The 144179-nt window shown below is 33.0% G+C and overlaps 2 protein-coding genes and 1 long non-coding RNA gene across 3 annotated transcripts in view; 2 read left to right on the plus strand and 1 right to left on the minus strand.

Moving 5' to 3' along the window:
* Window positions 1–14991: 14991 nt before the first annotated feature.
* On the plus strand, window positions 14992–94215 carry LOC127715856 (beta-1,4-galactosyltransferase 5-like). The gene is made up of 5 exons (XM_052221982.1): window positions 14992–15156; window positions 18451–18638; window positions 19878–20000; window positions 90409–90504; window positions 94083–94215. The coding sequence occupies exons 1-5, from the start codon at window positions 14992–14994 to the stop codon at window positions 94201–94203; spliced, it is 693 nt and encodes a 230-aa protein (XP_052077942.1). The 3' UTR covers window positions 94204–94215.
* Window positions 94216–110904: 16689 nt separating this feature from the next.
* LOC127715439 (uncharacterized) lies at window positions 110905–112512 on the minus strand. The gene is made up of 2 exons (XR_007988417.1): window positions 112352–112512; window positions 110905–111057 (listed from the first exon to the last, which is right to left on the minus strand). It is a non-coding gene; the product is annotated as an uncharacterized LOC127715439 (long non-coding RNA).
* A 30867-nt stretch (window positions 112513–143379) lies between these two features.
* Window positions 143380–144179, plus strand: part of LOC127715857 (beta-1,4-galactosyltransferase 6-like) — a 7618-nt gene continuing 6818 nt past the window's right edge. The window contains exon 1 of the mRNA XM_052221983.1: window positions 143380–143603. Within this exon, the coding sequence (XP_052077943.1) occupies window positions 143382–143603 (222 nt within the window). The 5' untranslated portion in view covers window positions 143380–143381. The remainder of the gene's footprint in view (window positions 143604–144179) is intronic.

Genomic DNA, 144179 nt, shown 5'->3' on the forward strand with positions numbered 1-144179 from the left:
TGATATTAACATAATTATGATTGCCAAGATTGAAACTTTGAATTAGGTTAAAATCACCACACAGAATACAAGACTGGTTATCAAATTCTTCAATAATATCTGCCACCTTTTAATACAAGCAAGGAGTGTCTACATTTGGCCCATAAATATTAACTAAGGTAATTCTATGTTCGTCAGTTGTAATATCCTATCCAAGAAGGTTTCCAATATCATCTTTTTTTTTAACTTTGTGAATTTGAAGATCAAAGTTTTCTTTAAAAAAGATGGCCACACCTCTCTGATTGGATGTAAAGTCTGTCAGAGTTGTTCAATCTACTACATGTAGCTATTTGAATTTCTATGTTTGTCCTTCGTATACATGTTTTAAAAATTCCCATGTCAAATTTACATTTTTACATAATCCTTTGTCTATTTAAAAAGGTAGAGATGTTTTGTATTCATTTTATCTCTGATACGACCAAAGATCAATATTCTTTATGTGATTTAGATGTAAATATATAAGATTTATCTGAACGTAACTATTTCTCGTTTGAAAGAGCAATGCGTACTTGAGAGACAATTTAAAAAAAAATAAGAACTCTGGCTGACTTCAAACGTAGTAATACTCTTGCTAAATTGCAATAATTACCAACATATCATAAAAACTAACAAAACTATCTATCAATCGAACACAGACTGCACATCGTGAGTGTGTGTATGCATATCATATTAATGAGCTAGTTTCAGCAGAAATTGTGCAATACTGATTATAGTATGGTCACTTCAGTATAATGAACATGTACCATAAACACAAACAAGAAAAGATAATTTCAAACAAGCATCTCATTCTGAAATTTGGAGTAAAAATCATTTAAAAAGAGGTCTATACTTTACATATTCAAACTTCAACTCATGTGTATCAGTCTGTATCTGAGGGAATACAACAAACATATAGTAATAGCATAAGGCACGTTACAGCAGTTCAGAATAATAATAAACTAGAAAGTGCAAAACTGTAAATAAGTATATAAGCAGCAGAAAATAAACACAAATATATATATATATATTCTATCCTAAATTGAGGTAAATTATATGGCCTTCCAAATACCGTTTCCATCCCTAACATCACTGAAGAGACATTAATTGTCGAAATCCGGATATGGTGTACAAATTTTTGCACCTCATGTTTGTGGTATACTATCTTTTCCGCAAGTTTATTGTTTTCTGTTTGGTATTAAATTAATATTAAGATCCATTTTGTACTGGTGATCAATTATTTGGCAATCGCCAAAGGCAGTCAGCAAGGTTTAATAATATCAGTTGTTCGACCTGCTAGTCAAATGCGTTTTGTTAAAATATACTTTTTCACTCATTTAGTCTTTTGGAAAATGTTGTTTGTGCTGTATTTAGACCCCTCTACAAGAAATTTGTTTTGCATGCACACGTATAAAAATTGCGGTTTTTATCCAACGCAATCATAGGTTTGAACGTTGTTTTCAATTTAGACTTGTTTATATTTTTCCGTTTGGGCTTGTATTATATTTTTCGTTGGGTTTATATGATCCGTTCATCCTATTTCGACTCTTTCAAAATTCAAGAGTCGATCCTAAATTGAGGTAAATTATATGGCCTTCCAAATACCGTTTCGATTCCTAACATCACTGAAGAGACATTAATTGTCGAAATCCGGATATGGTGTACAAATTTTTGCACCTCATGTTTGCGGTATACCATCTTTTCAGCAAATTTATTGTTTTCTGTGTGGTAATAAATTAATAATAAGATCTATTTTGTTACATCTTGTGATCCGTTTATTTGGCTTTCGTATTGGTAATAGATAAATAATAAGATCTATTTTGTTACATCTTGTGATCCGTTTTTTTTGGCAATCGCCAATGGCAGTCAGCAGGATTTAAGAACATCAGTTGTTCGACCTGCTAGTCAAATGCGTTTTGTTAAATTATACTTTTTCACTCATTTGGTCTTTTGGAAAATGTTGTTTGTGCTGTATTTAGACCCCTCTACCAAGAAATTTGTTTTGCATGCACACGTATAAAAATTGCGGTTTTTATCCAACGCAATCATAGGTTTGAACGTTGTTTTCAATTTAGACTTGTTTATATTTTTCCGTTTGGGCTTGAATTATATTTTCCGTTGGGTTTATATGATCCGTTCATCCTATTTCGATTCTTTCAAAATTCAATAGTCGATCCTTAATTGATGTAAATTATATGGCCTTCCAAATACTGTTTCGATTCCTAACATCACTGAAGAGACATTAATTGTCGAAATCCGGATATGGTGTACAAATGTTTGCACCTCATGTTTGCGGTATACCATCTTTTCCGCAAGTTTATTGTTTTCTCTGTGGTAATAGATTAATAATAAGATCTATTTTGTTACATCTTGTTATCCGTTTATTTGGCAATAGCCAATGGCAGTCAGCAGGGTTTAAGAACATCAGTTGTTCGACCTGCTAGTCAAATGCGTTTTGTTAAAATATACTTTTTCACTCATTCAGTCTATTGGAAAATGTTGTTTGTGCTGTAGTTAGACCCCTCTACCAAGAAATTTGTTTTGCATGCACACGTATAAAAATTGCGGTTTTTATCCAACGCAATAATAGGTTTGGACGTTGTTTTCAATAAAGACTTGTTTATATTTTTTCGTTTGGGCTTGTTTTATATTTGCCTTCGGGTTTATATGATCCGTTCATCCTATTTTGACTCTTTCAAAATTCAAGAGTCGATCCTAAATTGAGGTAAATTATATGGCCTTCCAAATACCGTTTCGATTCCTAACATCACTGAAGAGACATTAATTGTCGAAATCCGGATATGGTGTACAAATTTTTGCACCTCATGTTTGCGGTATACCATCTTTTCAGCAAGTTTATTGTTTTCTCTGTGGTAATAAATTAATAATAAGATCTATTTTGTTACATCTTGTGATCTGTTTATTTGGCTTTCGCTGTGGTAATAGATAAATAATAAGATCTATTTTGTTACATCTTGTGATCCGTTTATTTGGCAATCGCCAATGGCAGTCAGCAGGGTTTAAGAACATCAGTTGTTCGACCTGCTACTCAAATGCGTTTTGTTAAAATATACTTTTTCACTCATTTTGGTCTTTTGGAAAATGTTGTTTCTGCTGTATTTAGACCCCTCTACCAAGAAATTTGTTTTGCATGCACACGTATAAAAATTGCGTTGTTTATCCAACGCAATCATAGGTTTCAACGTTGTTTTCAATTTAGACTTGTTTATATTTTTTCGTTTGGGCTTGTATTATATTTGACTTCGGGTTTATATGATCCGTTCATCCTATTTTGACTCTTTCAAAATTCAAGATTTGATCCTAAAGTGAGGTAAATTATATGGCCTTCCAAATACCGTTTCGATTCCTAACATCACTGAAGAGACATTAATTGTCGAAATCCGGATATGGTGTACAAATGTTTGCACCTCATGTTTGCGGTATACCATCTTTTCCGCAAGTTTATTGTTTTCTGTGTGGAAATAGATTAATAATAAGATCTATTTTGTTACATCTTGTTATCCGTTTATTTGGCAATAGCCAATGGCAGTCAGCAGGGTTTAAGAACATCAGTTGTTCGACCTGCTAGTCAAATGCGTTTTGTTAAAATATACTTTTTCACTCATTTAGTCTTTTGGAAAATGTTGTTTGTGCTGTATTTAGACCCCTCTACCAAGAAATTTGTTTTGCATGCACACGTATAAAAATTGCGGTTTTTATCCAACGCTATAATAGGTTTGGACGTTGTTTTCAATTAAGACTTGTTTATATTTTTTCGTTTGGGCTTGTTTTATATTTGCCTTCGGGTTTATATGATCCGTTCATCCTATTTTGACTCTTTCAAAATTCAAGAGTCGATCCTAAATTGAGGTAAATTATATGGCCTTCCAAATACCGTTTCGATTCCTAACATCACTGAAGAGACATTAATTGTCGAAATCCGGATATGGTGTACAAATTTTTGCACCTCATGTTTGCGGTATACCATCTTTTCAGCAAGTTTATTGTTTTCTGTGTGGTAATAAATTAATAATAAGATCTATTTTGTTACATCTTGTGATCCGTTTATTTGGCTTTCGCTGTGGTAATAGATAAATAATAAGATCTATTTTGTTACATCTTGTGATCCGTTTATTTGGCAATCGCCAATGGCAGTCAGCAGGGTTTAAGAACATCAGTTGTTCGACCTGCTACTCAAATGCGTTTTGTTAAAATATACTTTTTCACTCATTTTGGTGTTTTGGAAAATGTTGTTTGTGCTGTATTTAGACCCCTCTACCAAGAAATTTGTTTTGCATGCACACGTATAAAAATTGCGTTGTTTATCCAACGCAATCATAGGTTTCAACGTGGTTTTCAATTTAGACTTGTTTATATTTTGTCGTTTGGGCTTGAATTATATTTGCCTTCGGGTTTATATGATCCGTTCATCCTATTTTGACTCTTTCAAAATTCAAGATTTGATCCTAAAGTGAGGTAAATTATATGGCCTTCCAAATACCGATTCGATTCCTAACATCACTGAAGAGACATTAATTGTCGAAATCCGGATATAGTGTACAAATGTTTGCACCTCATGTTTGCGGTATACCATCTTTTCAGCAAGTTTATTGTTTTCTCTGTGGTAATAAATTAACAATAAGATCTATTTTGTTACATCTTGTGATCCGTTTATTTGGCAATCGCCAATGGCAGTCAGCAGGGTATAAGAACATCAGTTGTTCGACCTGCTAGTCAAATGCGTTTTGTTAAAATATACTTTTTCACTCATTTGGTCTTTTGGAAAATGTTGTCTGTGCTGTATTTAGACCCCTCTACAAGAAATTTGTTTTGTATGCACACGTATAAAAATTGCGGCTTTTATCCAACGCAATCATAGGTTTGAACGTTGTTTTCAATTTAGACTTGTTTGTATTTTTCCGTTTGGGCTTGTATTATATTTTCCGTTGGGTTTATATGATCCGTTTATCCTATTTCGACTCTTTCAAAATTCAAGAGTCGATCCTAAATTGATGTAAATTATATGGCCTTCCAAATACTGTTTCGATTCCTAACATCACTGAAGAGACATTAATTGTCGAAATCCGGATATGGTGTACAAATGTTTGCACCTCATGTTTGCGGTATACCATCTTTTCCGCAAGTTTATTGTTTTCTGTGTGGAAATAGATTAATAATAAGATCTATTTTGTTACATCTTGTTATCCGTTTATTTGGCAATAGCCAATGGCAGTCAGCAGGGTTTAGGAACATCAGTTGTTCGACCTGCTAGTCAAATGCGTTTTGTTAAAATATACTTTTTCACTCATTTAGTCTTTTGGAAAATGTTGTTTGTGCTGTAGTTAGACCCCTCTACCAAGAAATTTGTTTTGCATGCACACGTATAAAAATTGCGGTTTTTATCCAACGCTATAATAGGTTTGGACGTTGTTTTCAATTAAGACTTGTTTATATTTTTTCGTTTGGGCTTGTTTTATATTTGCCTTCGGGTTTATATGATCCGTTCATCCTATTTTGACTCTTTCAAAATTCAAGAGTCGATCCTAAATTGAGGTAAATTATATGGCCTTCCAAATACCGTTTCGATTCCTAACATCACTGAAGAGACATTAATTGTCGAAATCCGGATATGGTGTACAAATGTTTGCACCTCATGTTTGTGGTATACCATCTTTTCAGCAAGTTTATTGTTTTCTGTGTGGTAATAAATTAATAATAAGATCTATTTTGTTACATCTTGTGATCCGTTTATTTGGCTTTCGCTGTGGTAATAGATAAATAATAAGATCTATTTTGTTACATCTTGTGATCCGTTTATTTGGCAATCGCCAATGGCAGTCAGCAGGGTTTAAGAACATCAGTTGTTCGACCTGCTAGTCAAATGCGTTTTGTTAAAATATACTTTTTCACTCATTTGGTATTTTGGAAAATGTTGTTTGTGCTGTATTTAGACCCCTTTACCAAGAAATTTGTTTTGCATGCACACGTATAAAAATTGCGGTTTTTATCCAACGCAATCATAGGTTTGAACGTTGTTTTCAATAAAGGCAAAAATTTCAACACAGCAGGTTGGAAAATGAATAAATAAAGCAAAATTAGGATTTCCATTTATATGTGTATGCCACTATATTACAGACAATCAGGCAAGAAAGAATAGACAGCAAGCAAAACTAAAGTAATAAAAAGCAAGAAAAAAAAAAAAAACGAAAAAAAAAAAAACAAAAAACAAAAAACAAAAATAAAATATTTGCATAAACAGAAAATAATTCTGGAATAAAATTCCTTGGATTTCCTCGTTCTATGCTTACAGTTTGGTATCAATTTTATAATGGTATCTGTCAAAATGTGATAAAGAAAAAGTTATACATGTATATAAACAGAAGAGAAAGAAGAAAAATGATAAATACTGTTTAGTATACAAAACTAAATTACTTTAATTTTTAAGTCTATAATTGGTTATTAAAGAATTATCTTATATGTATAAAATGGATATCTACATCTGCAAATATAGTTCTGTAGTTTCTTACAAATAGGTCACTACAGCCTAAATATGGTTAATTGTTGTACATGTACAATTTTGTATATAATAAAAGACTGAATAATAAACTTTGATAAATCTTACGGGGCGATGGATCATAAAATTATGATACAGTACACTACAAAATATAATATATAACAAGTCTAAAAGGGTACAACATCACCAAAAAATAATTAAATCATAAACAAATTCTAGATATTTCGGATAACTAATATCCTTCATCAGTAAGACGTAAAATGAATCTTATCTTGACATGTGGTAGTCAAACTGAAATAAAAATCTTGAATGCTATACAAATTATCAATAATCAATACGCTGGTATTTTTTTTCAATATTGATGTTTTGGGGGAGGAATACATTCCTTAAAACTGTAAGAGTCCAAAACGGAAGCCTGAGTTGCTGGAAACAAGTGATGGTAGGGAAAATGAGTGACACATTCTATGTTTTTTCTTTTATGCCCTCTGAGGAAACTGTCCTAAGCATTCTTATCCAAAACCATTCCCGAGCAAGTCTGTCGGCCCTTGACCAACCCTCGTTGTGGTCTATGATAGTGATGGTAAGGTTTTTGAGATCAGCTTGGGCGTGCCCAGGTGATCTCAAATGACGACTTACGGGGAGGTCGGGCTTGCAAGTGTAGTCACTTCGATGACCATTCATGCGTTTGTTGAATGGCTGTTCTGTCTCGCCAACATACTGTATGCCACATCGACATTAAAGAAGGTATACAACATTCTGGGTTTTGCAAGTTACATTGCAAAATATAGTGTACACAGACCCGGTGAAGTGGCAAGTAAATATTTGAGTATTTAGTATTTGTTGGCAAGTCAGACATCGTCTGTTACCACACGACTTGCACCGTTCTGCAGTTGAACAGCTTCTACTAGAGGAGACATGAGCTCTCACAAATACGTCTTTCAGACTTGCTGGTCTCCGAAAAGCTAAGACAGGAGGTTTGGGAAAGATCTTGGATAATTTAGGGTGCTTGGCAATAGTTTGCCAATTGGTATGGATCAAACGTGAAAGGTTAGAAAAGGCGGAATTGTATGTTAAAACAAATGGAACTATTTTGCTGCGCCTCTTCTGTTTGTATTGTAATAGGTCATTGCAGCTGTTATTGTTAGCACGTGCAAATTCCTTATCTATGTCCCATTTCTTATAACCTCGTTTGGTAAAAAAACCGCGAAGTTCCTGTAACCGTTTAGTGACAGCCTCCTCAGAGGAACAAATCCGCTTTACTCTGAGAGCTTGACTATAGGGGATACTTTTTGCACAGTGTTTGCGGTGACAGCTTTGGGGAGAAAGGTACTGATGGTTATCTGTAGGTTTACAGTAGAGGTCTGTTGATATGACACCGTCCTTTATAGGTGTAGTTGTGTCTATAAATATAAATATACATGTATATGTTATGTATCGCTCATCATTCGCTTGAGCTCCAAGAATCCCCTCTATTTTTACGGGTTTCAAGAGTCATATGTTCCCCAACATCTCAAATACGTGTTTGCAATTTTTCTTTTTTGCGTATTTTGTAGGCCACGTGAGACACAAGGAATCTTTCCTCTTTCATGGATACTGGTAGATCATCTAGAATACGAATTTGACTACCTTTCAGATTGTGGGCAAAAGACATTATGAGTTGTTTATCTTCATAGTGTAAAAATCTAACAATAATTGGTTTGGGTCCACTACCCCTTGTTGGTACACGATGAGCACTAGCAATCGGAATGGCGTTTGCTTTTCTCTGTTCAATTTTTAGATTTTGGCTAAACAACTGACGAGTAACTGAATAGATGTTCTCATCTGCATTACTGTCATCAACACCATAAATCATAACTTTATATTTCCATTCATGCTTTTCAAGCAATGTTACCTGATCCTTTATTTCATTCATCTGGGTTTGAAGCTCAAATTTTTGTTTTTGTAGTTTTTCACCTTCAAATGCTTGTATTTGCAAATCCATACCTGCAGCACCCTGTTCCAACTCTATGAAGTCTCGTCTTAAACAGGTTATTTCTAATTGAGATGCATCATATTTTGTTTTTAATATATTGACGTCAGTTTTCACTTCATTGATCATACACGTTAAGTTATGTTCAATTTTTTCAAGTTGCTGTGAAAAATCACTTACTTTTTTATCAACTCCCATTATGAGGCCTTTGAGCTCTTTAAATTCTGCTGATGCCATATTTATTTTGATATGTAAATATATTCCTAAAATTCTAAGAAAAGTTGCTATATTAGTCTGCTTACTATTATATTTTGTGAAACAAAATAGTTGCACACAAATGAAACTACATGTAAATAGTTGCTGCTACATGTATTTGAAGCTATATTGTTCTTCTATGTATGACACAAGAGTTAAGTCGTATATATGGTCGTTAATCAAAGTTATGTATACTATATATGATTCATATTGCCTCTGCCCCACTCAACAGTATAAATGCTTCAAAATTAACTCTTATAAAAATATCATGGGCGCATCCATTACAGGGGCGATAATCTCTCTGTTGGTCACTAGGAATGCAAATGTTACCATACTTTCAAATTTGCATGAGACTCAAGAATATAAATCTGTCTTTTATAGTTATTATCTCTACATTTAAGTTTAGGTTTAACAAGTACACAAACATTTTTTTGCATGTTTTGTTCAAAATTGCTGATAGTTATAAATACATTTTTTGTATATATTCATGCTTAAATTGCTTATCAATATGTATCATAACTAATTATTTATTTTTATGTTTAAAATTTGAACAATTCTAAGCTTCACTATTTAAATGCATGAAAGAATTAATAATCTATGATCCCAAATCTGCCTGGAACTGAGAGATATTTTTACCAACAATCTTAGAATGGCAAATATGTTGAATATATGAGGCTAAGTGGTAATAAAATTAATCTACTTGTCAATGACAGGCAAAAAAATATAGTTCTGTTTCCTGCCTACAAACGCAATATACATGCCTTACCCTAACACAAATTTTGTGGACAATTTTGGAAGTTCAATTTTTTTTATTTTTTTTTTTTTGGTGGAGCACTGATTCTTGTTCTATGAGTTTGTTCCATCAATGTTAAGCAAATATAAAAAAAATGCATACATAAATGATACAGAAATACACAGTCATTGTGCTTCTTTCTGTCAAACAAAAACCTATATTATTTGACTATTCATTACACATGCTGTAACTAGTATCCTGTAATAAGTTTCAGCATTCACAAAAGTATACTGTATCTACAGGAAAAGATAATTCACTTTGTAAAAAAGGGGGCAGGGGATGGGATATTTTGAGAGGTAGAAAAAATCTGAAGAGCATTGGCTGAAAGGAGAAAATATAAAACATTAATTTTACCAACAGATTTAAAATTACTGTTCATTCTGCAAAAAATATGAGAAACATCACTCAGGGACCAAGACAGGGCAAGAGTCTTTAGAGATACATTAATTGGATAGTCCAAGTAACTATTTTTATGATGAAACCCTGTTATCCTTTCTTAAGTTAATTGATTGACCCAACATTTATCAATAAATCAGTTATCATAACATTTTCCTAAGTGAACATAATTATTTACTTACCTAAAAAGTCCACATCTGTATGAAATGAGATGTCTTTCACTGGATACATCTGCCTCCCATTTCGATTGGTGGCCACTCGGCAACTTGCAGAACTTCAAATGGTTTGAAATGTTTTTTGTGCATTCAGAAAGTTGCACATGTTCTTCATCTTTAGAAAATGAACATACCAAGCTTGATTGTTTGGTAAGTGACACATATTGCTTTCATATGGATCACTTAATTTTAATATTATTTATATAAAACATGTAACACGCAAAATATCAAAACATTAAGATTGGCTAACGAACTATTTGTTTATCGGGGTAGCCTTTAATCTATAATATGTTGCACTTTGAAGGGTTCCATTAGTTGAAAAATTATCAAGACTTAGTCTTCAAAACTTGTAAATGTGGACATTGTTTTAGTAGATAAACGAAATTGTGTACGCGTACGATTATATTGAAATTTTGAAACAATAAACAAAACCTGGAAACTCATTTATTATTGATCTGCATACCTTGTTAAAATGAGGAACAGTTATTTAAATCGCAAATAAGTTAATGCAGTGATTTTTAACCATTATTCAAACTTAATTGGTACAGTTATATCTATATAAAGTGTATAAAAATAAGTAATCAAAGCAATCAAATGTGAAAGGTAAAACAAAATATAGCAACCAGAAAAATCAACTTACTACTTTGAAAATACCGGTACCTCACAATAATGGTGTATACATGTAACCAACACAAATGTACAAATTTCATGGGACTGACGAAATGTGAATTTTGTAAATCATGCAAAATTTGTCAGCCAACATAAAGGATAAATATAGCTGTAAGAAAGAATTCATAAAAGTTATGCAAAACTCAGATAACTAGCTGGTTATTTTGAATGTTATTAATGTATCATATAACTTCAATTTAAGTTTCAATTTCATACAGTCTTATTTATTTGGACATTGTAAAGAGCATAGTACGATTTCGAGCAAAATTGGCCCAAACATGAGTTGTATTTGAAAATTTCTCAAATTTGCAGAATTGAACGTTGAGTCTATGTACTTTTATAATTTATAAACCATTACATTTTTAGTTTAAAATATTTGCCATTAGTAATAACTTCAGTAAAATGACAAATTTGCAAAATATAGTGACAATTTTACACACAGATGCTGAAATAATGTAGAGTAAAATCCTCGTCCCAAACCAAATTTGCACAGGATGTGTATTTTATGTTAAACTACTTGTTGACAAACTATTTTTTTGGGGAAAGCTTGTGTAGACTTATTTAGCCAAAATAATCATGACATTAGTCCATTTTTTGCTAAAATTAGGTTAATCTTCACTATTACCTCAAAGTAGTATGTTCAAAATGAAGTAAAATTCAACCTTTTGCACGAATACATGGTATTTCAGATTATATATGTGTATATTTCCTTTGTACCAGTAGCTACAAATCAAACTATTTTGCATAGAATTGAGTTTTTTTTTTCTTTTTTCAGTTTTTACATTGTACAAACTCATGCTTCTATCACATGTAATATATACTATGTTAAACAATTATTTCATTTCATTCTGTAACACATGCTTGTTATGAACTAATATGTATAATTCACCATCTTTACTTGGTTTCCTTATCATGTGTTCAGCAGAATATGTTCTCTTCCTTTTTTACAATTAAACGAACTTAATTAATTAAATCAATTATTGTGTTTTCAAGGTACCTAGTCATGACGTCTATGAAAACCTTAAAGGTAGTGTATTTTATCTTGGTATATAAATAAACACAACATAACGAAACGTAAAACAAAAGGACAGAAAGAGGTCAATATATGGTGTTCAACAGTATGCAGATGCCTATAAAGGTTTTTAAAAAGTTTATAAAATACTTAACTGAAACTATCAAAGGTCTGCAGTGAACACCAAAAACATGACAAGGCGTAGTTACTGCCTTCGGATTGGCACATTATTTTGAGGCTAGTACTGCTGCCAATCTTGAAGCTGAATTAATTTTTTTATTCTAGCAAAATTCCAAGTTATTATCGTGGAGACGGATTAAAATTAACAATGTTTCCTGTTTCTGTATCATATTGTTTATAATGTACTATCATGTATAGCATGATTTAATCTATTGAATAAAATATTGTTTAAATCAACCAACGTTAAACCATTTTTATGACGTTAGCCTTTTCATTTGCCGTGGTTTCTTTTTCTAGAATAAACGGTTCTTCAATTTATGGCTGAAATAACCACCATAAATTATATTCAATTGTTGTCTTCATGCGTTTTATTTCATACAGTTTGAATTGGCTGATTTACTGATTTCTGTTCACAAATTGTATTAATTCAAAAACTTACCTTTAATTTGTTTTCGCCGTCACTGGGAAATGAACTCCCTCCTTGCAGTCTGTAATGTATTACTAATATGCAGCGCATCGACGAAACCTTTCGGTTGCTAATAACTTAAATTTAGAATATTTATATCTAAATGAGCTAACATTATGATTATAGTGTGATTTTTACAGATTCCATGTTTATATTTGAATAGCTAGTGGTTAGTATTTAAAGTTTCATTCTAATTCAAATTGCCAGCATAATTTTTTAGAACATCATTCAATTACTTTTTAAATATGTAACACACCGTTACAATTGGCGAATAGGGGTAAAGCGTTTATATATATACAAAAACGAATCTCGTATCATGTAAGTTGGTTGAAGCCAGGTTTCGTGGATGAATTGAGAAATAACTTTTGGGATAAATATTTGAAGTTTCTTTCCTCTTTCCTTTTTCTTATTTAGTGTGATATTTTTGATACGTTTGCAAAGAGGATGGAATTCTTTTAATTGTTTAATTGCTTGCCTATTTTACTTATTTAGGGTTAATGTCATCTGCTTTCATATATTTCTTTACAAATGCAAATTTGCATATAACCAGGAGTGTAAAACATTGTGTGGCTCGAATTTGTTTCTCCTGATTAATCAACTAACACATGTAACATACATTTGTATATGCAATTCAAAATTAGTTCAATATGCCTAATTCGGTAAATTACGAATCCATATGCACTCAAACTTTTATTTCTGTACAATATACTGAAAGTTCGTGCGATTAATTTGTTTTAATATTTTGTCATAATTTCAATCATTGAATTGAATTGAAATCAATTTATCTGTTTATATTTCTGATTAATTGTTGTTTCTTGTGCATTATTCAAGATTTTTAAATGGTTATTTCTACTCACCGATAATATGGTGTAATTAACGAAAGAACTGTAATTTTGAAAAGACGTCACAGGGTATCTTTTAAACAAACCCGTATCCATTGTATATGCTTTGTACAGTCTGTTTATTTTAACGATGAAATCTATTTTTTGTTACTTTATCTCAGGTAAAACTAAAATCCCTCTACTAGGACTTGGAATATAGTTGCGACTATTTTATGACTGAGTTTTTCAAATCTTTTAAAAACTCACCAAAGCTTACCAGGCTTATAATTTGATTTATCAGATGCGCGTTTCATCTTCATGAAAGGCTCATCAGTGGCACGCGGATCAAAACAGTAGAAAAACCAAATCAAATTTTAAGCTAAGACAATAGAGACTTTATTTCTCGAATTGTTTTCCATCGTATGGTTGAAAGTTGAACTATTTCAAATTTAATGCTCTTTTTACATTCGTTTCAGAGACTAGGTATCAAAATTTACATAAAATCTCAAAGCCGTCGAGGGTGGTTGACATTGTTCTTTATAACTGGTGTTGTTTTGTACTTAGTTGACATATCAGTAGTATCGCACGAAATACATTGGTGGAATAACAAAAATATTTCATTTATTCTGAATAATTTAAATTTAGCTTGTTCGAACAATGACAAACATAGCACAGCGTACATACTTTACCGTATTTTGAAAACCAGGATTAATGATGTTTGTTCATTACCACCAGAAAGCCTCTGTAAGTATAAAATTGATACAATAAGTCCATAATTTCCACTTTTTGTTATCTTATATGCTGTACTTTTTTGCCTTTTCTGTGTGTAAGTAAACGTTTTATGTGTGCTGTGTTTTTTTCTTTCTGTATTCTGTCGGTGAGACATACACGCAATATTATAGTGAACCAAAATGCATATCTAAAGATTACCATTAGGGCTTTAATGTTGGATAATAAACCACATTTAGCCAGCCTATGAATACATGTTAGTTGTGACGATAACGTCAAATTGCAAAAAAATGGTCTGTATAGCATTTGCGGGACCCTTTATAGCTTGCTGTTCGGTGTGAGCCAAGGCTCCGTGTTGAAGGCCTTATTTTGACCTATAATGGTTTACTTTTAAAATTGGCGACTTGAATGGAGACTTGTCGCATTGGCACTCGTACCGTACTCGTACCACATCGTCTTATATCTATCTATAGCACATTATCCTTTCCTGATACCACAATCAGCGGGAAAACAAATCATGCGATTGGAATTGGAAATCAAAATGACTAACATCATTTAAACAAATATTGTTATTAAAATGTGGATGCATAATAACATATGCAACGATATTTCTACGATATGTATATATTACTGACTTTCGGTTTGAGCGATCCAGATGAAGGTAAATTCAGAAAAGTTGTTCAGTCGCACGAAATTTATCAATACTATTTTCATTATATAAGCTTACTTTATGTGTAAATGTCTTGAGTTCATATCATTTATTAGTTCAGCGGGTTTGCTAGAACAGCTCACTATAGTTGTTATAATACGGATATTCCATTTACAACATATGCACATGATTAACAATAAACTTTATATTCGTCTTATTGGTATTGTTTTTAAACTCTTTCAGATGGATATATGCCACTAAATAGATCTGTTTTGAACATGAATATTTTGAACAGTATTTATTCCTTCATGGAAGATGGACATTATAGACCACCCAACTGTACACCTGTACAAAAAATAGCCATTATTGTACCATACAGGGACAGACAAAAACAACTCCAAGTCTTTTTGAATAATATGATACCTAAAATAAAGCGACAACAACTAGAATTTGTAATATATGTAATTGAGCAGGTAACATTCGTTTGACGTAAATTTTATATTGAGGTTCTGCAAAAGGAAATCACAAATTCATCAACATTCGAACTGACTCAATTTTCGGAACATGACATCTGTAACAAACATAAACTTTTCGCTACCTTTTAACAAGCAGAACCGTATAGCATGAAAGTTCAAACTATGTATTGGCTTCCGACGCTGCACAAAACACCTTACACACATATATTTATTTCAAGCCATTGTTCCACCACTAAACTGTATATTCTACTTACTATTACACTTGGTACAATTAAAAACCTAGTAATGAATTGTTCAACTAAGGCCTTTGAAAATAGTGGAATTAATTTCTTTTGGAGTGTCAAAAATTCGTTGGAAGTACTTGATAAATTGCATGCTCATATTGGTGAGTACGAATCTCTTCAAAGTTTTGATTTTTCTACCTTATATACCACTTTGCCTCATAATCTCAATAAAAAAAAATCACATACCTAATTAAATGGGCATTAAAAAAGTCGGAACACGAATATATATGTTCAATCTTTTTTAGGTCATTTTTTAGTAACAACAAACAAAAGAATTGAACCTGCTTTGATACGATAACTGCCCTTGAATTTTTATAAGATAACATTTTTGTTCTGTATGGAGATTCCGTATATCGTCAAGTTATCGGAATTCCAATTGTGACTAACTGTGAACCACTTATTGTGGACTTGTTTCTGTATTGTTACGAGCTACAAGTTATGACTAAAATCAGCAAAGACCCATTCAAATAAATTCTGATACAAAAATTTAATAATACTTTTAGATATTTGGATGATACATTAGCCCTCAATAATGACGACTTTAGTATGTACACTTAAGAGATTTATCCAGCTGAACTGACTTTAAATAAACCTAATACTAGCAATGAACACTGCCCTTTCCTGGATATTGATATATATATTTTTAACGGAAAGCTTAGCACTAAATTTTACAATAAAAGAGATGATTTTTCATTTCCTATTGTTAATTATCCAATTTTAGATGGTGACGTTCAGTTGGCACCAACATGTGGTGTTTACATATTTTAACTTGTTCGATTCGCTCGTGTATGTAACAACGTATTTGATTTTAACGAAAGAAATATCTGTATTACTGAAAAATTATTACACCAGGGTTTTTTGATATCACAAACTTGTCAAATCATTTACATTTTTTTATCATCGGTACAAGTACATCATTCGTAAATGTAAATCAACATGCAGATATCTTATACGTTCAGGTATTTCACATCCCATCTTTAATATTGGTAATATTCTATACAAAGCACAAAAATGTCGTTATTCACCTCAAAAGCTAACCAAACCTTTTAAATAGACTTATTCAGAAGGGATATACTTACGATACTGTTGTCAAGTCAAGCATTTTTGGAATTAATATTGATTCACTCATAGGGTCTTTGCTTGATTTTCATATGATGAAGACAGTATCTTTCAATCAGTTTAATAGAAGTCTGGAGCTGGCATGTCAGTAACTGCTAGTAGTCCATTGTTAATTTATGTTGATTATTATGTGAATGTCAGTAACTGCTATTAATCCTTTGTTAATTTATGTTGATTATTGTCAATTTGCTTAGCTTCTTTTGTTACCTATTCTAACATCGGACACAGACATCTTTTAAACCGAATTTTACTGTGCATATTTCTGTGTGTTTGTTAATTAAACGTTGGCTAGAGGTATAGGGGTAAGGTTGAGATCTCAAAACAGGTTTAACCCCGCCGCATTTTTACGCCTGTCCTAAGTTAGGAACCTCTGGCCTTTGTTTGTCTTGTATGTTTTTTTAATTTTGGTTCATTTATATGTTTCGGAGTTTAGTATGACGTCTATTTTCACTGAACAAGTATACATTATTGTTTAGGGGCCAGCTGATGCAAGCCTCCGGATGGGGGATTTTCTCGCTGTGTTGAAGACCCATCGGTGGCCTTGTTTTCAACTCTTTGGTCTGGTTGTTGTCTCGTTCACGCCTTCACCGTTTCCATTCTCTATTATATTATAAACAAAATGATTTATCCTGTAAGATAAACTGCTAGGAACAAATAAACAAATAAGACCATCTATATCAATACTTATAAAAGAATTTATTCATTCAAATGTTATCATTATCCATAATTGAAAAAAGAAGGGGATACCATGGAAGAATTAACAACCCAATTATCATATAGAAAAACAGACATCAACATCAAATAAAGTCACAGGCAATCAACATTCCACATAACAACTTTAAATAAACTTATATGTTAACCCACAAAAACACAAGGTTGAACTCATGTGTTATTAGATGATAAATATTTTGAAGAAAAAGAGGTAGCAAAATTTTGCCTGCGACCAGTTGAACATATATGTGTTCATCTATCAAACAGATGAGCATGGTGGCAGTTAAACATTCAAAGAGATGACTTGATATTTTTTTGTCTATTACGAACATCTTTTTCGAATTGAATGGCTGCCTTGAAAGCTTTCTATCAAGCTTACGTAAATCAAGATAATAAATTCAGGCCACGGAATATCTTATCAACTGGAAGAAACAGATGCTGCTGCTGCTGCATAAAACATGTTCTGAATAGATCAATTGACCGTCGATGTAATAAGTTCAGATGATGAGATAAAAACTCAATTTCCTATCTTAATAATCACTTTTCTTAATATTTTATAACTCAATTTAAATTTTTTTGGTATTTAGGCAATGACTTAAGCTGTCCTATCGCTGACTTTTAATTAGTCAGTAGTCACCAATCTTTAACCAAAGTCCGTGTTTATAATTCTCATTTGCAAAAATGACTAAACCCAACACTTTACAATGTATCAGCTGCTTTTATGAATTATTTAACCATCATGTTATTACGGTCTTTAAAATTCGTATGAATATGTTGACTTCAACATAGATAATCGTAAATCTGTGACTAACACCGCTATTGACATATTCCTTCTGTGGAAATAGGGTCCTGCAAAATGACTGAGGAATCGCAGGATCAATTAGGCATTTTTTATTAGCTTTGCAGGTTTCGCTGTTTAATCTCCCTCGTCATAATTTGTATATACACTCATGGCTTCGCATATGCATAATAATTGCTTAAGTAAAAACTAATGATTCTGTCGTTATTATAGATTATCTCTTCGGAATATTTTACAGTAGTTTTATATATGATTTTGAAGAGAGGCCCAATTTAGTGTTGTCAGTGTTGCCATAAAATCTATATACGATGGCAAATTAACACTATAACGTGTTTTCAATGCTTCTTGAAATATCTTTCAATATAACAAATATTTTAGAAATCCGGTGTGCCATTTAACAAAGGTATGATGGCAAATGTTGGATTCAAAGAGGCAATGTCTGACATGGAATATGACTGTATAGTATTTCACGACGTTGATGTTTTACCCGAAGATGATAGAAACTTCTACATGTGTTCTGACAATCCAATTCACATGTCAGTTAAAGTAGAGCAATTCGGATACCGGTAAGTTTTTCATGATGTTTGGGGAATAGTTATTCGTAATCAATTTAATTATATAATTAGAGGGGTGCAGAATGAATTTAAATGAGACAACTATTCCCTTGAGACCAATGGACAATTATTTGAATAACTATAGAACACTATGCAGCCATCCACAATGCGCAAAACCCATACCACATAGTAGGCTATAAAAACCAAAGACCTGATTTATGTGAAAACAATCTATGAAAATCAAATAGAGCAGGCAGCAACCAACGACAACCACCGATTTATTAATCTCTTTGGTTCATTAGTTAACCTATAGCTTTATATAATTCAGAAGTAATTTTTTGGGATTCCTATATAACATATTTTAGAGCCAAAAAAAAGAGAAAACAATTCAGGAAAACAACTGGACCCTTTTTATATCATTGATAAAACACCGTTAGAAAAGTTACACCTACAGTCTTGTATTAAATTATAATCTATATTGTATCTTATCAGATTTTATTCTGATGACATTAATCATTTTCTGAAAGAATCCTTTGTTTTGTCTGAAAACCTGGACTCTTTGGGAATTTATTTTTGGTATTCATATGTAAAACATGTGTTAGAAGAAACATGTATGGATTTGAACACATTGAAGAAATATTCCTCTCATAAGATAACTAAAGCTATAAGAGAACAAATAAAATTAAAATTGAAGATTTTTATGAAAAGCTAGTAAATGATAAAATATCAGATATAAAGGATAACAGCAAACTCACTATTAGATCAGTTTATTTTGATTTTTTGATAAATAAGAATATGCACTTTACAGATTTAAATGATATAGATAAAATTGCATATACACTTAACACAAGATCACGCATTCAGGTAAATAAGCTCGGATCCTTTTTAAAACAGTCTATAGAACTGAGGATAGGAGACTCTTGAAATATTTACTTTCATTATGTATATTAATGATCTTGTTAATAATGTTTATTTTTATTTTGTTATATTGTGTCACATGCTTTAAATGTATGGTGTAATGACGATAAAGATTTGAATTGAATTGAATTGAATTGATATTAAGTAACAACGATCTCGGGAAAATTCTTGTACATATCATGTTATCTGATATCACTCAAATTCCGACTGACAATTTTAATATATTTGAAACGCATAAAATTTTAAGACTAATAAATTCAATTATCTCGAGCTGAGAAATATATATTTATTATGTAATTACCGTAGTATATTTTTATCTTTGAATTGTTTCAGTTTACTATATGAAAACTTGGCAGGTGGAATAATTACCTTTTCCAAAAAACAGTTCGAAGGAATAAACGGATATTCCAATCAGTTCTTCGGATGGGGAGGAGAAGATGATGACTTGTATAGAAGGTAAAAATTCCCTTTAAGCAACCATTCTTTTCTATTTAAAAATTCGAAGAGTAATATTTTGATAAACAATGAACTTTAACTAATACTTTTTGTAGTTACAATAAGTAAGTTTTCAACATCTAGCCTTTGTTAGTCTTTTGTATTTGTTTTTAATGTTGGTTCATTTTTGTTTTGGAGTTTAGAGTGGCGTCCATTTCACTGAACTAGTTTACATTATTGTTTACGGGCCAGTTGAAGCTCGCCTCCCAGTGCGGAATTTTCTCGCTGCGTTCAAGACCCATTGATAGCTTTGGGCTATTTTCTGCTCTTTGGTCGGGTCTCTTTGACACATTTCCCGTTTCCATTCTCAATTCTATAATATTTTTGAATCACTAAGAAAAACTATATAGAAAAATAAAAAACTATTTTAGCAGTACTACGTATTGTAAATCTGCAAATTGATATTCACATAAATAAAAACAAGATGAAGTGAATAAATAGCAACATCATAACAATATTCTTTATCAATAAAACTATTAAACCAAAGCGCTTATCATTTTGTGTAAGAAGGACAAGTTATGAATTTTCTAGATTGTAAACAGCATAACCAGAAAAAACAGAAAAACTTTGTGAGAAATACTATTCTTTAAATTAAATTCCTGAGTGTGGAAATAAACCTTTATCATTAGTGATAAAATTTCGTAAAAATGTACTTTCTTAGGAATATTCATTCAGTATTTTCCCTAAGCATTCTATGTGCACGATGAAGTTAGGTATTTACTTGTATACTTAGTGATAAATAATAAATGGTTCCTTTTTATACGCCCGTTTACGGGACGTATTATGGTATGCCGTTGTCCGTCCCTCCATCCGTCCGTCCGTCCGTCTGTCCGTCGTCAACATGTCGGACAATAACTCAAAAACGTTAAAAACCAATTTGCATGAAACTTTGGGGAATTGTTTATATCTATTGCTTTTATTCATTAAAAAAGGGGGATTTTCCAGTTTTCGGACAATATCTCAAAAATGCTTTGAGCAGTTTTCGTGAAACTTTGGTGAATTGTTTATATCTATTGACGTAAGCTCCCATTCGATTTTTATAAATTTTAGATTTACGTTTCCGAGTTATGTGATTTTATTCATAAAAAAGGGGGGATTTCCAGTTTTCGAACAATAACTCAAAAGTGCTTTGAGCAGTTTTCATGAAACTTTTGTGACTGCTTTATATCTATTAAATTAACCTCCCTTTAGTTTTTTAGAAATATCTGATATGACATTGAGGAGTTATGGATGTTTATTCTTTAAAAAACTGACGGGCGTATCATGCGCTCATGGCGCAGCTCTTTATTAGTTTTGCCAAATCTTTTTCATTAACCTAACATTGCAAAAACTCTCGATCAGAACTATATTAAGTGTTATTTCTGAGATTTGTTATATATTATAAATTCAAGGAATAATCAATTATCATCGTGCGATAAAGCTGAATGATATACCATAAAAAAAAACCACGATTGGTTTTCCCCAACTTTTTAATCAATGTATACGCTCCTATCGTTTTTAATCATCTTTGAAAACATATTGCAATGCAATAAAATTTTATTTGAGGAAAACATTTCCTGTATTAGGTCAAGCTACTTGTGTAATTAAGCTACGTCCCTTTTGTTTCGAAATAATTATGATGTTGTTCTCCTCATACCGACTTACGACTTACTTGATGGTTGTGAAATGCGAATCTCTGTACATGTAGTCACATTTGGGGCAAATGCGTTTTATCGAGAAATAAGGTAATGTGTTATCATTGAAATGGAGACAACTGTCCACCAGATATCAAAGAAAATTGATCAACGAATCTATAGCTCGCCGTGCAGTCGTCAACAATGATAAAAACAAACACCGTATAATAAGATATTTAAATCTTTGATATCACAAAATATGAACTAATTTAAAAGAGAGGGTAAAGGTACCAAATGGACAATCAAACTCATAAGTCAAAAATAAACTGACAACGCCATGGCTAAAAAAGAAAAGACGAACAGACAAACAACAGTACACAAAACACAACATAGAAAACTAAAGACTAAGTAACACGAACCCCACCAAAACTGGGGGTGATCTCATCTCGGATGGGTAAGCAAATCCTGCTCTACATGTGGTACCTGTCAAAGGAGAAAACTAACAGCGTGATTATTGTTTAAAGATGAACGAAAAAATACCATGACAGACAACAATCGGGTAGGATTAAATGTGTTGGCTTTCGCTCAAAACCACTTCCTTTAATTTTGGACAGTGGTGTTTCATCACATAAGAAGAACAAACTGCAAAAAATAGTTGAAAGGGATTGCCTCATCATATCGGAACGGAGCACAAAAAATTTACTAAAAGGCAAAAGGTTAAAAGTACCGATCTAATGAAACTCAAATGATCAATAAATAGTATTTTCCTATCCTTTACATTTTATGTTTACATCAGACTAATCTATATAAAATAATGATGTTTTTGTCATTTTATGTAGACAATTGTTGTTATAACATTGAAGACGAAGAACAAAAGTCTTTTTTATGAAGATATTTATTATCGTTTTAGGATAGAATTCAACAAATATGAATTGATACGGCCGTTTGAAGATTTTGGCATTTGTGGTAGTATTTACCACAAACCTGCTGAAAGGAACATTGATAGGTATTTCTGAAATAATGAATAACTGTCTTTTTCAACTGTTAACCCTCACCCATATGTGCTTCTGTCGTCTAACAAAAAAAAACCCACAAAATAACGTACAAAGAATACAGGAAGAGCACTTAGGGATGTTCGCTCCTCTGTTTTTACATTTAACACTAATTATCAAATAGTATAATACTATATTATCATGTTCTCAACTAAACTTAAAAAGTCCTTTTACATTTTTTTAAACAAACGATTGTATTAAAAAGTATGATAAAACTGGTTTATTTTAGGTTTTGTAAACTTTTATTATCCATCTAAATTTTGTTGAAGTAAATCTATGAATAACAGCGTTCTGGTAGCAAGTTATGAAAACTACTGACAGTAATTCATGTATTTATGTGGACAAGATTGTAAAACATAATTTCAATTATCACTAGAACACAACCGCGACCTCGTTGGTCTGTGACTGAATTGAATTAGGACATCAATTTTTAGCCGGGAGTTTTAGTATTCGTATTTCCATTTCATGAAGTCTCGCAGTGAATTAGGTTGGCAATTTTCTGTTCTAATGCAATATATTTCTGTCTGAATTCGTCCTTGTTTTTGTCTCACATGCGACGAAAGTTTGCAAGATATAGAGATTAAAATATGGCGCCGACGATGACGTTAACTATTTATATAAGGCTTTTTATTTCAGAACAGATGCCTTATGTTACGAAATATCCGTCTTTCGTATGTCCTTTGGCCTAGCCTAGCCCTCATGCTCGTGGTTCAGTGACTGGTTAAAAAACTGTCTAGGTTTTTGTTCATGTGAATTTCTACTTATGAGTAATAGGATGACTATAATTGGGTGTGAATCCTTGCAAAGTCAAAATTCAAAAGAGTTCATTTGACCTCGACCTAATTTCGAGGATCAATAATCAAGGTTATGTCTTTGTGGTTAGATGATATAAACTTGTTCATTTTATTGGACCTTCATTAGAAGTTGGTTATATAGTAACCACTATGTTCGTCTTATAATTTATTAATAAAAGGGTTATTATTTCAATGTCTACATCAAACAGATACTTCCATACAAACCATTTGACCTGAGTTGATACAGAGATAATTTCAAGCAAATTTATTATACAATATATCTTTAAAATAGGTTTGGCGTGAAATTTGAACCTATAAACAGTTTTCTTTGATCTTACTACATGTTTATATGTGCAAAGAATATCTTGACAGGCTTTGTATTAGTTAACCTATATATATATATATATATATATAGAAGTCTATAAAAAGGACCAACCAGCAAATTTACTATGTACCGGATCGTCTAGAATAGACGATACTGTGCAGATAAGGAAAAAAATGATATAAGTCTAGAGATTTGCACAACGATACTAATATAAGATGGTATTATACATTTTTCCATCACCTTCTGTTATTGCTTATCGCAGACCCAAAAATCTCAAAGACATACTTGTTACATCTAAAGTAAAAAAAACAAGAGACCTCTAACATTGGGTGTTACAAACAATGCGGAAGAAGCAATTGTAAGTGTAAACTCTTTCACAGTAACAAAGCAGCGATACAACATCTATGTTAAATCTAATTGTAAAACGGAAAATAGTATTTATATTCTTACTTGTGGAACTTGCAAGCTGAAATATGTTGGCGAAACAGAAACTAAATTCAACATCAGACTTAATAATCACCAGTCATTTTATACCAAAGGAAGAAACTGCCCAATTACGAGACACCTCTTAAGAACAGGATATACTTTTGAAAATATCACCTTTCAAATAATAGAAGTCAACCAAAATTGGGACACCCAAAGTAGAAAACAGAGAGAGAGATTTTGGAGGCATCGGCTACGTACTCTTGAACCTGATGGACTGAACGAGAGGGATGACAAACAGTTTAATCAAAAACTAAAGGAATAAATCTTGAACTTCTTACTATTTAACTAACACAATTATTTGTTTTGATTTAATAGTCGCAATGTACAATAAGCTGCAAAAATATATTTAAAGGGGATCTACAATAAGCTGCCAAAATTTCTTTACAGCATATGATGTTTACCTGGATTGCTGCACACGCCCGATGAAGCTAATTTGTTTAGTGAAATATTGAGTGAATATAAATAAAAAATATAACAACTATTTTTATAACACTCATTTGTGTGTTAAAGTTACATTCTTAGGCATTTATATAATTTAATTTAGTAACTCCATCAGTTTATTTTCAAACTGATCCACGCCAAGATAGATTGAATGTTAATTGTTGCTATTTATAGACACTATATACACATATATAAATAATTACTCTAAATATCAGCAAAACAGTGTTAAATCTGCAAATTTGCGGAAGCAAATTTTTGTTCTTCCCTCGCCGGGATTCGAACTCATGCTATTGGGATAATGTGACAACACCGCCTGCATTGTGTCCAGCGCTCTAGACCACTCAGCCACCTAGACTGAACTAAAAATTCAGCTTTTGGTGGCCTAGTGATACCTTTCCTCGTCAGTAGAATCTAGAATTGTAACACAGTACATGATATAAAGCATTTCGATATCTTTTCTTCAACTACTTGTATAAAAATTTCTGTAAAAATTTTAAATACTCGACAAACAGTTATTTATCACTGTCATTGGACATAATGTTACTACAATGTTACCAAGGGCTGTTTGCAAACCTACTAAGAATATGATTTTGTCAATACAATGTAATCTTTTCCAGATATAATCTGTTTTAGAGGGCGTTGCCACAAACAGTAACAAGCTACTCAAAATAAATGACTCTTTAGTAACAGAATCAGTTTTAACAAAACAAAAGTTTATGCAAGTTCTAATTTTATAAGCAAAAAATAAAATTTCAGAAATCTATATTTTTCAATGAAGTGTCACTGCTTAGAACATCGGCTTCGTTATCTTTTTTATTGAATTGATATCAGTTTCAATAATCAGGCAAATAGAGTATTCCTTGTAAGTTCACGGCTCCTTTAGATTTATTAATTGATTGATTAGTGTTCAACGCCATTTTCAGTACCATTGCGCTATTTCATGGCGGTCAATAGGTGGAGGAAGCCGAAATGCCAGGAGAGAACCATCGACCATCGGTAGGAAAACTGAAATTCCTAGTCAATTAAGATTGGATTCTAGAGCACCTTTCACGTGCAAAATTCAAACTGACAACATCAGTGTTGACCAGCTAGTGATACAGTAGCCTACTTAGCCTACGAGGCCCCTCGGCTACTATAGAAGATTTGTAGGTACTTTATTACTATTGAAATGATAGATTTTAGTTAGTGGTTCTTAATTTTTGTTATTGAGTATTTAATAATATTCATTTTTGATTACAAGAAAATAGCAGCTGTATTTTATCAGATATTGTCATTCAAAATTCACCATACACAATTTTCGTAAAGCATACAAGTCACTTTTTTAAGTACTAGCCCGTTTTTAGTATTAACATTTGTGTGTCGTATAACGATTTCAAATTTTATTTTGATGCAGAGTTTCATCAGCCCCAATTTTGTCTTTTATCTTACAATTGGAATTTAGTTTTGTTTCATTTTTGGTAAAAGGTTATTGTTGTTGATATTACAGGATGAAATTTTTAAGATATTCGTATGAAGTGTGGAAAAATGATGGGTTAAGTAATTTAAAGTACAACCTGTTACGGAAAGAAAGGAAACATTTGTATAGATGGATATATGTCAGCATATAAAAGAACATAAAGAATCTGGTAAGCGACAATATTTCTATCAAATGGTTTTACAGTGTTGCTCTGTTTTATTTTTCGTTGCTTTCAACACGATCTATTTACATGTACTAGCTGAATATCCTGTAAGTTAGTGTTTTTTTTTCAAAAAGTTGGTGGTTCCTTCCATATACTACAGCTTCCTCTGTCAAAAAATAATTACCTCCTTGATATAGCAAATGTCGCTGCAAGTGGTGTTAATCACAAACAAACAAAACAAATCTTATTAGTTACAGTAACTGCCAATTAAGCATTTAACCTATTCAGTTTCAAATATGCATGTAGTGAAATGTTGTAGTTTAACCTTGGTATTGTAGGATATTTTATAATTTGTATGTGTTCTACATTATATTTAGTCAAAATTATACAATCACTACTCAAATGTCTTTATGTTTGCCAACATGAGCATGATGAATTACTTAAATATTTTATAAATGGTTGAACTTTTATAGAGCCTTTTTAAAATTTAACTTCTAGTATCTGACTATTCAACTCGTTAACTGTTTTGGTTCTTTATACACCATAAGCTGTAAAATTTTCGGCTTTGAGCGTTCCTGATGAAGGTAAATACAGAAAAGCGTTTCGGACGCATGGAATTTATAACGTGTTGTTTTTATTTTTTAACATCGATAGGTATGAATAAGATGAAATTATATGCACATAACGATTGCATGTATTCCTTAACGAGGCAGCAACAAAAGAATTGCTCATATACTCAATAGTAATCTAGAGGTCAACACACCGTAGTCTTCAAACATACAAAGGTGTCTAGACAATTTTTCAAGCTCCAAATCGTCCAGAGCCTACACAATTTATGAATAAATCATTATCCATTAGTTACAATATGTTATAATTTGGAGATTCACCGACACAAGATGTTTGAAAGTAAACCAAATTTTAACCTAAACCGTATATACATGATATTCATCATGACACTATATATTAACTGCATCCGATTATCTTCCCTCTAAGGGATATTTCACATTATTACTTATGAAGCAAGAATCGTATTGGTTGATTACCTGGGTGTAAATAACACAACCCCCGTTAAACTATTTACACCCGTGGATAAGAAACAACCGGAATTGATAACGCGAAAAACGATCAAGCGTTTCCATGTAGAGTAAACAGGCTTATTATTTTGGCAAATACATTTTTGTAACACGGCTGATAGGGTGAAAAGGTTTATCTAATTACTTCAAAAAATAAAGCTACACCTGTAATTTCATATACTTACACCAAGTCTATTGCATCCAAGATTTTTAACCACAAGAGGGTTTTAGAGGCCTTTTAGAGTTACAATTTATGACTAAAATCAGCAAAGACCCATCAAAACAACATCTGATACAAAAACTTAATAACACTTTTAGATATTTGGATGATATATTGGCTCTCAATAATGACAACTTCAGTATGTACACTAAAGATATTTAAATCTAATTCTAACAATGAACATTGCCCTTTCCTAGATCTTGATATCTATATCTCTAACGGGAAGCTTAATACCAAAATGTATGATAAAAGAGATGATTTTTCATTTCCTATTGTTAATTATCCATGTTTAGATGGTGACGTTCCCTTGTCACCATCTTATGGTGTTTATATATCTCAACTTGTTCAATTCGCTCGTGTATGTAACAACGTATTTGATTTTAGGGAAAGAAATCTCTGTATTACTTAAAAATTATTACACCTGGGTTTTCGATATCACAAACTAGTCAAAACATTTACTTAATTTTATCATCGGTACAAGGATATCATTCGTAAATATAAACCAACATGCAGACATCTTATACGTTCAGGTATTTCACATCCAATCTTTTATGGTAATATTCTTTACAAAGCACAAAAATGTCGGCATTCACATCATAAGCTAACCAAACCTTTAAACAGACTTATTCAGAAGGGATATAGTTACGATACTGTTGTCAGATCATTGAAGATGGCATATTTTGGTATTAATATTGATTCACTCATAGGGTCTTTGCATCGGAAATAAACACATTTGTTCTAAAACCAGTTGTTGGCATGATACGGGTTATGTTCTTCTCATATATCTTATGATGGTATGATACTAAACTCCTAATGGGAGTAATTGTGCTTGATTTTCATATGATGAAGACATAATCTTTCAATCAGTTTAATTGAAGTCTGGAGCTGGAATGTCAGTAACTGCTAGTAGTCCTTTGTTAATTTATGTATCATTGTCATTTTGCTTAAATTCCTTTGTTACCTATTCTGACATCGGACTGGGACTTTTACTGTGCGTATTGATGTGTGTTTGTTTATTCTACATTGGCTAGAAGTATAGGGGAAGGGAGGATTGAGATCTCACAAAACTTGTTTAACCCCGCCGCAATTTTGCGCCTGTCCCAAGTCAGGAGCCTCTGGCCTTTGTTAGTCTTGTATGTTTTTTAATTTTAGTTCATCTATATGTTTTGGAGTTTAGTATGACGTCCATTTTCACTGAACTGGTACACTTTTTTTTTAGGGGCCAGCTGAAGCCCGCCTCCGGGTGGGGGATTTTCTCGCTGTGTTGAAGACCCATTGGAGGCCTTCGTCTGTTTTCTGCTCTTTGGTCGGATTGTTGTCTCTTTGACATATTCCCAATTTCCATTCTCAATTTTATTTAACCTCAAAGATGTGAAATCCAAACCTCCGGATTGCTCATGTGCATCGTCAAAATACAATTATAGTCCAGCTGGTCATGTTATTACTGGCGACCTTGGCATCGTTACCAATGAACAACTTAGAGAGTTGTTAGCCAAGGGACCAAAATATAGAATGCCCCAGCCCATCAACTGGAAAAAGAACTTCAGGTTACTGATGGATGCAGTTGAGGACTATGCCAGAAAATGGGTAAAGCCAGACGAACCAGAACTTTTTCTGAATGGATCAAAGCTATTCGATCATGCATTCAGAAGCGCATTCAGAAACTACGATGTACTATGAGCACAAGGGTTTCTAACCCATTCAAGAACCCGGAGGTTGTGGATGCTTTGTCCTCTTTGCATGACAAATATGTCGTTGTTCCAGCAGATAAAGCCTCCAATAATATTGTCTTCGTATGTAAAAACCATTATTTGCAATGTCTCAAAAAAAAAAGAGCTTGGAATAAACAGCACAACTTATATCCTACATATTTTTTTAACATCATTTACAAAGAATGAAATTTTACAAAATCACAAATCTGTCCTTTCATTTGGTATTAACATCAAAGAAAACGAAGGAAATCTACGGTCATTATACTGGATACCAAAACTTCACAAAACTCCGTATAAAGAACGATACATAGCTGGATCATCCAGATGTTCGACTAAACATCTATCTAAAGTGTTGACTACTATTCTTTCTACAGTAAAAGATGGCCTTCAAAAATGTAGTGATGAGATTCAACCAGTGGTGTGAATCAGATGTGGATTCTCAAAACTTCTACAAAAGATCTACTGCTAAATCTTAGATCACAATCTCTGCAATTTTGCAGCAACATTAAGACTTTTGATTTTTCTACGCTTTACACTACTATTCCCCATGCTCAATTGAAAGATCGACTTCACCATCTCATTAAACAGAGCTTTTTCTATAAAAATGGGAATCGTACATTTCTTGTTTTGGGTTATAATAATTTCTTATTTTGTGAAGAACCACCCTGATTTTATCAGAAAATACACGGAAGATGATATTATCAAAATGCTGGACTTTTTAATCGACAATATATTTGTTGAGTTTGGAGGATTGATATTTCAACAGACAGTGGGTATTCCAATGGGTACTAATTGTACTCGTATGAAGCAGAATTCATTCAGAACCTTCTAAAAGACAAAACGAAAAAGCACCTTGCAAAATTCTTTAATTTTACTTTTAGATATATTGATGATGTCATATCACTGAATAACCCATATTTCAGTCAGTACTTGCATCTCATATATCCCAGTGAACTTGAAATTAAGGATACTACTGATACAAGAAGGATTGCTTCATACCTTGATCTTTTCCTCAATATTGACACAGATGGACGACTCCACATAAAATCTATGACAAACGGGATGATCCCAATTATCAATTTCCCATTTCCCAGCAGTAACATACCTCTACTCCGTCGTATGGTATTTACATATCTCAATTGATACGTTATGCTCGTGCATGTTCACACTGTACGGACTTCATATACATGAGTGTGCTCCTTACGCAGAAACTGCTCCAACAGAGATATGAGGAGGAAAGATTAAAAATGACACTCCATAAATTTCATGGACACCATCACGAATTGGTTGATCTATACGATGTGTCTGTGTCTAAACTAACTAATGATTTTTTTACCACGTCTTAGATTGTGGTTTAACATCTATGTCGTCTGTCTGCAAAGTACCAAACGTGACCTATTCCCGAATATGACTGTTTTGCCGAGTGTGAATTTGCATTGCTATACGGCGTGTCTCGGTTTTTTATACATCCAACATTCATGTATTTATTTATGATGTTTCTGTTGTGGTTTCGGTTCATAATGTTATGTCTTATCATTTGTGGTTAGAATTCTGTACTTTCGGTACATTTCACATTTGTCTTATTTGTCAATATAGTCGAGTTAATTTCCAATTTCCATGGATAAAGTATTGTGTTAGTCCAAATAATTATGACGTCGTCGCATCATTTATTTAAAAAAGCCTTTCAATACTGTCATTATCATGATAATTGTTTGGACTAGTATTGTGAAAATAATTGTATGAATTTCAAGATTATATATTTGTTACAAAAATACGTCACTGTTTGTGATGTCCTGTGCTGTTTGTCGTTAATGGAAGGTGTTCGTTGTTATTCTGCGGTTTACATGTTGTAACGACTGTCATATTATTTATTTGTGCGTTTCTCTGTGATGAGTGTTCTTGCGTGTGTTTGTGCTGTATTTCTGTCACGTAGTGTTGTCATTTTAGTGATATTTTTTAACATTGACATATCAGCGGGAGGTTTGGCTAGCCATAAAACCAGGTTCAACCCACCATTATTTCTTAAAATGTCCTGTACCAAGTCAGGGATATGGCAGTTGTTATCAAATAGTTCGTTTCTATGTATGTTGGCGTTTGTTTTTGTTGCACTTCAGTGTTTCTGTTGTTCCTTTGTTTTCCTCTTAAAGTTGATGTGTTTCCCTCGGTTTTAGTTTAAAACCCGGATTTGTTTTTTCTCAATCGATTTATGACTTTTGAACAGTGGTATACTACTGTTGCCTTTATATATCCTTACGCATATATCCCGGAACCTTAATCACAAATTGATGAGCTGATATAGCCTAAACAAAATGAATTAGCCGAGTGTGTCATAAATTGCTTGTAAATGACAGATTATAATCAGATGATCGTGTTTATAATGGTGTGATTAAATTTTTTGAACATTTGTAGGTTTAAGACAAAATAGTGACAGTAGCGACGAATGCAAGAATGAATAGTTGGCACATCAAAAAAGAAGACAATTTTAAATATTTAAAAAAAACAATAAAATAGATCCAAACTTTCATTACTATCTTATTATTCTACTCGGATGCTAATTGGAATATTTTACAATTTACATTTTCCAACCACAAAAAAATAAGAAACGGACGTCCAACAATTTTCACAGGGTCGATACCTCTGCTTGTGGAATGCTAATCCCGAAGGTATCAGCTCAGAAGTAAGTGTTTAGATACTGGCATGATAATATACTTTTTAACATATAAGAGTACAAGCACCACACAATCAAGGACAAGAGAAATATATTATATCAATACTTTTTATTCATTTATTGTATGTTTATATTTAAGATAAGATATCGATTATCAATTGAAAAAAGCAGATCTAAGTAGTCAACTACTGGTAGTTAAAATGTGCATGCAATCAATAGTATAATGTATTACACTTGTTGTCTATTGAAGTACATTTCATCTTCAATATCTTGGCCAAGTCCTTTTCCTGGGAATAGCGTGATATAAACCTTCTCAATCTAAAGCGATAGTGCTGATATATCTATAATTTTGTCGATTCGCTTCTCTGATTTTCACTGTGAATTACAGCTAGATAATATTTACCTATCCCTTGCTTACAAATTTTCAGGTTCGAACGTTTTTGATACAGGTAAATCCAAACAAAGCGCCTTGGACGCCCGACATTTTTTTACTTTCATTTACTTGCACTGGGTCGATACCTCTGCTGGTAGACTGCCTACCCCCGAAAGTATCAGCTCAGACGGCAGTGTTTAGGTACTGACATGATAATATACTTTTAAACATTCAAAGTAGATATCTTTTTTTAAATAAGATTTCCAACTATCTCAGGCAATATGAACCTTACACGAATTGGCTATTTTCTTTAGCTCTCTTTTGGTCGTATGGCTCCTAATGATAATATATATTTATACATCCCTAGTTTTCAAATGTTTAGGTTTGAGCGTTTCTGATGTAGGTAAAATTTGAAAATGCTTCGGATGCACGAAATTTGTAAAGAATTATTTTCATTCAGTGCATAGTGAGAGCTTAAAATTCTGTTCACATCCTTTTAAAAGACATTAACTAACCGATTTGGGTATTTACCTCAAATTTATGCATGTTCACTGACTGCGAAAATTATTGTTTTTTTAAATATTTGCAATGACCCGCCATGCGATTTTTCTTTGATCATGATAATATCTTAGATAAGTGAAAAAGCAATATCTAGTAGTAAAAATGAACTTTTTGGATATACTTACTATAAATTTTATTTTTGAAAAATTTACGTAACACAAAAGTGGAGGCATTAAGACACATTTGTATTTGAACTCCATTAATGCATTAGCAAAAGAGAGGCCAAAGATACCAAAGGGACATTCAAACTCATAAGTCGAAAATAAACTGACAACGCAATGCCTAAAAAAGAAAAAGACCAACAGACAAACAGACAAAAAACAGTACACAAAACACAACATGTGGCCCCGTCGTGTTGCTCATTTAAGTACAAACCTGGTGATAAGTCTAATTCGGTAGGTCACATTCGGTTGAAAAGGGGACGGGATTGTAGGTACGACAATTGGAACATATCCGTTATCATCTGTGAAACGGATATTCAATAACGGTCAACCAACTCATGATGGCGTCCGTAAAATTTACGAAGGAATGATTTCAACTTCACCACTTGGAACTCTTGGTTTTATAGCTTCCTTGTGAGCAGCAACCCTCTATCAAGGAAATCACGATAGGTAATACAAGCCCTGAAATATCGTATCAGCTGGGAGATATATATACTCCGTATGCAGGCGCAGCTGGAATGTTGCTACTTGGAAACCAGTACCAACCCTTTCAAATTGTCTTTTAGTTTAGAATGGGGAATACTTGTGTAAAGTGTAGAAAAGTCAAATGTGTTAATACTATTGCAAGATGAAAGAGTCTTAGATTATATGAAATATTTTTTTTCAAATCAAGCTTCTTAAAATTACAACTGAAAACATGAGATATTCAACATCCTTCCGACCGCTAAGTTCCTATTATATAATCTTAATTTTCCGTGTATAAGAAATAAAAAAAAAATAACTAACTAAGAATTCTTAAAATATACTGCCGAAGTTATCTAAAGGGAACTTACTTTGAGTAAATCTTATATAAACAACAAACACTGCCTTTCCTAGATTTATATATTTCAGTTTCACTCTGGAAGCTCTATACAAAAATTTTAGTCAAAAGGAACGAGGGATTTTTTCATTCTCTATTGTTAATTTTCCTTTTTTGGACGGTGATGTTCCTGTGATTCCATCTTACGGTATTTTCATATCTCAACTCCTTTGCTATGCCTGTGACTGTAGTGATGGTATATATTTCAATGAACGCAGTCTATATCCTTTTTATACATTGTGACTTGGATGGAGAGTTGTCTCATTGGCACTCATACAACATCTTCTTATTTATATTCACGGGTAAATTCTTAAAGGTCTGGGATTTCGTTTTCCTTTGTAAATACAGTTGAATAGCGGTCTAAATAAATTCTAAGGAAAATCAAAGAATAGAAAGAGGTGGCACAACATTTTATTATAAGCTTTATCTGTAAACAAATAACGATACACGAATTGCCGCATATCTCTATATTTTTGTCTTAACATGTGAAGTTTTCATTCCAAGGAATCGGAGATGTAAGCAGATCCTGTTCAACGTGTGGCACTAGTCATTTTGTCCTTGGCAAGTACAAATTCGTGAAAAATTTTCATTCTGTGATATCACAATCGAGGAAAAGAGGACGTGATTGTGACTACGATAATTAGAACATAATCGTGGTTATCTGTGATGACGTCCGTAACAACTTTTAGTAGATGACTTCAACTTAACACCTATTAACCATTGGTTGGTTCAATAGCTTCCTTGTACGAAGCAACCCTCTATCAGGTAAATCATAAATGAAAACGCAAGCTCTGGAATATCGTATACGCTAGGAGATATACGCCTTATACAGGCACGGCTGGAATGTTGCAAGTTAGTTGCTACATAGAGATTGAAAGCTCAAAATATAAAAGCTGAATTCATTTCTTTAGTCGTAAAGTTAAGTTGTCAACTGATCCTCATTTTCAATTTGTAGATGTCGTTTATTATGAAATGCATATATAATTTGTCTCAATGAAAGATGTAGTTTTGGATGTCTGCCTGTATTCTCTTCAAAAAAAATAAATACTATGTATATATGAATAACTAATTGATTGTTCCAACGTGTTTAAAAAAATAAACACATAGGGGGAAAAATAAAAAGCAACTATTTTTGTGTAATTTAATCCTTTCTGTTTGTGCATTGTAAAGTTATTTTTGTCATGTTGAGGAGGCCAGCTTTTTTAATTTATTTAAAATTTCAAAAATATAATTATGTAATTAATCCACTATTAAGTTTGTATTTTTGATAATGTATCCCTGACTATATTTAGCGCAATCATTAATTTTGATTTGGTTCGTTTTTGGTTTGACTAAAGCGCAGTTTACATGGTGAAGGTTGACACGCGCATGTAATATGCATATGCGAACATTTTTCTATGTTCGTAAATGCAAATGTGCAATGCGTTTTCATATCAGGGTGTATTTGCATTGTATATACATTGGGAATAAACTAATTTATATTTTACCTAGATTGAATTTGATAGTCGATTCATTGAAGGGAAGGGACTAATTCCGACTAAACTGTTGTCATTTGTTGCACTACCTGAGTATTTTTTTCTAAGAATTTCATAAATATTAAAGGCCCAAAAGCCCTGGGTAAGAACATCTGAAACGATGAAACTATAATATCCTCGATTTGGGCAGGTACATAAAAATGTGTCGAATATAGATATGTTTTCGCCCGTTCAACCCTTGCGTCCGAAGTGCATTTTTGTAATTTCCTTCATCAGGTACGCTATGAGCCGAATATTTGAAAGCCAAGGTTGTATAAGAACCGAAACAGTTGATGAGCTATATTAACAAAACAGTTCCTAAAAAATAGCTAATTCCATCTGAGGTCAACTTTGTCTGAGGGAGTTGAAACCTTAGTGTCTTTATAATTTCAAACCTCTAAAAACGGACAATTTTAGAGAGATTTGTTTTAAATCATGTAATTACCGAAGTACTGACTGCAGAACTGAATATACCCTCGGGGACTGATAGTCCACCAGCAGAGGTATCGACCCCTTGCTGTAAACAAAATTAAAACAACACGTTATAAACTTCATGCGTCCGAAGCGATTTAATCAGGAACGCTCACAGCCGAATATTTGAAAGCCAAGGATGTATAAGAACCGAAACAGTTGGTAAGCTATATTACCAAAAAGGACATAAAAAATTGGCCAAATCCATCTAAGGTCAAAGTGGTGTAGCAGTTGACAATGAAGTAACATTGTTTTATTTTAATTGACTTATTAATGGGCTTGATATTTACTATCGCTAGATTATCCGTTTGAATTATTTATTTCATACTAAGAACAATAATAAAAGTTTTATTAGGAAAACCATATAAATTGACAGATTTATCTTGATTTATAAACTTCCTCTAGAACTTAAGTTAAGTTCAATTACCCAAAGTTGTAAATATTAAGAACAAATTTCTTTATTGCACATCTTGCTTTTTGACATAATACTTGATGCGTTACAGTAGATAGCACCTGTAAAATACGGATACAAAAGATATGAAGGTAAGGTGACTTCTGATAAACAAAAATATAAAACATGGAATAATTTCCCTTCTATCACAATTTGTTATATGTGAAACTCCTGCATTGCTGTATGCATAATTACAAAATTATCATTTTGGTTGTAGCTTTTTTATCTCAAACGAACAGCGTGAGTGATTGCATCAATTGTTGCAAGTTTGAACTTAAATCGTCACATTTAAGGCAATGTTTCCCATGTTGCACAATAACTGGAGTATGCTGAAAGCGATTTTGTTCAAACTTTATGTTAGTGTAAGAATTGTTGAAGAAAAGATAGCTTCCTTTTGAATTTGAAAACAATGACATTCAAGAGTTATGGGGCCTGACAAATAAAATTCAGAAGAAACCAAAAAGATTGCCCATCAAAATAAAAAAAAGGATTTTATATTTCTGAAACACAAAAAGCACTTATCTTTTATATATATAGTGTATGCCAGGCCTTAAAACTTTTCCAACTGCACAGGTTAGTCTGTACTAAGAGTCGTTTTTGAGTTGTAAACCCAGCCATTTTCGTTCATTTGTTAAGATGAACCTTAACGGTCAATAAACTTGTGAGGACGCCCGTAAAACATCCAAATGGATGACTTCAATTTGACCACTACGTGTAAGAATTCGTGGTTCAATAACTTCCCTGTAAGCAGTAACCCTCTATCATGGAAGTAATGAAAGGAATTACAATCTCTAAAGTAGCGTATCAACTTGCATGGAGATGTGTATTCCATATGCAGGCACTGCTGGAATGTTGGTACATGGAAAATTTAAGTTCACAATTTGAAATCTAACATCATTTCTTCATCTTAAAGTTTTGTTCTCAATCGACCCTCATTATCAATATCTATTTGTAATCCAATATATAAGGCAGCCTTAACTGTAACTGTGGTATCCTTTATTTCAAGTTCGATGGGATAGATGATTTTAATATAGTCCCCAAATGTTGAATTTAGTAGTGAGAGGACAACATCTATATAGCGTAACATGGCGTAAAAGGATAGCTTCTATTCATTCTTCATCAGAAGCTCCTGTATGAAGTCTGCCTCGTATGAATTAAGAAACAAGTCGGCAAGAAGATTGATTGTTGGTTGCTTAACGTCCAGTGACAAATATGTCATGCATGTTCAGGCAAGAAGAGGAGTACAGTAAATCCCCTAGAGAAATGATGTTTGTTGAATAACACGTCCTCCGAAGGTAACATATAACTTGTCGATAAAACAAAATCAAGTATCAGATACAAAGAATCTTTTTGTTTGAATTATAGTTTGTTTTACAAAGCATGATTTATCCCTTTTTAGAACAGGATATTTGTACTAACGTTGCCCATTCTTTTAGTGAAACAAAGATTTTATTCAATACGTCTTTAGACGAGAAATACCAGTGTAAAGAGTGGGAAGTCAAATGAATTTAAACTATTGCAAGAGGAAAGATAATTATGTATTCTAACAGATCTTTGGAATTTAGTACCACATCTGATTAACATCGCCCCTAAAGTAGGTAGTTTCACAGTAGCTCTGAAGCCCGGCTTTGGTTATTGATGAAATACATGTTAATAATTCGGGGCAAGGGATTTTGTACAGCAAAACTCATTTGTTGCATTTTTAATTTAATACATACACTTAAAACAGAAACATTACTCGGGTAGTTTCAACAATAATATTGTGGTTTAATAAAATAAATAGTTCAAGAAATTGAAATTGTCAAAATGGCGTATTCGGTATATTATTTGATTGTTCGTGGTTATAATTTGAATATAGTACTAATGAATAGAATGTGAGGGGTATGGATAACATTTGAATAAGGCTTATGTTAAATATTAGGCAGGGTTTTTATTTAGTTTTCAACAGTGTTGACGAGACCATTCGTTGGGCGCGCTAAGTTCGCCAATTTAGTGGGTCAGATCAGTTAACCTTTGTCTGTTACGCCCACTTAAGGCGAAGTATACGTAATTGCACGCCTCTAGCGAAATGCGGGATAAAAAACGTGCGTCGTTAGTTACGCGAGTTATCTCCCTTACTCCAAGAAAGGAAAAATGGGCACATGAAAGAGAAATGACTTCGTGCGGTCTATTACGAATCCAAACAAGTATGCATGTGCTGTCTCAAAACTTCAAAGAAATTAATTGAATGACTCCAATCAGAAATCTGAGTATCTGAGTTAGCCTGCCTGACTTATGTGACTCTTTTACCACTGTTTTTGTTTTAGACACGCAGGAGAGGTTACACAATACGACTTGTGTTTATACCAAAACAAAGTAAAAACGCCTATCAACAAAATTATAACCAAATAAACAAATAAACAACGTTACAATTCTGCTTCTATTCGAACCAAATTGATTAAAATCAACCAGAATTGACCCCACAATATTTTTTGAAAAATTGAGTTTTAAATTAAATACACACAGTAGCGTAAAATTGTAGGTAACGAATTATTATATCCCGTAATTATGGTACTCCGGTCACATAAGGACATTTTTTATTTTATTTTTCTGTAGACTTAGCTTTGTTTTTTAATTACCGTGTATTGTCAAGCTTGGTTACTCATAATTGTTTCTCAGTCACTGAATGTACGATGTTGTTACAAACTGAAGCAGCTGACCCCGTTTGTTTACCTTCAAATTCTAATGGCGCCAAAAGCACGTGACACATTGGATCGTCCAGACCGATCAAATTGCTCTATTGTCAATTAGGTGATTTTTTAGTCTAAGGCAGTTATATTATTTGTTTGTATGATATTGCTTTGAAATTGTTTGCAATGAATTGTGGGTTTATTTAACAGGAAACCTCATTATTCACCATGAAATTTGACATCAATGGAATTTTTTTATGAATTTTCACGGGGGGGGGGGGGGGGGGGGGGGGGGGGGGGGGGGGGGGGGGGTGGCTAGGATAAAATTAAAAAAAAAAAGGCAGGACAGGAGTTTTGAGTATAAAATACGGCAAGATGAGCAACTTGGCAAAAAAAAAAAGGCAGGATGACATGATATGAACTGAGTATTTCTCAGTAAATAAGTTATAAGAATTTTTAAAAGGGAGTATATGGGAGCATTCAAGTCGCATGTGAGAATAAAAAGATATATATATATATATATATATATACTAAATATGATGCACAATAACATAACGGTAAAGTTCGAATGTATCTAGAAAAAAAAAACAAAAACAGAAACTCGTCACATGACTGAATATTAGAAAAACTATAAAGTTCACATCTGTTAATTTTTCACGTTTGCTGCAGGCTCTAAATTGAAACACACATATGTCCACGTGTATCAAGGAAAAAACAGCAACTCTTCTAATGAATATTCTAAGAAATAGGTTAATCCGAATCAGATAATTGTCACTATAGATAAGGCTTAAAGTTAAAATAGATTGTTTCTTCTGCCAAACGATATTATATAAAGATATGTCCAAGTGTATCGCGAAAAACAGCAACTCTTCGAAATGGCTGAATACTTCATAACAAGTAAAGTTCTTTCATATAAAAGTTCAATTATGGTCACAAGTTCACAGGTAAAGTAAATTTGTTGTTTGGAAAAGAACATACATTCAAGTTCGATTATTTCCACATATCTATAATGACTCAGATATTACTAGACAATGTAAAAGACTTTTGTGCTTTCCGCATCGTGTCCATGGAAATCTGAATATAACGGCAATAACTGTCCGAAATCAACCGACCAAGTGTTTGATAAGATTGTCTTTAATATTAACAGATCTTGCCAAAGTACTAGCACCAATTCTAAAGGAATGACCATTGTATAAGCTAGAGTTGTATTCACATTAATCTTGTACATGTTTTAATCTTCTGATGAAAAAGTTCCTGTCTAAAGTGCTACCATTCTCTTTGACAAACAATGGATTTGAAAATCAAAAAGATACTTCTCTACCCTTCCTGATTTCGATATACTTTTTGAAAGCAGAGAAAGGACAAATAGTATAATTAGATTTGTGAAGCTGTATACTGACACCTTTGAGAAAAATATCTGTCTTAGAGGTTTTAAGGTGTAGAATAGCATACGAATCAAGAATCTCAACATCTGTTACACTTAAATTTACAGTAGAAACAAAATGTTTTGAAACTGTAAATTCGCCATATCTACGAAATTCAAAAAGGCTTCTTTACAAGCCTTTTCTAGCATACAATCAGTAAAGGTAGAGAAAACACCTGCTCTAAGTGAATTGCAAATTCTCTCAAGTACCTGAAAGGTAATAGGAAGCAAGGCGTGGTTTTTTATTATGCTCTTCTTGTATACGTTTGACAGCGCGCATTATCATATTGAGAATGAGTCTATGGAGTGTCGATTCATTTGTATAGTCAAACGGATGTAAGTAGTAAATCATATTTCAATCAATCAAACAAAGTTACATAAATACCTACAAAACGGAATGCGTGAACATGATTCGTGATTGACATCATGCAATATCACTCAGACCGATGCTAGCTGTAGTCTACTTAGAGAAGTTTTCTCCAAGTTGAAGTCGTCGCTTTGACTAGAGACGGAGGACCGCAATAAAAGGATGTTGTGATATTTTTGATACCATCATATCCTTTCTAACTCATTTGTTTGTAATCGATATTGGTTCCGTAATATATTTTTTAGGATAAGACGTTGTTAAGTTTGAATAAAATTGAGAATGGAAATGGGGAATATGTCAAAGAGACAGCAACCCAACCAAAGAGCAGAAAACAGCCCGGGGCCACCAATGGGTCTTCAACAAAGCGAGAAAATCCCGCACCCGGAGGCGGGCTTCAGCTTGCCCCTACTAATTCAGTGAAAATGGACTTGTTTGTCCTTGTTATGTTTCGCAAACAATAAAAACACCATCTTATAAAATTGTGCATGTACGCTGATGATTTTCAATCTTATTTCTTTAGTAATTCTCGTTGCAGTTGTAAACATTCAACATTAAGCTAGTTTATATAAACACGATAGTCGAATAGCATAGAAAGAAAAAAAAAATAATACTTGTCTGAAATTGAAAACTGACTAAAAGCCCGTCTATTCCTATTCTCTCAAAAACATAATAGTTTTAAATAAAATGTACATATACATTAAAATCGACAAATATCCTTTAGGGACACCAGAAACTTACTTAAGCATTTGCAACCGAAACATAATAAATTAAGGCCGAGGAGTCGACAACCAAAACGCATCAAAATGTTAAGTATAGGGAGAAGATAGTGATAATTTATAAGCCAAGTAACTTAGTACTACTAAAAGCGCTCTGTATGCGTGGTATAAAACGTGGTGCTGCTGAGTGACAATAACTAAGTTATTATCATGATCTCTAAAGTATCGTGCAAAGTTTACTAAATTCAACCTGGTGCAACATCGGTTTCATATCGGTCATGGTATACAGAATCTGAAATTCTACGAGCAACTGCTAAATTACGTGATCACAGTAAAAATGTAAATGATAAAACAAATTGATATAATTAATAAGAAACAAAATTCACAAAACAGATCAATGCATATAAGCGAATATCATGTAACTCTACGAACTCTTATTAAAATAATTAATTGTTTGTTTATTCTGCCTTTGACTCCATGTTCTATAAATGTACAAAATATACGTAGTTTCTTATAATAAAATCTCGAAACTGTTAACATGTGAATATGTGTAGTAAGACATCAATCAGGAAGCAATAAATCATGTTCCGCAATTCAGATGAATGATAATGTACAGAGTGAAAAAAAAATGAGTAGTAATTTTGGATTTGTTTATGAATAAACTGTCAACTTTATAAGCTGTTCACTTGTATAAATAACATATGAAATAGATTATATAACCAGCGTATGCGACATTCTCTAATATTATACAACAATTTTCAGAATAATGGGATTTATGCAGAAAATAATTTTAAATACAATTATATACAGGTTTTTCCAAATATCTGCCTTAGTTTCTGACGCGACTCCCAGGCGTCGTCGTAGTAGCGGTCGCCATTACAACCGTGAAAAAATTAAACAAGATATACATCTATTTCCCAGACTGCATATAATTAATGTAAACACAATAATGTGAATGCGTACTTGACCTCGGCAAAAATATAAACGCTATAATAATAAAGTAATAAGATAAGGGATGGACATTAAAATTGTAAGTGTATTGCGGGCCAGGTGTCGTGTCCTTAAAATATAACTGTATTTGATACGTTACACCCGGGACATAATATTTACGGATACTTATCCCAGGTTACATATCGACTATAATCATTTGGTTATCCTAATATCGATTATTATAACACATACATAAGTAAAAATAAATGTTCTTGTCGTGTCGAATGTGATATATCAGAAAAACCAGGTGCAATTTTAACAAATCATAGAAATTTCTGTGGTCAGACCTATAATGAGACAGTCCTAAAATTCAACAATCCTCTAATCCGACGGTCCAATAATTCGTCAGCCCGTTTTCTCCGACGTGCGGTTACTTGTCTCTGCTGAAAAAAATATATAGACATGTACCGTTTGATGATAAACTTTTTCACAGAGACGAGAATTTTGTACTTGTGGTTCGACTCATGCTCAAAATTGAGTGACGTTTTCGTATTATTTTTTTCTCAGCATGAATTGCACTACATGCTTTCGGGCCATATGTAGACTTAACTTTGCGATTAAAATGGGCTGAAGAAGTTTTGAACTTTCACGGCCCATGTAATCATATAGTTATTAGGTGTTCGATTCCAATTTCTTTTGCAGAAAATTACTCGACATAAAACTACTAGTATGCATAGTATAACATCATGTTCCGGCACATGCTTAAAATAAATGAATGTCATTTCACCACAAAAGACTCAAACGTGTAAATTCAAAGCGATGATTGGTTGTTTCACAAACGTCATTTAGTGTTTTGCCAACTCCCCTCCCCACCACCCCAAAACAGAGGTCTCGTTTATTTTCATCCTGAATCTGTATTAAACTCTTTTATAAGTACCCGATGTATATAATACAGTGAAATACAGTATTACAGTATTACATTAGGGATGTTTATCAGATCGTCAGACTACTGAACTGTCGGAATTTCGGGTTGTCGGATTATAGCTACGCTTCAGTAGGTTCTAGTAAACTATCTGATAACCAAGACCTTTGAAAAATCCTTTCCTAGTTTGGGGACCGCCCCCCTCCTTTTCAAAATCCTAGATCTGCATCTAATGTGTGGATCTCCTATATAACAAGAGGCAGATGCACTGTAGTCCTCTCACGACGTGTCAACGTTGGTCTGCCAGTGTAATTTTACTTTCATAACAAGTTTTATTTAAAAAAAAAAAACGGATTGTGTGTAGTCGGCGCACCATCCAGAAAAAAAGTGTCCGGACCATACAAAAATCTGTTTATGCAAAGTTTTTCTGTTTATAACTTTGATCCACTCAAGTTTTGTTTGCTCGTCAGAAGGCATCAAATGAGACTAATATGGAGTCAAACCTGTCTGGAAGATAAATGTAGACAAAATTCATAAGACACTTCCAAACTATTGGTATTACCAGTGAAATCATTTTGCAAACCATTATTCACTCCCCAAGTACCACGAGTAGAAAAACAAATCTCAAGCGTAAATAACAAATCAGTGAAAACTATGATGTACGTTTCATGCGCATGCTATACACATTGTTCCTCGGCTATATGAAATTAAGCATCCATTTCTACATGGTAAATACTTAATAATTGCAAAACATCTGATATAACACTATTGGATCAGTTATCTTTTTCCTCAGTACAACTGTGAATAAATGTAACAACAACATAGTAATCTATCACATTTGTACCAGTTTCAACATAATAGAAAGTAGTATAATCATAATCGAATTCCATAAAAAAAAACGAGACATGTATTGTGACTCTGTACATCTGCATACCTTCTTGTTTAAATTACGGATACTTAAACGTCTATACACATATTAAGTATGTCACTGTTGTCATGCGTATGGTCTTTTCTACATTACGTTGAAAAGAAATAACCAAAACGATGTGTTTTCATACGATGCCTGAAAAGCTGTTTACACAATGAGCAATCAACTCCCCAGTCGAATTTAACTTTTAAATCCAAAGTGCAGTTGCAGCATTGACGAATACGGACTCTTTAATAGTCAGCAATCTATGAAGTCGGATATCTTTTTTTCCTGGCAAATTAATTTCTAGACCACTTCTAGTAATTAAAGTACTAGCTGCCTAAACGGATTCGTAATCTTTCATTAACAAAGCAGCTAAACTAACGGTTCTTTCCTTCTATGATTGCTTTTTAAGCGCTGTTGAAATTGTATACAAGAAAGGCACAGACGATGACGGCACTCCGTTAATTGTAGCTGTAAAGGTGTTAAGGGTGGGAGTTATCCCCCAATCGCTTTCATTAGCAGAAACGCCGTACCATTTGTATAATGTAAACATATGATCATCTGCTGTGTACAATTGAGGAAACCTGTTTCTTCTCGTATCTTGTAGATTCCCAGAAAAACACCGCCGATAAAGGAGTAATAGAATTTTCCCTGTTAGTGTTGTTAGAATTCATCGAATTCCTTAGTACCATTACAACTTCTGTTATTTTTACATGATTTACGAAATTCACATTTCATCAGTCCTATGAAACTTTGTACATTTGTGTTCGTTATTCACCATGATTGTGAGGAACCGGTATTTTCAACGTAGTAAGTTGATTTTTCTGGTTGCTATATTTTGTTTTACTTTTCACATTTGATTGCATTTCATTACTTATTTTTATACACTTTATATAGATATAAATGTACCATTTAAGTTTGAATAATGGTTAAAAATCACTGCATTAACTTTTCTGCGATTTCAATAACTGTTCCTCATTTTAACAAGGTATGCAGATCAATAATAAATATATTTCCAGGTTTTGGTAACTGTTTGAAAACTTCAATATAATCGTACGCGTACACTATTTCGTTTATCTCATAAAAATAATGTCCACATTTACAAGTTTTGAAGTCTAAGTCTTGATAATTTCTCAACTAATGGAACCTTGAAAGTGCAACATATTATATTATAGGCCACCCCTTTAAACTATTCAGTCCGTTAGCCAATCTTAATGTTTTTATATATTGTGTTTTACATGTACTGTATAAATAATATTAAAATTAAGTGATCCATATGAAAGCAATTCGTATCACTTACCAAACAATCAAGTTTGGTATGTTCAAATGAGTAATGACAATATCTTAAAATTGCTTGAAAACTGCAAATGAAAAGGGAAGCTATACATGAATCAGATATAGTGAGCGTGCCAGTAAAATAATATAAGATGTAAATGTTAATTGTAAACCGGTTTTTACCAATTTACAAAATAAAATAAGTCGATTAAATTTGCGAGTCTTGTAGACCATTTATACTTTGGTCAGCAAACGTAGCAATATTTAAGTAAAATCTCTTTAATTCGTCAACAGATATACCAATCTAACAGCAGAATAAATATTCAAAATGTTTGTAAAAATAATGCGAAAGGCTTATTTGTAGATGATGTTATATTGTAGCATGTTGGATGTGTACTGATTGATATTTTAGTCTTAGATACATGAATTTAGTTGTTATCAGCTTTGAACTAGCTGTCAGTAACTGCGAGTACTATCAGATCTGTACTTAGTGTCCGTTTTGTTTGAAGAGGGATGGATAAATACCCTGCCACGTCCAGTCTGTGTTTATGTTTGATGTTTTTCTGCTTTGTATCGATCTGATGTGTTAAGCCTTTTCCACTGATTTTTATAGTTTGTTCTTATGCTGTGCTGTTACACCACTGTCCTAGGTATTAAGAGGGAGGGTTAAGCGCTCATAAATATGCTTAACCCCGTCACATTCTTTGTGTGCCTGTCACAAGTCAGGAGCCTGTAGTTCAGTGGTTGTCGTTGGTTCATGTCTGTCATATTTGCTTTTCGTTAATTGTTTTGTAATAAATTAGACCGTTAGTTTCCTCAAATAAATTGTTTCATATTTTTCATGTCGAGGCCTTTTAAAGCCGACTATACGGTATTGGTTTTTCTCATTGTTGAAGGCCGTACGGTTGCTTATAGTTGCTTACATCCACTTTACTTGAACTTGAACTGGCCGTCATGAACGCAGTTTCAACTCTTCAAATAAATTGGAATATATTCCAAGATGTGAAAGACTTTGTAAATATTGTAATTTGAACGTGTTTGAGGACGAGCTCCATTTTGTATTGAAATGTCCTTTATATGCAGTATCAAGAAAAGTTTTACTTGATAGTCTATTTATTAAATATTCAAATTTGAAAATACTTAACTTAGAGAATTTATCCATTCCAATTATGTCAAATGATGACAAAAGCTTTATAAACATCTTTATGTAAATACCTGAACTGATTTTACTATTAGTGTGTTTTACTATCGAAACAAGGATTTATATAGGATTCAATTCTATAGCTGGTTGCATGCAAAGTATAAAACATATAATACCGGTATACACCGCACAGGAAAAAAGACCAATTTCGAGCTAAATTTGACTTATAAGACACTGTGTAGACATGTTCTGGACTATTTGAATGTTATATATAAAAAATAGAAATATGTGGTATGATTGCAAATGAAGTAACTCTCCACCAGAGACCAAATGACATAGAAGTAAATATATGAATGTGTTACAGCTATAGAATAATTCACAAATCAGTGTTACATGAGGGTCTGGATGGGGGTCCTTCATATAGTCTGTATTCTTTAATTTCTTAAGTCGTTTTTTTCTTTTCTTAATACTTTTTGCCCATTATTCTCTATTCTTGATATTTTAGCACATCATAATTCTCTATTTTTTAATTTTTTTTCCCATTTTTCTGTATTCTTGATATTTTTTGCCCATTATTCTCTATTCTGCAAACCCACATCCACACCCTCTAACATTCTTGCTTTTGTGTGTTAGGTAATTTTTCTTCGGAATTTTAAAATTATTTTTCAATTTTTTTACTATGAATGATCTGTTCGGTGTTTAATAGATTCTTAGTGTAATCGGAAAATATACATATCTCCAAATTTGTTCAAATTATTATATAATCAGTGTTTTGAATATATTATTTTTAAAAGGATTCCAATTACGTTTACTGACACGAAACTTTGTAAGAAATTGTCTATTTAAAAAAAATACACATGTGCAAAATGTCGTCCTCCTCTTTAAGTTATATTTTTATATATACAAGTTGATACAAAAATGTCTTGAATAGTTTAAATATTATATATTATTTTTTTATTTGTCATAGGAAGATGTTTGCAAAGATTCAGTTAGGGTAAAAATCTTAATGAAGTTGAGGTTTATATGACGTATTTGCAATATTTATAATGGGACTGATTTAATGTGTCACAATTAACAGGTTTATATATTTAAAGATTTTGTATTCGAATAAACATAAAACAAATATAAATTGCAAAGTGAATGAATGTACTTTATTCTCATAAATCTACGTGTCATAGTCACAAAGAAAATTGGTATTTTCAATAACAAAATATATTTGACATTTACGAGTTATTCAGCAAAATATATAAAGTCATAAAATTGTAGAACCCGAATTTTACTGAAAGCGGGGATTGTCAGTTTTAAAGTTTGCATTTTGTCAATAGCCGCGTTTCCGTCGTTAAAGCTAGGTAAAAATTTGTACGCAATTCCGACAACAGATTTCATTTTCATTGTAATTTACAATCATTTAACTTTCAAACATATTTCATTTTGGACAATTGAACAAAGCAGAAGTATTTTTCACAAAAAGAAATCAATATCATTGAGAATTATAGTCCAAGCTCGAATAAAGAGAGACAAACTTTATAAATCTGCACAAACTATTTTATGTCAAAATTGATAGATTTACCTGAACACTACTGCCAATTCCCAAACAACTATCCTATCATAGTACTGATTTGTAAGAAAACGTTCTTGACGCTACTGAATCAAGTGCAAGGCGTTTTCTCTTAATTACCCGAACCAGTACTGAACTGTACTGAATCTCCTGCGCGGGTCAGGGTACTGAACACGTACTGAATAACTGAAAAAGATCTTGACATTTTTCCTTGCGGTAAAGTCAGGCATTTAAGAGTTGTTCAGTTTAAAATGACCGTTTCAGTAGTAAAAACCGTTACTAGTGATACGTTTTGAAACTAGAAAACTATAAAAATGAAAAATAAATTTACCAAATTAACACACCTACAATGTAACTGCAGGTTTACGGACATTATATATATATTAGATAATCCTTCTTTCACCCAGCTGGCTCTCCTGCAAGTTGTTTATTTATGTACATGTCATGTAAATCATATGATAATGATTAATGAATTTTTTGTTCAAAATGAACGTATAATTATATTATTTTCTTGTTTGTAATTGATATGCCAAAATGGACCCTTTAATTAAGAAATAAACTGATTTGATTTGATTTGATATATAGAAAGCGATGACAACAACGGGGTATACGAATTTTGTGCAAAGTATGTTTAAATTGTTCATATTGAAATAAATTCCGCACGTATGAACTTTTGATTTTCAATTGAATGTCACGGACACATACTATTGCTCTGTACACAATTATATGCATTTAGCACAGATAGGTTCAGGGAAAATATCAACAAAAGCAATTGACACGCAAAATAATGCTTTTAAATTAAGTCACTAATAAAATTTAATCAGACCTCATTAAATGGGAATACATCGGCAGGGACTCTGCAGGAACGTCACGTCAATAAACTCATATCTGCCGTAATGCATAATTGGTGTTATCGACGTTGGTAAAAATTACAAAAAAAAACTTTTTCATTCGATGTCAGTTAAAAATAAAATATCACAGGAAACTTGAATTTTAGCTATTCAAACTAGGCTAAAAGTTATAGACTTTACCTTTTTGTATCTATATTTCATAACAATGTGAAAATCGGTAATATTATCCACAACGTTTATTTTTCGCTATCATATGCAACAATTTAATATCCTATCGGGACCTAGCGCTATTTATAGAAACATAAACAGACATCAAAATTTTGCATGCATCATCCTGAAGTTGAGAACAGTAAAATTTTATGGGTATCCTAATCCAATTTCGTCAATAAGGTGTCTAATTTTGAAGAAAATCAACAAAATTTTGAGTTTTCCCCCGAAAAGATATCCCATGTTCACATATTTTTCAAGGATCCATCGCTACCCGCAATTTACAACATATTATCTTTACAATAATGTCCAGTTTATGTAAATGTGTTACGAATTGACGAGGCGCCAGTGCGTCAAAGCGGCAAGGTCCAGCATTAAAAGAACCAAAAAAGCGCCGTAACGTTAGATTTATTCACTGTTCACATCATCATGCAGTCAGTTAAACGTTCAATTTCTGCTAAAAAAATTACACTGACGAACGTAATGGTTGCGTTATTCACGATCCATTGTTGTCAATTAATCAGAATATAAATTCGAATTCATATTTACTTGCACAAATGCGACAAAGATTCGCTCGAAAACTAACTTCATGAAATATTGTCATTATAGATACCTGGTAAGGGTTAATTCCCTTTGTTTATAAAAAATAGTTTGAGGTACTGTGCAGGATATTCTGTACACTTGAATTCACATAACTTAATAAAAATTGTAATGCAATAGTAAGAGTTGAGTATAAATAATCTATTTACTCAACCAATTGATACTTTCCTTTAAAGAAAAAATATATTATTATAATTGAATTCAAACAAAATATGCAATTCAAGCGACGTAAAATTTTTGTATTTTAAAAATTAGAATGGTTCAGGTTTTGTTAAAAATATTGAAAAAAATAAACTATCCCCCCCCCCCCCAAAAAAAAACAATAACAAAAACAAAACAAAACAAACATATAACAAGACGAAAAAGAAAAGTCAAAATGATTTAACGAAAAATTAAAATGAAAATAAGCAAAACAAGCAAAAAGAATTAACAACATCATGTTTTATCTTCAAATAATATGGATAAAAAACAAAATAAAAATAAGGAGATGTGGTATGATTGCCGAAGAGACAACTATCCATCAAAGTTCAAATGATTGATTGATTGTTGGTTGCTTAACGTCCAGTGGCAAATATTTCATGCATATTCAGGACGAAAAAAGTTCAAATGAAGTGGATGTAAGCAATTATAGGCAACCGTACGGCCTTCAACAATGAGAAAAAAAACATACCCTATGGTCGGCTATAAAAGCTTGTTATTGGTTGTCCTCAGTAACTGTTATTACCATTCAGTATTGATTTAATTTGAAGAAACAAGTATAATATTTATAATAAGCATTTAGTTTAAACAATATTTTATTTTCAAAAGTGCACATATACAATTATACAATATAAATTCTGGGATTCGGAAACAAGAATAACTTATATAAATCCGTCTCCCTTTGAAGTATAAGCATTTGATTCAACATTGAATTTATGTCACGGAACACATACTGCATGAAACACGTCTTCTTTAAAATATTACACTTGTACGAAATTGAACTGATCTTTATTTAAATCGATTTTAAAAAGACCAGTTCGCGTTTACATTTGCACAAGCAAGATCTTATTTAATCTAGTGCGTATACACTGCAACATAAACAGAACCGGTCTGACCTGATTACTTTACATTTGGTAAACAAATAATCGTAAAAATAGAATTGAATAATAACGAGTGCATTTCGCGCGGACTATCACACACTGCAAAATTATGGAGAAAATTATGGAGAAAATTGTTGGATCATTGGAATTTCGTATGCAGTTATCAATTATCTTTTTGGTTCACGCGTCACAAGTCATTAAACAAAGAAATGCGGGAAGACTATCACTTAAAAACAAACTGTCAATGCCTTTGAAGATAAGAATTTGCTGCTAAGAACTAGAATTTATCGATTCAGAAGAATGATCCAAAAACGGCGGAATCTTTTCCCATCTATCGTTTTTAAACACGTGTGTTTTTGCCGCCGAACATGCGCAGATTTATTTTCGTATCTAAATATATCATTCACTTGAAGAAAGATAGATCGCGATCGATCTTAGCGTTTACACTTGAAGAAAGATCGGTTTAAATTAGATCGATCTTTTTAAAACCACCTCTGGAGGTGGACTTTTTAAGTCCGATTGAAGATCGATCTTTCCCGTTTACATTAGACTAAGGATCGATCTTTTTCGATCTCAAGAAAGATCGATCTTTTTTACAAGTGTAAACGGGGTCTTAGAAAGTTACATAAATGCTTCCAATCAAAAATCACTAAACCACTCACTAAATTCATTTCGAAATTGCAGAATTGCTGCACTTATTTGAACCAAGCGTATGTCAAAGTGTTGCATGTATATGTTTAAAATCTAACAACATTTATCAAGTTGAATTAAGATTTTTTACCACGATACAGTTTATATTAATGTGATTTAGATTTACATGTAACAGCGTTCATTCATAATAATATCATTTTTAAAACTATATATCCCTGAAAATCTTAAAGTTCCTTTCTAATTATATATATTATATATAAATTAAAGAAAGTTGTATTGAATCTAGCTGTTTTTAACCCAGATGTAATGTTTCTAAGTTTGAACATTTTGTAACCTGAATTAAAGTTATGCATTGCTATTCTATCCATTTTTCAAACCAAATTGTTGGCCCAGGTTTTTCGGATGTAAGACCCGTATTGCGGTGGCTGTACTTTAGCTGTTTGGTATATCGGATGCATAAATACGAAGCAACAGTATGTCAACTTTAGATTTGAAGCCTTGTTTGCGGAGAGCATGTATCTTTCTGCAAGGCAAACCCACGCCCATACTTAACAATCCCACTATAACGTTTGAAGTCTTAATTTCCTGCCCTTCATTCCGCGATCGTCCATTTTTGAAGACCATAAATAAATGAATAATTTGATTTTCTAACTTATTGAGCATATATGAAATGTTTGCCACTGGACATTAAGCCAATTATAATTATAAACCATGTTGTCTGCTATATGGTCGGGTTGTTGTCTCTTTGACACATTCCCCATTTCCATTCTCAATTTCACATATTGTGTCATGTATAAAGATCAATCTACAGATGAATAAGAGTTTCTTAGCTGGTTTGACTCCTTTATGTGAAATAGTTGTCGTTTTCATCCACCACCACACGCATTTATTCAAATACATGCATTGTAATATTTCGATTAAATATTTTGAAAAAATAACATCTTATTATTCAACAAGTTTTTTTCACTTGGAGGTTACAAATCCGAAGTATTCTAGAGCCTAAATCAATACATATTGAAGATTTTACAAAAAAAATTACACATATCTATCTATTAATTCAAAAGGTTATTCACTGCTATATATTGTTGTAGGGGACAGTTTTAAAACAGTATGTATAAACAAAATAGTATAAAATGATATTCAAATTTTGCATTGAAAGACATCCTTAAAATAACTAAAATGATTTGTATCTGAAATACAAGAAGGAGCGTTACTTTGGAGTTGAGTGCGGCGTACATTTCGATGATTATTATTGAGGGGCCAGCTGAAACCCGCCTCCGGGTGCGAGATTTTCTAACTGTGTTGAAGACCTATTGGTAGTTTTCGGCTTTTTTCTGCTATTTGGTCGGGTTGTTGTCTCTTTGGCCATCCCCGTTTCCATTCTCAATTTTATTGGTTTTGGTAAAGTATGATATTCTTCTTTATTGTTGTGGTACATGTGCATACTTGTAACAATCTACCTAAGTTGCAGCTATGACCCATAATTAGGTGATATGTTTTTAAAGAAATGTCATAATGTTGTGGTTAGACCTTCAAAGTATACACAAGAAGATACCATACTCTAAATATTGATAATGAGAAAGACTCTTTGGATATTGTCCGGATGTCTAATATATTTAGGGAAATTTAGCTCCATTTTTTTCAGAAGAAGATACCAACATAATAATATCTGAACATGGTCATATTAAATTAGATTAATTCATAACATATAATGAAAATGTTCATATTTTAAGTCCATATTTTCAATTGAATGTATGAAAGAGTGCCTGTACATATATATGTTACGTATATACAGGCCTGTGTTATTCTCATTTTCTGTACATACAAGACATATACAGTAGCATGTCTTCATCCTTGAACCCCAAAGGTGACTGGTGGTATAGAAATATAGTTTTCCTCCGACCACAAGTAAAACCCTTTGCAAAGTGGAGCATCCGTTTGGTTGTGCGGGATGTGTGAATACGCAAACACGTCCGGGGTTAGAATAGGGACGAATTGAGGCCTCGTGAAGAGAGTGTACCACACTCACTGCACGTTAAGAATTTTTGCAGCAACTCTTTTATGGGTCCGTGGGTAGCCTGATGCAAGGGAGAAAATTCATGCCCTATCCATTATACCCACATTTTCAGCTGGTGACTGTTGAAATTCCCCTCCTTTTCCCCGGTCGATCCCTATTACAGAACCAAGCTATTACATCTATGTATATTTTGTTCTCATCCTGAATGTGTTTGAAATATTTGCCACTGGACATTAAACAAACTGTCAATATTTTTTTATCGTGGCTCATGAATGAAAGGAGATGTATAAAGTAACAAGATAGCAACGTAACCACAAAAATAATTAGAAATAAAAATTAAAAACACAAATCCAGGCACGTATCATATTTATTATGCACATAATTTTTTTTTCATATTTACTGCAAATTATAACTCAAAAGAGTCAAAAAGAAAGACACGCAACTTTGCTTCAAGTTATGATTTTGTATGCTTAATTTATTATTACTGTCTGAAATCTGGAAATCTTTAAGGTTGATGTAGAGGGTTTCACATGGAAAGGTCGGATTGAAACTATTTTTTTTTGATTTTATCATAATAAAAAATGGTAGAAATAGGGGGGGGGGAGTCAGTTCTTACCCTGGACCTTAGAAAAACCGACTTGTGCATCCAACAATGGTAGCCTTATTAAACACTTGCTACACTTCTAGAACAAGAAACTGCTATTTGTGTAAATCATATGGTCAAATAGTAAGTACATGGAAATTAAATTTTCAAAACATTTGAAAATTTCGTTTTTTAATGTTTTGTGCTAACTAGTACAGTTTCCCGTATTTTCCTGTGCGAAATAAGATTTTCACGTACAATGGTCATACGCTATAAAAAATAGTTAGTTTTTGCATCCTTTCTGCTCATTTTGTGTATGATGTGTGCTGCGGTAGTTATATTGCTAAATTTTTAAGTGTGTTTTTATTGTAAATTGGAATGTTGGAAGACAAAAGGTATATATTCATGAATATCAGGGAGATGCTTGGGGTCAAAGGTCAAACATAAAAATGAAAACTCTTGTCCTAGTATACTTCTACCACATATATATTTCAAATAATAAACGCTTTTTGTGTTTTTTTTTTTCATTAAAAAAAATCCCACAGAGTCCCTAACATCGGGAATACAGCACATATACATGTATGTACAATAATAAAAGAGACGACCCTTTCTTGATTTTTACAAAAAAACAGTGCAATTTTTATAGGATAATAATTTTAGTAAAAAAAAATTGTTTTTTTTTAATTAACATTAACCAACATAACTTTTAATTTACACAAAGGCAATCATTTTTATGTTATAAGTTCCAGAATTCTTAGTTTTGAAATTAGTTAGAATACGGGAAATTGTATTATGCTAAGGGGCTTGTGGAAAAATCTGAAAAAATGACGATGTTTCTAAAATATTTATCAATAATTTCATATATAATTAACGGTACAAATTTTAATGCCCCAGATTGCATTTCGACAATAAATGTCGCTTCAGTGATCCTCAAGGTTAAAATATTTGAAAAATCCGAAACGAATTAAAAAAGGAAAACTGATAAAACCAAAAAGAACAAAATGAAAAGCAAAAGTTGGGTAAGGAATCAGAGCTTTGCACAAGGGAGATATATTCCTGAATTTGAAATAATTTCCAAAATATTGCAACATCAAAATCAATGAACACAATATCCATTTTTGCATGCCAGTGTCGAAATACTGGCTATTGGGCTAGGATATTCTCGGGATTAACAGTCCAACAGCAGAGGTATCGACCACGTTGAAGTAACAACATCACGGTACCAATTTTTTCTGCACCAAATGCGCATAAATGTCTCTTCCAGGCAGGCATGGGGTAATGCAAATTTGTAATTGTAATGCATGGTAATGCATTACATTTTCTTAAGTTATTTCATGTAATGTGTAATGCAGCAATTTTTGCATTACATGTAATTGTAATTTAATGCATTACTTTAGCAAAATGTTGTGTAATTTCATGCATTACATTGCATTATATGGCATTACTTTTTTTCACATACTATATATTTTTAACAGATTGTTGGAGATTTAACTAAAGCAGTATTTAAGATTTCTTGATTAACTAAGAACATAATCATTTGAATTTATTCCATATTTCATACATTTTCCTGCATAAAAAAATTGATATTTGAAAAGCATTACTGTAAAAGTGTTCCATTGTTGTCAAACGATCAATGAATAACTTGTCATGATTAAATAACAGATAATTGAACATTGTCATAACACACTAATTAGTTTGTTTTACAATCAACCTTTTCACCATTTTGACACTTGGTCATAAATTAAGCTCTATGTTTATTATTTAATTAGTAAAGAAATTCTCAGTAAATATTTTGATTGAAATTAAAAAAATAAATGTATATAAATAAAAGTAAAGTTAACATTAAGTTAAAATAAGTATTAAACTTTATCTCTGTAATTTCTTTTTAGAGAAAACACAGAGATGTGTACCTTGAAACATTAAAACAAAACTTATATTGAAGAGACATGTCAAATCTTTTGTGACTTCATGATGTTTTTCAAAATGTTTGATTTTCTTTTCACTTGATAATAAAATTTACAAATGTAATGTGTCATTCAATGCATTACTTTGCAAAAGTTGTTGTAATTTAATGCATTACTTTGATAAATGCATGTAATTGTAATTGTAATTTAATGCATAGTTTTGTCAAAGTAATTGTAATATAATGCATTACATTGCAATGTAATTCGCCCCATGCCTGCTTCCAGGATGCTTGGGGCCAAACATTTGAATTTCCAAAACTTTACAAACGACGATAAAAATGCACTGGAAGAAATAGTTGTAGACGCCGTTAAATGAGAACGAGAATCGTTCATGTGCAAAAGGAATTCTGTCGACATAATCATCTTTTTGTCGATTTATGAAACGTAGATGCTTCAAAACAGATGCAACACAACGCAAATTACAACTGGCATTCATAACAAAATTGTTATCACCGACGATACATCTTATTAAATTCTTGCACATCTATGTCAGATAAAGTGCATCAGGTATACTGTCGGTCGTTCTTTCTACAACTTGATAAAAAATCTATGAGCTTTCTCTGTACGAGATATACATAAGCTTTTATTTATTTAATACTAGTCAATATTTTACAACAGAATAGGCTGTAGTCGATGAATTTTGGATAAATTACAGGAAAAACGTGTAAGAAGTGTTGTTTTAATTTTTTCTTGTCAAATGTCAAAATTATTTGGGTTTTGTTAATAGCAATGGCAATTAAGTTATATAGACTATTTTCCATTGGAGCATTTTCCCGTTCATTAAAAATCTATGGTGTCTCTATGTCTGTTTTTTTATATCAAAAGGTATTATATCATTGACTATAGATAAATGATATTTTCAATTACAAAATAGATCTCAGTGATATTTGGATCATTGCCACCTTAATTTCATTCTACAATGATCTGGACATGTAACTAACTAATCAAATTATAGTGATGAACGCTTTTTAGAGGTTCGCCACAAACCTCCTGCCCCCCCCCCCCCCCCCCCCCCCAAAAAAAAAAACGGGGATGATCTCAAGAGCTCCGAAAGAGAACACAGATCCTGCTCAACATGAGGCACCTTCGATTGCCACCAGACAACTATCAACAAAAACCAGGACTAAGTAAACAAGGAGAATGTACATGTAACTAAAACCAGGACTAAGATGTGCACAACCAACAGTTTACAAGGAAAATGTGTGCTTATGACTGAATGCTAAATACACTGTCTGTAAAAAGTGAGACAGTAGTATTTATTCATTTTTTGATTGACATCAAAAAGTATTTGGCACAATGTATTTGTATTAATAATTACTAATTATTATCATGATAATAGGGTAAACGACAGAACAATTTCGAGGTTTTTTTTGGTTATTTTTTTATAATCAAGTTACGCAGGTTGATCCTAGATTAATCGGTATAAATGACGTCAGTGAACACACTTACTGTGACGTAATATAAAGGAAAAAAAAACATTGAGGCATCATAGATTTTTAATGAACGGGAAAATGTACTTATTTGAAAATTGTCTATATAACTTGATGCCATTGCTGTTAAAAAAAAACTAAATGACTTCGACATTTGACAAGAAAAAATAAAAAAAAACAACACTTCTTACACGTTTTTCATGTAATTTACCCAAAATTCCTCTACTACAGCCTATTCCGTTTTGAAATATTGACGCGTATTAAATAAATAAAAACTAATGCATATCTCGTACAGAATAAGCTCATAGATTTTCAATCAAGTTGTAGGAAGAACGACAGTACACCTGATGGACTTTCTCTGACATAGATGTGCAAGAACGTAACAGAATGTATCGTCGGTGATAACAATTTTGTTATGAATGCCAGTTGCAATTTGCGTTGTGTTGCATCTGTTTTAAAGAACCTACGTTTCATAAATTGACAAAAAGATAATTATGTCGCCAGAATTCTTTGCTCATGAACGATTCCCTTTCTCATTTAATGGCGTCTACAACTATTTCATCCAGTGCATTTCTAGCGTCGTTTGTTAAATTTTGGATTTTCAAATGTTTTGGCCCCAAGCATCCTGGAAGAGACATTTATGCGCATCTATTGCAGAAACAATTTGTACCGTTGATGTCGTTACTTCAACGTGGTCGATACCTCTGCTGTTGGACTGTTAATCCCGAGAATATCCTAGCCCAGTAGCCAGTATTTCGACACTGGCATGCAAATACCGATAGTTTGTTCATGGATTTTGCTGATTTAATATTCTGGAAATTATTTTAAATTCAGGAATATATCTCTCTTGTGCAAAGCTCTGATTCCTTACCTGACTTTTGTTTTTCATTTTGTCCTTTTTGGTTTTATCAGTTTTCCTTTTTTTAATTCGTTTCGGATTTTTCTAATATTTTGACCTTGAGGATCACTGAAGCGACATTTATTGTCGAAATGCAATCTGGGGCATTTAAATTTGTACCGTTGATATTATTGATAACTATTTTAGAAACAAATCATTTACATTCAACATCTCAAGTGTTGTTACACAACATTTTTTTTCCAGATTTTTCCACAAGTCCTTTAGCATAATACAATTTCCCGTAATCTAACTAATTTCAAAACTAAGTTTTTGGAAACTTATAACATGAAAATGCTTGCCTTTATGTAAATTAAAAGTTATGTTGGTTGATGTTAATTTACAAAATTTACTAAAATTGTTATTCTATAAAAAATGCACTGTTTTTTTAACAATTCAAGAAAGGGTCGTCTCTTTTATTATTGTACATATATGTATATGTGCTGTATTCCCGATGTATTCCCATTTAATGAGGTCTGATTAAATTTTATTAGTGACTTAATTTAAAAGCATTATTTTTTCTGCGTATCAATTATTTTTGTTGATATTTTTTCCTGAACTTATCTGTGCTAAATGCATATAATTGTGTACAGAGCAATATCGTGTGTCAGTGACGTTCAATTGAAAATCAAAAGTTAATACGTGCGGAATTTATTTCGATATGAACAATTTAAACCAATTTAGCACAAAATTCGTATAACCTGTTGTTGTCATCGCTTTCTATATAAAAAAGAAAATCAAATCAAATCAAATCATTTTATTTCTTAATTAAAGGGTCCAGTTTGGCATATCAATTAAAAAAGGGATTATTTGGTAAATTTATTTTTCAATTTTGTAGTTTTCTAGTTTCAAAACTTATGTTCAGGTATTTACATAAAGATGTTCATAAAGCTTTTGTCGTCATTTGACATAATCCAAATGAATAAATTTTCTTAGTTAAGTATTTTCAAATTGGGATGTTTAATAAATAGACTATGAAGTAAAGCTTTTCTTGATACTGCATTTAAGGACATTCCAATACAAAATGGAGCTCGTCCTCAATCACGTTCAAATTACAATATTTACAAAGTCTTTCACATCTTGGATTATATTCCAATTTACCTGAAGAGTTGAACCTGCGTTCATGACGGCCAGTTCAAGTTCAAATAAAGTGGATGTATGCAACTATAGGCAACCGTACGGCCTTCAACAAAGAGAAAAACAATACCGTATAGTAGGCTATAAAAGGCCTCGATACGATAAATATGAATCAATTCAATTGAGAAAAAAACTTTTTTATCTAATTTATAACAAAACAATTAACGAAAAACAAATATGACAAACATGAACCAACGACAACGACAACCTCTGAACTACAGGCTCCTGACTTGTGACAGGCACATAAAGGATGTGGCGGGGTTAAACATGTTTGTGAGCGCTCAACTCTCCCTCAGAAACAGATCGTGATATTTTTAGAATGACATGCCACAATACTGAACCTACCTGTATGTTCAATAAAAAAGACAAACATTTACTTTGATTATATGACTACAAATTTAGTCTAATCTATATTTTATTCTATCAATTGTCATACAGGCATGTTTTTCTTTTACTAGCATAGTGTTTTCTGCTATAAATTTTATTTTAAAAGAAAGTAAGCATAAAAAAGCAAAAATTTCTCAGGATAAATTAATTAAAGGTACCAGTATCCATCACTTAAAACCAGTAAAAGTCTGAAATGGCCTATATCTGTACTCGACTGTACTGATTTTTACTCGACCAGTCTGAATTGATCTGAAATTTACTTGATATTACTCGACTGAAGTCTGACCTGTACTAAACAGTCTGAACTTGTACTCGACTAGTACTTAACCATTTTATACGAGTCTGAACCATACTCGACTTAGTCTTAACCATTCTCGACCTAGTCTGAACCATAATCGACCAAGTCGTTATCAACCTTAAATCAGGTTTAATTACCTTAGTACAGGTATGTTTTACAGGTAAAAAGAAACCCATATTTTTCTTAACTCGTGTATTACTTATCTGGTGAATTCAAAAGGCCTTGTGATTCACTTTTACAGGATGTTGTAATTTTCAATGGATGTTATTTAAAATTTATTACTCTCTGACCAGGTGTGATCTTTTTAATCAGTGTGACCAATGCAGGATGTATTACTTGATAGTTTAACCCTAATCTGAAAAAAAAATATTCATTTTTTTAATATTTTATCCCTTTTTAAAATATATATATATCCCAATTTATAATGAAAATAGATATATTTCTGATATAAAGTTAAACATTGTCAGTGATTTTGTTGGCTGTTGTTATCTCATTAAATAGATAGTTGTATAACTATTGTATGTAACCATGAGACCTATGTAGTTTTTATTTAGGAAAATCAAGTTTTGTTTAAAAAAAACACATGCTAAACAAAAAGCACCTTAATAAGATTTTATTACTTTCAGTATAGGTGTGGTTTTCAGATAAAAAAAAGTCTTTTTATTTAACAAGACTCAGACTTTAAAATTAGATAATTTAACTACATTTTTGTATCTCGATTTGATAAATTTGAGAATCATTTAAGGATGTAAAAATTTGTTTTTATATAAATATATATATCTTTATTTTATTGTGGCTGTTGTCATATCAGTTAAGAAGAAAGTTATTTTAACAATCAAAATTATAAAAAGTAGAGGTTATTTGGTCGAGTATGGTTCAGACTGGTCGAGTACTGTTCAGACCTTTGGTCGAGTATGGTTCAGACTGAAAAAAATAGATGGAGAGCTGGTCAAGTATTGGTGGAGTACAGATCGAGAACGGGTTAAGACTGTTTCAGACTGATCGAGTAATAGTTCAGACTATTTCCAATAGCAAAGATAAAGGTCAAGTACAAATCAGTACAGTCGAGTATGGTTAAGACTGGGTCGAGTAATATTAAGTAAAATTCAGACCAATTCAGACTGGTCGAGTAAAAATCAGTACAGTCGACTACAGATATAGGCCATTTCAGACGTTTACTGGTTTGTAGTGCATTGTACCATAACGAATTTTATCTGTAAGTCTCTTGTCGGTATATTTAGTATAACTTCTATATAGTGAAATTGGATAATGCTGTTCAGTCAAAAAACACCTTTGGTGGTGATATTTCAAAGTGAATGCTGTTGATTGATGTTGATTCATTTTGATTGTCAAAAAGATGATAATCAAGGTTAACAGCACAGATCACTAGCAATCACAATGATTCACAGTAAATCACTCCACACCAGTGAAAGTGACTTGTTTTACTTTTTCCCCTTGCGGGTACTGTTCATTTTAAGTCATATGTACTTGAAACTCAAACAATATTTTTTACCTGATATTTTACTTACCTGAAGTATTATTCACTCTGTCGACTAACATTTGCAAGACATTAGGTAGCAAGTTACATCTGTCACACACCAGATCATGAAGATGGTCACAGTCTGCAGCATATTCTCTCTCCTTTCTGTCACTTATAGCCCATGTAATACAGTGATCAGCACATCTGTCATTCTTTTCAACATGAAGCTTATAGTCTATTTTCAAGTATATTTTACCTTTTTTTAGATTTGACAAAATTTCATCTGAATCATCTCTGTCTTATACATCCTGGTCTAGCAGTTCTCTTGTTACATTAATCAAGAGGTCAAATGATGTGTTTCCATCTGCAACAATATTATTCAGTCCACGCAAATTTGTCTTTTTGGCTGCTGAACATGAAGATAATATCTTAAAAAGAGTTGATGAAGATAGTGGGGAGACGTCTTGCTCCTTGCAAAGGGTTATATACATGTTGACTAGTTCAGAGTTACATGATGTTCTTAATACTTGTGGAATGGATACAGTTTCTTGTTCCAGTTTCACTGTTCTCATTCCGAATGATGACACCTGGATAAACTGATGATAAAAAAAATCAAGAGCATGTTCCAGTTTAACAGGATCTATTCTCAATCTGTGCAGTTTTTCTTTTGCATCTACACTGAAACTGCCAGGACCATTATTGTAAAATTGAAAATGACTTCTGGCTTGATCTATACGCCATACTGGAAGACCAGGTATCAAATTCTGCAATTGTGTTTTCGAGTATTTAATTGCAATCATAGAGAGTAGCTGTGATTTCTCATCATATTTATCAGAATTGTTATAAAGATGAACAAACATTTGAGTCAATTGACTATCTGTATCTTCATTGTTACTCACATGTGAAGTTATATGCTTGAATAATTTATTGCTCTGACCTGGCGCTATAAATTCAATCAATGCGTCACTATTGGAGTTTTTAGCTGGCTCTTCAAAGGGATGATTGATCCTTTTCAAAGAATCTGTAAAGCCTCATTTAAACTTTCAATTGATTGCTTGTTTAAGGAATCACTCCAGTTTGACACTTGGGAATCAAAATCTTCAGTTGTTGATTGAGATTGATTGGTCCAAATCAGGGTCCGATGTAGAAGAAACATAGAAAATAATTGAGATAATACAGTAAACTTTGCTTGAGAGCAGGACTATGTTACATACATGTATTAGTGACTTTTCAGTCCAACAAAAATATCTCGAGTGGTAACAATGTAAACAAGAGGCACAACTGGTAAAAAAATGGCCAGTTTGATAACCATGATAACTAGGACTTTTATCAAATATACACATACAAATATATTATAGTGAATCTTTGTGCTGCTGATCATTTTGCAACTTACAGGTTTAACCTAGCCCCTAATTGATTGATAACACCGAAAACAGAGAAAAAAAAAAACAGTAAACATTTTTTTAAGGGTAGATACATATTGTTGAGCTGATTCTTTTCAATTGGACATTTAATTACTATGGTCCAGTATTCAAAATTTAACTGCACAGTTAGGTTCAGCATATCAAAGAACCCCATATATTCAATTTTTGTTGAAATCAATCAAAGTATAATATTGGAACCCTTGGACCTCAATGTGGACCAATTTGATAACCGGGCCCAAAATAAAAATACACTGTCTGATTCAACATATCAAAGAAACCCATATATTCAATTTTGGTTGAAATCTAACAAAGTTTAATTTTGGACCCTATGGACCAATTTAATAATGGGGCCGAAATTCCTTAATCTAAAAAACAAAGTTTGATTCAGCAACCCAATATATTCAGTTTTCGTTGCAATCAAACAAAGTTTAATTTTGGTCCAGAATCCAAATCTAAGAACAAAGTTGGATTCAGCAACCCCATATATTCTGATTTGGACCAACTTGAAAACTGGGCCCAAAAATCAAAATATATGTTTAGATTCAGCATATCATATTACAAGTACCCCAAGAATTTAATTTTTGATGAAATCAAAAAATGTTTTTTAGACCCTTTGGACCTTAATGTGGACAAATGTGAAAACAAGGCCCTAAATAATAATCTAAATGCATGGTTGGATTCAGCATATAAAAGAACCCAAAGAATTCAAGATTTTGAATAAATCCAATTGAAATTGATGAAGAAATAAGCAATTAATACAAAGTATTAGTTTGTGGCCCCTTTTTTCTAAACAGATAGGGTCATAATCCCTAAAATCAATCTCTACTCTTTTTTTGGAATGGAACTTCATTGTACAGTTTCATATAGATTCATAAACTTATGTTCATGTTATTTTATTTCTTTATTATCTTATCTGACTCCATTTCATATATAATTTATAAATTCTGAAAAAAAAACTCATTGTCTCTAAATTCAATCCAGATTTAATTGGTGCTTACATACTGTTACTTTTAAAATTTTAATTTTACCACCCTGTCAACAGAATTAGGATTTGTATGCTATTCTAACAACACAAAATACTTTTTCTATTATCATATTTTTGGCAAAGCAATAAAAAAAAAAGAAACTGTTAGTGATCAGACAAAGGAGACAGACATAATAATTATGTTTATTTGGGCAAATTGTGATATAAATGTGAAAGCAGTTTTGAGATTGACACAGAACTGTACTAGACCTAAGAATAGACAATAATACAGTCATTTGATTTTATGTATATTGCAAGATGCAAATTATTTTGTTTACCTCTTATACATATACATGTAACATTAATAGTAAAATTTTTCTCCCAATTTTAATTAACAGAAAATTAAAAAGATTTGCAAATGAATAAAAAATCAACCTTTCAAGAGCCCTTAATTTATAACCTATAATGGCTAGGAACCAAACATCTGTGGTTGATAGTTGTCTCAATGTTAGTCATACCACATCTCCTTATTTTTATATTGTACTCAAACAGGAATAGTCTCCTGTTTACCTTGAGTTTGGGATGTTGCTTCCTAGACTCTTAGGATGTTAAAAATCAATTTCAGAATGTCATGCATATCAGTCTAATACAAACTAACATGACTAAAATGTTTTTGTCCTGATATACATGTAATGTTTGCTACTCTACATTAAAACCTCATTATAACCAATACTTCATCATATTTATAAAAAAGACAGTAAAGTACAGTTACATGTATGATAAGAAGAAACCATATATTCCAATTCAGGTATAGCGCAAAGACATTTAAAAAAAACAAGACCATATATACACCTCGCCAAAAGTTAAGCAACACCTGATTTTTTTTCTGAATTGCTTTTTACTGAATTCATAACAAATCGAAATATCGATAAAATGAACTGAATTTGTGTTTTTATTAGATAACATACAGAATGTTAATTGCCAAGTTTAGACTGTTTTTATGATTGAATTTTTGACTATTACATTTTGGGCAAATGGTTGTAAAATGGCAAAAAAAAAGACAAGATAAAGTTTCAACTTATACTGAAGTTTTTGACAAATTTACTCTGCACTATACACAAAATTCTTTTCAAAACTCGAAAGTGACAATTTGTGAATACATTCAAGTACAATTTAGGTCAGTAGCGAGTGTAACCTCCACGCTTCCGGAACAGTTCATCCACACGTCGTCTCATGCTTTGAACTTAGCGTCGTAATGTTCTAACAGGAATTCTTTGCCATTCTTCAATCAAAGCTGCTCGTAATTCTTGTAAATTCTGACAAGCTGGAACCCTGTTTTTGACTTTTGGATTAATATCATCCCAGACATGTTTAATGGGATTAGTATCCGATGACATGGCTGGCCAAAGAATAGTGTCAATTATCTCCTGACGTAAATAATCTGAAACATTGCGTGCTCTGTGTGGCCTAGCATTATCGTCTATGAATATTGGTCTAGTTGCAAGATTGTGATTGTCAAAATGTGGCACAACGATATCCCGGATGATGTTATCGCGATATTTTTAGCCCGTCATAGTCCCATCCAGAACATAAAGGTCCATTTTTCAGTCGAATGAAACGCATCCCCAAACCCCCACCACGAAACGATGTAGTTCCAAGGATGTGCTGTTCCCTGAATGCTGTATTCCGAGGACGCCATACACGCATGCGCCCATCAATATGATGTAGACCGTCAGACCAGAAGTGTGCATACCAATGACTTGCCATTTCTGTGCAATTGTAAACTTACGTCTGGGCATCTTCCAAAACAGAATATTTATCGTATACACTGACAAAACAGCACGTGAAACACCTTACATTTTATTGCACGAAACTTGCAAGGAAAAACTTGTTTGTAGCTTTAAAAAACCTGTTTTAAAGATACCTAGGAATAAAATCTATACCTGAATTCTTACCTGTCGATTAACAATAGATTAACGAAATATATGGAAACAAGTCAGTATCAAATTTGATTTTAAAACAAAAATTAGAAGCAAAAACATTTAGGTGTTGCTTAACTTTTGGCGAGGTGTATATATCCAACTGTAATCATGCTTATACTTCAAATGAACATGTATCACCCAAAATTTCAGTCAAACATGCATAAATTTGTCTGATTTATAAACAGTTGACTTATCCACTTGAATATAATTCACCTGCCCCAACAGGAATAAAAATGCTTTCTCTGTTGAATAAATTGCTACTCAATTTTGCTATCACCACTTTGGTCACTTTCTTATTTCCTTTATGGTCTGGATTGGCACAGGACCTTGAAGATTTCCATACCAGCCCTAAATTGTTCCTATGTACAGGGCACAACTTCAAGTCTGGTTGAAAACTAGAATATTGAATATTTTTTTGAAAGAAATCAAATTTAGCTTAAGCATTGAAAAACAACAACTTTACATTTTGTACTACTGTTTAGTACAAATAATACATGTTCACAAAAAAGTACATGGAGTATGATTATCAACCTCATTATGCATGCATGTCATGCATGGTCAAAATCATTTTAGCCTTGTTTATTTGTTGTTGGTCACTAGGAATGCAAATGTGACCATACTTTCAAATTTGCATGAGACTCAAGAATATAAATCTGTCTTTTATAGTTATTATTCCTACATTTAAGTTTAGGTTTTACAAGTACACAAAAACAAAATTGTTTTGCATGTTTTGTTCAAAATTACTGATAGTTATAAATACATTTTTTTGTATATATTCATGCTTTAATTGCTTATCAATATGTATCATAACTAATTATTTATGTTTAAAATTTGAACAATTCTAAGTCTCACTATTTAAATGCATGAACGGATTAATGATCTATTGTTCCCAAATCTGCCTGGAACTGAGAGATTTTTTTACCAAGAATCTTAGAATGGCAAATATGTTTTTTTTTTTTTATAATGAATTATCATTATTGTAACAAATAGACTAGCACGACATGTATGAACAAAGGTATATAGAATGGCATATTCACACAAAGGAAGTATTAAATGATAAAACAACAATTGAATTTATAATGGTACAACAATAGGTTGAACATAAATAATTATCTAATAACAATGGAATCTAATTCGTTCTTGCAATATCTATTTGTGGTGTTTAAATCAAAATTCGACATTTATTAATTATTCTATAATAGGGGCCCAGGGACTCCAGTATTTGTTATATTCCTCTACAGAGAGGTTTTAAATGAAATGTACTTTTTCTAAGTTCAAGTGTTCCTTTAAATAGTTTTTTAAAGCATTTGAATTTGGCAATACTTCCCATTATTTTGTTCGGTAAATATAGTATTTTGTAATCAGAATAATCTTATTTTTAACAAAATTCAATTTAACATTTTCTTAGTTACCAAATAGAATACTGTTAATATTCAAAGGCAGTTCAAAATTTGTCATTTCAAAAATCAAGTTGTTAAGTGCATGCCAGAGACTGGTGACCATCGGACAGCTCCAATATAAATGTTCTATGGTCTCTGGTTCTTCTTTGCAAAATTTGCATATGTTGCTACTATTTATTTTCATCTTTTAAAGTAGTGAATGAGTTCCTAAAATTCTATGGATAATTCTATATTGGAACCAGCAAAGCTTAGTGCTTCTTGTATATTTTGTACACGAAGTGTGTATTTTTTTCCAATTAATACCAGTCATATCAAAATGGTTCTCCCATTTTTCCTTTGCAGCAAAAGTAATATATTTCTCATTCAATACTTTGTAAATGTCCTTTGAACCTTTTATTGATTCAAAGACTATACTTATATTAAAAGGTAGTATTAATTGAATTTCTCTCTCCTATACTTCAATATTGATCGTGTTTAACCACTTATTAAGCGAGTGTGCTATTCCATAATAATGTAAAACATTGGGCCTAAATTGATATAATTGTTGGAAATTTTGAAATGACATAATGTTGTCCTGATAATCTATCAGGTCATGCACTGTCCAAATTCCAGCTTTAGCCCAGTTTTTATAGTAGACACTTGAACCACCAATTTTAATGTTTTCTCCCTCCCATAAAGGATAAGATAGAACTTCATCAATACATTTTGGTTTACTAATTTGATTAAGGGTTTTCCAAGCATCAAAAACCTCTTGCCAAAATTTATTTGATGACCTTTTAATAGGCGCAATATAACTTAGTTCTATAAAATTTATTTGCTCCACAATAGAGACTAATCTCACCCACTTTGAATTCGAGTTATACAGCCGTCTTACCCATATAAGTTTCAGTCCCTGTATAAATGCTTTTAAATTTAGCATTTTTAAACCACCCATATAATAATCTTGACATGAAAGATCTGGCTTGACCTTATCTGGTTTATTATCCCAATTAAAAGCTTACATTTTATTTGTTAAATTACGTAACATGTTCTCATCTGGGGCAATATGCGTAATTGATTTTACAAAGGCGGTAATGGTAACGATTTCCGCTGTAGCAAAATCCATATCGTAAACTTGGATATGCATGATGGCTCATTTCGAAGCTGAGACATTTTCACATATATGGTTAAATTTTCGGGGTACGAAGTGTGATTCAATTTTTCCGTAGATTAGCACATCCCGAAAATCCTTTCGTGATGCGGCTCCTGGTGGTAAAAAATCACTTTTTTCACACAATAAGTGCTTTGCAAATTTAATTGTTTGCATATATTTAATAACTGCATAGTTTTTACACATTTATTCTATGGTCCTCTACTTTTTAAATCAACACAAATGGTTAAGCTCAGTCACTTGTTAAAAATAGAAACATGTCCAATATCACTACACAGAGATTTTTTGTTTACGCACAACTCTTGTGTTCCTCAATTTGAGGCGCATTGGAAATATTGACCCATCTGGACTAGGGATAGATAGAAATAGATGATTTAATTTAGATATGACCAAAGTTTTTAAAATAGTAATCTTTCCAAAGGGGGTGAGATACTGTTTTGACATTTTTAAAGTGTTGTCTATATTATCTAACACTGGCCTATAATTTTAATTAATCATTCTATCTAGGTCATCTGAAAAAGTAATTCCAAGGAGCTTAAATGTAGTGGAGCCCCATTTCAATCCCCACTTTACACAAATTTGAGATTGGCTACGTTTTTTGCTACCTATCCAAATAACACTTGTTTTTTTCTATGTTAATCTGAAGATCCGTGATTTCAGCATAAAATTTGAGAACACGAAGAGATGCATCGAGCAATTCTGGCGAGCCATCTAATATCAATGATGTATCATCTGCATATTGAGAAAGTACAAATTCTGTATCATATATAGTAATACCCTTTATTTCCTTACTATTTCTTACTAAAATGCCTAATATTTCTGCACATAGCAAGAAAATATAAGGGGACAAAGTATCTCCCTGTCTACAGCCTCTCTCTACAGTGAAGAATTCTGACAAAAAACAGTTTTGTGTCACTGCAGCTGTTATATTATTATAGAATGTTTTAACCCAGGATATAACTGAATCACCAAAATCAAAATACCTTAATGTATCATAAAGAAAGGACCAAGATATGGAATCAAATACCTTCTCGTAATCAATCAGCAAAAGAATTCCTGGAACATTATTTTCTTCAGTAAAATGTAGAATATCATATATCAATCGACAATTTTCGCCTATATATCTACCTGGAATAAAACCAGTTTGATCAGAACTTATAAATTTTGACAAAACAGATTTTATTCTCTCTCTGCTATACAGCTTGATGCCAATTTATATGTAGAATTTAGAAGAGAAATAGGTCTCCAATTTTTAAGAAATTGTGATGGTTTACCTTCTTTTGGATACATGTAATCACTCCCTGCCCCTGGGTGACAGACATTTGACCCTTCCCATATCCAAAATTTAAAGATCTAAGAACAAATTTACCAATATCAATCCAAACATTTTTTAAAATTCTGCAGTGTAACCATCAGATCCTGGACTCTTGTTATTTTTCATTTTCTTTAATGCTGCAGTTGATTCAGAAAAACTAATATTTCCCTCCAATAACTGCTTTTCATCCTCACCCAACTTCCGTATATCATCATAAAAATTGTCCCGTGTTAAATCAACTCTTTTCAAACAATCATGTTTTTTATAAAGTTTCTCATAAAACACCTTTGTCTGATTTAAGATTTCTTTTTGTTCTTCCACTACAACCCCATTTTCAAAGTAAGTTTTTGAATAGTCTTATTAATGTAATTTCTAGTCTCTAGATTTAAATAAAAGTTGGTAGGTTTTTCTCCTTCTTCAATTCACTGACTTCTTGACCTAACATATTGTCCCTGAACCTTCTTTTGTCTATACATTTTAAGTTCTGATTTTTTCTGATCAATCTCTTCCAGATGTTCTTCTGTAAGTGCATTTTCTTCTAATTGTTTTAATTTTAAAATAATCTCATTTTCAATTTTTATACCCTCCTTTTTTATAAGAGGCATATGAAATAGTTTTATCGCGTATTTCTGTGAGTAAAGTTTCGAAAAATAAATGGTCATCTACGGTAAATTCAATTTCAGAGTTGTCAATATTTTGTAAATTTTCATTTCTATATATCTTGTCGGTAAATTGTTCTTTTACTGTACTTATGAGGTTTTTTTTTTATCCCTTTAACATAGTCAGTATCATGAAGAAAGGAATTATTAAACTTCAAAAGGCTTAAAAATTCATTAATCTTGAAAGAATAGATCACTGGTGAATGATCAGACCTGTAACTATTTTCAATTTTAACATCACTAACAAAGTGAAAAATATTATCAGAAATCAGAAAAAAGTCTAAACGAGATTGTTTAAAGGTTTTTTTCCCTCCAAGTAAACCTTTTCACATTGGGGTATAATTCTCTAAATGGATCAACTAGATTAAAGTCTTCCATTGTCTGTAACACTTTTTTCTAGACTTTGGGTTGTTGATATTAATATAATTATGATTGCCAAGATTGAAACTTTGAATTAGGTTAAAATCACCACAAAGAATACAAGACTGGTTATCAAATTCTTCAATAATATCTGCCACCTTTTAATACAAGCAAGGAGTGTCTACATTTGGCCCACAAATATTAACTAAGGTAATTCTATGTTCGTCAGTTGTAATATACAATCCAAGAAGGTTTCCAATATCATCTTTTTTTTTAACTTTGTGAATTTGAAGATCAAAGTTTTCTTTAAAAAAGATGGCCACACCTCTCTGATTGGATGTAAAGTCTGTCAGAGTTGTTCAATCTACTACATGTAGCTATTTGAATTTCTATGTTTGTCCTTCGTATACATGTTTTAAAAATTCCCATGTCAAATTTACAAATTTACATAATCTTTTGTCTATTTAAGAAGGTAGAGATGTTTTGTATTCATTATATCTCTGATACGACCAAAAATCAATATTCTTTATGTGATTTAGATGTAAATATATAAGATTTATCTGAACGTAACTATTTCTCGTTTGAAAGAGCAATGCGTACTTGAGAGACAATTTAAAAAAAAATAAGAACTCTGGCTGACTTCAAACGTAGTAATACTCTTGCTAAATTGCAATAATTACCAACATATCATAAAAACTAACAAAACTATCTATCAATCGAACACAGACTGCACATCGTGAGTGTGTGTATGCATATCATATTAATGAGCTAGTTTCAGCAGAAATTGTGCAATACTGATTATAGTATGGTCACTTCAGTATAATGAACATGTACCATAAACACAATCAAGAAAAGATAATTCCAAACAAGCATCTCATTCATTTAAAAAGAGGTCTATACTTTACATATTCAAACTTCAACTCATGTGTATCAGTCTGTATCTGATGGAATACAACAAACATATAGTAATAGCATAAGGCACGTTACAGCAGTTCAGAATAATAATAAACTAGAAAGTGCGAAACTGTAAATAAGTATATAAGCAGCAGAAAATAAACACAAATATATATATATATATTCTATCCTAAATTGAGGTAAATTATATGGCCTTCCAAATACCGTTTCCATCCCTAACATCACTGAAGAGACATTAATTGTCGAAATCCGGATATGGTGTACAAATTTTTGCACCTCATGTTTGTGGTATACTATCTTTTCCGCAAGTTTATTGTTTTCTGTTTGGTATTAAATTAATATTAAGATCCATTTTGTACTGGTGATCAATTTATTTGGCAATCGCCAAAGGCAGTCTGCAAGGTTTAATAATATCAGTTGTTCGACCTGCTAGTCAAATGCGTTTTGTTAAAATATACTTTTTCACTCATTTAGTCTTTTGGAAAATGTTGTTTGTGCTGTATTTAGACCCCTCTACAAGAAATTTGTTTTGCATGTACACGTATAAAAATTGCGGCTTTTATCCAACGCAATCATAGGTTTGAACGTTGTTTTCAATTTAGACTTGTTTATATTTTTCCGTTTGGGCTTGTATTATATTTTCCGTTGGGTTTATATGATCCGTTCATCCTATTTCGACTCTTTCAAAATTCAAGAGTCGATCCTAAATTGATGTAAATTATATGGCCTTCCAAATACTGTTTCGATTCCTAACATCACTGAAGAGACATTAATTGTCGAAATCCGGATATGGTGTACAAATTTTTGCACCTCATGTTTGCGGTATACCATCTTTTCCGCAAGTTTATTGTTTTCTCTGTGGTAATAGATTAATAATAAGATCTATTTTGTTACATCTTGTTATCCGTTTATTTGGCAATAGCCAATGGCAGTCAGCAGGGTTTAAGAACATCAGTTGTTCGACCTGCTAGTCAAATGCGTTTTGTTAAAATATACTTTTTCACTCATTTGGTCTTTTGGGAAATGTTGCTTGTGCTGTATTTAGACCCCTCTACCAAGAAATTTGTTTTGCATGCACACGTATAAAAATTGCGGTTTCAATCCAAAGCAATCATAGGTTCGAACGTTGGTTTCAATTTAGACTTGTTTATATTTTTTCGTTTGGACTTGTATTATATTTGCCTTAGGGTTTATATGATACGTTCAGCCTATTTTGACTCTTTCAAAAATCAAGAGTCGATCCTAAATTGAGGTAAATTATATGGCCTTCCAAATACCGTTTCGATTCCTAACATCACTGAAGAGACATTAATTGTCGAAATCCGGATATGGTGTACAAATTTTTGAACCTCATGTTTGCGGTATACCATCTTTTCAGCAAGTTTATTGTTTTCTGTGTGGTAATAAATTAATAATAAGATCTATTTTGTTACATCTTGTGATCCGTTTATTTGGCTTTCGTATTGGTAATAGATAAATAATAAGATCTATTTTGTTACATCTTGTGATCCGTTTATTTGGCAATCGCCAATGGCAGTCAGCAGGGTTTAAGAACATCAGTTGTTCGACCTGCTAGTCAAATGCGTTTTGTTAAAATATACTTTTTCACTCATTTGGTCTTTTGGAAAATGTTGTTTGTGCTGTATTTAGACCCCTCTACCAAGAAATTTGTTTTGCATGCACACGTATAAAAATTGCGGTTTTTATCCAACGCAATCATAGGTTTGAACGTTGTTTTCAATTTAGACTTGTTTATATTTTTCCGTTTGGGCTTGTATTATATTTTCCGTTGGGTTTTATATGATCCGTTCATCCTATTTCGACTCTTTCAAAATTCAAGAGTCGATCCTAAATTGATGTAAATTATATGGCCTTCCAAATACTGTTTCGATTCCTAACATCACTGAAGAGACATTAATTGTCGAAATCCGGATATGGTGTACAAATGTTTGCACCTCATGTTTGCGGTATACCATCTTTTCCGCAAGTTTATTGTTTTCTCTGTGGTAATAGATTAATAATAAGATCTATTTTGTTACATCTTGTTATCCGTTTATTTGGCAATAGCCAATGGCAGTCAGCAGGGTTTAAGAACATCAGTTGTTCGACCTGCTAGTCAAATGCGTTTTGTTAAAATATACTTTTTCACTCATTCAGTCTTTTGGAAAATGTTGTTTGTGCTGTAGTTAGACCCCTCTACCAAGAAATTTGTTTTGCATGCACACGTATAAAAATTTCGGTTTTTATCCAACGCAATAATAGGTTTGGACGTTGTTTTCAATTAAGACTTGTTTATATTTTTTCGTTTGGGCTTGTTTTATATTTGCCTTCGGGTTTATATGATCCGTTCATCCTATTTTGACTCTTTCAAAATTCAAGAGTCGATCCTAAATTGAGGTAAATTATATGGCCTTCCAAATACCGTTTCGATTCCTAACATCACTGAAGAGACATTAATTGTCGAAATCCGGATATGGTGTACAAATTTTTGCACCTCATGTTTGCGGTATACCATCTTTTCAGCAAGTTTATTGTTTTCTCTGTGGTAATAAATTAATAATAAGATCTATTTTGTTACATCTTGTGATCTGTTTATTTGGCTTTCGCTGTGGTAATAGATATATAGTAAGATCTATTTTGTTACATCTTGTGATCCGTTTATTTGGCAATCGCCAATGGCAGTCAGCAGGGTTTAAGAACATCAGTTGTTCGACCTGCTAGTCAAATGCGTTTTGTTAAAATATACTTTTTCACTCATTTTGGTCTTTTGGAAAATGTTGTTTGTGCTGTATTCAGACCCCTCTACCAAGAAATTTGTTTTGCATGCACACGTATAAAAATTGCGTTGTTTATCCAACGCAATCATAGGTTTGAACGTTGTTTTCAATTTAGACTTGTTTATATTTTGTCGTTTGGGCTTGTATTATATTTGCCTTCGGGTTTATATGATCCGTTCATCCTATTTTGACTCTTTCAAAATTCAAGATTTGATCCTAAAGTGAGGTAAATAATATGGCTTTCCAAATACCGATTCGATTCCTAACATCACTGAAGAGACATTAATTGTCGAAATCCGGATATAATGTACAAATGTTTGCACCTCATGTTTGCGGTATACCATCTTTTCAGCAAGTTTATTGTTTTCTCTGTGGTAATAAATTAACAATAAGATCTATTTTGTTACATCTTGTGATCCGTTTATTTGGCAATCGCCAATGGCAGTCAGCAGGGTTTAAGAACATCAGTTGTTCGACCTGCTAGTCAAATGCGTTTTGTTAAAATATACTTTTTCACTCATTTGGTCTTTTGGAAAATGTTGTTTGTGCTGTATTTAGACCCCTCTACAAGAAATTTGTTTTGCATGCACACGTATAAAAATTGCGGTTTTTATCCAACGCAATCATAGGTTTGAACGTTGTTTTCAATTTAGACTTGTTTATATTTTTCCGTTTGGGCTTGTATTATATTTTCCGTTGGGTTTATATGATCCGTTCATCCTATTTCGACTCTTTCAAAATTCAAGAGTCGATCCTAAATTGATGTAAAAGCCTTCCAAATACTGTTTCGATTCCTAACATCACTGAAGAGACATTAATTGTCGAAATCCGGATATGGTGTACAAATGTTAGCACCTCATGTTTGCGGTATACCATCTTTTCAGCAAGTTTATTGTTTTCTCTGTGGTAATAAATTAACAATAAGATCTATTTTGTTACATCTTGTGATCCGTTTATTTGGCAATCGCCAATGGCAGTCAGCAGGGTTTAAGAACATCAGTTGTTCGACCTGCTAGTCAAATGCGTTTTGTTAAAATATACTTTTTCACTCATTTGGTCTTTTGGAAAATGTTGTTTGTGCTGTATTTAGACCCCTCTACAAGAAATTTGTTTTGCATGCACACGTATAAAAATTGCGGTTTTTATCCAACGCAATCATAGGTTTGAACGTTGTTTTCAATTTAGACTTGTTTATATTTTTCCGTTTGGGCTTGTATTATATTTTCCGTTGGGTTTATATGATCCATTCATCCTATTTCGACTCTTTCAAAATTCAAGAGTCGATCCTAAATTGATGTAAATTATATGGCCTTCCAAATACTGTTTCGATTCCTAACATCACTGAAGAGACATTAATTGTCGAAATCCGGATATGGTGTACAAATGTTTGCACCTCATGTTTGCGGTATACCATCTTTTCCGCAAGTTTATTGTTTTCTGTGTGGAAATAGATTAATAATAAGATCTATTTTGTTACATCTTGTTATCCGTTTATTTGGCAATAGCCAATGGCAGTCAGCAGGGTTTAAGAACATCAGTTGTTCGACCTGCTAGTCAAATGCGTTTTGTTTAAATATACTTTTTCACTCATTTAGTCATTTGGAAAATGTTGCTTGTGCTGTAGTTAGACCCCTCTACCAAGAAATTTGTTTTGCATGCACACGTATAAAAATTGCGGTTTTTATCCAACGCTATAATAGGTTTGGACGTTGTTTTCAATTAAGACTTGTTTATATTTTTTCGTTTGAGCTTGTTTTATATTTGCCTTCGGGTTTATATGATCCGTTCATCCTATTTTGACTCTTTCAAAATTCAAGAGTCGATCCTAAATTGAGGTAAATTATATGGCCTTCTAAATACCGATTCGATTCCTAACATCACTGAAGAGACATTAATTGTCGAAATCCGGATATGGTGTACAAATGTTTGCACCTCATGTTTGCGGTATACCATCTTTTCCGCAAGTTTATTGTTTTCTGTGTGGTAATAAATTAATAATAAGATCTATTTTGTTACATCTTGTTATCCGTTTATTTGGCAATCGCCAATGGCAGTCAGCAGGGTTTAAGAACATCAGTTGTTCGACCTGCTAGTCAAATGCGTTTTGTTAAAATATACTTTTTCACTCATTTGGTATTTTGGAAAATGTTGTTTGTGCTGTCTTTAGACCCCTTTACCAAGAAATTTGTTTTGCATGCACACGTATAAAAATTGCGGTTTTTATCCAACGCAATCATAGGTTTGAACGTTGTTTTCAATTTAAACTTGTTTATATATATATATATATATATATATATAAATTATAAAGGCAAAAATTTCAACACAGCAGGTTGGAAAATGAATAAATAAAGCAAAACTAGCATTTCCATTTATATGTGTATGCCACTATATTACAGACAATCAGGCAAGAAAGAATAGAGAGCAAGCAAAACTAAAGTAATAAAAAGCAAGAAAAAAAAAACGAAAAAAACAAAAAACAAAAAACAAAAAACAAAAATAAAATATTTGCATAAACAGAAAATAATTCTGGAATAAAATTCCTTGGATTTCCTCGTTCTATGCTTACAGTTTGGTATCAATTTTATAATGGTATCTGTCAAAATGTGATAAAGAAAAAATTATACATGTATATAAACAGAAGAGAAAGAAGAAAAATGATAAATACTGTTTAGTATACAAAACTAAATTACTTTAATTTTTAAGTCTATAATTGGTTATTAAAGAATTATCTTATATGTATAAAATGGATATCTACATCTGCAAATATAGTTCTGTAGTTTCTTACAAATAGGTCACTACAGCCTAAATATGGTTAATTGTTGTACATGTACAATTTTGTATATAATAAAAGACTGAATAATAAACTTTGATAAATCTTACGGGGCGATGGATCATAAAATTATGATACAGTACACTACAAAATATAATATATAACAAGTCTAAAAGGGTACAACATCACCAAAAAATAATTAAATCATAAACAAATTCTAGATATTTCGGATAACTAATATCCTTCATCAGTAAGACGTAAAATGAATCTTATCTTGACATGTGGTAGTCAAACTGAAATAAAAATCTTGAATGCTATACAAATTATCAATAATCAATACGCTGGTATTTTTTTTCAATATTGATGTTTTGGGGGAGGAATACATTCCTTAAAACTGTAAGAGTCCAAAACGGAAGCCTGAGTTGCTGGAAACAAGTGATGGTAGGGAAAATGAGTGACACATTCTATGTTTTTTCTTTTATGCCCTCTGAGGAAACTGTCCTAAGCTTTCTTATCCAAAACCATTCCCGAGCAAGTCTGTCGGCCCTTGACCAACCCTCGTTGTGATCTATGATAGTGATGGTAAGGTTTTTGAGATCAGCTTGGGCGTGCCCAGGTGATCTCAAATGACGACTTACGGGGAGGTCGGGCTTGCAAGTGTAGTCACTTCGATGACCATTCATGCGTTTGTTGAATGGCTGTTCTGTCTCGCCAACATACTGTATGCCACATCGACATTAAAGAAGGTATACAACATTCTGGGTTTTGCAAGTTACATTGCAAAATATAATGTACACAGACCCGGTGAAGTGGCAAGTAAATATTTGAGTATTTAGTATTTGTTGGCAAGTCAGACATCGTCTGTTACCACACGACTTGCACCGTCCTGCAGTTGAACAGCTTTTACTAGAGGAGACATGAGCTCTCACAAATACGTCTTTCAGACTTGCTGGTCTCCGAAAAGCTAAGACAGGAGGTTTGGGAAAGATCTTGGATAATTTAGGGTGCTTGGCAATAGTTTGCCAATTGGTATGGATCAAACGTGAAAGGTTAGAAAAGGCGGAATTGTATGTTAAAACAAATGGAACTATTTTGCTGCGCCTCTTCTGTTTGTATTGTAATAGGTCATTGCAGCTGTTATTGTTAGCACGTGCAAATTCCTTATCTATGTCCCATTTCTTATAACCTCGTTTGGTAAAAAAACCGCGAAGTTCCTGTAACCGTTTAGTGACAGCCTCCTCAGAGGAACAAATCCGCTTTACTCTGAGAGCTTGACTATAGGGGATACTTTTTGTACAGTGTTTGCGGTGACAGCTTTGGGGAGAAAGGTACTGATGGTTATCTGTAGGTTTACAGTAGAGGTCTGTTGATATGACACCGTCCTTTATAGGTGTAGTTGTGTCTATATATATAAATATACATGTATATGTTATGTATCGCTCATCATTCGCTTGAGCTCCAAGAATCCCCTCTATTTTTACGGGTTTCAAGAGTCATATGTTCCCCAACATCTCAAATACGTGTTTGCAATTTTTCTTTTTTGCGTATTTTGTAGGCCACGTGAGACAGAAGGAATCTTTCCTCTTTCATGGATACTGGTAGATCATCTAGAATACGAATTTGACTACCTTTCAGATTGTGGGCAAAAGACATTATGAGTTGTTTATCTTCATAGTGTAAAAATCTAACAATAATTGGTTTGGGTCCACTGCCCCTTGTTGGTACACGATGAGCACTAGCAATCGGAATGGCGTTTGCTTTTCTCTGTTCAATTTTTAGATTTTGGCTAAACAACTGACGAGTAACTGAATAGATGTTCTCATCTGCATTACTGTCATCAACACCATAAATCATAACTTTATATTTCCATTCATGCTTTTCAAGCAATGTTACTTGATCCTTTATTTCATTCATCTGGGTTTGAAGCTCAAATTTTTGTTTTTGTAGTTTTTCACCTTCAAATGCTTGTATTTGCAAATCCATACCTGCAGCACCCTGTTCCAACTCTATGAAGTCTCGTCTTAAACAGGTTATTTCTAATTGAGATGCATCATATTTTGTTTTTAATATATTGACGTCAGTTTTCACTTAATTGATCATACACGTTAAGTTATGTTCAATTTTTTCAAGTTGCTGTGAAAAATCACTTACTTTTTTTATCAACTCCCATTATGAGGCCTTTGAGCTCTTTAAATTCTGCTGATGCCATATTTATTTTGATATGTAAATATATTCCTAAAATTCTAAGAAAAGTTGCTATATTAGTCTGCTTACTATTATATTTTGTGAAACAAAATAGTTGCACACAAATGAAACTACATGTTTGCTGCTACATGTATTTGAAGCTATATTGTTCTTCTATGTATGACACAAGAGTTAAGTCGTATATATGGTCGTTACTCAAAGTTATGTATACTATATATGATTCATATTGCCTCTGCCCCACTCAACAGTATAAATGCTTCAAAATTAACTCTTATAAAAATATCATGGGCGCATCCATTACAGGGGCGATAATCTCTCTGTTGGTCACTAGGAATGCAAATGTTACCATACTTTCAAATTTGCATGAGACTCAAGAATATAAATCTGTCTTTTATAGTTATTATCTCTACATTTAAGTTTAGGTTTAACAAGTACACAAACATTTTTTTGCATGTTTTGTTCAAAATTGCTGATAGTTATAAATACATTTTTTGTATATATTCATGCTTAAATTGCTTATCAATATGTATCATAACTAATTATTTATTTTTATGTTTAAAATTTGAATAATTCTAAGCTTCACTATTTAAATGCATGAAAGAATTAATGATCTATGATCCCAAATCTGCCTGGAACTGAGAGATATTTTTACGAACAATCTTAGAATGGCAAATATGTTGAATATATGAGGCTAAGTGGTAATAAAATTGATCTACTTGTCAATGACAGGCAAAAAAATATAGTTCTGTTTCCTGCCTACAAACGCAATATACATGCCTTATCCTAACACAATTTTGTGGACAATTTTGGAAGTTCAATTTTTTTTTATTTTTTTTTTGGTGGAGCACTGATTTTCTTGTTCTATGAGTTTGTTCCATCAATGTTAAGCAAATATAAAAAAAAATGCATACATAAATGATACAGAAATACACAGTCATTGTGCTTCTTTCTGTCAAACAAAAACCTACATTATTTGACTATTCATTACACATGCTGTAACTAGTATCCTGTAACAAGTTTCAGCATTAACAAAAGTATATTGTAAATTCAGAAATTATTGCGATGTTTTTATTATTGCGAAAAATGCGACAGAGTTATAATCGCAATAATTTAAACTCGCATTTTGAAATTTTGTATATGAATTAAACAGGATTTTTCTCAATATCGCAAAAATTAAAATCGCATTTTAGTCTAAAATGACAAAATCGCAATAATAAATGAACGCAATAATTTCTGAATTTACAGTACTGTATCTACAGGAAAAGATAATTCAATTTGTAAAAAGGGGACAGGGGATGGGATATTTTGAGAGGTAGAAAAAATCTGAAGAGCATTGGCTGAAAGGAGAAAATATAAAACATTAATTTTACCAACAGATTTAAAATTACTATTCATTCTGCAAAAAATATGAGAAGCATCACTCAGGGACCAAGACAGGGCAAGAGTCTTTAGAGATACATTAATTGGAAAGTCCAAGTAACTATTTTTATGATGAAACCCTGTTATCCTTTCTTAAGTTAATTGATTGACCCAACATTTATCAATAAATCAGTTATCATAACATTTTCCTAAGTGAACATAATTATTTACTTACCTAAAAAGTCCACATCTGTATGAAATGAGATGTCTTTCACTGGATACATCTGCCTCCCATTTCGATTGGTGGCCACTCGGCAACTTGCAGAACTTCAAATGGTTTGAAATGTTTTTTGTGCATTCAGAAAGTTTCACATGTTCTTCATCTTTAGAAAATGTAGCAGAAAAACCACACTTTCCACCAGCAAACTTCTGCAAAGGACACTGTGTACCAACAGTGGCAACCATTGAAACATCGCCCTCTATGTGAACATTTCTTCAAAGGGAGGTAATTGGAATAATTCCAGTGATGATGAACAAAGTGGGTCACATTACTATGCATTTATACTACTCTGAAATGGACAGTGATTGGACGTTTAGACCAAAAAATGACACAATCCTCATTTTAATGAAAAAAACCTTATTACCCAAAAGGTTTTTTTCTTAAAAATGAGGATTGTGTCATTTTTGAAATATACACATATTGTACTTGTACAGTTTCTAGAAATTGTAAAGGAAGTCAATTACCAAAAATAAAGAGATTTGGTAATTTTTACTTTACCACCCTTTGTTATATGCCTGCATGGTCCTTACGAAAAACTGTACTTAAATAGTGCAACGTTTGCAGAACAAACAATAAATGGTCATCAAGAATCGCAACTTTAATCGGCTTGTTATATTTTGTAAATTGGTAAAAACCGTTTACCGTTAACATTTACATCTTACATTATTTTACTGACGCGCTTACTATATCTGATTCATTTATAGTTTCCCTTTTCATTTGCAGGTTTCAAGCAATTTTAAGATATTGTCATTACTCATTTGAACATACCAAGCTTGATTGTTTGGTAAGTGACACATATTGCTTTCATATGGATCACTTAATTTTAATATTATTTATATAAAACATGTAACACGCAAAATATCAAAACATTAAGATTGGCTAACGAACTATTTGTTTATCGGGGTAGCCTTTAACCTATAATATGTTGCACTTTGAAGAGTTCAATTAGTTGAGAAATTATCAAGACTTAGTCTTCAAAACTTGTAAATGTGGACATTGTTTTAGTAGATAAACGAAATTGTGTACGCGTACGATTATATTGAAATTTTGAAACAATAAACAAAACCTGGAAACTCATTTATTATTGATCTGCATACCTTGTTAAAATGAGGAACAGTTATTTAAATCGCAAATAAGTTAATGCAGTGATTTTTAACCATTATTCAAACTTAATTGGTACAGTTATATCTATATAAAGTGTATAAAAATAAGTAATCAAAGCAATCAAATGTGAAAGGTAAAACAAAATATAGCAACCAGAAAAATCAACTTACTACTTTGAAAATACCGGTACCTCACAATAATGGTGTATAACGAACACAAATGTACAAATTTCATGGGACTGACGAAATGTGAATTTTGTAAATCGTTCAAAATTTGTCAGCCAACATAAAGGATAAATATAGCTGTAAGAAAGAATTCATAAAAGTTATGCAAAACTCAGATAACTAGCTGGTTATTTTTAATGTTATTAATGTATCATATAACTTCAATTTAAGTTTCAATTTCATACAGTCTTATTTATTTGGACATTGTAAAGAGCATAGTACGATTTCGAGCAAAATTGGCCCAAACATGAGTTGTATTTGAAAATTTCTCAAATTTGCAGAATTGTACGTTGAATCTATGTACTTTTATAATTTATAAACCATTACATTTTTAGTTTAAAATATTTGCCATTAGTAATAACTTCAGTAAAATGACAAATTTGCAAAATATAGTGACAATTTTACACACAGATGCTGAAATAATGTAGAGTAAAATCCTCGTCCCAAACCAAATTTGCACAGGATGTGTATTTTATGTTAAAATACTTGTTGACAAACTATTTTTTGGGGAAAGCTTGTGTAGACTTATTTAGCCAAAATAATCATGACATTAGTCCATTTTTTGCTAAAATTAGGTTAATCTTCACTATAACCTCAAAGTAGTATGTTCAAAATGCAGTAAAATTCAACCTTTTGCACGAATACATGGTATTTCAGATTATATATGTGTATATTTCCTTTGTACCAGTAGCTACAAATCAAACTATTTTGCATAGAATTGAGTTTTTCTTTTTCTTTTTTCAGTTTTTACATTGTACAAACTCATGCTTCTATCACATGTAATATATACTATGTTAAACAATTATTTCATTTCATTCTGTAACACATGCTTGTTATGAACTAATATGTATAATTCACCTTCTTTACTTGGTTTCCTTATCATGTGTTCAGCAGAATATGTTCTCTTTCTTTTTTACAATTGAACGAACTTAATTAATTAAATCAATTATTGTGTTTTCAAGGTACCTAGCCATGACGTCTATGAAAACCTTAAAGGTAGTGTATTTTATCTTGGTATATAAATAAACAGAACACAACGAAACGTAAAACAAAAGGACAGAAAGAGGTCAATATATGGTGTTCAACAGTATGCAGATGCCTATAAAGGTTTTTAAAAGGTTTATAAAATACTTAACTGAAACTATCAAAGGTCTGCAGTGAACACCAAAAACATGACAAGGCGAAGTTACTGCCTTCGGATTGGCACATTATTTTGAGGCTAGTACTACTACCAATCTTGAAGCTGAGTTATTTTTTTATTCTAGCAAAATTCCAAGTTATTATCGTGGAGACGGATTAAAATTAACAATGTTTCCTGTTTCTGTATCATATTGTTTATAATGTACTATCATGTATAGCATGATTTAATCTATTGAATAAAATATTGTTTAAATCAACCAACGTTAAACCATTTTTATGACGTTAGCCTTTTCATTTGCCGTGGTTTCTTTTTCTAGAATAAACGGTTCTTCAATTTATGGCTGAAATAACCACCATAAATTATATTCAATTGTTGTCTTCATGCGTTTTATTTCATACAGTTTGAATTGGCTGATTTACTGATTTCTGTTCACAAATTGTATTAATTCAAAAACTTACCTTTAATTTGTTTTCGCCGTCACTGGGAAATGAACTCCCTCCTTGCAGTCTGTAATGTATTACTAATATGCAGCGCATCGACGAAACCTTTCGGTTGCTAATAACTTAAATTTAGAATATTTATATCTAAATGAGCTAACATTATGATTATAGTGTGATTTTTACAGATTCCATGTTTATATTTGAATAGCTAGTGGTTAGTATTTAAAGTTTCATTCTAATTCAAATTGCCAGCATAATTTTTTAGAACATCATTCAATTACTTTTTAAATATGTAACACACCGTTACAATTGGCGAATAGGGGTAAAGCGTTTATATATATACAAAAACGAATCTCGTATCATGTAAGTTGGTTGAAGCCAGGTTTCGTGGATGAATTGAGAAATAACTTTTGGGATAAATATTTGAAGTTTCTTTCCTCTTTCCTTTTTCTTATTTAGTGTGATATTTTTGATACGTTTGCAAAGAGGATGGAATTCTTTTAATTGTTTAATTGCTTGCCTATTTTACTTATTAAGGGTTAATGTCATCTGCTTTCATATATTTCTTTACAAATGCAAATTTGCATATAACCAGGAGTGTAAAACATTGTGTGGCTCGAATTTGTTTCTCCTGATTAATCAACTAACACATGTAACATACATTTGTATATGCAATTCAAAATTAGTTCAATATGCCTAATTCGGTAAATTACGAATCCATATGCACTCAAACTTTTATTTCTGTACAATATACTGAAAGTTCGTGCGATTAATTTGTTTTAATATTTTGTCATAATTTCAATCATTGAATTGAATTGAAATCAATTTATCTGTTTATATTTCTGATTAATTGTTGTTTCTTGTGCATTATTCAAGATTTTTAAATGGTTATTTCTACTCACCGATAATATGGTGTAATTAACGAAAGAACTGTAATTTTGAAAAGACGTCACAGGGTATCTTTTAAACAAACCCGTATCCATTGTATATGCTTTGTACAGTCTGTTTATTTTAACGATGAAATCAATTTTTTGTTACTTTATCTCAGGTAAAACTAAAATCCCTCTACTAGGACTTGGAATATAGTTGCGACTATTTTATGACTGAGTTTTTCAAATCTTTTAAAAACTCACCAAAGCTTACCAGGCTTATAATTTGATTTATCAGATGCGCGTTTCATCTTCATGAAAGGCTCATCAGTGGCACGCGGATCAAAACAGTAGAAAAACCAAATCAAATTTTAAGCTAAGACAATAGAGACTTTATTTCTCGAATTGTTTTCCATCGTATGGTTGAAAGTTGAACTATTTCAAATTTAATGCTCTTTTTACATTCGTTTCAGAGACTAGGTATCAAAATTTACATAAAATCTCAAAGCCGTCGAGGGTGGTTGACATTGTTCTTTATAACTGGTGTTGTTTTGTACTTAGTTGACATATCAGTAGTATCGCACGAAATACATTGGTGGAATAACAAAAATATTTCATTTATTCTGAATAATTTAAATTTAGCTTGTTCGAACAATGACAAACATAGCACAGCGTACATACTTTACCGTATTTTGAAAACCAGGATTAATGATGTTTGTTCATTACCACCAGAAAGCCTCTGTAAGTATAAAATTGATACAATAAGTCCATAATTTCCACTTTTTGTTATCTTATATGCTGTACTTTTTTGCCTTTTCTGTGTGTAAGTAAACGTTTTATGTGTGCTGTGTTTTTTTCTTTCTGTATTCTGTCGGTGAGACATACACGCAATATTATAGTGAACCAAAATGCATATCTAAAGATTACCATTAGGGCTTTAATGTTGGATAATAAACCACATTTAGCCAGCCTATGAATACATGTTAGTTGTGACGATAACGTCAAATTGCAAAAAAATGGTCTGTATAGCATTTGCGGGACCCTTTATAGCTTGCTGTTCGGTGTGAGCCAAGGCTCCGTGTTGAAGGCCTTATTTTGACCTATAATGGTTTACTTTTAAAATTGGCGACTTGAATGGAGACTTGTCGCATTGGCACTCGTACCGTACTCGTACCACATCGTCTTATATCTATCTATAGCACATTATCCTTTCCTGATACCACAATCAGCGGGAAAACAAATCATGCGATTGGAATTGGAAATCAAAATGACTAACATCATTTAAACAAATATTGTTATTAAAATGTGGATGCATAATAACATATGCAACGATATTTCTACGATATGTATATATTACTGACTTTCAAAATATTTCGGTTTGAGCGATCCAGATGAAGGTAAATTCAGAAAAGTTGTTCAGTCGCACGAAATTTATCAATACTATTTTCATTATATAAGCTTACTTTATGTGTAAATGTCTTGAGTTCATATCATTTATTAGTTCAGCGGGTTTGCTAGAACAGCTCACTATAGTTGTTATAATACGGATATTCCATTTACAACATATGCACATGATTAACAATAAACTTTATATTCGTCTTATTGGTATTGTTTTTAAACTCTTTCAGATGGATATATGCCACTAAATAGATCTGTTTTGAACATGAATATTTTGAACAGTATTTATTCCTTCATGGAAGATGGACATTATAGACCACCCAACTGTACACCTGTACAAAAAATAGCCATTATTGTACCATACAGGGACAGACAAAAACAACTCCAAGTCTTTTTGAATAATATGATACCTAAAATAAAGCGACAACAACTAGAATTTGTAATATATGTAATTGAGCAGGTAACATTCGTTTGACGTAAATTTTATATTGAGGTTCTGCAAAAGGAAATCACAAATTCATCAACATTCGAACTGACTCAATTTTCGGAACATGACATCTGTAACAAACATAAACTTTTCGCTACCTTTTAACAAGCAGAACCGTATAGCATGAAAGTTCAAACTATGTATTGGCTTCCGACGCTGCACAAAACACCTTACACACATAGATTTATTTCAAGCCATTGTTCCACCACTAAACTGTATATTCTACTTACTATTACACTTGGTACAATTAAAAACCTAGTAATGAATTGTTCAACTAAGGCCTTTGAAAATAGTGGAATTAATTTCTTTTGGAGTGTCAAAAATTCGTTGGAAGTACTTGATAAATTGCATGCTCATATTGGTGAGTACGAATCTCTTCAAAGTTTTGATTTTTCTACCCTATATACCACTTTGCCTCATAATCTCAATAAAAAAAAAATCACATACCTAATTAAATGGGCATTAAAAAAGTCGGAACACGAATATATATGTTCAATCTTTTTTAGGTCATTTTTTAGTAACAACAAACAAAAGAATTGGACCTGCTTTGATACGATAACTGCCCTTGAATTTTTATAAGATAACATTTTTGTTCTGTATGGAGATTCCGTATATCGTCAAGTTATCGGAATTCCAATTGTGACTAACTGTGAACCACTTATTGTGGACTTGTTTCTGTATTGTTACGAGCTACAAGTTATGACTAAAATCAGCAAAGACCAATTCAAATAACATCTGATACAAAAATTTAATAATACTTTTAGATATTTGGATGATACATTAGCCCTCAATAATGACGACTTTAGTATGTACACTTAAGAGATTTATCCAGCTGAACTGACTTTAAATAAACCTAATACTAGCAATGAACACTGCCCTTTCCTGGATATTGATATATATATTTTTAACGGAAAGCTTAGTACTAAATTTTACAATAAAAGAGATGATTTTTCATTTCCTATTGTTAATTATCCAATTTTAGATGGTGACGTTCAGTTGGCACCAACATGTGGTGTTTACATATTTCAACTTGTTCGATTCGCTCGTGTATGTAACAACGTATTTGATTTTAACGAAAGAAATATCTGTATTACTGAAAAATTATTACACCAGGGTTTTTTGATATCACAAACTTGTCAAATCATTTACATTTTTTTATCATCGGTACAAGTACATCATTCGTAAATGTAAATCAACATGCAGATATCTTATACGTTCAGGTATTTCACATCCCATCTTTAATATTGGTAATATTCTATACAAAGCACAAAAATGTCGTTATTCACCTCAAAAGCTAACCAAACCTTTTAAATAGACTTATTCAGAAGGGATATACTTACGATACTGTTGTCAAGTCAAGCATTTTTGGAATTAATATTGATTCACTCATAGGGTCTTTGCTTGATTTTCATATGATGAAGACAGTATCTTTCAATCAGTTTAATAGAAGTCTGGAGCTGGCATGTCAGTAACTGCTAGTAGTCCATTGTTAATTTATGTTGATTATTATGTGAATGTCAGTAACTGCTATTAATCCTTTGTTAATTTATGTTGATTATTGTCAATTTGCTTAGCTTCTTTTGTTACCTATTCTAACATCGGACACAGACATCTTTTAAACCGAATTTTACTGTGCATATTTCTGTGTGTTTGTTAATTAAACGTTGGCTAGAGGTATAGGGGTAAGGTTGAGATCTCAAAACAGGTTTAACCCCGCCGCATTTTTGCGCCTGTCCTAAGTTAGGAACCTCTGGCCTTTGTTTGTCTTGTATGTTTTTTTAATTTTGGTTCATTTATATGTTTCGGAGTTTAGTATGACGTCTATTTTCACTGAACAAGTATACATTATTGTTTAGGGGCCAGCTGATGCAAGCCTCCGGATGGGGGATTTTCTCGCTGTGTTGAAGACCCATCGGTGGCCTTGTTTTCAACTCTTTGGTCTGGTTGTTGTCTCGTTCACGCCTTCACCGTTTCCATTCTCTATTATATTATAAACAAAATGATTTATCCTGTAAGATAAACTGCTAGGAACAAATAAACAAATAAGACCATCTATATCAATACTTATAAAAGAATTTATTCATTCAAATGTTATCATTATCCATAATTGAAAAAAGAAGGGGATACCATGGAAGAATTAACAACCCAATTATCATATAGAAAAACAGACATCAACATCAAATAACCACGATTGGTTTTCCCCAACTTTTTAATCAATGTATACGCTCCTATCGTTTTTAATCATCTTTGAAAACATATTGCAATGCAATAAAATTTTATTTGAGGAAAACATTTCCTGTATTAGGTCAATCTACTTGTGTAATTAAGCTACGTCCCTTTTGTTTCGAAATAATTATGATGTTGTTCTCCTCATACCGACTTACGACTTACTTGATGGTTGTGAAATGCGAATCTCTGTACATGTAGTCACATTTGGGGCAAATGCGTTTTATCGAGAAATAAGGTAATGTGTTATCATTGAAATGGAGACAACTGTCCACCAGATATCAAAGAAAATTGATCAACGAATCTATAGCTCGCCGTGCAGTCGTCAACAATGATAAAAACAAACACCGTATAATAAGATATTTAAATCTTTGATATCACAAAATATGAACTAATTTAAAAGAGAGGGTAAAGGTACCAAATGGACAATCAAACTCATAAGTCAAAAATAAACTGACAACGCCATGGCTAAAAAAGAAAAGACGAACAGACAAACAACAGTACACAAAACACAACATAGAAAACTAAAGACTAAGTAACACGAACCCCACCAAAACTGGGGGTGATCTCATCTCGGATGGGTAAGCAAATCCTGCTCTACATGTGGTACCCGTCAAAGGAGAAAACTAACAGCGTGATTATTGTTTAAAGATGAACGAAAAAATACCATGACAGACAACAATCGGGTAGGATTAAATGTGTTGGCTTTCGCTCAAAACCACTTCCTTTAATTTTGGACAGTGGTGTTTCATCACATAAGAAGAACAAACTGCAAAAAATAGTTGAAAGGGATTGCCTCATCATATCGGAACGGAGCACAAAAAATTTACTAAAAGGCAAAAGGTTAAAAGTACCGATCTAATGAAACTCAAATGATCAATAAATAGTATTTTCCTATCCTTTACATTTTATGTTTACATCAGACTAATCTATATAAAATAATGATGTTTTTGTCATTTTATGTAGACAATTGTTGTTATAACATTGAAGACGAAGAACAAAAGTCTTTTTTATGAAGATATTTATTATCGTTTTAGGATAGAATTCAACAAATATGAATTGATACGGCCGTTTGAAGATTTTGGCATTTGTGGTAGTATTTACCACAAACCTGCTGAAAGGAACATTGATAGGTATTTCTGAAATAATGAATAACTGTCTTTTTCAACTGTTAACCCTCACCCATATGTGCTTCTGTCGTCTAACAAAAAAAAACCCACAAAATAACGTACAAAGAATACAGGAAGAGCACTTAGGGATGTTCGCTCCTCTGTTTTTACATTTAACACTAATTATCAAATAGTATAATACTATATTATCATGTTCTCAACTAAACTTAAAAAGTCCTTTTACATTTTTTTAAACAAACGATTGTATTAAAAAGTATGATAAAACTGGTTTATTTTAGGTTTTGTAAACTTTTATTATCCATCTAAATTTTGTTGAAGTAAATCTATGAATAACAGCGTTCTGGTAGCAAGTTATGACAACTACTGACAGTAATTCATGTATTTATGTGGACAAGATTGTAAAACATAATTTCAATTATCACTAGAACACAACCGCGACCTCGTTGGTCTGTGACTGAATTGAATTAGGACATCAATTTTTAGCCGGGAGTTTTAGTATTCGTATTTCCATTTCATGAAGTCTCGCAGTGAATTAGGTTGGCAATTTTCTGTTCTAATGCAATATATTTCTGTCTGAATTCGTCCTTGTTTTTGTCTCACATGCGACGAAAGTTTGCAAGATATAGAGATTAAAATATGGCGCCGACGATGACGTTAACTATTTATATAAGGCTTTTTATTTCAGAACAGATGCCTTATGTTACGAAATATCCGTCTTTCGTATGTCCTTTGGCCTAGCCTAGCCCTCATGCTCGTGGTTCAGTGACTGGTTAAAAAACTGTCTAGGTTTTTGTTCATGTGAATTTCTACTTATGAGTAATAGGATGACTATAATTGGGTGTGAATCCTTGCAAAGTCAAAATTCAAAAGAGTTCATTTGACCTCGACCTAATTTCGAGGATCAATAATCAAGGTTATGTCTTTGTGGTTAGATGATATAAACTTGTTCATTTTATTGGACCTTCATTAGAAGTTGGTTATATAGTAACCACTATGTTCGTCTTATAATTTATTAATAAAAGGGTTATTATTTCAATGTCTACATCAAACAGATACTTCCATACAAACCATTTGACCTGAGTTGATACAGAGATAATTTCAAGCAAATTTATTATACAATATATCTTTAAAATAGGTTTGGCGTGAAATTTGAACCTATAAACAGTTTTCTTTGATCTTACTACATGTTTATATGTGCAAAGAATATCTTGACAGGCTTTGTATTAGTTAACCTATATATATATATATATATATATAGAAGTCTATAAAAAGGACCAACCAGCAAATTTACTATGTACCGGATCGTCTAGAATAGACGATACTGTGCAGATAAGGAAAAAAATGATATAAGTCTAGAGATTTGCACAACGATACTAATATAAGATGGTATTATACATTTTTCCATCACCTTCTGTTATTGCTTATCGCAGACCCAAAAATCTCAAAGACATACTTGTTACATCTAAAGTAAAAAAAACAAGAGACCTCTAACATTGGGTGTTACAAACAATGCGGAAGAAGCAATTGTAAGTGTAAACTCTTTCACAGTAACAAAGCAGCGATACAACATCTATGTTAAATCTAATTGTAAAACGGAAAATAGTATTTATATTCTTACTTGTGGAACTTGCAAGCTGAAATATGTTGGCGAAACAGAAACTAAATTCAACATCAGACTTAATAATCACCAGTCATTTTATACCAAAGGAAGAAACTGCCCAATTACGAGACACCTCTTAAGAACAGGATATACTTTTGAAAATATCACCTTTCAAATAATAGAAGTCAACCAAAATTGGGACACCCAAAGTAGAAAACAGAGAGAGAGATTTTGGAGGCATCGGCTACGTACTCTTGAACCTGATGGACTGAACGAGAGGGATGACAAACAGTTTAATCAAAAACTAAAGGAATAAATCTTGAACTTCTTACTATTTAACTAACACAATTATTTGTTTTGATTTAATAGTCGCAATGTACAATAAGCTGCAAAAATATATTTAAAGGGGATCTACAATAAGCTGCCAAAATTTCTTTACAGCATATGATGTTTACCTGGATTGCTGCACACGCCCGATGAAGCTAATTTGTTTAGTGAAATATTGAGTGAATATAAATAAAAAATATAACAACTATTTTTATAACACTCATTTGTGTGTTAAAGTTACATTCTTAGGCATTTATATAATTTAATTTAGTAACTCCATCAGTTTATTTTCAAACTGATCCACGCCAAGATAGATTGAATGTTAATTGTTGCTATTTATAGACACTATATACACATATATAAATAATTACTCTAAATATCAGCAAAACAGTGTTAAATCTGCAAATTTGCGGAAGCAAATTTTTGTTCTTCCCTCGCCGGGATTCGAACTCATGCTATTGGGATAATGTGACAACACCGCCTGCATTGTGTCCAGCGCTCTAGACCACTCAGCCACCTAGACTGAACTAAAAATTCAGCTTTTGGTGGCCTAGTGATACCTTTCCTCGTCAGTAGAATCTAGAATTGTAACACAGTACATGATATAAAGCATTTCGATATCTTTTCTTCAACTACTTGTATAAAAATTTCTGTAAAAATTTTAAATACTCGACAAACAGTTATTTATCACTGTCATTGGACATAATGTTACTACAATGTTACCAAGGGCTGTTTGCAAACCTACTAAGAATATGATTTTGTCAATACAATGTAATCTTTTCCAGATATAATCTGTTTTAGAGGGCGTTGCCACAAACAGTAACAAGCTACTCAAAATAAATGACTCTTTAGTAACAGAATCAGTTTTAACAAAACAAAAGTTTATGCAAGTTCTAATTTTATAAGCAAAAAATAAAATTTCAGAAATCTATATTTTTCAACGAAGTGTCACTGCTTAGAACATCGGCTTCGTTATCTTTTTTATTGAATTGATATCAGTTTCAATAATCAGGCAAATAGAGTATTCCTTGTAAGTTCACGGCTCCTTTAGATTTATTAATTGATTGATTAGTGTTCAACGCCATTTTCAGTACCATTGCGCTATTTCATGGCGGTCAATAGGTGGAGGAAGCCGAAATGCCAGGAGAGAACCATCGACCATCGGTAGGAAAACTGAAATTCCTAGTCAATTAAGATTGGATTCTAGAGCAACTTTCACGTGCAAAATTCATACTGACAACATCAGTGTTGACCAGCTAGTGATACAGTAGCCTACTTAGCCTACGAGGCCCCTCGGCTACTATAGAAGATTTGTAAGTACTTTATTACTATTGAAATGATAGATTTTAATTAGTGGTTCTTAATTTTTGTTATTGAGTATTTAATAATATTCATTTTTGATTACAAGAAAATAGCAGCTGTATTTTATCAGATATTGTCATTCAAAATTCACCATACACAATTTTCGTAAAGCATACAAGTCACTTTTTTAAGTACTAGCCCGTTTTTAGTATTAACATTTGTGTGTCGTATAACGATTTCAAATTTTATTTTTATGCAGAGTTTCATCAGCCCCAATTTTGTCTTTTATCTTACAATTGGAATTTAGTTTTGTTTCATTTTTGGTAAAAGGTTATTGTTGTTGATATTACAGGTGGAAATTTTTAAGATATTCGTATGAAGTGTGGAAAAATGATGGGTTAAGTAATTTAAAGTACAACCTGTTACGGAAAGAAAGGAAACATTTGTATAGATGGATATATGTCAGCATATAAAAGAACATAAAGAATCTGGTAAGCGACAATATTTCTATCAAATGGTTTTACAGTGTTGCTCTGTTTTATTTTTCGTTGCTTTCAACACGATCTATTTACATGTACTAGCTGAATATCCTGTAAGTTAGTGTTTTTTTTCAAAAAGTTGGTGGTTCCTTCCATATACTACAGCTTCCTCTGTCAAAAAATAATTACCTCCTTGATATAGCAAATGTCGCTGCAAGTGGTGTTAATCACAAACAAACAAAACAAATCTTATTAGTTACAGTAACTGCCAATTAAGCATTTAACCTATTCAGTTTCAAATATGCATGTAGTGAAATGTTGTAGTTTAACCTTGGTATTGTAGGATATTTTATAATTTGTATGTGTTCTACATTATATTTAGTCAAAATTATACAATCACTACTCAAATGTCTTTATGTTTGCCAACATGAGCATGATGAATTAATTAAATATTTTATAAATGGTTGAACTTTTATAGAGCCTTTTTAAAATTTAACTTCTAGTATCTGACTATTCAACTCGTTAACTGTTTTGGTTCTTTATACACCATAAGCTGTAAAATTTTCGGCTTTGAGCGTTCCTGATGAAGGTAAATACAGAAAAGCGCTTCGGACGCATGGAATTTATAACGTGTTGTTTTTATTTTTTAACATCGATAGGTATGAATAAGATGAAATTATATGCACATAACGATTGCATGTATTCCTTAACGAGGCAGCACCAAAAGAATTGCTCATATACTCAATAGTAATCTAGAGGTCAACACACCGTAGTCTTCAAACATACAAAGGTGTCTAGACAATTTTTCAAGCTCCAAATCGTCCAGAGCCTACACAATTTATGAATAAATCATTATCCATTAGTTACAATATGGTATAATTTGGAGATTCACCGACACAAGATGTTTGAAAGTAAACCAAATTTTAACCTAAACCGTATATACATGATATTCATCATGACACTATATATTAACTGCATCCGATTATCTTCCCTCTAAGGGATATTTCACATTATTACTTATGAAGCAAGAATCGTATTGGTTGATTACCTGGGTGTAAATAACACAACCCCCGTTAAACTATTTACACCCGTGGATAAGAAACAACCGGAATTGATAACGCGAAAAACGATCAAGCGTTTCCATGTAGAGTAAACAGGCTTATTATTTTGGCAAATACATTTTTGTACCACGGCTGATAGGGTGAAAAGGTTTATCTAATTACTTCAAAAAATAAAGCTACACCTGTAATTTCATATACTTACACCAAGTCTATTGCATCCAAGATTTTTAACCACAAGAGGGTTTTAGAGGCCTTTTAGAGTTACAATTTATGACTAAAATCAGCAAAGACCCATCAAAACAACATCTGATACAAAAACTTAATAACACTTTTAGATATTTGGATGATATATTGGCTCTCAATAATGACAACTTCAGTATGTACACTAAAGATATTTAAATCTAATTCTAACAATGAACATTGCCCTTTCCTAGATCTTGATATCTATATCTCTAACGGGAAGCTTAATACCAAAATGTATGATAAAAGAGATGATTTTTCATTTCCTATTGTTAATTATCCATGTTTAGATGGTGACGTTCCCTTGTCACCATCTTATGGTGTTTATATATCTCAACTTGTTCAATTCGCTCGTGTATGTAACAACGTATTTGATTTTAGGGAAAGAAATCTCTGTATTACTTAAAAATTATTACACCTGGGTTTTCGATATCACAAACTAGTCAAAACATTTACTTAATTTTATCATCGGTACAAGGATATCATTCGTAAATATAAACCAACATGCAGACATCTTATACGTTCAGGTATTTCACATCCAATCTTTTATGGTAATATTCTTTACAAAGCACAAAAATGTCGGCATTCACATCATAAGCTAACCAAACCTTTAAACAGACTTATTCAGAAGGGATATAGTTACGATACTGTTGTCAGATCATTGAAGATGGCATATTTTGGTATTAATATTGATTCACTCATAGGGTCTTTGCATCGGAAATAAACACATTTGTTCTAAAACCAGTTGTTGGCATGATACGGGTTATGTTCTTCTCATATATCTTATGATGGTATGATACTAAACTCCTAATGGGAGGTATTGTGCTTGATTTTCATATGATGAAGACATAATCTTTCAATCAGTTTAATTGAAGTCTGGAGCTGGAATGTCAGTAACTGCTAGTAGTCCTTTGTTAATTTATGTATCATTGTCATTTTGCTTAAATTCCTTTGTTACCTATTCTGACATCGGACTGGGACTTTTACTGTGCGTATTGATGTGTGTTTGTTTATTCTACATTGGCTAGAAGTATAGGGGAAGGGAGGATTGAGATCTCACAAAACTTGTTTAACCCCGCCGCAATTTTGCGCCTGTCCCAAGTCAGGAGCCTCTGGCCTTTGTTAGTCTTGTATGTTTTTTAATTTTAGTTCATCTATATGTTTTGGAGTTTAGTATGACGTCCATTTTCACTGAACTGGTACACTTTTTTTTTAGGGGCCAGCTGAAGCCTGCCTCCGGGTGGGGGATTTTCTCGCTGTGTTGAAGACCCATTGGAGGCCTTCGTCTGTTTTCTGCTCTTTGGTCGGATTGTTGTCTCTTTGACATATTCCCAATTTCCATTCTCAATTTTATTTAACCTCAAAGATGTGAAATCCAAACCTCCGGATTGCTCATGTGCATCGTCAAAATACAATTATAGTCCAGCTGGTCATGTTATTACTGGCGACCTTGGCATCGTTACCAATGAACAACTTAGAGAGTTGTTAGCCAAGGGACCAAAATATAGAATGCCCCAGCCCATCAACTGGAAAAAGAACTTCAGGTTACTGATGGATGCAGTTGAGGACTATGCCAGAAAATGGGTAAAGCCAGACGAACCAGAACTTTTTCTGAATGGATCAAAGCTATTCGATCATGCATTCAGAAGCGCATTCAGAAACTACGATGTACTATGAGCACAAGGGTTTCTAACCCATTCAAGAACCCGGAGGTTGTGGATGCTTTGTCCTCTTTGCATGAAAAATATGCCGTTGTTCCAGCAGATAAAGCCTCCAATAATATTGTCTTCGTATGTAAAAACCATTATTTGCAATGTCTCAAAAAAAAAAGAGCTTGGAATAAACAGCACAACTTATATCCTACATATTTTGTTAACATCATTTACAAAGGATGAAATTTTACAAAATCACAAATCTGTCCTTTCATTTGGTATTAACATCAAAGAAAACGAAGGAAATCTACGGTCATTATACTGGATACCAAAACTTCACAAAACTCCGTATAAAGAACGATACATAGCTGGATCATCCAGATGTTCGACTAAACATCTATCTAAAGTGTTGACTACTATTCTTTCTACAGTAAAAGATGGCCTTCAAAAATGTAGTGATGAGATTCAACCAGTGGTGTGAATCAGATGTGGATTCTCAAAACTTCTACAAAAGATCTACTGCTAAATCTTAGATCACAATCTCTGCAATTTTGCAGCAACATTAAGACTTTTGATTTTTCTACGCTTTACACTACTATTCCCCATGCTCAATTGAAAGATCGACTTCACCATCTCATTAAACAGAGCTTTTTCTATAAAAATGGGAATCGTACATTTCTTGTTTTGGGTTATAATAATTTCTTATTTTGTGAAGAACCACCCTGATTTTATCAGAAAATACACGGAAGATGATATTATCAAAATGCTGGACTTTTTAATCGACAATATATTTGTTGAGTTTGGAGGATTGATATTTCAACAGACAGTGGGTATTCCAATGGGTACTAATTGTACTCGTATGAAGCAGAATTCATTCAGAACCTTCCAAAAGACAAAACGAAAAAGCACCTTGCAAAATTCTTTAATTTTACTTTTAGATATATTGATGATGTCCTATCACTGAATAACCCATATTTCAGTCAGTACTTGCATCTCATATATCCCAGTGAACTTGAAATTAAGGATACTACTGATACAAGAAGGATTGCTTCATACCTTGATCTTTTCCTCAATATTGACACAGATGGACGACTCCACATAAAATCTATGACAAACGGGATGATCCCAATTATCAATTTCCCATTTCCCAGCAGTAACATACCTCTACTCCGTCGTATGGTATTTACATATCTCAATTGATACGTTATGCTCGTGCATGTTCACACTGTACGGACTTCATATACATGAGTGTGCTCCTTACGCAGAAACTGCTCCAACAGAGATATGAGGAGGAAAGATTAAAAATGACACTCCATAAATTTCATGGACACCATCACGAATTGGTTGATCTATACGATGTGTCTGTGTCTAAACTAACTAATGATTTTTTTACCACGTCTTAGATTGTGGTTTAACATCTATGTCGTCTGTCTGCAAAGTACCAAACGTGACCTATTCCCGAATATGACTGTTTTGCCGAGTGTGATTTGCATTGCTATACGGCGTGTCTCGGTTTTTTATACATCCAACATTCATGTATTTATTTATGATGTTTCTGTTGTGGTTTCGGTTCATAATGTTATGTCTTATCATTTGTGGTTAGAATTCTGTACTTTCGGTACATTTCACATTTGTCTTATTTGTCAGTATAGTCGAGTTAATTTCCAATTTCCATGGATAAAGTATTGTGTTAGTCCAAATAATTATGACGTCGTCGCATCATTTATTTAAAAAAGCCTTTCAATACTGTCATTATCATGATAATTGTTTGGACTAGTATTGTGAAAATAATTGTATGAATTTCAAGATTATATATTTGTTACAAAAATACGTCACTGTTTGTGATGTCCTGTGCTGTTTGTCGTTAATGGAAGGTGTTCGTTGTTATTCTGCGGTTTACATGTTGTAACGACTGTCATATTATTTATTTGTGCGTTTCTCTGTGATGAGTGTTCTTGCGTGTGTTTGTGCTGTATTTCTGTCACGTAGTGTTGTCATTTTAGTGATATTTTTTAACATTGACATATCAGCGGGAGGTTTGGCTAGCCATAAAACCAGGTTCAACCCACCATTATTTCTTAAAATGTCCTGTACCAAGTCAGGGATATGGCAGTTGTTATCAAATAGTTCGTTTCTATGTATGTTGGCGTTTGTTTTTGTTGCACTTCAGTGTTTCTGTTGTTCCTTTGTTTTCCTCTTAAAGTTGATGTGTTTCCCTCGGTTTTAGTTTGTAACCCGGATTTGTTTTTTCTCAATCGATTTATGACTTTTGAACAGTGGTATACTACTGTTGCCTTTATATATCCTTACGCATATATCCCGGAACCTTAATCACAAATTGATGAGCTGATATAGCCTAAACAACATGAATTAGCCGAGTGTGTCATAAATTGCTTGTAAATGACAGATTATAATCAGATGATCGTGTTTATAATGGTGTGATTAAATTTTTAGAACATTTGTAGGTTTAAGACAAAATAGTGACAGTAGCGACGAATGCAAGAATGAATAGTTGGCACATCAAAAAAGAAGACAATTTTAAATATTTAAAAAAAACAATAAAATAGATCCAAACTTTCATTACTATCTTATTATTCTACTCGGATGCTAATTGGAATATTTTACAATTTACATTTTCCAACCACAAAAAAATTAGAAACGGACGTCCAACAATTTTCACAGGGTCGATACCTCTGCTTGTGGAATGCTAATCCCGAAGGTATCAGCTCAGAAGTAAGTGTTTAGATACTGGCATGATAATATACTTTTTAACATATAAGAGTACAAGCACCACACAATCAAGGACAAGAGAAATATATTATATCAATACTTTTTATTCATTTATTGTATGTTTATATTTAAGATAAGATATCGATTATCAATTGAAAAAAGCAGATCTAAGTAGTCAACTACTGGTAGTTAAAATGTGCATGCAATCAATAGTATAATGTATTACACTTGTTGTCTATTGAAGTACATTTCATCTTCAATATCTTGGCCAAGTCCTTTTCCTGGGAATAGCGTGATATAAACCTTCTCAATCTAAAGCGATAGTGCTGATATATCTATAATTTTGTCGATTCGCTTCTCTGATTTTCACTGTGAATTACAGCTAGATAATATTTACCTATCCCTTGCTTACAAATTTTCAGGTTCGAACGTTTTTGATACAGGTAAATCCAAACAAAGCGCATTGGACGCCCGACATTTTTTTACTTTCATTTACTTGCACTGGGTCGATACCTCTGCTGGTAGACTGCCTACCCCCGAAAGTATCAGCTCAGACGGCAGTGTTTAGGTACTGACATGATAATATACTTTTAAACATTCAAAGTAGATATCTTTTTTTAAATAAGATTTCCAACTATCTCAGGCAATATGAACCTTACACGAATTGGCTATTTTCTTTAGCTCTCTTTTGGTCGTATGGCTCCTAATGATAATATATATTTATACATCCCTAGTTTTCAAATGTTTAGGTTTGAGCGTTTCTGATGTAGGTAAAATTTGAAAATGCTTCGGATGCACGAAATTTGTAAAGAATTATTTTCATTCAGTGCATAGTGAGAGCTTAAAATTCTGTTCACATCCTTTTAAAAGACATTAACTAACCGATTTGGGTATTTACCTCAAATTTATGCATGTTCACTGACTGCGAAAATTATTGTTTTTTTAAATATTTGCAATGACCCGCCATGCGATTTTTCTTTGATCATGATAATATCTTAGATAAGTGAAAAAGCAATATCTAGTAGTAAAAATGAACTTTTTGGATATACTAACTATAAATTTTATTTTTGAAAAATTTACGTAACACAAAAGTGGAGGCATTAAGACACATTTGTATTTGAACTCCATTAATGCATTAGCAAAAGAGAGGCCAAAGATACCAAAGGGACATTCAAACTCATAAGTCGAAAATAAACTGACAACGCAATGCCTAAAAAAAGAAAAAGACCAACAGACAAACAGACAAACAACAGTACACAAAACACAACATGTGGCCCCGTCGTGTTGCTCATTTAAGTACAAACCTGGTGATAAGTCTAATTCGGTAGGTCACATTCGGTTGAAAAGGGGACGGGATTGTAGGTACGACAATTGGAACATATCCGTTATCATCTGTGAAACGGATATTCAATAACGGTCAACCAACTCATGATGGCGTCCGTAAAATTTACGAAGGAATGATTTCAACTTCACCACTTGGAACTCTTGGTTTTATAGCTTCCTTGTGAGCAGCAACCCTCTATCAAGGAAATCACGATAGGTAATACAAGCCCTGAAATATCGTATCAGCTGGGAGATATATATACTCCGTATGCAGGCGCAGCTGGAATGTTGCTACTTGGAAACCAGTACCAACCCTTTCAAATTGTCTTTTAGTTTAGAATGGGGAATACTTGTGTAAAGTGTAGAAAAGTCAAATGTGTTAATACTATTGCAAGATGAAAGAGTCTTAGATTATATGAAATATTTTTTTTCAAATCAAGCTTCTTAAAATTACAACTGAAAACATGAGATATTCAACATCCTTCCGACCGCTAAGTTCCTATTATATAATCTTAATTTTCCGTGTATAAGAAATAAAAAAAAAATAACTAACTAAGAATTCTTAAAATATACTGCCGAAGTTATCTAAAGGGAACTTACTTTGAGTAAATTTTATATAAACAACAAACACTGCCTTTCCTAGATTTATATATTTCAGTTTCACTCTGGAAGCTCTATACAAAAATTTTAGTCAAAAGGAACGAGGGATTTTTTCATTCTCTATTGTTAATTTTCCTTTTTTGGACGGTGATGTTCCTGTGATTCCATCTTACGGTATTTTCATATCTCAACTCCTTTGCTATGCCTGTGACTGTAGTGATGGTATATATTTCAATGAACGCAGTCTATATCCTTTTTATACATTGTGACTTGGATGGAGAGTTGTCTCATTGGCACTCATACAACATCTTCTTATTTATATTCACGGGTAAATTCTTAAAGGTCTGGGATTTCGTTTTCCTTTGTAAATACAGTTGAATAGCGGTCTAAATAAATTCTAAGGAAAATCAAAGAATAGAAAGAGGTGGCACAACATTTTATTATAAGCTTTATCTGTAAACAAATAACGATACACGAATTGCCGCATATCTCTATATTTTTGTCTTTACATGTGAACTTTTCATTCCAAGGAATCGGAGATGTAAGCAGATCCTGTTCAACGTGTGGCACTAGTCATTTTGTCCTTGGCAAGTACAAATTCGTGAAAAATTTTCATTCTGTGATATCACAATCGAGGAAAAGAGGACGTGATTGTGACTACGATAATTAGAACATAATCGTGGTTATCTGTGATGACGTCCGTAACAACTTTTAGTAGATGACTTCAACTTAACACCTATTAACCATTGGTTGGTTCAATAGCTTCCTTGTACGAAGCAACCCTCTATCAGGTAAATCATAAATGAAAACGCAAGCTCTGGAATATCGTATACGCTAGGAGATATACGCCTTATACAGGCACGGCTGGAATGTTGCAAGTTAGTTGCTACATAGAGATTGAAAGCTCAAAATATAAAAGCTGAATTCATTTCTTTAGTCGTAAAGTTAAGTTGTCAACTGATCCTCATTTTCAATTTGTAGATGTCGTTTATTATGAAATGCATATATAATTTGTCTCAATGAAAGATGTAGTTTTGGATGTCTGCCTGTATTCTCTTCAAAAAAAATAAATACTATGTATATATGAATAACTAATTGATTGTTCCAACGTGTTTAAAAAAATAAACACATAGGGGGAAAAATAAAAAGCAACTATTTTTGTGTAATTTAATCCTTTCTGTTTGTGCATTGTAAAGTTATTTTTGTCATGTTGAGGAGGCCAGCTTTTTAAATTTATTTAAAATTTCAAAAATATAATTATGTAATTAATCCACTATTAAGTTTGTATTTTTGATAATGTATCCCTGACTATATTTAGCGCAATCATTAATTTTGATTTGGTTCGTTTTTGGTTTGACTAAAGCGCAGTTTACATGGTGAAGGTTGACACGCGCATGTAATATGCATATGCGAACATTTTTCTATGTTCGTAAATGCAAATGTGCAATGCGTTTTCATATCAGGGTGTATTTGCATTGTATATACATTGGGAATAAACTAATTTATATTTTACCTAGATTGAATTTGATAGTCGATTCATTGAAGGGAAGGGACTAATTCCGACTAAACTGTTGTCATTTGTTGCACTACCTGAGTATTTTTTTCTAAGAATTTCATAAATGTTAAAGGCCCAAAAGCCCTGGGTAAGAACATCTGAAACGATGAAACTATAATATCCTCGATTTGGGCAGGTACATAAAAATGTGTCGAATATAGATATGTTTTCGCCCGTTCAACCCTTGCGTCCGAAGTGCATTTTTGTAATTTCCTTCATCAGGTACGCTATGAGCCGAATATTTGAAAGCCAAGGTTGTATAAGAACCGAAACAGTTGATGAGCTATATTAACAAAACAGTTCCTAAAAAATAGCTAATTCCATCTGAGGTCAACTTTGTCTGAGGGAGTTGAAACCTTAGCGTCTTTATAATTTCAAACCTCTAAAAACGGACAATTTTAGAGAGATTTGTTTTAAATCATGTAATTACCGAAGTACTGACTACAGAACTGAATATACCCTCGGGGACTGATAGTCCACCAGCAGAGGTATCGACCCCTTGCTGTAAACAAAATTAAAACAACACGTTATAAACTTCATGCGTCCGAAGCGATTTAATCAGGAACGCTCACAGCCGAATATTTGAAAGCCAAGGATGTATAAGAACCGAAACAGTTGGTAAGCTATATTACCAAAAAGGACATAAAAAATTGGCCAAATCCATCTAAGGTCAAAGTGGTGTAGCAGTTGACAATGAAGTAACATTGTTTTATTTTAATTGACTTATTAATGGGCTTGATATTTACTATCGCTAGATTATCCGTTTGAATTATTTATTTCATACTAAGAACAATAATAAAAGTTTTATTAGGAAAACCATATAAATTGACAGATTTATCTTGATTTATAAACTTCCTCTAGAACTTAAGTTAAGTTCAATTACCCAAAGTTGTAAATATTAAGAACAAATTTCTTTATTGCACATCTTGCTTTTTGACATAATACTTGATGCGTTACAGTAGATAGCACCTGTAAAATACGGATACAAAAGATATGAAGGTAAGGTGACTTCTGATAAACAAAAATATAAAACATGGAATAATTTCCCTTCTATCACAATTTGTTATATGTGAAACTCCTGCATTGCTGTATGCATAATTACAAAATTATCATTTTGGTTGTAGCTTTTTTATCTTAAACGAACAGCGTGAGTGATTGCATCAATTGTTGCAAGTTTGAACTTAAATTGTCACATTTAAGGCAATGTTTCCCATGTTGCACAATAACTGGAGTATGCTGAAAGCGATTTTGTTCAAACTTTATGTTAGTGTAAGAATTGTTGAAGAAAAGAAAGCTTCCTTTTGAATTTGAAAACAATGACATTCAAGAGTTATGGGGCCTGACAAATAAAATTCAGAAGAAACCAAAAAGATTGCCCATCAAAATAAAAAAAAGGATTTTATATTTCTGAAACACAAAAAGCACTTATCTTTTATATATATAGTGTATGCCAGGCCTTAAAACTTTTCCAACTGCACAGGTTAGTCTGTACTAAGAGTCGTTTTTGAGTTGTAAACCCAGCCATTTTCGTTCATTTGTTAAGATGAACCTTAACGGTCAATAAACTTGTGAGGACGCCCGTAAAACATCCAAATGGATGACTTCAATTTGACCACTACGTGTAAGAATTCGTGGTTCAATAACTTCCCTGTAAGCAGTAACCCTCTATCATGGAAGTAATGAAAGGAATTACAATCTCTAAAGTAGCGTATCAACTTGCATGGAGATGTGTATTCAATATGCAGGCACTGCTGGAATGTTGGTACATGGAAAATTTAAGTTCACAATTTGAAATCTAACATCATTTCTTCATCTTAAAGTTTTGTTCTCAATCGACCCTCATTATCAATATCTATTTGTAATCCAATATATAAGGCAGCCTTAACTGTAACTGTGGTATCCTTTATTTCAAGTTCGATGGGATAGATGATTTTAATATAGTCCCCAAATGTTGAATTTAGTAGTGACAGGACAACATCTATATAGCGTAACATGGCGTAAAAGGATAGCTTCTATTCATTCTTCATCAGAAGCTCCTGTATGAAGTCTGCCTCGTATGAATTAAGAAACAAGTCGGCAAGAAGATTGATTGTTGGTTGCTTAACGTCCAGTGACAAATATGTCATGCATGTTCAGGCAAGAAGAGGAGTACAGTAAATCCCCTAGAGAAATGATGTTTGTTGAATAACACGTCCTCCGAAGGTAACATATAACTTGTCGATAAAACAAAATCAAGTATCAGATACAAAGAATCTTTTTGTTTAAATTATAGTTTGTTTTACAAAGCATGATTTATCCCTTTTTAGAACAGGATATTTGTACTAACGTTGCCCATTCTTTTAGTGAAACAAAGATTTTATTCAATACGTCTTTAGACGAGAAATACCAGTGTAAAGAGTGGGAAGTCAAATGAATTTAAACTATTGCAAGAGGAAAGATAATTATGTATTCTAACAGATCTTTGGAATTTAGTACCACATCTGATTAACATCGCCCCTAAAGTAGGTAGTTTCACAGTAGCTCTGAAGCCCGGCTTTGGTTATTGATGAAATACATGTTAATAATTCGGGGCAAGGGATTTTGTACAGCAAAACTCATTTGTTGCATTTTTAATTTAATACATACACTTAAAACAGAAACATTACTCGGGTAGTTTCAACAATAATATTGTGGTTTAATAAAATAAATAGTTCAAGAAATTGAAATTGTCAAAATGGCGTATTCGGTATATTATTTGATTGTTCGTGGTTATAATTTGAATATAGTACTAATGAATAGAATGTGAGGGGTATGGATAATATTTGAATAAGGCTTATGTTAAATATTAGGCAGGGTTTTTATTTAGTTTTCAACAGTGTTGACGAGACCATTCGTTGGGCGCGCTAAGTTCGCCAATTTAGTGGGTCAGATCAGTTAACCTTTGTCTGTTACGCCCACTTAAGGCGAAGTATACGTAATTGCACGCCTCTAGCGAAATTCGGGATAAAAAACGTGCGTCGTTAGTTACGCGAGTTATCTCCCTTACTCCAAGAAAGGAAAAATGGGCACATGAAAGAGAAATGACTTCGTGCGGTCTATTACGAATCCAAACAAGTATGCATGTGCTGTCTCAAAACTTCAAAGAAATTATTTGAATGACTCCAATCAGAAATCTGAGTATCTGAGTTAGCCTGCCTGACTTATGTGACTCTTTTACCACTGTTTTTGTTTTAGACACGCAGGAGAGGTTACACAATACGACTTGTGTTTATATCAAAACAAAGTAAAAACGCCTATCAACAAAATTATAACCAAATAAACAAATAAACAAGTTACAATTCTGCTTCTATTCGAACCAAATTGATTAAAATCAACCAGAATTGACCCCACAATATTTTTTGAAAAATTGAGTTTTAAATTAAATACACACAGTAGCGTAAAATTGTAGGTAACGAATTATTATATCCCGTAATTATGGTACTCCGGTCACATAAGGACATTTTTTATTTTATTTTTCTGTAGACTTAGCTTTGTTTTTTAATTACCGTGTATTGTCAAGCTTGGTTACTCATAATTGTTTCTCAGTCACTGAATGTACGATGTTGTTACAAACTGAAGCAGCTGACCCCGTTTGTTTACCTTCAAATTCTAATGGCGCCAAAAGCACGTGACACATTGGATCGTCCAGACCGATCAAATTGCTCTATTGTCAATTAGGTGATTTTTTAGTCTAAGGCAGTTATATTATTTGTTTGTATGATATTGCTTTGAAATTGTTTGCAATGAATTGTGGGTTTCTTTAACAGGAAACCTCATTATTTACCATGAAATTTGACATCAATGGAATTTTTTTATGAATTTTCACGGGGGGGGGGGGGGGGGGGGGGGGGTGGCTAGGATGAAATTTTAAAAAAAAAGGCAGGACATGGAGTTTTGAGTATAAAATACGGCAAGATGAGCAACTTGGCAAAAAAAAAAGGCAGGATGACATTTTGTAAAAAAAGTCAGGATAAACTATAAAAAAAAAAAGGCAGGACCGAATAGAGTGAAAAATAAAATGGCAGGACAGAGATTACAACTAAAAAAAAAATGCAGGACAAAATTTTTCATCCTAGCCCCCCTGGTATTAGCGTAGTGACGTCAATGCGGAGTTTTCCGTGTGATAAGTACAATAACAAAATCCGAACGAACCGACATTATGACCGATTATAGACTACGGTAGGATATGACATGTGAATTTGTGTGTTAAACTAGAAAGACGTTGGCATGTTCTTTTTTTGATGGAAAATTTTAGGACATGATATATTTATATAAAAAGTAAGAAGAAACCAAAAAAAAAAGGGAGGGGGGGGTGGTAATTCGACCACTAGGGCAACATTTACAAGTCAAAGAGAAAAGACAACAAACAAAAAATACCATCAGATTCAGTCTACAAAACATTACACAGAAACTAAGCATTGAGCACTCTAACATTTATCTCTGAATAAGTAAAAACTATGTCATTCAACTCTCAGTGTTCAACTTTATCCACAAGGTGCAGAAAATAAACAGGTGTCTTCTAATCCGTCCGCAATTTTTGGGGAAAGTAAAATCTAAATCAAGAACCATAGTTGAAACTGACACTACACATATATGATAAAAATAGATCATGTTATTTCTTCTTTATCAAATTCCAATTTCAAAGGGACAGCGAAATTTGTTTTTCTTTTATTGTGCTTTTGTGTATCATTCAGAAATAGTGAATGCAATTTTGAAGTAACAATTTTCTTCTCAAGTCTCAATTCAAGATTTATATGACTGAATAGAGTAAAAGATAGGGGGTCAAGAAAGTAATGTGACACTTGTAACTGCAATTTAATATTTTGGTGGAATGAGAGGTGAAAGAGTTAAGACTCTTACATTTTGATAGCATATTAAAGACTGAATTTTTTTTAAACCCACTTGTATCCAATTTACATAAACTCTGCAGAAATACTACCAAATTCTACTCCAAGCCGGGATGTTTAACGACCTTGATTATCCATGAGGATCTCGCACGGTTAGCTCTATTCTATCACCTAGTTCAAAATTTTACAAGCATTCAGGAGCCTGTGGTTCAGTGGTTGACGTTGGATCATGTCAGTCATATTTGTTTTTCGTAAAAAAAATTGTTATAAATTAGGCCGTTGGTTTTCTCTTTGAATTGTTTCACATTTTTCATGTCGAGCTTTTGAGCCAATTATACGGTATGGGTTTTTCTCATTGTTGAAGGCCATATGGTTGGCTATAATAATTGCTTACATCCACTTCATTTGAACTGTGGCGGGTAGTTGTCTCATTGACAATCATATCACATCTCCTTGTTTTTATATTGTATTGATTAAATAGCAATTCAATTGCATTATCTACAGGCACAATTCGTATGGCACTATACTAATTAAACTCGTGTAGCATTACATTATGAACAGTCTCCTAGCATAACACTAGGTACATTCTTATAAAATTACACTAGCTTATTTTTTTTAGCATCATACTGGATACATTCTCATAAAATCGCCCTTGGTACAAGCTTTAGCATTACACTACACATAATGCTATCACAATGCTATGGCATAAAACTGGGAATGATCCTTAGTAAATGCACTAGGTACGTCGATCTTAAAGTATCATATTAGGTGTATGTTTTCATCTTGAAAATGCATAAAATATTTGCTACGGGAAGTTATACCAAAAACTCCGATCTGTTCTATTTGGTAAAATGTATAAGCGGATTCTTCTTTTGACCTTATTACTACCATACAAATTCTCAAGATAATATGCAGATGCAGTTTTCTTATTTTTTGGAAGACGTGTATGCGGACATTTAACAAATAATGTACAAGAAATATTTTCCTTTGTTACTGAAACTCCATTCAGCAAACATTATATCATGCTTTGTCGTGTAGTTAAAATAATTGGGAATGCGATCGAGACACGCAATTGTGTTAAATAAAATTATAGAGTTGTGTCACGTGGATGTGAATAAAATGGGTTTTGGTGTAGATTATTGTGCGCAATACCTCGAATAGCACCGGAAATGGTGAGGATGAAAAGATACAGAAAATTAGGTTTACCTTTTTAAATACAAACATGCAGAAATAAGATTAAAAAAGACGTGTATACACAATCCTAATATTATAACCGATTAATTCTGTCAACGCTGTGTTAACCGGGACAACGGTTGATAAAAATTTGGACAATACAAGCATTACAAAAAAGGTGCAGAAACATGTCTAATTTAGAAAAGATGAAGTTAAATATAAAATTAAGAAGATGTGATATGATTGCCAATGAGACAACTCTCCACCAGAGACCAAATGACATAGAAGTTAACAACTATTGGTTCAATATTTTTAAATCTCAGTGTCCCATTTCTTTTTGTCACTAATTCTCAATTGAATTTAATTAGTTTTTTCACCTGTTTTTTTTCTGAATAATTAAGGACCGCTAAAAAAAATAATGTATCGCTCCGAAACATAAATACATTTAATAAGGTCGGGTACACTACCATTTATGGATACACATGCATTGGCATACTAACGTTCCCGCCAATATAGTTGTTTGTTTGCATAATAAGCAATATATTTGCTGCTTTAGAGAATTGACCATCCATTAATAAAATTAGTTGCAATGCATGATGTACTACTACGTACTTTACCGAAAACACGTGTTTTTCAGTGACCTACAACCAACTTTTCTTTTTTTATGCCCCCGCAACTGAAAGTTGGGGGCATATTGTTTTACACTTGTCCGTCCGTCCGTCCGTTCGTCCCATTATGGGTATATAGTTACATTTGTATTCCACATAACTCCTCCTACAGTTTGAATGCTAGGAAGTTTTCACTTTGCTGGCTGTTTGTACATATATTGAAGGTGTGCATGTGGTCAGGGTTTTGATTTTTATTAATATTTGCTCTTTTCAGAGATAGTTGAACTTTGTCATTTTTGGAGTATAAGAGGTGCATAACCTTATAGTTATTCCGCATACTTTCTCCTACAGTTTGAATGCTAGGAAGTTTTCACTTTGCTGGCTGTTTGTACATATATTGAAGGTTAACATTTGGTCAGGATTTTGATTTTTATTATTATTTTCTCTTTTAGGAGATAGTTGAACTTTGTCATTTTTTGGAGTATTTACTTGCATAAGAGGTGCATAGAGTTTCCGGATAACTCCTCCTACAGTGAACCATAGATCTATATGCTCCCATGCTCAACTTTGTGTATTTTAAAATAACACTTTGCATCTGCGGGGGCATCATTTGTGTCTCCCAGACACAATAATATCTCAAAGAAAGTGCTACATTGACTTTGTTATAATACAGATACTTCAGAGTGGAGTGCGGGGGTATCACTTTGTCTAGTTTTGTCTACTTTTAAAGCATAAGTTATATGCTTAGATTAAGATAATAGACGGAGAGCTGATGAACTGCAACTTCTGATAATTTGTAGGTTAATGTGTCAACAAAACCCTGTAACAGTGTAATAACCTATTTGTTACAATTATGTTCTAATTCATAACTTCAAGCGAACATAAATATTTACAAAATAAACTCAACACCTTTGTATGTGATCAGCTCGCCTGACAGTGTGCAGCAAAGCTTTAATTTTATTAAAGACAAATGCAAAATACTAAATGTTCATCTGTTACTGTCTGCCTAGGCCGCTGCAGGTAACAAACACAAAAACCAATCTACAAAAATAAAAACAATTTTCATTATGTACGCAAATACATATTATGAATCAAATTAAAGATTCTGTTCTTACACACATTATTATTCACATTAATAAAAAATAACACAAGAAAAATACATTAAGTCGGGTGGGAGGGTGGGAAACTTTACTGCACCAAAAGCGAACCTCGAATGACAATATCTTAAATTCACACAACCGCCAAAAGTATAGCACGAAATATTTGAATTGACCTTATTCAAATATTATGGTCAGTTCTAACCTGACCAATGAAAAACATTTAACCTATTATATACTTTCAACACGTGTATAATCATAAACAAATACACGTGGTAATGTTTACATACCGGTGTACATAAATTTAATAAATATATTTATGTTCTAATTCATAACTTCAAGCGAACATAAATTAATTACAAAATAAAATCAACACCTTTGTATGGGATCAGCTCGCCTGGCAGTGTGCAGCAAAGCTTCGAAAAATAAAGAAAGGGTAAAAAAGTACATAATTAAATTCCAATATTATTGGTTACAGAAAGTCGATCCTTCACTTTTCCACCGACCATGCTTTTTAAACAATCTGTCCTCTACACCAGCCGCTGCAGCAGCCGATGCCCCTCCTGAACGGAGACTATGCAGTCCAAACTTTCTACTATCTAAGCCTATACTCTGTAAGCTTGAAAGTATTTCCCGAGCTCTCGTGTATGACAACGCACCTGTAGGTCTAAGTTTATAAGTATTATTAGATTTACAAAAATTAACAGATCTAAATATAAATTCATCAGAATTTGATGTAATACTAGCTAATTTGAGATATCGTTCTAGCGTAGAGACAGGACAAGTTACAAGATAAGTTCTAGAAATAGCCACATCCCTCCCTTCTCTGTAAATATCAGTTTTACTCTTCGCCAAATATAAATTTGCGTGTGTAGAATAACTCGTTATATCGATGCCTCTCAAATTAACTAATTCTGAGAACCTTCTTAAATCTTTAAGATTACTATTAAGGTGACCAAAAGTATGAACAATTTTTCGCAAAATGTCTGGTGTAATAGGATCTTTTTTAGTGATAAAATGTCCTAATTTTCTCTGTGCTCCTTCATTAACAAACGTTACTAATTCAGATGTACAAGGATTATTAAATCCAGCCAGTTTATGTGCCCAGCTAATGGCGTATATTACTTCATTTATCTTGCTAGCCGATTTTGCACTCTGTGAAATGTGAATCAAATATAATGAAACTGTATAATCAGATGATGGTAATGGGGTAATATTATGTAATTTAGTCCACTTACAGAAAGCATTAAAGGCATACTGGTACTTTTTACGAGTGTTCAGAGAACGTGAACTCAAGCAATACTCTGGTAATCTAGCTTTCAATGTAGAAAGTTCATCCGAAATATGTGAATTCTGTTTCCATCTACCAACTCGAAAAATATCTGAAAAATGTGCAATCGTGAAATAAACATTATAAAATGTCAAAAAATTAAAACTTATACAAGTGAACCATGCCACTGTAAAAACAACAGGACCGTGTCCAATATTTATTTGACCAAGCCAGCTACAATGTTATATACATTAGGGCCGTGTTGAATACAACCATGCTTTCTACAATGTATATACACACTAGGGCCTTAACAACAACGACCGTGCCTGCTACAATACACATTCGTGTACTAGGGCCTCGTCACTTAAACCTCGCCAGCTACAATACACATTCGTGTACTAGGGCCTCGTCACTTTAACCTCGCCAGCTACAATACACATTCGTGTACTAGGGCCTCGTCACTTTAACCTCGCCAGCTACAATACACATTAGTGCACTAGGGCCTTGTTATCCTTGTCGCATTTACTGTCAATACTGGAGCAATAAAAGGCTAAGTGCCAAAAATTGATTTTCTATTAGAACCACTGACAAAAATACCGCTTGTATTTTCAAATTCAATAACATCAGATATATAATCTCTTTAATTCATATTTTTTATCAAAAATGAATGACCAATAGGTCGCAGATATTCATTTTGGTACAATTAAAGTACCTTTAGCTTTACAAGCAATTACATGTTTTATAGCTCTCAACACAAAGTAAATAAGTTCTGAATAAAACAGTCTACAGCTTTTGTATTTACATTCCAGAATAAGGAGTTAAATCTTTCTAACTTTGCGTTACGAGAACTAGCAAAACGATCGACTGTATAAGGACCCCAAAGGTCGTTAATAAAAGTATAAACAAATTCTGAAACACCCCAGTCTTCATAATCAATGATTTTACTGATATAATCAGCTTTCAAATTTTCGCCTCTCGGAATCCATTGTATGTTTATGGAGATTCCCTTTTGTAAACAAATAGAAAAAAAGGGAATTGCTATATCTTGCAGTTTTTCTTTCATGCTTCCTGCTTGAACAATTCTGACACTATTTTGATTATCAGTTAGCCATTTTAAGGATTTTCCAGCAAATGCATGTTGATAAGACATCAACGCCAATTCTATGGCCTTCAGTTCCCTCCACGTGGAACTCTCTAACATTTCAGCGGATTTCCACATAGTGTGAAAATTTTTACTTTCCAACTCTACTGTACATGCTCCGGCAGCTATGCTGCTAGCATCAGAATATATCATTACATGCGAGTGATGCGACTGACTATATTTATTTAATGTTTTAAAATTGACATTTGCAATGTTATCAAGCCAGAACTTTAATTCTGATATTACAAAACTTTTACTTTCTAAAACTAAATAACTATCCCATGATATTCTACTTTCAATAGACATATAACAATATCTAGTCATTATTCTAGCAATATTTCCGATCACAGGAGACATACTTATAATTCTACCCGTTACCTGGGCTAAATTTCTGACAGAAATATATGGAATTTCTCTGAAAACATTATGAATAGATTGTAATAATTCGTCAATTCTCCTTTGAGGAATGCATAAAGTGAAATTACACGAATCCCTAATAATTCCCAACCACTCCAACTTATGCACTGGAGTAAAAACTGATTTTTCTTCGATTAGAAGAAAATCCGCATTCAAAAGTGATTGTTTCACGAATTCAGCATCTTTGATACATTCATTATTGTCTTTATTCATACCAAATCCATCATCAAGATATAAATTATTTTTATACCATTTTTTCTCCAATACTTGACCAATGGTAAATATGTAAGGACCCGTGGAAAGACCAAATGCTTAAATAGTGAAACAATAAAATTTATCTTCCCACGAAAAACCCAGATACGTGTGCTGCTGTGGACATATATCCAAATGAAAATAACCAGATTTCAAATCAAATTTATACAGATAATCATTTTTCTGAAAGTATTGCACAGCTATTTTCCAATCTTCAAATTTAATCTTTTCCTTTTTCACCGATAAATTCAAAGTGCTCAAATCTGAAAATTAGACGCTTTTTCCCAGACTTTTGGGTAGCTACACTCAGCGGATTGACAATGTAAGGTTGAAATGGGACTTCAATAACGCAACCTGAAAGAATAAGTTCATTTACAGATTTGCTAACAAATTCATTATTCTGAAGAGCAGATTTGTTTTTTTTCATGTACATGCTCAAAGGACTATCAATAAATGGAATTAGATATCCATTTTTCAATGTGTCTAAAATAAAAGAATTAGCACCAATATGTTCCCAGTACTGAATACATTTTGCTAACCTTCCCTTTACACCAGAGAAAATACCCGTGTTAGATTTGAAATTTTGAAAAAATCTTACTTGTCTAAGCAAAATCTCAGTATCGTGATTTAAACAATAATCACTATCAAAATCAGAAAATAAATATAAATACTTATCATTAACTAACTGTTCGTTGTTAATTGTTCTGTGGTGTATTGCTGATGTTGAACTGGTTGCGTTTGAGAAGTGGACAGTTCTTCCTCCAGTGACCAAATTGTATACAGGCATGGCACATGTCGTGCTGGGACGGCTCACGCCGCCCGCTGCCGACTCGAAAGGGCGGCGGGTTCTGACGCTGATACTGATTGACATAATAAGGATTAGGAGCAGTTTCAACAGACGCTGGTCTAGACGTTGTCTTGTAAGGATGTGGGCGACGGGATTTATCTTTAGCCATACGCATGGCTCTGGATTCCGCTGGGCGGATTTTCTTTCCATCTTCATAATCTGAAGCGATAACATTTGCTTCATATCTCTGACAGTAGCCCAACCACCTGCTGAAGTATCTGCTATGCGTATAAGTTTGTTTCTGCCCTTAACCTTGTCTATGAGGAGGTCTATGATGATAAGTGAAACCTTGGTCTCGGAACGGGGAACAAAGCTATAAACTTTGTTTAGCTCAGTAATAGTTTCCTCGTTAAACTTGTACTGTATTTTATTGCCCTCGTGCTTGAATTTTAGCAAAACCTCTTCTTTTAACTTTTTAGAAATTACGTCCTGTTCACGGACCAAATCTGATTTAAGATCAACTAGCTTATTGTCAAAATACACTTTAAAAAGTTCAAAGGTATCGGCCAAATCACGGCGCTCTTCTACTATGTGGTTGCGACTTTGTGAATTACCAGTTGAAATGTGTGAATGTTCAGTCTCACCTTCAGACATTGGACTTCCTTCTCTTATCTCTGACATACTCAGGTTAGGCACAAGCTTACAACTTTACTGCACCAAAAGCGAACCTCGAATGACAATATCTTAAATTCACACAACCGCCAAAAGTATAGCACGAAATATTTGAATTGACCTAAAAGTTATTCAAATATTATGGTCAGTTCTAACCTGACCAATGAAAAACATTTAACCTATTATATACTTTCAACACGTGTATAATTATAAACAAATACACGTGGTTGGTTATGTTTACATACCGGTGTACACAACTATTAATAAATTTTTTTAATATGTTTAGTATGAGGCTTTCGTTTTAATTATTCTAATACAAAGATATTGTGAACACATTATTTAATTCATGGATAGATTTAAAAATGTAAGTACAATTCCAAACTAGATTGTTGTGATCCATCTGCTGCATCTAAGAGGTCGGGACATTTCCAGAGGCGAATTTCCAGAGGGGGGGGGGGGGGTAGGGTAGGGGGCTGTCCCCGTTATGTTGGTTAATACATAGTCTTTTTACGTGTCCCACTCCTATAACGTTGTGTAGTTTGCACCTTTTCAAAATCCTAGATCCGCATATGATTTCTTTATACCGATATGCAATAGTTAGCATACTAATGCTCCCGCCAATACATGTATCAGTGCTTGTTTACAATTTACGCATTTTTCTGGGCGATTGACCGACAAATCCATGAATGAGTTGCAATGCATGACGGACTACTATGTGTTTACAATTGTTTATAACTGCATGACATACAACACAATTTTTAACATTGCCGAAAAAAGAATTGATTTTTATACCTTTTCTTCTTTTGTGTTTACATTTACGATACAAACTATTTTGTTCTAATAGTATGCTCACATTCACGAATTATTACTTCGTTGCTATATATATGAAAAAGAGTTTTAAATACTCGAACCATAGCCAATAATATTATGAATATAAACAAAGAAAATTTAGATATTCGTTCACGAAAAAAAAAGCGAAATACACGAACTACAAGCACAAGAATAAATACACACACTAAATGTATTCGTTCACAAATCAGCAGCCAATTGACAAACGACATAAAAACTCAAAAGACATAAAAGTAATACATCTAGGTCCCGAAAACGGAAGTCGCATGAACTTTTCAGTAATACAGAAAAATTGTCAAATTTCCGTAAAATGGACTAAGAATTGAAAAATAATGGGATTTTTTTTTTGTTAATTTGTTAGTTCTTTTGATTTATGATTTATTCATTCGTTTTCAATTTCTGTTTCTGCTACTAATTGATTCACAACATCTTTACAAAGACCAAACTGTTCCGGTTCCCCATTACATAAAGCATTATACAAATAGAAAAGTCTTTTAGTTATTCAGATATACCTTTAGAAATATACTTAAATAGAGACAATTGAGTAGTCTAATATACTTGTATATCCAAAGTAAACTGACCGTAAGAGTCTTCTAAATGACCGAACGATTCAAATGATGTACCATGCGAAAAATATCCTAATAAGAAGTCATTTTTTTCCATTATCCTGAGTTCTTTTCACAAACAAATCTTATCCATTGAATAAACGGTAGGTTATTCTTAAATGTATCCGACGTGGGAGTATTTTTTTCTTTGTAAGATATTTTTTTAAATAACCCCACAAACTTGGGAGTTTTTTTTATAATACAAATCGAAATGTGTTCAATAATTTAATAATATTAGCTCTGCATGCACATTTATTGTTCTTTTAAATGAAACTGTTGTGTGTGATGATCTAAAGAATGTTTAAAACAAATTCCTTTTAAATTGTTTTGAAAGAAATTTAATTTTATGTATCGAAATGTGAAACAAGTGATTATTGACATCCCCACTGGAAGGCCTTTGACAGACTGTGTATGTGTAAAATCATTGTTATCGATAGACTATGACAAACAAGTTAAAGGTAAATGATTCGCTATTATTAACAACATAAGTATTGGTGTCGTCCACATTGTTACGGGATTGCCTCTTAAACGTAGTTTTAATTTCCACTTAGTTAAAGGTGGCACGGTAGTATTTCCAGACCCTTAGGGATAATGATAGCCTTTTAGAATTTTCACCACTTTCTAACACTGCCCAAAATTCCACATGCACAGTTAACTTTCTTTATAATATTCAGAAATTAATTTGAATATGTATGATGACCGTTTACGTTTTTTGCTATCTTTATAAACCTAAGGCCACTAGTGCTTTTAGGTCTTTTATCATGCAGTGAATACAAAATTAAAAAAGATTCTCAAAAATTCATTTTCACCTGCATGTAAAATTATTTCATGTTTTTCTACACCTTATTCATCCCTCAGTTTGGGAGAGTATGTTCAGTAGAAACTGTTTTTTTTTTTGTCAAATCATACTGTTCAGATACATTGACTTATTAAGTAGGGTACACAAAAGAGCAACCTAAATTCTGGAATGTAAATACTACCGTGCCACCTTAACAAAGACATCACAAACTTGAAACCGGTCATGACACATATGATGCATAGACTTCTTACTAGGAAACATATTACAGTAAAGACTACTAGTCTGCACTTATTTCTTACCACAAAATAATAAGAGATTATACCCCTACCCCAGCTGGCAGATTTTCACTTTTTTCTCATCTTACCACTTTTACTTAAGGAGTGAACAAAACCAAACACATAATGTTTCAAATCAGCACAGAAGTAAAACATATTAATTCAGGAGATATTATTGGATTGCCAACTCTATTTCTAGTAAATCTGACTGAAAGAAACAGTATAAGTACCAAATCATGAAAAAAGATAGTAAAGTCCATTCTACATTTTACAGCATGCCTTACATTCCTTTAATCATTTCCAGATTATGTAGGCAACATAAAAAGATTCTTTAGATACAGTTGTAGCAGTAAACTATTATTCTCAAATCTTTATGACAATACATGTACTAGAATATATCTCTAAGTTGGATGTTTGTCTTTTTCTTATCATGTATTATGGATTAAGTTAAATTATGTCCCCTTACATAATCAATTTACCTTTTTTGTGCTTTTCAGGGTCAGAAAATTAAAACAATTCATCACATTTGCATAGAAAATAAATAAACTATCTAATCTATCTGACATACAATGATAATCACATTCTTTGTCCAAAAAAATGGTCTTATCAATGTAAAGAAACCCCTAATGCTAACTTGATTTCAGCTAAATATGGAGGCTAATTGAATAAGTAAGGACCCCTTAAACATTCACTGGTCCCGAAAAAGCTCATACTGGTGTCATGTTACTACAGAACTACAAATTAAACCTAAAGAAAACTAGTATAGCTGTACTTGTGTGGAAAAAAATAAAAAAATAAGCATTTTATTTATTTTCGATGAAAATTATAGGATGTACAGGCAACTAAAATATGTCGCATCTCAAATTCCAGTGGTTGCACATGTGTCAGACACTGCAAAAAGTTAAAAGAGCATTTATAATGAAAAATCTATTACAAGTTACATTCAAATTATAAAGTTCTACTTTCTAGGTAAATTTTGACATTATTACCCATAGATCAGGCAAATTTTGCTGAATCAGCAATTTTCACTCCAATGGGTGGAATTTAAGGGCTGTTCTTATTCTAGTTGCCCATAATCAACTTTTTATTGATAAACTTACAAATTGAATAGGTAAAATAAATACCTTAATTAATTTAGTGTACATCATATATATACCAGTTCACAAAGACATCACAAACTTGAAACCAGTCATGACACATATGATGCATAGACTTCTTACTAGGAAACATATTACAATAAAGAATACTAGTCTGCACTTATTTCTTACCCCAAAAAAAAGAGATTATACCCCTACCCCACCTGGCAGATTTTCACTTTATTTTCATCTTACCACTTTTACTTAAGGATGAACAAAAACCAAATATATATAAGGTTTCAAATCAGCACAGAAGTAAAACATATTGATTCAGGAGGAATTATTGGATTGCCAACTCTATTTCTAGTAAATATGACTGAAAGAAACAGTATAAGTACCAAATCATGAAAAAAGATAGTAAAGTCCATTCTACATTTTACAGCATGCCTTGCATTCCTTTAATCATTTCCAGATTATGTAGGCAACATAAAAAGATTCTTTAGATACAGTTGTAGCAGTAAACTATTATTCTCAAATCTTTTTGACAATACATGTACTAGAATATATCTCTAAGTTGGATGTTTGTCTTTTTCTCATGTATTCATTAAGTTAAATTATGTCCCCTTACATAATCAATTTACCTTTTTTGTGCTTTTCAGGGTCAGAAAATTAAAACAATTCATCACATTTGCATAGAAAATAAATAAACTATCTAATCTATCTGTCATACAAATTACAGACCTATATCTGTTCTTCCAACTTTATCAAAATTAATAGAAAGTCATGTTTCTAATAACATGTACAAATACTTATCTAAACTTAAACTTTTACATCCTACACAATCTGGTTTCAGGCCGCAGAATTCTTGTCAAACTGCATTTATTAATATCATTGACCAATGGTTGCAAGGAATGAATGATGGTAATTTAAACCTAGCAATTTTATTAGACTTTAAAAAAGCTTTTGATTTGGTAGATCATGACATTCTTTTTTTAAAGCTTGAAATTTATGAATTTAGTGACAGAGGCTACTGTTAGTTTTTTCAAGTCATACCTGAATAACAGAACACAGCAGGTAAACATTTGTAATGTTTATTCTGAACAACAACATGTAAAACTTGGTGTCCCCCAAGGTTCTATACTTGGTCCTCTATTGTTTGTGTTATTCATAAACGACCTCCCCTTATGTATTGAAAATTGTGAAACAGACCTATATGCTGATGACACCACTCTTCATAAATCAGGGAAAAACATAGAAAATATACATGATGATGTTCAAGAAGATTTATACAGGGTTGAAGAGTGGTGCAAAATGAATAACATGTTCATCAATGCAAATAAAATTAAATGTTTGGTTACTGGAATAAAGCAGAAACTATCAATTCAGACTTATCAACCAAACTTAATAATAAATTCAAAAATATTACAAAATTCTTCATGTGAAAAATTATTAGTGTTAAAATTGACAGCACACTTAGCTAGAGAAATCAAATTGACCAAGTTTGTGCTAATATATCATTCAGAGTGTACCTTCTTTCTAAAATAAAGAAATGTTTAGATATAAGTGCTAAGAAAACATTTTACAATGGCCAGGTATATTCTGCCCCTAATTGACTACTGCTGTATTACTTTTGGGAGAATGTAAAAATGAAGGGATAACAAGAATATTAAAACTCCAAAAAAAGGGCAGCAAGATTAATTCTAGATACAGATTCTTTATCCTCCTCAGCCCCCTTATTTAAAGAACTTGGGTGGATGACCGTTGAAAACAGAATTAAATACCACAAATATTTACTTCTATACAAATGTGTGCGTATGGAAGCACCAATGTACCTAGTTCAAAAGTTTAAACTGAAATCAGATAATAATCCTTGCGCCTTGAGAGGTGTCACTCAAGGTAATCTGATAGTTTCTAAGCCAAAAGCTGAGCTGTTTAAGAAATCTTTTGTTTATTCTGGATCAGTGTTATGTAATGGACTACCACACAAAATGTGTAAAGCTCAAAATACTTTTACTTTTAAACAAAGTATCAAGAAGTACTTAACACAGTCCTGATAAGATTCTGTTTTCTACAATGTATTATTTTGATTTGTATATTTTTTATTTTATTTTTATTTTATTTTTTTATTTTTTACTACATGTACCTCTTGAACAGTCAGCTTTATATCTTATCATGTTAATAATAACACATTGAACTACTTGACTGTAAATTAGCTATGTGTAAATATCTGTTTTTGATTGTATTGTAATTTGTATGTGAGGGCCTCAGAGAAGATTAGTTAGTTGTAATTAATTGTGTTTACCCTCTTTAAATAAAGAATTTATTATTATTATTATTATTATTATTATACAATGATAATCACATTGTTTGTAAAAATAAAGGTCTTATCAATGTAAAGAAACCCCTAATGCTAACTCTATTTCAGCTAAATATGGAGGCTAATTGAAAAAGTAAAGACCCCTTAAACATTTACTGGTCCCGAAAAAGCTCATACTGGTGTCATGTTACCACAGAACTACAAATTAAACCTACAGAAAACTAGTATAGCTGTACTTGTGTGGAAAAAAATAAAAAATTATGCACTTTATTTATTTCGGTGAAAATTATAGGATGTACAGGCAACTAAAATATATCGCGTCTCAAATTCCAGTGGTTGAACATGTGTCAGACACTGCGAAAAGTTAAAAGAGCATTTATAATGAAAAATTTATTGCAAGTAACATTCAAATTATAAAGTTCTACTTTCTAGGTAAATTTTGACATTATTACCCACAGATCAGGCAAAATTTGCTGAATCAGCAATCTTCACTCCAAGGGGTGGAATTTAAGGGCTGTTTTTATTCTAGTTGCCCTTAATCAACTTTTTAGTGATAAACTTATAAATTGAATAGGTAAAAAAATATAATCAAATTCATAACAGTGTTGACGAGAACATTCGTTGGCGCGCTCAATTATCCAATTGACTGGGTCAGATCAGGTAACTTTTTGTCTGTTACGCCCACTTAATACGCTGTTTTCACAAGGGACATTTAAACGTACGGGGTCGCCAAAGGGTTCTAAATGCCTGAAAACAAGTAACTCGAAATAAAAAAATACTACAGGCGTATTCATTTACATTGAATATTTTGACATTCTTCACCGATAATCGATAATCAAATTATTTATCATATCGCACGTTCTTTATACATTGAAATACATTTTCACTAGCTTCACAAGTAGTAATGAATGTGTTAGCAATAACCTTGTTCGGACATCAAAGCGATTTTACAATTGTCGTTTTTTTTTAAATTTGAATTCATTTTTGGCTCTTCGTATCTTTCAACTTTTATCTTCTCTAAAAGTAGTTATTTTTGGAACGAATGCATGGTAAACTTTAACTCGTGGTGCAATTAAAAAAAAAAAAACATATACTTTCGTATGGTCTTTTTCGTACTTGCAAAATATAGGACAGTAAAAAGCTACATGTATTTGGACCTAGCTTAATACGATTTGCATTTACTTTATGAAATAGGAATCTTTATATTCAATAAACATATATAATTAATTGTTGAATAAATTTATTTACTGGAAAGCTAGAATTCAAATTAGTTGGTCCAACGTTCTACTGACTGACTCAGCATTCGGACTAGTTCTTGAAAATGAAATGAGAAACTGCAATTTTTCTGAAAATCACTTTACTTGATAAAAATCCATGCTTGATTGAAGAATCGTATCCCTGAGCTCATGATGGATTACGCACATACCACTCATTTGTTCTGAGTGTACGTTTTATTTTAATTTTATTTAATTCACTTGGGGGGGGGGGGCGCTAGGTTCGTTTCTTTTGAACATACAGGAACAATATTTTTTAATCGTAGTGTCGCATTTCTTTTTGTCCCAAATCCTAAATTGAAATTAATTAGTTTGTTTCACCTTTTTTTCTGAATGGTTGAGGACCGCTTAAAAATGTGCATATCCCTACCGAAACATAAATACATTTCAGTACACTATCATTTATTGGCATACTAACGTTCCCGTTATTATAATTTGTTTGTTTGCATAATAAGTAATATTTGTTGCTTTAGAGAATTGACAAATCCATTGAATGAGTTGCAATGCACGATGGACTACTATGTACTATACCGAGAACACGTGTTTTTCAGTGACCTACAACTAACTTTTTCTTCTTTTGTGTCTCCGTTTACACCTAATAACTTGTAGTTAATTACGTCAGCAAAACCCTGTACCAGTGTTATAACCTCTGTGTCACAATTAATCGGTTAAATATGAGGCTTTTTTTTAATTAGTTTAATTATTTTAATATAATGTAAGTACAATTAAGGTACGTATGATTCTTAATTAGATTGTTGTGATCCAACTGCTGCATTTAACAGGTCGGGACATTTCCAGAGGCGGATTTAAGTGGGTGAGGTGGGTGTGGGGTGGGGGTTGAGAAGAGGGGTATGGGAGGGGGGGGGGGGGGGGGGGGGGCGACCCACCTTATGGAGCTTCATATATGGTTAATGCATAGATAGATATATAGACATTTTACTTGTCCCACTCCTAACGTTGTTCCCCTTTTCAAAATCCCGGATCCGAATCTGATTTCCTTATACGGATATGCAATATTTAGCATTCTGATGCTCCCGCCAATACATGCATTTTCTAATAATGCATTGTTTTCTGGGCGATTTAACGACCAATCCACTGAATGATTTGAAATGCATGACGGACTACTATGTGTTTACAATTTTTTATTTCTGCATGACATACAACACAATTTTTTACACATAGCCAAAAAAAAATTGATCTTTATACCTTTTCTTCATTTGTGTTTACATTTATGATACAAAATATGTCGTTCTATGCTCAAATTCACGAATAACTACTTAATTCGTTGCTATATATGAAAATAGTCTTTTAAATACTCGAACCATAGCCACTAATATTATGAATATAATCAAAGAAAATTCACGAAAAAACGCGAAATAACCGAACTACAACCACAAGGATGAGCACACAGACTAAATGTATTCGATCACGAATTAGCAGCCAATTGACAAAGACATAAAAACTATAAGTGATGCATCCCGATTTCTAAAACGGGAGCCCTATGAACTTTTCAATAATCCAGTAAAATTGGGAAAGCGATTGTCAAATTTCCGTAAAATGGACTAAAAATTTAAAAAATAGTTTTATTTTTTTATTTTCATTAATTTGTTACTTCTTTTGATTTTTGATTTACTCATTCATTTTCAATTTCTGTTTTTGCTACCTGTACCGGTTTCCCCTTTAACTTAAACTTTACATAAAGCATTATACACTTAGAAAAGTCTTTTTGTTATTCGGATGTACTTTTAGAAATATACTTAAATAGAGACAATTGAGTAGTCTAAATTAAATATACTTATTATCCAAAGCAAACTGACCGTACGAGTCTGCTAAATGACTGAATGATTCAAATGATGTACCATACGAAAGACTTTTTTTCATTATCCTGAGCTCTTTTCACAAACAAATCTTTTCCATTGAATAAACGGTAGGTTATTCTTCAATATTACCAACGTGGGAGTTTTTTTTTCCTTTGTAAGATATTTTGTTTTTCCATAAACTTGATTTTTTTTATAATAAAAATCGAAGTGTTTTACATGTAATATATTTTTCTATAATTTAATGATATTAGCTCTGCACATTTATTGTTATTTCAAATGGAACTGTTGGTGAGATGATAAAAAGAATGTTTAAAACAAATTTCTTTTAAATTTTGTTGAAAGAAAGTTTAATTTTATGTATCGCAAGGTGAAACAAGTGATTGTTGATATCCCAACTGGAGGGCCTCTGCCAGACTGTGTGAGCGTTAAATCATTGTTATCGATAGCCGATGACAAACACATTAAAGGTAAATGATTCGCTATTATTAAGAAAACAAGTATTGGTTTCGTCCACACTGTTACGGGGTTGCCTCTACCTTAATTGATTTAGTGTACACCATATATATACCAGTTCAGGTGGCACGGTAGTATTTCCTGGTCCATAGGGATAATGATAGCCTTTTTAGAATTTTCACCACTTTCTAACACTGCCCAAAATTCTACATACACAGTTAACTGAAGTACTTTTATTATAATATTCAGAAATTAATTTGAACATGTATGATGACCGTTTACTTTTTTTGTTATCTTTATAAACCTAAGGCCACTAGTGATTTTAGGTCTTTTATCATGCAGTGAATACAAAATTCTCAAAAATTCTTATCACCTGTATATAAAAAACCTGATTCATCCCTCAGTTTGGGAAAGTATGTTCAGTAGATACTGTATTGTTTGTCCAATCACACTGTTCAGGTACATTGACTTAAGTAGGGTACACAAAAGAGCAACCTAAATTCCGGAATGTAAATACTACCGTGCCACCTAAAGACATACAAAACGGAATCCAGAAATGTTTTTAATCGTGCGGGGTTTTTTTTCTAAAACTTTTTTGCTTCCTTTCTGATAATAGGGAAGAATGAAAAATACTGTCAGTTTGCTTGTATTGCTATTTAAGACTCATCTAAACAATGCATAACATGTTTGGTAGTTGTAATGGGCAAAGGGAAAGAAAACTGGTTGGGATATGCATGTTGTTAAATTTTATTTCATCTAATAGAATGGTTTGAAATATAGAATCCCATTTTCTCCCGATATGACTTATAATCGATCACACCCTTATTAATTAAATAACCTAGACTAAAGTGTTACATAACTGGAAATTTATTCTAGTTGTACCATTTAATTTCTCAGACGATTCTACATCCAAAATTTATCAAACGAAAAACACACATAATCAACATATATGCATAAATACTAGTTTGTTCTCTCTCCCGAAATACTCCTTAAAGACACACATATAAATATCTTTTAAAGGGGCATTAGCTGTCAATAGAGGTCAGTCAATTTAAAACGTATCTAATTGTATCAGATACGTTGACGTATACGTATCTAGGGACATACTAAAATAATATGACAACTCGATGTACTCCTTTTAGAGAATAACGGAGATCAAATTTGGAAACTTTAGGGCAACTGATTAATTTGCATCTGGTTTATCTTAGATCTTAGTTCGAACTATAGTTATGATAGTTGCGAATTGTTTTGCGTTCATTTCATTACGGTCTCCTCGGAGATGGTCTTAAGAGTTGAACGATGCACAGTCTGCGGGCTGAATGCTCCTTATTATCTGATTGGAAGATAATTACTGACTCTATAATAGTGAAGTTCGTTGATTGGTTAGGACAATCATAACCTAGTAAATGTCTGTTAATCCCGTAGAGTGTCGGAATTGAACTCTTTATTTTAGCAATTAGATTTTGTCTGCTTACCAATCATGCATATCGGTACACAGGTAACACTTATCTATAGGGAAAACGGTAGTATTTATTCTGTCATAGGCGACAATACTAACATTTTCTAAATTTACCACTTTTTATAATAAAAACCTTGACAAAACAGTTATGTGTGGTATTAGTACTTTATTATTCTGTTTTAGAAATTGAAGTCAAATAGCATCATGACCAACTTCCAACGGAGCTTGATTTTGTTATCCATGCCCACCGTCATTTTGCATCTGAATAATTCTCAAGAAAATATTTCAATGGGTTTCAAAATTTGTATTGTAAATATACACACTGCAGTTATTTATAGATAAATAAAAAAATATGTAGTACCCTTACATCCAATCACAGCGCTCCTAAGTTGACTTTTTTCTTAGGTTATATATATTAATTCTTAGTAAGATAATCAAAAGGCAGAAAAAAAACATTGAAAACGGATATATTCAAATCATTTATTTTCAATTAATATTAGTTTACAATGGAATCTTTATCTCATCTCAGGGGGCGGCCGCACTTCGAACTTTTTATGGTAGGGGTGACTAGCTGAGACATCCAATACCCAACCCTTTTCATATATCTTAAATAACAAAAGAACATACCCTAGCTATCATAATTTTTTACAATAATTATACCTACATATAGCCATCATTGTTACGCTATTTCAACGGGAGATGAATAGTTTTTGCAAGTGTCTTATAAGCATTTACGACAGTAATTTTAATTGAATTTGTAAAAAAATATCGACATTTGATTAGTTTCAGATTGACAATCATCAACCTTGTTATATATTTCACCTAAATTTCTCGACCAGCGGCTCATCCCTTCCACTCAATATAATAAGTGCCCCCCACTTTTCCACATACCCCAAGATCTTTAGGGGATCCAGGTGTGGGTTGGGTTGGATGTTGTCTATCTCTCCCTAGCTCTTCCTATCAAGATAGCAGACGTTGAAGAACAGAAGATTTAATAAAAATCCAAAGGGGAATAAAAGAAGCATGGAATAAAACAAAACTACTCTCAGACGATAAAAGCAATTATACATGTATGCTAGCATATTTTAAGCAATATTTGATATTTATGCATGATTTAAAGGGAGATGTGAAGTATACATAATGTATTTAGAAAGCAACCCAATTAAACAACAAACAAAACAATTTACTTCTAAAGTTCACCATACGGTCTTTTACAATGGACATGTCATTACAATATTTTAAGTTCTTTATCCTGCCAAGTCTAGCTATAATATAAAGCATGGTTGTGAATACATGTACAAAAATATCTTAATAGCAAAACATTCATAAGGGGTTCTGCGGAACCCTGTGTCTCGCCTGCGATTGCTGCTATCGGCGTAAAGGTGTAATGTTGACTTAAAAAGTGAGTCTATTTATGAGTACAAAGTATTTAAAAAAAAAAATCAAACTTTTTATTTAGATGCTTTTTCCTGGTCTTGAAGATTAGCTTATGTCCAAGTTTCATAACAATCCATGAAGGTTTAAAAATGTTGGTTTTCCCGTTTGAATGGTTTTACACTAGTAATTGTTGGGGCCCTTTATAGCTTGCTGTTCGGTGTGAGCCAAGGCTCCGTGTTGAAGACCGTACTTTGACCTATAATGGTTTACTTTTATAAATTTTGACTTGGATGGAGAGTTGTCTCATTGGCACTCATACCACATCTTCTTATATATATATAAATGTCTTTGTTCTGCATTTGGTGATATTTAACTGTCTTCGTGTCATTGCCCCATATCTGTTGTTTTACACTAGCTATCTGATACGAGTGATACGTTTTAAATTGACCGACCTCTAATATCATGTTCACCGATTTGACTCAAATTCTCAAATTTGATTTATAACATACTAAAACGTATATCAAAATTATAAAAAGTCTAAAATAAACAATTAACAACGCATGGACTCGATAATTTGTATCAACATTTCGTGTGTATTTTTGTCTGGACGCCATCTAATTAACCATCGAGATGACCTCCGAAGACTGCCGACGGTCATATAACCCGATATAAACATAAATATAGATATAAACAGATAGTGACCACGTGCAATTGGATCTTTCTAAGTCTGTTTGATTTCATATTGTGGATCAAAAAGTATGTTTATCATCGTTGTTACCTGTATAAGAATGATTTTTTTGTGGATAGAATCAGTCAACCAAATGGTTCATCCTTGTTTCATTTTCAATGTTGACATTCTTTTCCTTTTAACAGCTGAATACATGCGTAACCCATGTCCAGCTAAGGGTTTAGATTGTTGGCCACTTGAATACGGATTCAATGAGGTCGAATTATTCACTTGTAAGTGAATAATTCATCAGTGATGTTTCTTAGCTTATTTTGACAAAATTGAACCAAATAGGCTGTTACAGCGAATTATTCTCTATTTCACTTTAATTAATGATTGAACAAACAAAAAAAACATATTTTAATTTTTATTATATCTCGTAGCTAATGCCCTTTTAATTCCAACTACAAGAAAGACGTGCCTATCCAATGACTTAAAACATAAATCTGGATGAACTTTATTCAATATCTTTTTATAGTTATTATTCTACTGTTCATAATTACTTCGTTAAGTGAGTAGATGGTCAGCTTGATCTTAAATTTTGCCTGCGGATTATTGGGTACAACACTGGGAAAAATGAAAAGAAAACCATTACAAAATCTAATAAAATTCTTTAAAATGTTATAATCTGAAATTCTTTTTTAATATTTAAGGTGTATTTTAAGTTAGCGAAAGTCCAAATAACTGTCCATACCCGGGAAATAATGGGAGTCGGCCCTACGGGCCTCCGCTCCATTATTTCCCAGGAATGGACAGTTATTTGGACTTTCTCTATAACATAGAACTATCATAGGTGCAATCAGGAGTCGAAGACATAAAGTCGTCAATATTGAGATCCTGCAACACGATTTAAGTTGCAAATTTTAGTGACAATAGGTGTGATATAGGTATATAACACGATAGGACTAGGGTGATTTTTAAAGTACAGGAGGAGTTTTGATTCAATGTTGCATAAATTGATGGCATATAGACAAAGAAAGGATCGTTTCTCCTTTACACTTTCTCCAATGCCAAACTGAATAGTCTGAATAGTCTGTGACTATCAATATCCCGGGATAACTGTCAGTTTGTTTTGGTCTGAATGTGGATTTGTAATAGAGGTTTCCAAACATTACATGCACAGAGAATTAAGTTACGAAAGGATAGTGAATTTAACATCGTGCTCTATGTGAACGGCTTTTGTAAAAATGACAAAAGGTCATTAATAGGGACATCAGATTAAGACAGTTTTCCAATAATCGGGCTATAGCTCAAGTATGATTGGATCAATACACATTTGTTTATTATGCATTGGTGAGAGTAATCTGCATTTCAATTTTTTAAATTTCGTATTTAATACGCCAGAGATATAAACCATCAAAATTTAGGCAGCGTTATACACGTATGGATATCGTGAGATATTTTCTGTAAGGCCATCTTACTGATCCCTGTTTTAAATTCGTTCTATGAATACAGAATACAATTTGTGCAAAATGTTCATGATGCATTCGACGAGCGTATCAAGTTTGAATGAACATCCTTCATGCCTGTACGAAGTCAGGAAGTCAGAAATACTTTTTTCATTCTTTCCGTTAGTTGATTTACTCGGGTTTTATGGACTTCCCCCTTTTTCAATTTACTTTCTGTATTTTTGTAAAATCTTTGTCACAATAATGAATGAGTTTTCCATTGCTTTTGATTTTGCCATTTTGAATTTCCCTTGGATTTTGGTATTTTTTTTATTTACTTTTTATGGACTCAAAAAAGGCTTGCATCATTATTGTGTGTCATCAATAAATTTTGCAATTGTTTGATTTTCCAATTTTCACGAGTTTAAACTGCGAAAAGTGATATTCGTCGGACAACGCGGTGTAAGCTCAGACCTAATTTTAAACGTTTTTACTTCTATGGTTGCTTTTCTTACCTACAATGTAACTTGTAACGTTTGTACTATTACGGTTGCTTTGACATTTGTTGCTTATAACAATTTAAAAAATACTAAAGAAAAAAAGAAAAAGTGTATATGATGTTAAAAATCACAACAAGGAAATGCCTTTATGTTGTTTGATGATAACATATTGGTCGAGTAGATATCATGCCTTGTGATGCAATTTGGGCAAATATCCTGTTTTCTACCATGTGATAAAAATCTAGTCTTCGTTGAAATCGCTTCGTCTACTACATCTATACTGATCACTCCTGTGACACCCAATTTTCTTCTGTAATTTCAATTGTATTTTACAAGCCTCTCAATACTGAAGAATTTTAATGCTAAAAATGTATATTCTACTATACATGATTGGTTATTAATGTACTAAGTGAAAACTTGTTGTCGTCAGTGCTCCATGTCAATATGCTTAAAGGAGGTTTAATTGCGTTATGTTAGTTTGGTAGAATAATGACTTTTTTTGCTACCACTCTTTAGCTTTCTGGATGACTGTTTTGGGATTTTACCCAAATATTTTCCATTTTTTATTCAAAATGAAATGTCATTTATTTTAGGCATTACGTAGCAGATCTGGCTGTAAATCTAAGAGACATGGATATTTAACCTTGTTTTTTCTGACTAGTGCTGCACTATATATAGTTGCCGTATATTTTGTAAGAGTATTACCTCATGAAATACATTGGTGGAATAACAAGAACATTTCATTCATTCTAAATCACTTAAATTTGGCTATATCGAACTATGACGGTTATCGTATCACTTACACAAACTACAGTACGTTGAAAACTAAGATGAATGGGATGTGTTCATTTCCACCTGATAGTCTCTGTAAGTATGAATATATTAGAAGTGATTAAGGCATTTTGCAATTTTTACACGAACATTGTTCTGCTTTTTTTGTCTGTTTTTATACGTATGGCTGTATTGAATGTGATGTGTGTCGTTTTTATATCAATAAAGTGATACCTTAATTAACATCCATTGGAAAATATTTCAATATAAAAATAAGAAGATGTGGTTTGATTGCCAATGAGACAACTCTCCACAAGAGACCAAATGACATAGAAATTAACAACCACAGGTCACCGTACGGCCTTCAACAATGAGCAAAACCCATACCGCATAGCCAGCTATAAAAGGCCCGAAATGACGTATGTAAAACAGTTCAAACGAGAAAACTAACGGCCTGATTTATGTACAAAATAATGAATGAAAAACAAATATGATATACAGCAACAAACGACAACCACTGATTTACAGGCTCCTAACTTGGGACAGGCACATACAGAATGCGGCGGGGTTAAACTAGTTTGAAGGCGCCAACCCTCCCCCTACCTGAGACAGTGGTGTAACAGTACATCATAAAAACAAACTATAAAAAACAGTCGCAAAAAGGCTTAACTCATCAGATCGATACGAAGCAGAAATACATCTAACAAATACACAGACCCGACGTTGCAGGAAACTTATACATCCCCACAACAAGAAAAGACGCCAAGTACAGATCTGATAGTAAGCATAGCATTTTCCAGACGATTTTTTTACACACTGCGTCAACGCCGGGTGCCGGCCATAGTATTGTGACGAAAAAAGAGAGGAAGGTCGGGTAACTGAGGGAACTAGAAATGCCTGAACCTGACGACGATGAATGAAAATGATGGCAATTTCCTAATACTCCTGTGGTACTCCGCTTTCTCTCAAGTTGATCCTCCAAGTATTGTTAAGTTTCATGAATCAGGTAGCGTTGTACTGAGAATGTTCCTGGTCGCATAAATTATAAGTGGATCCTTGAGTATTGTATAACTAAAAGATACTCGAGGTCAATGATAAGTTCAACTTGTATTAAAAAGACATGTGGAATATACGCAATTTAACAATGCATAGTAAACGGACGGTATTACAATAAATTCACCCTACAGACTACAAAACTCTTGACTTCTTACTAACTAAAATAATGCCTAACCTCCCTATTTATACTCCCCCAATTAACCTGAATAATCATAAAACACTTAACTCCCTTAACTAATGAAAAAGTGATACATAACTGGTAGGGCTAGTAGGGCACCTGGTAGGGCACTACAGCTCCAGTGGTAGGGCTGGTAGGGCACCTGATAGGGCTCTGCAAACTAGGTCAACAAAACAGGAAATGTCTGTCATTGATAGTTAAATTACATTTATGAAACAAAGAACAACCTTTAAAAACAGAGGGCTGACTAATTATAACTGACAAACTTAAATATGAATGATGAAACTTGTTAACCCCACCTTAAAAAGAGCTAAGTAAATGATAACACTATTGCTATAACTGTAAATACATACAAATACATATAAAATCTTGAAAAAGGGGGAGAATACCAAAATACAATATTCATTACACAGCCCCCCTCTTAGCCCTGAATTTCCACTGTTCAGCAAGAAAATTGACACAATAAAAATGAATATGATACCTGATAATAATATTACAAAAAAAACATGTGAGATAGCTATAGGATCGAGTATTAACATATGATTTTAGCACGTTTAACATTATATAATCATGATACTTATAACAAAAATATTTATCTCTTTTTAACTTTCAAATAAAAATTATTTATACATTTAGTATGGAACACTTTTAGGCATTATGGTTCTCTCTCTCTCTCAAAAAAAAATGAAATTAATGAAATATGTAAAATATGGTACCGTTATAAGATAAAGGTGAATAAGTTAGCACCGGAATGATAATTAAAAAAAAATGGAATACTTAACACTCTCATATAAAATACATAATTCTGTTCCTCTAAACACAACAAAATAAATGGAATGTGTACTCACGTTATACTTTTTGTATACATGTAAATAAAACAGTAAAGCTATATATAAAAAAAAACAACACGAGACGGTAAAAATCTCCTTATACGACTAGAAATAAAGTTATATATGGACTTAGGACACCAACCATAGGGACCTAGGCACCATGAGAATCAAAATATATGTTAAGCATCATTGACGCACCAAAAAGGGCATTCAATGTACCAAAACTCCAACAACAACAAAAATAGATCTAGAAAAACATGATAAACCCTTTTTTTACATGTATACTTTCATGTACAGGTACAAAACAAGGTACAAGTAAAATATAAAAAGTTCCATATAACAACAACAAAAAAAAACTGTCATAAAAAAAACATCCATGCATATATAACAAACAAAAATAAGTCTATAGCTACTCTACAGGTTTGACCACCACTTCCGTTCTGCGTAATGCTTCCGCATGTTCACATAGTTCTTCTTCCGTATGGCGTATGAAGCCACGCCAATCAAAACTTCTTGGGTCGTAATGTGTGGATGTGGCAAAATTATGTTCCCTTCTTACAGACGAGACTCCATCCCTGCTTGATCGGATTGTTATAAGGGATAAATTCACAATTTCTACACTGTCAATGTGTGAATCTCCTATTTCATCTGGATCACTGGTTGTGGTACATGTATCTGAATCAGAGTTATAAACGTCATCCGGCTCTAGGGTATTGCTTCCTGAAGCACCGTGACAGACACCCTCCTGTGCCAACTCCATATCAAACTCAGAGGCATCCTCCTGCAGAACCACCTCATCCACAGACTCAGGGACCTCAGGGACTTCTGGACTGCTGGGCCCAGGCACGTTATCCTCTTCAGCTCTCTTAAACTTCTTTTCCTGTGGCCCACAGGTTTCAATGTTCTCCCTAGAGGTATAACCCAGATAAGCTTCTCTGGACAGATCCCTAGCTTCGTCCACTGTTTTTTTATGAGTACTCTGGAGGTGAATAAGTAGATATTCCCTTCGGAAAAATATACGATCGCAATTTGGTTCATTGCACCCAACATATTTCACATTACTATTATGCACGGCATTTATATGCCTTTTCAAATTCCTCAGACTAGCATACTTTGTGTCACAATAGATACAAATAGCTCCTGGCATTTTGTCTAAAGTATCAATATTTAAAAATCTTGTAGGTCTGGTAATTATTCTGGTTCTCGTGTTTGTTGATGCGGAAATGGTCATGTGGTTTCTAATTCGCGCGCTTGGTCGGGCTGGTCGGGTACCTGATTCCGGGATTCCCAAATTAGTCGGGCATGTATCAGAACAGTTTTCGCCATCGCTTGTCGAAACCGGTATTATTTCAGGCGGACATATTTTTTCTCCTCCAATAATTCTTGGGTAGATTTTCATTCACAGAACTATTTTCATCATCGACATCAGCTGTAAATTTGGCTAAATCCGGGAATTCAACAATATAGTCTAAATGTTCATCCCAATCTTTTTGGTGTTTCTTAATATACTTCGAAAGTATATCATTGACGGTCCTAGTCATTTTTTCAATCATGCCATCGGATCTTGGGTGAAGGGGTGTCGTTCTAGTTTTATTTATTTCTAATAACTGACATAACTCTTTGAAAACAGCACTCTCATCTTGTCGACCTTGGTCGGAGTGAATTTCCACCGGGCAACCGTATCTCTTTACCCATGCCCTAAATAAAATATCCGCAACGGTTTCTGCTCGCATATCAGGCATGGCATAAATTTCTGTTAATTTCGAAAAATAATCCCCTATTACCAAAATGTACTTATTCTTATTAATCGATGTAGGAAAAGGGCCAGCAATGTCACTCGCTATCCGTTCGAATGGGGCACCAACTACGTACGACTTCATCTGATGACGTTTCTTGGCCATCGGGCTTTTGCGTTCCCCGCATATTTCGCACTGCTGTATATATAACTTAATGGATCCCTGTATATCTCGCCAGTAGAAGGGAGATAGCTTCGCCTTTTCGTAAGTTTTCTTTATTCCTAAATGTGCACCCGTTCGAGCATCGTGTAAATACCAGAGAATAGGATCTACTAACGACTCGGGCACGCAAATCTTCCATCGGGCCTGTTGGGCCATTTCAACCCATTTCAAACACAATACATTATTTCTAATTTCCAAAAGCTCCCATTGGACTAACCAAAATTTTAAATTCAAACCATAACCGCAAATTTCTTCCCAGGCGGGCTTCTCGATTTTATTTTTAAAGTTCAAAATTTTCCCTAAAATAACATCAGCTTCTTGTCGGGCTCTACTGCCTCTAAACTCAGATCTATATTTGGCATCGGCGTTTGCTCGGCGATTTTTGGTCTGTTGCTCTTCCGTCCCCTCCTAACTAAAGGAGATTCTCCTGAATCAGGATCGACTACTACATCTGTATTGTTATTTCCTACACGGTCAAAGCTTGGTCTCGTGGGGTCGTCATGACTATCTGAGTTTTCAGAAACTACGTCTATGCTTTTCTTATCGCCCTCTTTCATATATTTAATTTCTGTTTCGATCGGACCCTGGTAGCCATAACCCCAAGGCATCTCACATTGTTTACAAAATTCTCCATTATCAGTTACTAGTCGCGACATCGCATCTGCGTTCCCATGGCGCACTCCTGGCCTGTGCTCAATTTTCATGTGAAACTGGCTCAGTTGCTGAATCCATCGATGTATCTGCCCATCGGGCTCCCGAAAATTCTGAAGCCACGTCAGGGACCCGTGATCGGTTCTTATACGGAACGGACGTCCTAAAAGATAATGTTTAAAATACTTGGTAAAATAAACACCAGCGAGCATTTCCCTCCTTGTCACGCAATAGTTGCGTTCCGGCTTATCCAAGCACCTACTACCGTACACAATTACTCTCTCTTTCCCGTCCTGAATTTGGGATAAAACGGCTCCAATGGCATAGGCGCTGGTGTCAGTATCCAGTATAAACTCGGATCCGTCAGCCTGCGGAAATCCCAATATAGGTGCCGAAATTAACCTACTTTTCAGTTCTAGGAAAGCAGCTTCTGCATCTTTGTTCCAAGCAAATTTCTGGTTTTTCTTTGTAAGGTCAAACAGAGGCTTCGCAATTTTCGAAAAGTCCTTCACATATTTCCTATAGTAGGAAGCCAAACGAAGGAAACTACGAACTTGTGTCACTGTCGCAGGTCGTTTCATATTCTTAACTGCAACTACTTTAGCTGGGTCTGTCTTAACCCCTTCAGTGGATACAATATGCCCCAAAAAGGATATTTCTTTTTGCAACATATGACACTTCTTCGGCTTTAACTTCAGACCTGCTTCTGTTAGTCGACCAAAAACTTTCTGAAGATTCGAAAGGTGTTCTTGGAACGATTGGCCAAATACCACTATATCATCGAGATATAGTACGGCAACTCGCCATTGTAACCAAAACAAGGTCTTTTCTATAATTCTTTCAAAAGTACTAGCCGCATTACAGAGACCAAACGGCATAGTCGTAAACTGGTACAGCCCTCCTCTAGGGGTAGCAAAGGCAGTCTTCTGTTAATCTTCCTCTACCATTGGCACTTGATGGTAGGCCATGTCTAGATCCAGCGAGGAAAACCACTCAACCCCTCCTAGAGTATCTAAATTTTCGTCTATCCGTGTTAGAGGATAGGCGTCCTTTATGGTCTTTTCATTCAGTTTTCGGTAATCTACACACATCCGCCAACACCCATCTTTCTTCTGTACCATCACAACTTGTGAGGACCACGGGCTTTCGGATTTTTCAATAAGACCTTTCTGTTCTAACGTCTTTACTTCATCCTCCAATGCCTGCCTCTTGTACATGGGGATCCTCCTAGGTGGTTCTCTAATGGGCTTATCGTCTCTAAGTTTTATTTTGTGGGTGCCCATATTGGTCCGACCAACCTCACCCGGTTGGGCAAAACATTCCTGATTGGCACCTAGAAAATTCTTAAACAATTCCACTTGTTTTTCATCTAAATTCCTACAACCAATCTCAAACATTGGACGCAGGTGCTCAGGTATATTGCCTGTGCTCCTTGAAGCATCCACTTCAACCTCACAAATGTTCGACATTTCATTCATATCTATAACCGGCCCGACTCGACACACGGGCGTTAACAATACCAGGTGTGTATGCCTATATACAATAACATCTGAAGAACCAGGGTTATACACTCGGGTATACACCACTCCATCCGCTGAATCAACTAACGTTTTTGCCAACGCCAGCCCAAGCCGCTCCAGAAAAGGGCGCTCGGGCGTCAAGATACCCAAGGAACTGGATGCACTACGATATTTAGCCTTGTTCGTTAATCCCGACTTGATTACAGATTCATGTCTCGGCGGTACCATAACAGTCTCCAATGCTATAACTCTCCTAGACTTGGCCTCTTTCGACCCTTCCAAAGGTATTCTCTTACCTTTAATAACAAAACTGGACTCGTCATGATCCCAGGTACAACGATGAGTCGAGATGAAATCCTCTCCTATTAAGTTGTTTCTCACTCCTCAAACAATAACCTCATGTTCGAAAACATTCTCCCTAAACGTTATCATCATCTCCGCTTTACCAAGACACCTCAGTGGTTGTCCATTAGCAGCTAAAAAATTACTATCAACTGGGCTTAACATGGGTTTGTCCAATATTAAGTCAAACGTTTCATTGGTAATGAAAGTACTCATGGCACCAGTATCTATTTTCCATTCGACTGTCGTGCCCTCGATCTGTCCTTTCACAACCATATTAGCAATTCCTCTTACTTTGACTTTTGAGGTAGGACTATCAATAGGAGTTCCAGTTTCCCTCGACGTCTCAACTGCATGACCGTCACTGCTACTCGTTTCTTTTACAATAACCTCCGAATCTTCTTTAAACTTCACCTTTCTCCTCTTCCTCCATCTTCTCTTTACTTTTGCATCAACTTCACATCTAGTTTAACGGACTCGGCTCGGCTCCAACGGACAATGGTGCCGGCTCTTGTTGTCCGCCTCCATGGTCTGTTTGGCTTCTACCAAACTGTGGGGCACCTCCCCTACCTCTCATAAAGCCTCGATTAAAGGGTCTCCCGCGGGACCCCCTACCAGTATTATTCCAATTATATCTTCCTCGGCTGACACCTCTATCATATTCATAATCATTTGTTTGCTCAGTAGAACCCGCCCTTGGAGGCTCACTGGCATCTATCATCATATTATCTCTATGTCTCACTTCATATATATAGGCCTATTAACAGGCTTATCTTTAACTAAATCCTTTTCTCCTACTCTTAGATATTCCTCTTGCATTGCATTTATAACTGCTTCTTGCACATTTTTAGGCCTTGTCCTTTTAACGGCCAGGCGAAAGTCCTCAGACTGACCGAACTTGTCCAGAAAAGCTTTCACAGCATTTTCTTCAACTATATCAGGATTCCCCGGGTAAGCTCTCCTGCATAGATCTTCAAGCGCCTGTCCAAAATCTCGCAAGGTCTCTTTATCCCGCCTTCTCCTCATCTTAGCTTTGGCTATATACTTCTCCGTCATGGCTGTATGGCCAAACCTTTCCTCCATCTTTTGCCTCAACCTCGTATAATCTCGCTGAAATACCAATGGCAACCCGTATGCAAAAGTTTCGGCTTGTCCTCTAAGAGTGCTGAGAAGTACCCGTCTTGATTTTTCAGGATCCCAAGAATTGAGCTCGGCGATGTTCTCGAAATACTGCAGAAATTCATTCCAGACGTCTTCGTTGACTCCAGAGAATGTTCTACGAACAGGGTATTCTGGTTGATGTGATGATCCGGAACGTGGGATACTAGCTGCCATATAAGATGGAGCCGAAGCATCCCGGTGTGACACCAGCGAAGGGACACACCGTTCACGCTCTGCCACATCGTTCGCATTCACCACCATTTCAGCTCCATCTGCATATTGTGAGGGCTTCGACTGCTTAAATAAAGGAATCGAGGCACCAATAGTACAATCTTCTCTGTCGCATGGTTGATCACGGTTTTCACTAACGCATTGATCCCCATTTATATCAGGGAAAATACCATCCTCAGCATACATCAAGTCGGACATATGGCGTTCACCGTTTTTACTAGAGCGCCAACCAATCTTGATGACTACCGTCGAAACAAGGAGCCCAATAATCATAAAAAGACCAGTCATTACATATTCCTGGGACCGTCGGACAACCTTATTCTCCGGAAAATACACCCACACAAAAACTACACAGCCACTGCATACAACAAGAAGGCAAATCCATACGGACCAAAACCAACCCCAACTACATTTGGTCTCCAAACCATTGACCGCACCAATAACTTCCGTACTCTGGTAGCTCCTGGGTGATGAATGCATAAACTTCCGAATACTCGGGTCGCCTGCCTTCTTCCCAGAGTGTGCATCCAGAGGAGTCATGGGGAATGGTGAAACCTCAACTCCCGAGTCTGCAGGTGAAAATAATCTAGATCTACAGTTATCTTGTCTTACCTCAACGGACCTTGGAGCCCGAGTAGATGACCTCCGTATAATCCTTTGAGTTTCCATAACAATAAATCCAAGAGAAAAATATCACAACTGAATGTCATTAAAGTTATCAAAGTCACTCAATAAAAATCCCACCGCTGCCACCAATGTGACGAAAAAAGAGAGGACGGTCGGGTAACTGGGGGAACTAGAAATGCCTGAACCTGACGACGATGAATGAAAGTGATGGCAATTTCCTAATACTCCTGTGGTACTCCGCTTTCTCTCAGGTTGATCCTCCAAGTATTGTTAAGTTTCATGAATCAGGTAGCGTTGTACTGAGAATGTTCCTGGTCACATACATTATAAGTGGATCCTTGAGTATTGTATAACTAAAAGATACTCGAAGTCAATGATAAGTTCAACTTGTATTAAAAAGACATGTGGAATATACGCAATTTAACAATGCATAGTAAACGGACGGTATTACAATAAATTCACCCTACAGACTACAAAACTCTTGACTTCTTACTGACTAAAATAATGCCTAACCTCCCTATTTATTCTCCCCCAATTAACCTGAATAATCATAAAACACTTAACTCCCTTAACCAATGAAAAAGTGACACATAACTGGTAGGGCTAGTAGGGCACCTGGTAGGGCACTACAGCTCCAGTGGTAGGGCTGGTAGGGCACCTGGTAGGGCTCTGCAAACTAGGTCAACAAAACAGAAAATGTCTGTCATTGATAGTTAAATTACATTTATGAAACAAAGAACAACCTTTAAAAACAGTGGGCTGACTAATTATAACTGACAAACTTATATATGAATGATGAAACTTGTTAACCCCACCTTAAAAAGAGCAAAGTAAATGATAACACTATTGTTATAACTGTAAATACATTCAAATACATATAAAATCTTGAAAAAGGGGGAGAATACCAAAATACAATATTCATTACAGTATTAATAATATTTTTTTTAAAGAGCAGCACTCATTTGTATTAAACCGATTTTCAATAAGGCTCTTTAGATACAATATTAACTTCTTATAAACTGTTTAAAGTACATGAACAAATTTAGTTAATCTACCATTTCAAAATGATAAACAATATAAACATATAGCACTTTGTTGAAAATATAATGACTTGAAAGAATAGTAAAATGCAGATTCAGTTTAGATTTTTTAATTTCACTAGATAGATGTAGAGTAAACATTAATGAGACACAAACACAACAAAATAAGTTTAACTTGATAGAAATAGACATCTGAAAAGGTCAATCTAATACAAGTATCAAGAGTGACGACAAGCAATACCGATCAAACCTTCCATAGACAAGACAAATGCCGCGACAGTTAAAAGCTCGAAAAAAGATGGATAACTATTGTGACAGATATTTGACATAAATTTTGAACATAGCTGAAGTTACAATTATTATTTAAATTTTATTTAAATAAGAAAGGTAATGATTTTGTTAATCACTATGTATACCGTGGGATAATGCAAACTGTTCTCCGATCATTTAAAGATAAGTTATTATCAACAATGTCAAAGTGATCTCTCTATTATCTATGGGACATTTACTTATACAACATTTTGACCTTATTTCGGACAATAACCATATTTGGTAATTTCTAATTAAATCGTGACAAAGAAAGCCACGTCAATTAAATGATTGCTATATAAGTAGAAATTCTCCTTTGAGACGTCAAATTTTGAATTTTGAAACTTATAGGTAAGTCATGATTTAAATTATTAAGATTTAAATTAAAATATTTCTAATCAAGTTAAACTAAAATAAAGATAATTAAAAGTTTTCATTAATGAAGTTTTATCAAAATATTTATTGTTTTCCTTTTTAGGAAATAATTGAAAATATTTGTTTTACTTTATTATTGTTTGTAACTGTTTTGTATTCATTTTGTTTTTATTTATTTTATTAAAAAGTTTGAATTTTGAAACTTATAGGTGTCAGTCGATCCCGGCCTGCCTCTACATCGGCAACTACGCCCGGCCTGCCTTTACATCGGCAGCAATGCCACACACCATCCTAGGCATTGTTCACAGCTAGTTTCCCCAAGCATGTAACAACCAAGTACCAGCTCTCACAGATGTAGTTCGTCTGTTGAGAGTCTGCCGAGAATCAACACAACAGCTAACTTCACAACATAACAACATCATATATACCATATACATGAATCCACCAACGTCATCCTTTATTTTGTTATAATATATTTTTATTTTGTTATAATATAACACCATGTCCACTGAAAAATACGAATCCCCAAACATTAGATACTTAAAGAAAAACTTATGTCAAGATTGAGCAAATAAAATCCATTGTTGAACTCATGTGCTCCGAAGTTCCTGTCCCACAAGTGACTCCCGTCGTGTTCCTCATGGCATCTCAAATAAGGCGATGAGTTACATTCAGATATGTAACATTTCATGAAGCAATAACGGGATTGTATGATGTTTCAAGTCAGCTACTAAATACACAAGTGCCTTTCTACTGATTGGTAAATCATATTTCCTTAGCTGTTAAACTTCGTAATTTTGATTCATGGCGTGAATTTGGCTAGTTATTTTGGTACATTTTGGTCATATAGCTCTTCAACGGTTTCGGTTCTTATGCATCTCCTCGGCTTTCAAATATTCGGCTTTGAGCATTCCTGATAAAGGTAAATCCAGAAAAACGCTGCGGACGCATGAACTTATTAACGTGTTGTTTTCATTTACTTCAATGTATTCTTGGAAATTTTCACTTTAAAAGTGAAGTTAAGAATCTAAAAATCGAACAAACAACTGAACCGTATATCTGTATCGAATGTCATAAAGTTGATGCATGATTCCAAATGCATTGAATTTTCCAAATATGTATATCCTTTTCTTACCAATTTATACTTCTGTGGGAACAGATATATTTAAAACTCAAGTAAATGTGAGTCAAAGCCACAACTGAGCGATTTTTGCGTTGAAATCTAAATATAGGATATTGAAAGTCTTCTGACTAATCCGGCTGTAATAAATTTAAAAAAATTAATTTAGGGGTACTATAATTGCAGTTTGTTCAGGTAGGGGAGGATTAATCTCTCATAAACATATTCAACCCCGCCACATTCTGTATGTGCTTGTCAATGTCAGGTACCTGTAACACAATGATTGTTGTGTGCTATCATATTTGTTTTTTATTTATTGCTTTAAGAATAACTTTGGCGGTTAGTTTTCTCCTCTGATTGTTTCAGATTTTGTCATGCAAGGACTTTTTATAGCTTCCATGTATTTACGGAATGGTTTGTCTCCACGTTGAAGGTCGTAAGGTGACATATACACAATTAAGTAGTTTCCATCCTCGCATTTTTTCTCTAGTGGATAGTTATCTCATCGGCAGTCAAACCACATTTCCGTTTTTTTTACATTCAGATATTGTAGGTAATTCGTTTACAAAATATGCACAAATTCCAATATTCGCTATTTCCCGCCATCTCGTTGGTTATTTGTTTTCATTTCAGATGGATATATGCCCCTCAATAAACAAGTTTTGAACATAACTATTTTGAACAGTATTTACTCCTTTATGAAAGATGGACATTATAGACCACCGAACTGTACAGCCGTACAAAAAGTAGCCATTGTTGTGCCTTACAGAGATAGACACAAACAACTCCAAGTCTTTTTAAATAATGTGATACCAAGAATACAGCAACAACAATTAGAATTTGCGATATATGTCATCGAACAAGTGAGATAATTAAAAACGAAATAATATAATAATTTATAATTGGGTTGTTGACGTGAAGTGCAAAACTCATATACTAAAGAATAAGATATAAACCTACTTAAAATTGTCTTGTTTTAACTCAAAAAGTTATTATTATCGAAAGATGAGAATAGGAAAAAGATACTAACAAAGGGACAATAAAAACAAAAAAAGGCAGATAGTCCAAATAAAAATTAAAATAGCACACACATGTTTTCCTTAAAAATAACTACATAGAAACTAAAAATTGATCAACATTAATTCAACTCGATCAGGTGTTCCGAAAGAGTAAAAATTTCCTATTCCACAAGTGACACCCGTCATGTTGGTAATGACAATTAAACATTCGATGATAAGTTGCATTCAATAATGTCATAAATATGGAAAGAATGTTAGAAATGTGGGTTCGACAAGTGGAACATATCCATGGTCATTTGGTATCCAGATATTCAATAACATTCAACCAAATCACAATGACTTCCGTAGAACTGTCGAAGAGATGATTTCAACTTTACCTTTAAGAAATCTTGGTTCAATATATAGTTTCCTTGTCAGTGG

This window comes from Mytilus californianus, unplaced genomic scaffold (assembly GCF_021869535.1).
Source record: "Mytilus californianus isolate M0D057914Y unplaced genomic scaffold, xbMytCali1.0.p SCAF_9, whole genome shotgun sequence".
NCBI classification, from domain to species: Eukaryota; Metazoa; Mollusca; class Bivalvia; order Mytilida; family Mytilidae; genus Mytilus; species Mytilus californianus.

Excerpts from the sequence above, each read along its gene's own strand:
- LOC127715856 (XM_052221982.1), top strand. The coding sequence starts at position 14,992 with ATGGAAGATGGACATTATAGACCACCCAACTGTACACCTGTACAAAAA. Across the intron at positions 18,639-19,877 it reads GTAGAGCAATTCGGATACCG|TTTACTATATGAAAACTTGG; the intron begins GTAAGTTTTTCA and ends GAATTGTTTCAG. Across the intron at positions 90,505-94,082 it reads GCTGAAAGGAACATTGATAG|GTGGAAATTTTTAAGATATT; the intron begins GTATTTCTGAAA and ends TTGATATTACAG.